The following is a 143056-nucleotide window of genomic DNA, read 5'->3' as shown; positions in this document are numbered from 1 at the left end:
CAGAAAGTTCCTTCCCATCCTCCAAATTCTTGTTTCCCTCAGAGAAACCCCGGGATCACAGGGACCCCCCCAGGGATCCCAGAAACCCCCGAGACCCCCCCCAGCCCCACAGGGACCCTCACAAGAACCTCTGGGACCCCCAGGACCCACCCACCCCCCCCCATTAACCCCTTTCCAACCCCCAGGGACCTCCCAACCCCCCCAGGACGCCCGAGGGGCGACTGCATTTGCGGGGGGTGGGGGGGGACAGGGGACTCTGACACCCCAAAAGTGATGGGGGGCGATGGGTGGGGGGCGGGATCCTGGGGGGGTGCTGGCAGGTCGAGAGGGACATTGGGGGGTCCAAGGGGGGCTGTTTTGGGGTAAAGAAGGGGGATATGGGGATCAGTGTGATTTTGGGGGAGTCGCGGGGGGCGGGCACCGATCGGGACGTGCGGGCGGGGATCCCCGGAGGGGCTGGGGGACCCGGGGGAAGCGGCGCTCGGGCGGCAGCAGCAGGACGAGCCGCCAAGGCCACGCCCCCGGCACCGCCATTGGCTGGACAGCCAGCGTGTCACCGCCCCTCAGGACCCGCGCCGAGCCGCGATTGGCCTGGAGGCGGCCTCGTGATGCCCATTGGCTGTTCCCCGTAGGGCGGGAATCCCCCCTGAGCGCGGCCGCCCTGTCCCCCCCTCAGCCCCAAGATGGCGGGATCCAGGAGGCTGGGACCCGCATGTTGGAGGGACCCAGGAGTCCTGGGGGGACCCAGGAGTCGGGGACCGACATATCAGGGGACCCAGGTGTCCGGGGCGGGGGTTGGGTCATGGCAGTAAAGTTGCTTTTGGAAAACAACTCTGGAAACACCTGATTTCACCCCAAAACTGGGGGGGTGACACGTGGGCCTCTGCACCCCCCAGCTGGGGCCTGTGACCCCCACATTGGTCCTGGCCCAACAGCAGGGGGGAATCCCTCCCCAGTCACCCAAAAATCGGGGCTTCGTTTTTCCAAAAGTCGCTTTTATTTCAATAAATCAACATTATGAAAGGGGATGGGGGGAGGGGCAGCCCCAGACGCTGGGGTCAGCGCTCAGCCTGCCTGGGGAGATCCCAGCAACACCGAGGGGAGAAGCTGTGGGGGGAAGGAGCGACCCCCGGCAGAGCAGGGTCCTGCTGCTGCTGGGTTCTCCGTGGGTCAGGGCTGCTCACAGCTCCAGCTCACTGCACACTGCTTCCCATAGGAGGTTTCAAGGAAAAGATCTATACAGGTATTACTATAAAGATAAGGAGCTTTCACGAGTCTGTACTTTGAGTTTCCTGCCGTGGTTGAGACGGACAAACGACATAGACCAAGTTCTTCCAGGATGAAAGTAGTAGATGCCGTTTATTGTCACATGTGCATTTTTATACAGTTTTACCAATTCATGTATCTCTTCACTATTTGTTGCAAGTTACAGCAGTAACATCTCATTGGCTAATTTTGCGATCATCAATGTTACTCTTCTACTCCCTTCTCTCTCACAGGTATACCTTGATATCTCCAGATACTCCTTTACTCCCATCTTTCTCACGGGTGGGCCTTAATATCTTCAAGGCTGATCTGTTCCCATGCCCTCCGTCAGGGAATCCACGGACCCACTGTAGTCCTCCACAGTTTCCTATTCTAGGACTGGGGGAGCAGGAGGGTGGAGGAAAGGATAAATGAAAAAGGAGCTCTCAAGTTTTAACAAGTGACTGAGACTCCTGAACTGCAAATCTGAGTGATCAGCACATCTGTCAGAAGCCTCGTAACATCCCTTCAGCCACTCCTCTGCCCATGCACAGCAGCAGAATCACATCTGCTGGACCCATCAGCCTTAGTCTGACCTGTCCTTATTTCCAGCCTGCAAACAGGAAGATGCGCCCAGGCAGTGCCCTGCAAACAGGCAGGTTTCTCTAGGGCCAGAGTGAGTGCACAGAGGGTGGGATGTGGTTTGTGAGCACTGACAGGTAAAAGACATGGGACAGGCAAACACCTCCCAGAAGGAAAATCTCCTGGAAGCAGTGATATGATCTGGGAAGGAGAGGAAAATAAAACCAGAAATGTCGTGAAAGGGAGAACGCAGAAAACTCTGTGTGATCCCCTGCAGTGCAGACCCCTCCTCTGAGCAGCCCCCTCACCTCCTCTCCCACCCAGCAAAGCCTCTGCCCTCAGGGCCGGGGGCTCCAAGGCATGAACCAGCTCCTGTGCAGCCAGAGCTCCAGTTCCCTCTGCAGAGCACAGGGGCTGAGAGCAGCTGCCCGGCAATGGTGGTGTGTGGGAGGTGGCTGCACAGCTGGGGAAGGGTGACGCTGTCTGAGTGCCCGGCTGCCTCTGCCCTGGCCTCTGTCACACCCATCCTCGCCGCATTTTCCTTCTTGCTCCACTGCTCTGGGTCACTGTTGTTGTGATCTTGTTCTTGCTGTCAGGCTCTCTGGGGATGGGAGTTTCAGCTGCCGAGTCACAGCCTGATCTTGTGGGTCCTTTCCTGCAGGTGTGTCCACGGGAACACATGTCCCAGCTTTCCTCTGCCCTGTGGGGCTGTGGGCAATGCAGTCTGTGGGGCTGGGGAATGAGCTGAGTCTCCCTGAATCAGATGCCACCATTAGGACCCTTGGCTGTCTCCTTGAGGTGTCCTTCCAAACTGTGACCATCCTTCCAGGATGCAAACCTGTCCTACAGCATCTTTGTGTTATCTGAAAGCCCCATGTGATCCGTGTGTGTCCCGGGCTAAATGTGGGGAGCTGAGACCTTAGGAAAGGGTGAGACATGTCATGGTCTGAGGTGGATCCCTCAGCTCTCAGCAGTGCCTGGTGGCTTTTCAGAGTAACATGGGAGTGTGATCAGCCCCCATCTCAGAAAGGTGCCAGCCCAGGGCAGATGGGAGCAAGACAGAGGGACAGACCAGCTCCCCTCACTCTGCACTGACCCACAGGCCTCCTCTTGCCTCACAGGACTTGCTCTGTTCTCCCTGAGTGCAACAGAAATGCTGAGGGTTTCGAACGCCCAAGAACACTCCCCAGGGTGGGAGGAGAGAAGGAGCTGTAGAGACCCCAAACCTCTGAAACTGCCTTCTGCCATCTCGGTTCCTTATCACTGGGAGAGCAGATGCTCACAGGCCCTTCTGCACCAGAAGCGGCTCCATCTGACACAGCTGAACCCTAGGACTGGCCTCTGGCCCCCGTTCCCATGACCCCCCTGCTGCAGAGCAGGGCTGACTCCTCAGCAGCCAGTGGGCACAGGCCCTGCTCCTCACGGCACCTCCAGCCAGCACCACCCAGGGCTCAGCCATGGAGCTGACGGAAGGTCCAGAAAAGGATAAGGGTGTGATGGAGCAGGGGGAGGTGTATGAGAAATGGCTTTGACTTTTTTCAGAGAAATCTCCTCTAACTTCCCACTGTCTTTTGCTCCTATGACAGATCCCCATGCCTAGAGGCAGCAAATGTCCAATAGCAGTTTCATCACCCAGTTCCTCCTCCTGGCATGGCAGCACTGCCAGGAAGCACCAGTGCTGGGTCTTCCAGAGCTCTTCTCTTTCCAATCCCACACTCTCTTCTGATCCCTTGTGTTGGTTCAAGGCCGGAGTGCGCTGGCAGCTGGGTCCTAGTCCTGTGGTGCGGCAGTCCTGTGACTGCAGACAGGGACAGGAAATGGGCTCTTCTGGCCTCCAGAACAGCCTTTCCACAAAGAAAGATGATCTCAGTGCCTGAAGTTTTAGGTCTGTCCCCATGTGTGGAAAGACAAGCCAGCGGAGAAGAAGTCCAGCCTGGCTTAACGGAGAGCTTCAGCTGGAACTTGGGAATAAAAGGAGAATTTCTAATCTTTGGAAGAAGGCTCAGGCACGTTAGGAAGACTACAAGGATGCTGTGAAGGTATTCATGAAGAAAACTGAAAGTGCCAAAGCCCAACTAGACCTGCGCCTGGCTACTGCCATAAAAGGAAACAAAAAATTGTCAACAAAAGGAGGGCTAAAGAGAAACTGCATCCTTTATTGGATGTGGGGGGAAACATAGTGACAGAGGATGAGATGTGAGAGGATGAGGGAAAGGCTGAGGTACTAAATGCCTTCTTTGCCTCGGTCTTTAATAGTCAGACCAGTTTGTCTTGGGGCACCGATCTCCCTGAGTTGGAAGACAGGGATGAGGAGCAGAATGAAGCTCCGATAATCCAAAGGGGAATGGCTAGTGACCTTCTACCCCCCTTAGAGACGCACAAGTCTATGGGACCAGATGGGATCCATCAAGGGTGCTGAGGGAGCTGGCAGAGCTGCTCACCAAGCCACTTCCCATCATCTGTCAGCAGTCCTGGCTAAATAAGAGGTCCCAGCTAACTGGAGGTTGTCAAACGTGACACCCATCTACAGGAAGGGCTAGAAGGTGCATCCAGGGAATTGCAAGGCTGTCAGCCTGACCTCAGTGCCAAGGAAGATTTTGGATCAGATCATCTTGAGTGCCATCAGACAGCACATACAGGACAATGACGTGATCGGGCCCAGTCGGCATGGGTTTAAGAAAGGCAGGTCCTGCTTGAACAACCTGATCTCCTTTATGGCATTGTACCCCGTCTTGTAGATGAGGGAACAGGAAAGGCTGTGGGTGTTGTCTACCTAGACTTTAGTGAAGCCTCTGACACTGTTTCCTACGGCATTCTCCTGGATAAATTGTCAGTCCACGACTTGGACGGGCATACTCTTTGCTGAGTAAAGAACTGGTCCAGAGCAACAGCTTGGCAGAGTGGCAGTTAAAATGCATTGGCCGTGTGCAGCCTGCGCGCTGCAGGACAGGGCCTGGGGGGCAGCAAGCGCCCACCCGCCAGTGCTGTAACGCGGCTGGGGCCAGGTTGTGCTGAGGGGCAGATGTCCTGCGGCAGCAGGAGAGGCCAGGAGCAATGCTGTCTGCTCAGCACGCTCGGGGTGCTGCACATCTGAAGGACACCAGGCCTTTGGGCTTCTTGATCCAGCTTTATTATAATAAAATCCAGCTGTTTTTCTGGGAAGAGCTGCACCTCTGCTGGGCTTAGTGGCACCAGCAGCACAGGGCTCGCAGGGTCCACCCTGACCTTGGTTGTTCCCTTGGGCTGGTCAGGATGAGGATGGTCTGAGCTGCCAGGGACTGGATGGAGGGTTCACTGTCCTCCTCCAAGGGCTGAAGGGCTGCAACAGAAAGAAGCAGAGCCCAGATGACCTCCCACGTCTGCAGAGACCGCCCAGGCCATGCTCCCAACCATGTTCCCTGCTCACCGCTGCAGATCTCAGACAGCTTCTCCTCCTCCCTTCGGTCCCTCAGGGGCCGCGCAGCCAGCCCTGGACACAGAGTTCTGTCAGACCCCTGTTTCCTCCCCCTCATCAGGGAAGACCAGGAGCCGAGATGGTGGGACTGAGCAAGGCAGCCACCAAGGCCACCTGTGTGGGCAGGGCTGAGAGGGGAGGCCAAGGCCCTGCACGGGGCAGCCAGGGCTCTGGCAGCCACAGGGCTGCTCCTTGTGCCAGGGCAGCAGTGGGGACTGGGGCCAGGCTGCTGAAAGCGGGACCCTAGGGGCTGTGACTCACCGATGAACCTCACGGCCGCCTCTCGCAAGCTGGCCTGAGCATCCCTCAGGTATGGCAGGCTTTGACTCAGGTATTCCTCTGCCCTGCTCCTGTCCTGCTCCAGCTGGAGAGAGCACAAGGGTGTGAGCATGTCACTGTCTCTCCTCCCAACAACCCACCCTTCCCTTTCCCCCCAGGCCATTCCTGTGTCCCAGCCAGAATCCATGTGGGGCTGAGGCTGAGAGAGAGACACAGGCTGAGGGGCCCCAGGGGTGCTGAGAGCCCTCCCTCCCACTGGGTGTGGGGCAGAGGGAAGAGCCCTTGGGGGCTCTCTTCTTGAGGACAGGGAACAAGGATGCAGCTCTGGGCTGCAGCAGGGCAGGCGAGGCACATCTGCAGAGCTGCCCAGATATGTGGGGCAGCAACCATCTGGCCTGGGCCTTGGGGGTTGTCCTCACCAAGCTCTCTCCAATCCTCCATGTCTGCTGTGTCTGCGCCAAGTGTTTGAGCTGTTTCCACTTGAGCAGCTCTGCTGCAGCAAGGAGGGCTTCCCCGGCAGCCTGTGGAACAGCAGAAGCTGGGAGATGGCACCATAGCCTGGGGATGGAGACCTGGTGTCCCCCTCCTCTGGGCTTTGCTCCTGGGATGATCCTGCCCTTTGGGAGCTGGGACATGCCCTGGCCCAAACATCTGGGGCTCTCATTGGCACAGCCCTTGGGGACAGGGACCGAGGCTCAGAGCTCCAGCCCCATCACCTGCAGGGACAGCTGAGGAGCCCATAGGGATGCACCTCTTCAGGTCTTGGTGGCCACGGGCTGCTGCTGAGCACTGTGGGACCAGGTAGGGCAGGTGGTGGAAATGGCCGTGGCAGCTTCTCTATTGCTGCTTGCTCTGGGTCTGCAGGGACCCTTCCTACGGGCTGCACTGGTGGAGGTTGCCAGCTGCCAGCAGCCCTGTCCCCTGGTGCCCAGGCCATCCGTGTGGTACCCGCACACCCTCTTCTGCCTCAGTGCTCAGCGTGGAAATCTGTACCTTGGCCACGCTGTCACTCTGGTCGCTCAGATGAAAGAAGAGGGGGAGCAGTGCACAGCACACATAGCTCTTCATGCTCTTCTTGTCGTGCCCCATCACTGACTGCACCAGCTTGCTGAAGAGGCAGATGGAGAGCTCTCGCAGCTGGCTGGACACCTGGGAGGAAGGACGAAAGTCGGACTTCAAACCCAGCAGCTCTCCACCCAGGGTGAGCAAGGGCAGTATTGGGGCTGACATGAGGGGAGATGCTCCAGGGTCAGATTATGCAGCAGGGAGCTGTGCTGGGCTGCAAAGCCCAGAAGCCATCCCACAAGAGCCCAGGGGAGCAGCCCCTGCTGCCAGTGCTGCCCATGGGGTGACAGCTGCCCACCCGCAGGGCTCAGTCCCCGACATCAGCCTTACATCGTCAAAGAGGGGCAGGAGCTTTTCCACCAGCGGCTTGGCGATGGGGCTGGTCTCCTCCCTCTTCAGGTGACCCATCATGTTTTGGAAGAACTCCAGGACCTTTCTTTTGATATCTGCGTTGACGTAGTCAAGCACCCCCATGACGTGTGGCAGGAAAACCTGCATTTTTCTTGCCTGTATGAAGAGCAGTTTCCTTTTTGTGAAACGCTCAAAGACCACTCTGGCAAACAAGTTGGTCCGTGAGCACCAGCCTCCTGTCCAGCTTCCTGGCAGGTGGTAGCACAGGAATCCCTGTGGCAGCCTCCTGGTAGGTGGCGGCCATGGATACACAGGTGGGGATGCAGGAGAGCAGGGTTAGGGCAGAGAGGGAAGAAAAGCAAAGACTCCCTGTGCCCTGCTCAGCCGTCCCCTTTTCCCGCAGGCCCCAAGGGGCAGGCGGCTTGGAGAGCCTCTGTGCCTGGAAAGATCCCCAGGAAGCCATCGGGCCCCAGCACGGCAGGGAGGGCATTTGGAGCTCTCACCCACTGCCTGACCCCCACCCAAGGCCAAGCCACCGCCTCACCCACTGCCCCAGCCCCAGCTGCCAACATGGCTACCCTTGACGCCACCCTGCTCACCACGTCACGTCTTTCCGACAGCCTCATGAGGACTCCGAGAACCAGGGAGGCTGTCACCAAGCTTGGATGCCTCTGACAGCTCTGGACGTGGGACTCTCCAGCAGAAACTTCCAACTGAAGCTCATAGGAGGGCATCAGCTGAAGCAAAGGCACCAGCGAGACCCTGGCAGAGCCTGCAGGGCTCCCTGAAGGTGACCGAGGCCTTTCCTGGTAACTCACAGCCAAGGTCAGGTTGCAGGCCTGGTCTGTGGCTGAGCTGATCAGGCTGTAGAATGCTCCACTGATTTGGAGTTCTCTGAGGAACTTCTTGAAGAACTTCAGTATCTGGGGCGAGGACAAGACGACCTCCCACAGTGCCATGCCAATCCTGCAAGCCAGAGCACTCTGTCAGCAGGGCAGCCTCGGCCACAGCAGCGTGGCCGGGCTCAGCGCTGCAGGACGGTTGGGATGCCCCGGGCAGCAGCAGAGGGCTGAGCTGGTGCTCCCATGGGGCTGGCAGGAGCAGGGCGGGGGGGAGCTCTGGGCTGACTTGCTCAGCTTTGGTTGCTGTGGGCCTGGCTGAGCCCCAGGGCTGGAAAGCGTGCTGGGATGGAGGGTCCTGTTCCTCGGGGGTGTCCTGCAGGATTCCTTGGCTCTGGCAGCCAGAGCATCTGTGGGCCCCTCTCCCCACAGGAGACAAACCCTCATGGTTTTTGGGGCCAGTACCTGTCTTCTGGTGGAGCGATCCTCAGCAGTGTCGTGACCACCTCCCCAGGGCTCCTGTCAGCCATCAGGAGAAGCAGGGACTCCAGGCTCTGCTGGGCTGGTGCCATGCTGATGCTATCCAGGTTTTCATGGATGCAGCTCGCGATCTTTGGCACCTGGAGGGGACAAAGGTGAGGATGGTGCTGCTGCTGGAGTGCGGTCATTTCCTCACCTGCCGTTTCCATCCCTCTCTGCTGCCTTCATGTGGCAGGTGCCTGAGACACCAGGGGTTGGGAAGGAGGGATGGAGAGAGGAACGAGGCCTGACAGGGCCAAAAGGCAGGGCACTCCAGCCACAGGCCACTTACATCTGCCAGCCAGAAGCCAGGATTTTGCATGACCACATCCAGCAAGCCTCTTGCGTGCTCCTTGTCAAAGATGCTGGAGTCTCTCATCGCCTCAATGAACACAATGACGATGTCTGTCCTCTCAGAAAGTCTGAGGTATGGTGCACAGGACTATAGGAGGAAGAAAGGAAGCAAAGCCATGTCACACCGAGTGCCCTGCTGCTGCTGCTTAGCCGAGCAGTGCCAACAGCCCTGCAGAGATGCCCAGCATTGCTGGCGGCAGCGCCCGCAAGCAAAGCTGGCAGCAGGGGCGGCGGTCACTGCACGGGGAGGATGAGAAGAGAGGCCCAGGGTGAGGGAGCAGGGCTGGGGTCATGGGCACAGGGTGCTGGCCCTGCCGCCAACCAGGGCTTGCTGGTGGCCGGGAGGACTGGGGCTGCTGCTGGGACACGAGCGCAGCCCTCGCATCGTTCCTGCTCATGGACAGCAGGAACCCTCTCAGCAGGGACAGGGAGGCCATGCCAGCCCCCTGATTGTGGAGGCCTTTGCTCAAACATGTCCCCCGCTGATGCCCCAACAAGAGTGCAAAAAAGAGCTCATTAGTATGTCTTAGCTGCTTACCCAAACTCCCAAGTCGGGGAGATCACCTTCCAAACGGGGCAGTTGTGCTTGATTATTCCTGCCTAAACAGCAGGGAAACACAGAAAAGTCACTAAGACACAGCAGCTTCGCCAGCAAGCTTCCCAAACTGCCCTGAGATCTGCTTGCAAGATGGCAGGACTTAAGTGGTCAAGGAGATTTCTGGAGGGCATCAGGAGTAGCTTCTTGCTATAAGTGCTGGCAGGACCAGCCAGGAGGATGCAGAGATGGATCTGCTCTTCACTGGGAGGGAACACATGGCTTTGGGACATGGCAATCAGCCGTAGCTTTGGCTCTGTGAACCACAAAACAGTGGGGTTCAAGATCCTGAAAGGAAGGAGGAATGAGAGCAGCAAAGAACAGATCCCAGACTTCCGGAGAGCACTCAGCTGTTGCAGCAGAATGACAGCTGGGATGCTTTGGGAAGCAGCTGTAAGGAGTGAAGGAGGTCAGGAAGATGAGCAGACACATGGGGAGATGTCTATGTGTAGAGGGATGAAGCCCACAACAACTTCTCTTACTGTTTTGTCGAGCCATGAAGGTCTGAAGGCTAGAAATGGCTTCCTCAGCTGGACTTGTTGTTTCCCCAGAAGTATGGAGAAGGAGATGTCCCAGCAGCTGTCCCAGGATTGGGAACTGGATGTCTCTATAACTGACACTGCCATGTATGTCTCTCTGAGAGTGGAGCCAGGCCTGGGTGAGAGAAACAGAACAGCAGGATGGTTGAGGGGAGGCAGCTGGCACCAAAACCCTGAACCCAAGCGTGTGTCCAGGGCTGGCTCCGTGGGCAGTCAGGGCTTTCCAGAGCCGTGCCAGTCACAGCTCCCAAAGCAGCTGGCTGGGCAGCAGCCCCATGTGGGGAGGGCTGCAGGCTGCTCTGGGGTGCAGGGATGGGGAGACAGCCTGGCCGGAGGGTGCCTGGCTCCTCACCCGCATTGTGGCACGTGTGGACAGCAGAGTGCTCAGGCACTCAATCCTCCTCATGGCCCTCTGCCGCACATGTGCCCTCTCAGAACTGATGAAAGTCAAGAGCATCTGGGAAGAGAGAAGCTGCTGGTGAGCCCTGGGAGCAGCCACCCACTCCAGCAGAAGCAGCACTGCTCAACTCCTGGGCTGGACTCGCCCACTCCATTAAGGCTTCCCCTGGTCTCGACCAAAGCCTGTAGTGGGGTTCCTGCCCAGGGGTCCCTGCCCTGGGGTCCCTGGCAGGCTTGGGACAAATGCCCCAGGCCAGCCCTGTGGCCAGGCAGGAAGGCAGATGCCACCCTCTGCGGCCACTGTGCTGCGGAAGAGCCTGGTGGGCAGCCCCCGGTTCCTCAAGGAGGTGGGCACCCTCCTGGCAGTGCGCTCTCTCTGCATGGCACGGGGTGGGACTGTCACCTCAGGAGTGGACACCCCATCCCCCCAGGGTGAGGAACAGCCCTTGTGAAGCCCAAACTTTGCACATGCCAGACCTGGAAGATATTCTGCAGCAACGTGCTGACTCTGCAGGCAGGAGAGTTGAGAAACAACTCCTCCAGCATGAAGTCCATGGCTTCCATGGTCTGCAAAGAAGACAACGAGTTGTGGCCATGTTTCCTGCCATCCCTCTCACCCGCAGGGGACTGATCGGAACTCCCAGCACCGAGGGATGACTCTCACGCTGCTTTGCTGTGCCTGGGAGAGACCCAGAGGCAAATAATCTGCTGCGGGAAGAACAGCCTGTGAAACTGGATGTGGCCAGGCCCACAGGCAGGGGATGAAGGGATGAGGGTGGGACAGCAGAGCTGAGACCCTGCCCCACCTTGGATCTATGGTCATATTGCAGCATGGGGTGGTAGGGGAGCAGCCCAGAGGGACCGGGGGCTCCTGTAGCTCACCCAGCACTTACAATGAGGTAGAGGCACCAGGTCGCGTACGGCATTTCCTCTTGTGGAGGAAGCAAGAAGAGACCAGAGAAGACCACTTGGATTAGGCTTATCTCTTTGCCCTCCAGCACTGTCTCCACTGAGCTGCAAAGAGACAGAGGAGCCAATTAGACACTGGTGCTGAGAGCAGCGCCTCAAGTCCTCGTGCAGGTGGACAAGGGACTCTGGGGCAGTGGGCCCCAGGAGCCATGGGCAGGTACCTCAATGCGGCAATGGCACGCATGGCTTGCCGCCACACCACCGTGCGCAGTTGGTCCCTTGGCTCCTCTTCCAGCAGCACCTGCAGAGCACAGGCGGGATGGGACCTGGCAGCTGCCAACACCCAGTGCCACCAGCCCTGGGCCCTGCCCAATGCTGTCCTCACAGGGTGCCGGTGCCAGGGGCCTTCATCCCTTCCCCAGAGCCGCTGGGTATCCCCTCACCTTGATATTTTCTGCCAGCTCGTATCTCCGGCAGAAGACATCTAGGCCCTGTGTCAGGCCACGGTGCTGGCTGGTGTCACAGAGGCTGTAGATGCTCAGAAGAAAATGAATCTTCTGGTCCTCTTCCTGGCAGCCGTAGAGCAGAGAGACAAGCAGGGAGTGTGACATGGGGACACAGGGCCAGCGGCACCGCAGCGTGGGGGTGCAGTGCCATGGGGACAACCTGGGAGAAGCAGCTCTGCCCAGCCAGCACCCCCTAGCAGCCCTGCAGCAGAGCCCATGTCAGCAGACGCTGGCACAGCTGCCTTTGAGACAGCCGCGGTTACCTTTTCTGGATTGCTGACAAAGGCCACAATGAAGTCCACACTTTGCTCTTCGAATTCGTAAACAGGTAACCAGTTGGCATCTAATGAAGGAAGAGAGCAGGGAGGGCTGCAGAGAGGGTCCGCAGGCAGGACAGAGCAGAGGAAGGTCTGCCCCCCGTCCTGCCCAGACAATCAGGGCCCCTCACTCACCGATCTGTGCTGGCTGGACCACATCCACCTCAGGCTGCGGTGGAGCTCTGACCACCCTGCGAGCCCTGACCTCCTGCCAGGCCAGCCTGGGGCGGCTGGGGAGTCTCCGCGCCATCCTGCTCAATGGAGGGAAGGGGTAGGAGTCGGGAACTGGGGAGCTTCAGTTAAGCGTCTCGGTGCTGCAGGTCTGCCAGGGGCAACGCTAAAAGACGTGGGCTGTGGTTGGAAGCTCCTCACTAGTGAAAGGCAGGAGCTGCACTCAGGGACTCCTTGCGTGAGTCTGCCAGGGCAGCTCGAGATAGGTCGTGTATGGTCGGACTCGATGATCTTTAGCGTCTCTTCCAACCAAAATGATCCTCTGATTCTGTGAATCTATGACAGACGTGGGCTATGCTCGGGGCTCTCGCCAGCTCCGTGCTCGCACCCTGTCCTGTCACCGTCCTGCCGGACAGTGCGGGCTGGGGCCCGCAGCTGTGCTGAGCACATGCAGGGCAGTGGGTGTCACCGAGTGAGGTCACAAAGGGCCCCACTGTGACCCTGCGCATGGGCAGGGAGGGGCAGAGTGTCCCCTTGGGAGGCACAGGCCAGCTCAGCCCTGGGCACCTGGGTGCTCTCAGGGTGGCCATGGCAAAATTTGAATCCCAGTTTCTAAAAGTTCCACCACCCATTGCTCTTAGCGTAGTCTTTAACAGTCCGTTGCACCGTTCAGTGTTCCCAGAGGCTGGTACACGATGTGGGATGTGACAGACCCACTCGCTGCCGTGCTCCTTGGCCCAAGCGTCTATGAGGATGTTCTGGAGAAAAGTCCTGTTGTCTGGCTCAGTTCTCTCTGGGCTGCTGTGTCATCACAGGCCTTGCTTTTCAAGGCCCAGGACAGTATTGCAGGCAGCAGCATGGGGCACGGCGTATGTTTCCAATTGTCCGGTGGTCACTTCCACCATTGTAAGCACAGAGCTCTTGCCATGGCGGGTTTCAGGCAGTGCGATAGAGCCAATTTGCCAGGCCTCTCCGTATTTACACTTCAGTCATCGCACCCCATACCACACAGACTTTAACCACTTGGCTTTCTTGATCGTAGTGCATGTTTCACAATGGTGAATAACCTGTGCAACAGCGTCCATGGTTGAGTCCACCCCTCAACCACAAGCCCATCCATATGTTACATCCCTTCCTTGATGACCTGAGGCATTGTGGGCCCAATGGGCCATAAATAATTCACCTTCATCTTGCCAGTGCAAATCTACCTCAGCCACTTTAATATCGGCAGCTCGATCCCCCAGCTGGTTTTTTGGATCGGGTTCTTCAGTGGATCAACTCTTGGGCACATGAGCTTCTACGTGGCACACTCTCACAGGCAGGTTCTCTAGCCGGGCAGCAATATCTCGCCAGGATTCAGCAGCCCGGATGGGTTGGGCTCTTGGTTCCAACCTGAGCTGGGTTTGCTGCCCATGACCCGACGGAACAGACACCTCTGCTGTCTGGAGTGGCCACGGAACAGACGGAGCCCAAAGCCACGGATTCCATGAGCTCAACGGAATGTTGTGACATTTTATGGACGTTTTACAGACGTGGCCCATGGACTGAGGGAAACTGTTTGTGTGTTACATCAACGGGTGGGAAGGGGAGCGGTGGTTGGTGAGGATATATTGGATGGTGTGGGACCTGAGCCTGACATCCATGGGGTGGAACAAGGGGTGGAGAAAGGACCGTCGTGGTTGAGCTCCAGCCGGTAACTGAGCCCCACTAGCCGCTCACTCCCTCTCTGCAGCGGGATGGGGGAGAGAACCAGAAGGCTAAAAGAGAGAAGGCCTGTGGGTTGAGATAAAAGCACTTTAATAGCCAAAATAAATTATTATAATAATAGTAACAATAATAATAAATTGTAATGTTGTCGTTAAACCTGCTAGTCCCTTACGCGGATTTCAAAACCACCAATTTGCACTCAAAGATGAGATATTGTTTTATTACAGAATTGTGAAAGTCTGGATGCCAGAGCAAACTAGCGTACCGAGTGCTCAGAGTGCAGGGAACACTGGGAGAAGTAGGACGAGTAGGAGTACTGAGAGTACCTAGAACAGGGAGTACTGGAAGCACTGGGAGTACTACAAGTCCTGGGAGTACCAGGACAGGGAGAACCGGCAGTACTGGGAGTACTACAACTGGCAGTACTGGAGTACTACCGTTGCTGGGAGTATTACAACTGAAAGTACTGGGGGTGCTTCGAGTACATGAAGTACTGGGACATCTACGACTGGGAGTAATACGAGTACTGGGAGTACTGTGTCTAGGAGTACAGGGAGTACTACAACTGGGAGTACTGGGTGTACTTGAAGTAATCGAAGTATTAGGAATACTTGCAGTACTGGGAATACTGGGTTGGATGGAGCTTTGAGCAACCTGGTCTAGTGGAAGGTGTCCCTGTCCATGGCAGGGGGAGTGGAATTATCTTTATGGTCCCTTCCAACCCATTCTATGATTTTATGATAAGAAACAAGCTTTTGTAGGCACACAACTATATCAAAAAGTTTTACTAGACATTATCTCTCCCAGAAACTTTTCCTGGAATGCATAAACCCTTTTGTAAATATGCCCTCTGTACCTAAATATCACTAGAAGTTCCACACTAAATGTGAAGCAGAGAGGTCTGCTAATGAAGTAACAAATTAGGTTCCTCCTTCAGCACCACGAAACAGAAAACTTCTGGTACAGGAAAGGGGCTGGCCAGTGTTACACCTCCAGCATCTTGCAATGCAAGTCCTGTGCCCCAAGATGCCATGACAGCTTTATTATTGCCTGTTCCTGAAGGAAGCATTCTGTCTCCTGATAGCAACTAAAGAATTTAGTGCACATGATCTCATTCAGCCGCCAAGGAACAAACAAGCGGCAGTGAAAATACAGCAGAAATGCAGCAACTACAGGAAGCCGAAAGATTCCAAGCCAGATATTGACCTTGTGAGACTTAGAGCTCTCATGAAAACACAGCTATAATTTTAGCACATTTTTCCCCCTTCCTTGATAGGAACAGATTCATCTCTCTCATACAGATGGAAAGCTCCATACCCAGATGAACTGAAACACAAGCCATTGCTTACTTCGTACATTGAGAATCAAGTGTCCGAGATACTTCATATTTTAAGATTGATCAATGCTCTTGTTGTCAAGGAAAGCCTTACTAATCTGGTATTTACAAACACTGCTCAAAGCGTACAAGTTTTTTTCCACACAGCTTCATCTAACCTTAATGCTAGTCTATAAAAATCTATGCCTCAATCCATTGAGTTAGAGAGGGACTTCCGTATGTCTGATTCAGGCTGCTTCCAGTCTTCTCCCATTAGGCCTTTCAGGTTCCATTCTTTGAATAATTCCAGGCGATAACTGCAAGGAGGAGAAATAAACAAAAATGTTACAGGTGTCAGGATATGTCTTAATAAAAGGCAGGATCCTCAAGGGGCTTAATTAATCTTTATTTTCGTGTTTTCTTGGGCAGGAATGTAACCATCATTCCATGTGTTCTTTTTCCAAACTCTGAGTTTATAATTAAAAACACTAGTGTCTTTCTGAAAATCTTGTACTAGAAAACAGAGGGCAAAATCCTCAGCTCTGAACAAGTATCACACGGCATGAAGTGAAAACTCACCTTTTAAACTCCCTCACCTTATGTTGCCTGGAACTGCAGCCAGAGCAGGGCCGCAGTACTGTCCTGCTTTATGACTTCTCTGCGTTCCAATTAAGTAAATATAATTTACAACTCTTGACCAATTTAAAAATTGTATCACGATGATATCCTCTCCTCACAGAAAAGAAGGCAGCAGGACAGGATAATGAAGCCAGTAAATATCTACTTTCTGGAGGACCAGGAGCCTCATTTCCTTTAAATACTATGAAATGAGTTCTTGCTAAGAATTCCTCCTTTAGGCTACCATACAGAAACAGAAGGAAGACACTGCAGCCAATTCCTAATTCTTGCATAAAATAACTGCCAAACAGTAGACAGAACACCTGACACTACAATACCCATTTTAAAAGGTAAATAGAATTCTCTTATTAGAAAGTAATTTGTAAGAGTGAAGACAAACTAAGAGCAATGAACATGGCAAGAAGCAACCTTTCACACAATTGCATCTGCTACCAGTATCTGAAAAAGTCAAGGGTGTTTTTGGAAGAAGTACTGCAGAAAGAATGTAAATAATCCCTTCCTGAAAAATATTACAGGCATTCTCCAGTTTACCACAGGAGGAAAAAAACAACAACCAACCAAACAAAAAACACCACAAAAGCCAAAACTCTATCTATTTCTTACAGAACACCGATAAAGAGAATATTCTTTTTGGTTTTTTAGTAAACAGTTCCAGAAGTTAAGGTTTACTTAGAGAAAGGCAAAAAAGGGTAACTTAACCTAAAATTTACCTTACCTGGCCATCATTTTATGTTGAGTAACAAGCTTGTATAAGAACTACAGAGGACATCTAGAGCTAGTTAATTTATACAAAGTATCCTGAGGTTTTATCAAATCATCTTATCCTCAATGTCAAAGAAAATAAACAGGCCCAGAGCATGATTGAAAAATCAAGATATTCTATTTTTTCTATTGATACTGGGTATCCTTTTAATATACTTTTCAGTTTAGTCTGCCTTTTCGAATTTTTCCATAATATGGAACCATCTATATAGATGAGGTTGTTTACACAAGTGTGATGGGAGCGGCTGAAGGACCTGGGGGTTCAGCCTGGAGAACAGGGGCTGAGGGGAGACCTTCTGATCTCTGAACTGCCTGAAAGGAGCTTGGAGCCAGGGGGGGTCGGGCTCTGCTCCCCAGGAACAAGCGCCAGGACCAGAGGAAACGGCCTCAAGTCACGCCAGGGAGGTTCAGACTGGATATTAGGGAAAACATTATTCTTGGAAAGGGCTGTCGGGCATTGGAACAGGCTGCCCAGGGCGGTGGTGGAGTCACCATCCCTGGAGGGGTTTAAAAGGCGTTTAGACGAGGTTCTCAGGGACATGGCTTAGTGCCAGAGTTGGGTTGTGGTTGGACTCGATGATCCTGAGGGTCTCTTCCAACCGAAATGATTCTGCGACTCTATACAAAGTACAGTGCCGGTGGATCTGGGGCTAAGCAGTACAGTTAAAATACTCATGACACTCAGTCTGGAAACCAGGTTAGCTTGCTTTAAGGATTCCAATAATAGTGCAGCTCTATTACAAAAGAGCTAATTTCATGCTTACAAATCTGATTTCTGTCCTTCCTGTGGTTCATGTTGAGGCACAGGACGAAGCGCTTCATACTTTCTCTCTTCTGAGCCATGAATTGCGAATGCACTGAATTTGTTAGTACATGGTGGAAAATAATGCCACAGAAGATGAGCTTTACCCTTCCATCTGGTTTTCATTCTGGTCACCTCAAACTCTAAAGGAAGTTCTTCCTGGTAGAGAAGGAAAACAGAATTAATGTCATCTTCCAATCGGGCAACAGGTACCTATAACCAAATAGCTTCCTAACTATTTAAAATGGTGTGCCACATTGTAACTCCAAGAGCTCATCATAAAGAGCTTTACAAAGCATTATACTAATTTTATTTGCTTTACCAACTCTAGATGTGGAAACACTCACCTTGAGCTCACATGATCCCAAGCAGGAGATGGGGGAGGAGGAATCCTCTGGCTTATGCAGCTGCTTGTGATGCCACTGGTAGGTCTGCAGCTGTGAAGGAAGGAGCAGCAGCTGGCCTGCGCAGGTATGTGTGACACCACATGGACACGAGCAGGTGAGAGGGCTGGAGCAGGAACCTTCTATGTGCAGGTGCATATGATGTCACAGGTGTCTGAGAAGGTGACAGGGTAGGAGCGAATTCCTGTCTGGTGCAGCTGCTTGCGATGTCACTGGTGGCCGAGGAGGTTTCGGAGCAGGAGCAGGCCCCTGACTTCCGCAGGGGCAGGTGATGTCTCTGGTACCTGCACGTGTGGCAGGCAAGGAGCACGACCCTGGCTTGTGCAGTGGCTTGCGATGTCACAGTGCACGAGCAGGTGACAGGGCAGAAGGAGGAAGCTGGCTTTTGCATGTGCTTCTGATGTCAAATGTGCCTTTCTAGGGGACGGCGCCAGAGCAGCCTCCGGTTTGTGCGGCTGCTTCTGATGTCACATGTACCTGCGTAGATGACAGGGCTGGAGCAGAAATGTTCCTTGTGCAGCTCGTTATGACCCAAAATGCAAAGCTGTGCTAATCAAATAGCAAAACAACGTGTGATATGTTATAAAATAATCCTAGGATAGGGTTAAAGCCTCCACCTGGACAGATAAAGAGAGTGAATTTTCTGGGACAATATTGGCAAATTGACTTTTCTGAAGTACCAAAGTGTAATAATTATAAATGTCTTTTGGTATTAGTAGATCCCTTTTCCGGATGGCCTGAAGCTTTCCCATGCCGGACCAACAAAGCTAGGGAAGTAGCAAAGAAATTATTGAGTGAAGTCACACCAAGGTTTGGGGTTCCAGACGGGATCTCGTCAGATCGAGGCCCAGGTTTTATAGCAGAAGTAATACAGACAGGAAAAGCTGATCAAATGCATATTTCGGGGAACCAAATGCTCACTGAATATATGTCGCCTTTAGGAAAAACTTTCTCATCATTACATAGGTATATCCAGGTGAAAGTACCTGTGGCACTGGATGTGCCTGTGCCTCCCTTCTGACCTGGAGATCAAGTCTCTCTTTGGACCTGGAGGGACAAACCTCTGAAAGAGCAGCGGAAAGGACTCTGTGCAGTATTGTTGATAACTAACACAGCTGTGAAACTTAAGGGACTCAATTCCTGAATCCACCACATTAGAATACAGAAAAGTACAGAAGCTGGATGGAAATAAGAAGATATCACTCTTTTAAAACTAAAAATGGAGAAAACTTAATGAACTGCACTTAGACTGAAATAGAATCCCATACAGAATCTTAGACAGAATCTGATTGTATTCAAGAATATTGACTGTAGCATTAGCCTGTTTTCTTTGTAGATATCTGTTTAAACATGTATTACAGTTCCATAATTCTTTGCCCGTTATATGGTACAGTAAATTCACAGACTGTTAAATCAGGAGAATCCATGGACCCAAAATGTACATTTTATGATGATCCAGAAGACCCTGCAGGTGGCTAACAAGACCAATTGCTGAGTGTGCACGTGTTTCCTTGAAAATTCAAATAAAGGGGTTTCCATATTAGGAATACCCCTTCCTATTGATACATCTAGGGACCACTTTGGGAAAATACTTCATTTGAATGCTGCTCAATCTAAAAGAATCACATCTGACTTAGAGGAGATTTGTGAACATATGACAGTCTTGCATGAGGTACAGAAAAAAAACACCTCTTCTAGATTTCAAGAAGTTTGGGCATGGTTGACATCCTGGATTCCTGATTTACAGAGTGGATTAAGAAGCTGATTGTAATTGTTGTATTAGCAATTGTTATATTTGTATGTTTGTATGTTATGTTGCAATATATAGTGAGGTGTCGTGCTGCAGTCACTAAAAGAGTTTAGAAAAGGTGGGACTTATTTGATATATATAGATGTGTACAAATAAGTCCCAAAGCGGGGAAGCTGTTAGGCCGAAAGACCTGATCATGAGGCCTACTAGAAAGTTAGTATTAGGTGAATAATAAATGAGATGTCTAGCAGCAATTAATTTTTAATTGTAGAACAAAACCTATCCCAGAAGTGAGAAGTCAGCCATGGACAGTTGAGTATCTAGTGCTTATTGCCAAATTTTGTGGACATGCTTAACTTAAAGTAAACGTTGCTCATTAGAATAGAATTTTAATCTCAAAACATACCTCCGCATCAAAGGCTACCGGCCTCCAGGAGAAGACCCCTACTCACTGAGCATGCGTAGTAAGAACAGTGAATCATAACTTGTATGCAAATATTGTAACCAATCAGCTGTACAGGACGGCCCTGAGGGCATGTGTATAGTGATCAGATTTTGTATAAATGATTGAGACCTTTGTACTGCTGGTACGCTAGCTGGATCCAGCATCCAGACTTGTACAATCCTGTAATAAAAAGCATCTCTTGTCTTCGTGTGTGCAGAATTTGGCTCATTTGCATGCACCTCGGGTAAAGAACTCTGTTTTACGGACAACAGAGGGGCCAGCTGGGGTGATGCCCAGCCTGATCTGCCTGTCAATGCAAGAGAAGAATTGGTTTCAGGACACGGTAACTGATGGCAGCTGTGGCTGTGAGGACCAGAGGACAGTGGGGCTCAAGATCTTGAAAGGATCAAGGAAGGAGGTGGCAGAGAGCAGATGCTGGACTTCAGCTAATCATCATTTTGAGGGAAAAAAAAACCATTTTTATGGCCCAAAGCCTCATTTTGGGAGGAAAACTAAGCCATAAACTAAGATTGAGTGCCCGTACTATTGACAGGATCAGGAAGAGTCAGCATCATCATTCTTGAGACCAGTCCAGCTCATTGAACTCCATTTCTTTATGGCCACTGAGTGACAAAACTTATTTCCTTCTTTTCACAGTCATTTGTATTGTTGCACTACCATAAAACAACCACTCGCCTCCCAGCCAGCAGTGTTAGTGCTGAAAATCAATTCACTACCTAGAAAAAAGAGTGTCACTGTTGATACAGGTTGGGGTAGTTTACAGCTAAGAGAGCATGATGCTTATAGTTACTTAAAGAGCTGTTGAAGGGTTTACAGTGATTACAACTGAATTCTTTCCCAAAGAGCTCAGGATACAAGAGAAAGGAATATTTCCACATTTCGGATCTGATCTTTAAAAGCAGTGCTGTGACTAAAGAAAGTGAATTGAATTAGATGTCATACACTCGCAACCACTAGATCACTTAGAAAACAAACAAACCCCCACAACATCATAGACTCTGACTTCAGCCCAATTGGCTGGCTCATGGCTCACAGGTAAACCATCCCCTGCATGTTTAATTCTAAATTCCGTCTTCCTGTATGTCATGGTTTGATTGCGGGGTGACAATAAAACCGTGGCAGATGTATTGTTAACCTCCTCTCCCCCCACTTTCCCATTCAGCCCCTCCCTCTCCCCCCTCCCCACTAAGGACAGGCGATTGGGAGGGAAAGAAGGACAGAGAGAAAACAGTTGGAAAAATTAAAAATGTTTTACTAATGCTACTAATAAAATAGAGAAAATAATACAAAACATACAAAATCAATCTTGAAAGTCCCGGCAACTGCTCCGGCAGGTGTAGGGCCGGCACCCGAAGTCCTGGACTGGACTCTCCAGCCAACCGGAGCTGGATTCAGTCTGTCACTAGGCCTCAGTTCGCAGGGACAACTCTCAAGGTCCTCTCCCAATGTCGGCCATAAGGAAAAAGGGACGAGATCCTCGTGATCCCCCACTTTTATATGAAGTATCATGTGAATGGGATGGAATACTTTAGTTGGTCAGTTTTTCAATTCACCTCCTGCCTGCACATCTCGCGGGATGCATCATTATCAATGACCTTGCGTTCCATTGCTATGTCTACCAAAACATGTACCTAACTCAGGAAAACGGCAGTTAGTAAGAAGACTTTAGCTGACAGGGAAATTCGCTACAAGAGAAACTTGTTTTTTAACAAAACCAGGACACTGTACTACATAAACAAGAAAAGAAGTTTCTGTCAAAGAAGATCGCAGACTCCATTTCAGCACCAACTGCACTATTTGCTTGGCCAGGGGAAGAGCACTTTTCCTACAGCCAGTCATGCCATCAGAAGAGCTGAAATAGTTTAGCTTTATAAAGCAATTAAATAAAGAGCTACATCAATACTCTTCATAGATTTCTAAACCTGCATGTTACAAATCACTCTGAAGTCTTACCAAGCTTAAGGCATTTCAACTACATACCTAAATAGCTCCACAAACCATCAGAAATACTTATCAAGAGAACAGATAAACAAAACACAGTCTCCACTAAATGGTCCTGGATTATTTGGTAATACAAGAAAAATAGATTGAGAAATACCTTCCAGGAGTCTGAGGTGCAAGATGATGAAAAAATTAGCTGAGGCTTTTCTTGATAGTCCTTGCAAACCAGACCAACTAAAGGCTTTTAAAACTGCAAGCACATCTTGTTAAACACACTGAATGTTTGCAGAGCAGCAAGAACAGGATACACTGCACCCCAACAGCTACTGTTACTTAGAAATAACTGTACAATCCTTAAAAATACCCTTAACTGATTTAAGAAGCAAAAGAATCAGTGAGGCCCAATTTCCAACAAGTCTATGGCTCTTTAATCCTCTCCTCCTCAGTAGGAGCTCCCTCCCATCACAAGAGAGATCCTTGATTTTTTCCCTTTGACACCTTCCAGCTATCCCCCAAGGGCCTGAGGATTGTGCACATACTGCCAAGTCCTGTGAGCAGACATGTGCTGGCTCAGCAGCTAAACTGTAACCAACTTTCCCTCAATGGAGAACACCAAATTTTGTCTCCACGGAGAAGACTGGCCACGGATGTAGCACAAGTCAGCATGCTAGAGATTTGAGAGAGCTGCCCTTTATGGGATGATACGATCCCCATCCTATGGGCTGTTGACGTGGTTTGATTGCGGGGTGACAATAAAACTGTGGCAGATGTATTGTTAACCTCCTCTCCCCCCACTTTCCCATTCAGCCCCTCCCTCTCCCCCCTCCCCACTAAGGACAGGCGATTGGGAGGGAAAGAAGGACAGAGAGAAGACAGCTGGAAAAAATTAAAAATGTTTTACTAATGCTACTAATAAAATAGAGAAAATAACACAAAATATACAAAACCAATCGTGAAAGTCCCGGCAACTGCTCCGGCAGGTGTAGGGCCGGCACCCGAAGTCCTGGACTGGACTCTCCAGCCAACCGGAGCTGGATTCAGTCTGTCACTAGGCCTCAGTTCGCAGGGACAACTCTCAAGGTCCTCTCCCAATGTCGGCCATAAGGAAAAAGGGACGAGATCCTCGTGACCTCCCACTTTTATATGAAGTATGACGTGAATGGGATGGAATACTTTAGTTGGTCAGTTTTCAATTCACCTCCTGCCTGCACATCTCGCGGGATGCATCATTATCAATGACCTTGCGTTCCATTGCTATGTCTACCAAAACATGTACCTAACTTTCAGGAAAACTGCAGTTAGTAAGAAGACTTTAGCTGACAGGGAAATTCACTAAAAGAGAAACTTGTTTTTAACAAAACCAGGACAGCTGTCAACTGAAAAATGCCCCAAATAAGAAAGAAAAAGCATACAAGGAAAAGAAAAAAAAATTAAAAAGGAAACAAACAAACAAACAAACAAACAAAACCCCAACAAACCAAAACCAGACTTGCCATTATCAGCAAGTACCACAAATCCTCCCGAGATGCCAAAACAGGAGAACTCCCTGAAGTAGATTCTAGGACCTCCCCCGCCTCAGACCCCAGCCCCACTCCAACAGATCCATATGCTGACCTGGAACCTGCTCTAGAACCAAAAGGAGAGCTCGAACACCACCACCAGCTCCAGAACTTACGCCTGCTCTAAAGACAACTCCGCCAACACCAGCCAAGCTCTACAAACAACCTACCCCAAACCCCAACCTCTGGAACCAACCCGGACTCCAGGGCCTCACATCTAATACCAACAGCAAGCACATTATTTTCCCTTTTTCAAGTACAGGGATCGGAAGAGGCAGATCACCCAGAATGCTGATGTTGTCTGCCAGAAAAGTAACCAGCACCCTCTCAACACTACAAGAAAGCTCAGATGGGTACTTTATTTCAACAGGCATAGAGGCTCAAGAAAAATGGACGAAACCACAAGGCAGGAGGTTCTACATTCCTCAGGGGATCAACTCCATCACCTATTCAGCTACACTGGTAAATAGCAGAACAACCATCATTTTGACTTAGAATTGTAAGTAACTTTTGAGGGTTTTTTCCCCACATTTTAGAGCAAGTTATTTCATCTTATCCTCAAGACAAGGACTGGTAGCTCCTCACCCTCTAGTTTCCCAGAGCATTTAGGAAACATTGTTTTAATTGGGCATTCTGCAATACTATCAGCCAGATCACAAGGCGGATTTAGAGGATTGTTCTAAAGTCTCCTTGTGAAGTTCAATGTTTCCATAAAACTGTAACTTATTCATAATACAATGTTCCTCCTGTCACGCTTTTGGGGCATTTAATAAGCATTACAAATTCCACACTATAAAAATATAAAAAGTAACATTATCGAAAGTTTTGACAACATTAATAATGTGTTCTTGATATTCAAACACCAGCAGATTATTTCACATCATTAATTAGGGGATTGCCAGGAAATGTCAAAAACATATCTTGAAAACAAATCTATGCTTTTACAAACTAATGTTTTGTTAAATAGAAGCATAGGATCATTTTGATTGGAAGAGACCCTCAAGATCTTTGAGTCCAACCATAACCTAACTCTGGCACTAACCCATGGCCCTGAGAACCTCACCTCCACGTCTGTTCAACCCCTCCAGGGATGGTGACTCCACCACTGCCCTGGGAAGCCTGTTCCAGGGCTTCACAAGCTTTTTGGGAAGAAAGTATCCCAAATTGCCAACCTAAACCTCCGTCTCCGGCCCCTTCCCCAGCTCAGTTGCCCTTCTCTGAACTCGCTCCAGCACCTCAGTGACTTTCTTGTTGTGAGGTGATCCTGCCACCCCTCTGGCTGCCATTTTGAGCCCTGAGTTGATCTTGGTTCCACCATTTTGAGCCCTGAGCTGAGGGGCCCAAAACTGATTTGGGGTTTGGCCTCCCCAGTGCCCAGCACAGGGACGGTCACTGCCCTGGGCCTGCTGGCCACACTGTTCCTGGTACAAGCCAGGATGTTGGTGGCCTCTTGGCCACCTGGGCACACGCTGGCTCATGTTCAGATGGCTGTCAACCAACACCCTCAAAATACATTAAATAACACAAAAATATATTCGACAACAAGTCCCCTTCACAATACAAACAGCTGCTGAAACATATTCAATGGGCTGTTGAGCCTTAAACTGATCTAGAAAATCTTAATCCACAGGAAATGTAGACAAGTATTGTGTTTTTAATTTTCTAAGCTGCAAACACTGAGCAGCAAGAGCATGAAGTAACCACAGACAGCGAGACCCTTCCTAGTGGCTCTTGAAATGAACAGGAAAATTCCTGTAACTGGAGCTCTCATGCTTTATGTGCTCTCACTGTGAAAGGAAACAAGACAGAATTGCACAAACAGGATCATTTACTCAGTGTAAAGTTTAAGAGTAGGTGGGTACAGCTAAGAAAGCTGTAGGGGGATCTTATCAGTGTTTATAAATATCTCAAGAGTGGATGTCAAGAGGATGGGCCAGACTCTGTTCAGTGGTATCCCATGATAGGATGAGGGGCAATGGGCACAGACTGAGGAACAGGAGGTTCCTTCTAAACACGAGGAGGAACTTCTTTACTTTGAGGGTGCCAGAGCCCTGGAACAGGCTGCCCAGAGAAGGTTGTGGAGTCTCCTTCTCTGGAGACATTCAGACCCGCCTGGACACATTCCTGTCCAATCTCCTCTAGGTGAACCTGCTTTAGCGGGTGGGTTAGACTAGATGATCCCTGGAGGTCCCTCCCAACACCAACCATTCTGTGATTCTATATCCCCCTGTGTCTCCCCGTGTCCCCAAACCCCCTCATCCTCCCATGTCCGTGTCCCCAAACCCGTGTCCCCTGTCCCAATGTCCCTCTCATGTCCCCAGACCCTCATGTCCCTTGTCCCCAAGCCCCCCCATGTTCCCCCATGTCCCCAAACCCCCATGACCCACTGTGTCTCCTGTCCCCCCATGTCCCCAAACCCCCTTGTCCCTGTGTCCTCTGTCCCTGTGTTCCTCTGTGTTCCCAACCTCCCTGTGTCCCCCAACCCCTGTGCCCCGCCATGTCCCCAAACCCATGTGTCCCCCCGCGTCCCAAAACGCTGTGTCCCCTGTTCCTGTGTCCCCGTGTCCCCCCATGTCCCTGCAGCAGTCGGTGGTGTCTACGCCATGCAGTGCGCTGACACCAGCTGTGCTGTCGTCCACTACTTTGGGGAAGGGGCGCCCAGGGAGGGCAACATTCACGTGGCTTCAACTGCGCCGCCACCCTGGAGCGTCCCATTGTCGTCTCCTGCTGCAACAACAGCAGCGCCACCTCCACCTCTCCACCTCCACTGCCCAGGGGCACCGTGGAGATGACATCGGTACCGTGAGGCATTGGGGGATGGGGCATATTTGGATTTTGCTTTTGTTAAATGTTATTTTTTTAAAAATTATTTGAATGTATTTTTTTAAAGTTTTTAATTTTTTTGTTGGATTTGGGAGCATTTGTATTTTTAATTTTTTTAATTTAAATTGAAATTTTAAAATTACCTTTGGTTGCTTTTTGGTGGATTTACATTTTTTTTGCTTTTTTATTTTTTTTGGTGGGGTTTCCGGGGGGTTGGCTTTTTTTCTGGGGGTTATTTGGATTTTTTTTAATGTTTTTTTTGGTTGGTTTGGGGGCCTGGGGGGGTGGCAGGTATTTGGATGTGTTCAGGGGGGTCCCAGGGAGGTCTCGGCGCTCAGCCGGGCTGTCCAAGCCGCTGTCGGTGACAGAGCAGCCGCTGAGGTCCAGGGCCACCACGGGGACGTCGGGGAAGCTCAGCACCTCGGGGGGCCCACGGGCGCCCCCCGCATCCCTTGCCGCTGCCCCTCAGCTCTGGGGGGGTGGGGGGAACCAGGGTGAGGCCCCCCGACTCAGGGGGGCAGGGGGACACCCCCAAAGGGGGGCAGGGGCTCACCTGACGCCCCCCCCGCAGGACAGGCTGAAGGCGGCGGCTGCCACGTCGCCCCCGAGTGTGTCCCTGAGGGAACCGCGGTACGTGGCGGGGGAGCGCGGGGGGGCCGAACCAGCCTCTCCTCCTGCACCCAAAGACAGGGGGGTCCCCCCCTGCCTGCGCCCCACATGTGTGAGGCCGCCCCTGCCCTTGCCCCCCACAACCGAGGGGGCCTGACCCAGCCCCTCCGCTCCGCCCCACACCGGGGGGGCGCAACCGACCCCCCGCCCTCCCTCCCGCGTCCCCGCGCCGCAGCCGGGGCCGCCTCCGCCTCCTAGAACCAGCGGCCCAGGCGCTGCAGCAGCGGCCCCGCCGCCGCACGGCCCTGCCCGGGGTGGGGGCGCGGGGCCGGTCCCCCCGGCAGCCCCGCGCCTGCGGAGGGGGCGGGAGGAGCCTCAGCTCCCGCCTCGGTGGCTCCCGTCCCTGCGCCTCCAAACCAGCCCCCGAACCGCCACTCGCCACGGGGGGGGCGCATCACGATTTCAGTAATTCGGGGGTAGGGGCAAAACGCTGTTCCCAAAAGGGGGTGCAATACAAGGAAGATTCTTTCCAAGTTTTAATTAATACTTTATCTCCCGGTTTAATTTTATGTGTTGCAATGTCTAGAGGCGGTCTTTGTACTATCAGTCCTTTTTGTATTAATTCCCGCCTTCTCTTCCTAAGTTCCACAATATATTCCTGCAATACTTTTTCCTCTACCTTCGGGTGTTCGCTGGGTGTTTCTAGGTCATACGGCATTCCATATAACATCTCAAAAGGGGAGATTCCGGTGTCTGTTCTGGGTTGTGTTCTCACATTTAATAGGGCCAAAGGTAGACATTTTACCCAACTCATTTTTGTTTCAATTATTAATTTGGTTAACTGTCTCTTAATTTCGCCGTTCATTCTTTCTACCCTCCCTGAGCTTTGAGGATGCCATGGTGTATGATATTCCCACTTAGTTCCTAAGGGACCTAGAATCTCCTTAATAACTTTTGAAGTGAAATGGGGCCCCCTGTCAGAGTCAATTACTGCTATGTTTCCGTACTGTGGTATAATATTTTCTAATAATGTTTTGGCCACAGTTTTTGCTGTGGCTCGAGCTACTGGGAAGGCTTCTACAAAATGAGTCAAGTGGTCCACCAGAACTAGAAAGTATTTATATCTCCCAGCTTTTGGAAGCTCAGTAAAATCAATCTGTATTTTCTCAAAGGGTCTTTTTGCTAACTCACACCCCCCATGTACTCTTTCTCTAAGTTGTTGCTTATTCACTTTCTGGCATGTGAGGCACTCTCCAACAATTTTCTTAGCTATATCATATATTCCTATACACATATATTGAGCCCCAAATTGGTCCACTAATGCCTGTACCCCCTAGTGGGTTTGCCTGTGACATTCTGTCATTATTCTCCATGCAGCCCCCTTCGGGAGAACTTCCCTTCCATCCGATAACAACCATTTTCCTTCCTTTTCAGTGACCCCTAATTGCTTGAGTTTTTCTTTTTCTTGGATGGTAAAGCTCATGGTATGATTCACTTTGATTTGCGTTTGTTCTGCCTCTTTTAGTACTAGTAAAGCGGCTTTCTTTGCCTCTTCGTCTGCTATGTTGTTTCCCCTTATTCGAGGCGACACCCCCTTTTGGTGACCCCTTATGTGTACTACCGCAATTTGTTCAGGTCGTCTCAGAGCCTCTAGGGTCTGCCTGATCAATGCTTCATGTGTGAGTCCTTTCCCTTGGGAGTTCACTAAACCTCATTCCTCCCAGATTTTTCCAAACGTATGAACAACTCCATAGGCATATTTGGAGTCGGTAAAGACAGTTCCTATTTTATCTTTTAGTATTTGTAAAGCCTGCAATACAGCATATAGTTCACAAGCCTGAGCACACCAGGTCACATTAAGAGGACCTGATTCCCTTACTTTTAGGGTCTTGCCATCTATTATAGCGTATCCTGATTTTCGCTTCCCATCTACTACTCGGGATGACCCATCTACAAATAGTTTTTCCCCATCTTGCAGTTCCTCTTCCTCTAAATCTCTAATTTTGGTTTTATATTCTTTAATTGTATACAATTATGGGTTAGGTTTTCACTCGGTTCCCCATACAGGAATTGGGCCGGGTTTTGCAAACTTGTAGTCTCGAGTTCTAACTTGGGGGAATGTATAAGAATGCCCTCATATTTCAGTAGTCTTGCATCCGTAATCCACTTGTCTGCTTTTTGTTGCAAGACCCCCCGTATATTATGGGGCGTATATACTTTCAATTCTCCTCCCAAAGTTATTTTTCTAGCTGCTTCGACTAAGAGAGCCGTGGCTACTATAGCTTGCAAGCAAGTGGGCCATCCCCTGCTAACTGGATCTAGTAGTTTTGACAGATAGCCTATAGGTTTCTTCCTTCCTGCCCAATCCTGAGTTAATATACCAAATGCTGTTTCCCCTTCAGTATTTACAAATAGATAGAAAGGTCTTTTGATATCAGGTAGACTTAATACTGGAGCGTTCACCAGATCAGTTTTTAAGTTTTCTAAGTTTTGCTCATCTCGCGTACGCGCTCTACAATTTCTCCTCATGTGCCCCTTCTTTTGACAGTAAAAGCACTCGACTTGTCTTAAATCTCTTCTGCCGCCCTGGTCCCTCTGGGGTCTTTCTTGTGTTCTTTCCCTTTGCCCCTGGGCACCACGTCCCCCCGTGCGGGGCAGTGCACCCCCCTGCCCCTCCCGGACAGCTGCCACCAAAATCCTGGCTTGTCTCTTCTGAGTTTCTTCTTCCCTCCTCACGTACTCCTTCTGAGCTTCCCTTAACAATTTATCTAACCCTCGATCTTGCCAGTCTTCTAACTTTTCCAATTTCTTTATCTATCCGTGATTCTGCTACAAACTGTGTTTTTAACAAGGCTTGCCCTACTTGAGAAGCAGGATCTAGCCCTGAGTAAAGCTGCAGGTTTTTTTCGTAACCTTTCTAACCACTCAGTAGGGGTTTCATCTTTCCTTTGGTGTTCTGTAAATGCTTTATTAATATTCTGTCCTCGGGGGACAGATTCCTTGATACCCTGGACAATCATAGTCCGCAAGTCGGCCATATGGGCTCTTTGTTCGACATTTTGGTTATCCCAATTGGTTCGCTGTAGCGGCCACTTAATGTCTGCACCTGGACCCTGCTGGTGCTGCTGATCCCAAACTCTCATCCCTGCTCTTCGAATCATCTCCCTTTCTTCCACTGTAAAGAGTATGCTTAAAATTGCCTGCCATTCTTCCCAGGTGTATACATTAGGACCTAAAAACTGATCCAACCTTTCAGATACTCCTAGAGGATCCTCTAACAGGTTCCCCGTCTCTTTCTGAAATTCTCTTACGTCCCCTGAGTTCAGGGGTACTGACACAAAGCCCGTGCCAGGCTGTGGACCTCCCATAGCTATTTCCCTTAAAGGATATAGCCCTCTTTCTGACTGTTCCTTTTTCCTAGTCTGACTCCTTGTGATTCTCTGTGTCTCCTCAGGGGAACTAGGAGGATCTAATTCTGGGTCCGGTGCTGTCGGGGAAGAGGAAGAGGACGGGATCGAGTCTGGCATGGGTACAGGAAGAACATAAGGGAGGGGAAACAGGAAGTTCTTCAGGGGTTTTATTCTTTTTCTTGAATTTTCTTTCACTTAAAACAAACACATGGATTTTGGTGTCTGCCCTTATCCATAAACTGGCATATTCCCTTTCTTCTAGTCTGAAGGGTTCCTTAGAATTCACATATATATTTAAAGCTTGACCTATCCAATCCTCAAATGACCCAAAAACAGGCCAAAATACGCGATCCTTTCTTATCTGTTTTACACCCCACACCTGCATACAATAGTATACCATCTTTTCCCTACTTTTACCTTGCCTAAGCGGCCACTCATCCCAATGGGCAATCATTAATCCCAAGGGGGAATCCTGCAGGATATCGGGCAACCCTCTCTTGGGGCCCCCTCCCATGGAGTCAGAAGGCTTGCTTTTCTTCTGCCCCATCTTCCAAAGTGCCTTCTCACACACACACGCGCGCCCCTCATTCGTGGCTCACGCCCTCGCGGGCAATGAGAACCGCACTACAAGAGGGTCCGCACTCACTTCGCCCCTCTCGGGAGCGTCTCATTCATGCACACTTCGGGAAACCCACCCTGACCGAACGGAACCGCTTTAAATACTTACTCCCCCGCCCTGGAGTCGTCGTTCGGCCCTTCATGCACAAAAATTACGGGGTACTGCAGTATTCTTTTGCCTGTTTACCAAATTTAGGGTTCGGAAGTAAAGGTCTCGGAAAGGATATCTTCGATTCCGGGGCCATCCAAGGATGGGGCGCCCCCCTGAGGTCTCGGAATCCAAGCCAAGGAGCCTTTATCCGAGTCATGGCACCAAAATTGTTATAAACGAGGATCGTGAATCATGTGCCGATTTTAATTATCCAATTAGAATTTATTAAGCAAGCAGTAAACAGGCAAAAGAGCGCTGGGCGGCCGGGGAGTCTCAGCTCCACCAACGGCACGCACCCCACCCCACCAGAGTCCCTCTTTTGTAACTTTCTGGTCTCCAGGTAGATTTCCAAGTGGATGCAGTTCAGCCCGACGTCTTCCGCGGCTGCGCGTCTGGTTGCCGGGGGGGTCTCCTCCGGCTCTCCGGCGGTTGCCGGACGAGGCAACATTTTCCCGCCACGCGGCAGGCGGGGACCCCACCCCCACTCCGGACACGCGCAGCTCCCCTCACCCACACAACTCCGATACATGTCCCCAGTCGTACGGTTTCATAAATGTTTGCACAAGATAACGTACCGGTTTGATTAACAAATTTACAACATGGGTTTATTACATTTGGATGAAGGCTCCTTCAGCTTCGTCACTGTGAACTTTTTACCTTGGGTTTGGTATGCTGAATTGGCTTGAACCTAAACTGCCAAGTCAGCTGAAACCAGATTGATGCCCTCCTTTCTGCTGTAAATCTTTGTTGTCTCGTCTCCTCCGGGTTACATCTGGGTTCTGTAAAACTTCTTATCTTTGCATTCAATGAGGCTCTGTTTCTTAACATAATACACAAAACTCTAGGCCCTTGCTACGTGGTTAACCCTTTAATTGTTAGTTCCCTGTAACACTCCCAGGCCTCCACTGGGCTCGCTTTGGCTCCCCACAGCTCTCCAGTATTCCCGAAGGCTCGTCTCGATTCCCCAAGGCTCCCTAGTACTCCCCAGGACTCTTCATGGTTCCCCAAAATCCCCAGTTCTCCCCAGAGCTCGCCTCAGTGTCCCAGGCCTCCCCAGTCTTCCCCAGGTCTTGCCTTGGATCTCAAGGGCTCCTCAGTCCTCCCGAGAGCTCGAATCCATTCCCCAGGGCTCCCCAGTCCTCCCCAGGGTTCTACATGGTTCTCCAAAATCCCTAGTTCTCTCCAGGGCTTGCCTTGGCTCCCCTGTCCTCTCCAGGACTCACTTTGTCTCCCCAGTTCTCCACAGGGCTTGCAGTGCTCCCCAGGGCTTCCTAGTGTTTCCCAGGCCTTGCCTCAGCTCTTCAGTCCTCCCCAGTGCTCCTCGGGTCTTATCACGGCTCCTCAGGGCTCCCCAAGTCCTTCCAAGTGTTTCCTTGGCTCCCTAGGGCTTCCCAGTCCTCCTCAGGCCTCGGCTTGGTCCCCCAAGGCTCTCCAGTCCTCCCCAGACCTTGCTGGTGTTCCCCAAGGCTCCCCCGTCTTTTCCAGGGTTTGCCTCAGTTCCCCAGGACTCCCATCATCTCCCCAGGGCTCACCGGTCCCTCCCCAGCCTCATCTCAGCTCCCCAGAGCTCCCCAGGATTCACCTCATCTCCCTTGGGCTTCCCAAATGCTGAAGTTTAAAACCTCTTTTTAAGCTGGCATGTCTAATGCCTTACAAATACTGAAACCTTCTCTATGGGTTTTGTCTAATAGCGTCTACTTTGATCCCAAGTGCAGAGCAGCTGCTAAGACTTGAGGTAATGATGAAATCTTGCTTAAGCCTGGAGAGTAGTTTTATAGCTACTTCGAGGACATCCCGAACATTTGTTGAAACTTTGCAAAGATCAGTCAGCAGAACGATGTCCTGAGATGACTCAGTACCAGATACAGACAACATGGCTGAGAGGATTGATTCCTGAAACGACCACCAGGGACCACCACAGACCACCAGACATTTCGCACCTGTGAAGAAATAACAAACTGACATAGTAAAAAATTACAGTGCATCCTTCATATCATAGAATCATAGAATCACAAAATCATTTTGTTTGGAAGAGACCCTCAAGATCATCAAGTCCAGTGATCATCCCAACACTGGTACCAACCCATGTCCCTAAGAACCTTATCTTGACTGCACCACTACTCTGGGCAGCCTGTTCCAATGCCTGGGAAGAAATTGTTGCCAAGATCCAACCTAAACCTCCCCTGGCGCAACTTGAGGCCGTTTCTTCTTGTCCCGTCTCTTGTTACATGGGAGAAGAGACCGACCCGCCCTTGCACCAAACTCCTTTCAGGTAGTTGTAGAGAGCGAGAAGGTCTCCCCTCAGCCTCCTGTTCTCCAGGCTGAACCCCCCAGGTCCCTCAGCTGCTCCCATCACACTTGTGCTCCAGCCCCTTCCCCAGCTCCGTTCCCTTCTCTCAACTCACTCCAGCACCTCAAGGCCTTTCTTGTCATGAGGGGCCCAAAACTGACCCCAGGATTCAAGGTGCAGCCTCACCAATGCCCAGGACAGGGGGATGGTCACTGCCCTGGTCCTGCTGCCCACACTATTCCTGATATAAGCCAGGATGCTGGTGACCATTTTTGGCCACCTGGGCACATGCTGGCTCATATTCAGTTGCTGTGGACCAACCCCCGCAGGTCCTTTTCTGCCAGGCAGTTTTCCAGCCACTCTTCCCCAAGCCTGTAGCATTGACTGCGATTGTTGTGACCCAAGTGCAGGTCCCAACACCTGGACTTGTTGAACCTCAGATGACTGGCCTTAGCCCATTGATCCAGGCAGTCCAGATCCCCCTGCAGAGCCTTCTTACCCTCCGGCAGATCGGCACTCCACCCAGCTTGGTATTGTCTGCAAATTTACTGAGGGTGCAGAAATATAATATAAATAGAATATAAAATAAAAGGTACTCGGTGCAATTTGTCATGCAGTCTGTCTGCACCAAGCAGCCAGTCCCAGGAAGCAGCACCCAGTCCCAAACAGCCAATCACAGGGAGACAAGAAAAGGCAGAAAGGCCCAGAGGCCTCTGCAAATGGCAGGACGGCGAGAGGCCAAACTAAAGAGAACTCCACCGAAACAGAGCAGAAATCGGAACTGCTCTCTGTCTTCATGTCTGTCCTCCCAGCCAGAAAATCCCGACTCTCCTTACATATGACGCATGATGCTAATGGCATGGAATATTCTCATTGATTAGTCTGGATGTCAGTCGAGGTCTGTCCCATCTGTGCCCCCTTCCCAGCTGCCTCACACCTGTGGGCAGAGAGCTCAGAGAGACCTTGGCTCCCAGACAAAAACAACTGAAAAGCAGTAACTCTGTCCCTGGCTGTTACCTTCTTGTTCTCAAGCTAATTCTGAACAACGACTGTACTAGCTATGAAAAAGAAAGGTTTCTAACTGCATGAAGAAAATTAACTCAGTTTCAGTCAAACCAGCACAACCTTCCTTTTCCTGCATGCTGGACTGTATTTTCATGGAGGAATCTGTGGTGCTGCATATTCTGAGGCATATTACTTGGAGATTTGAAAACAAACAAAAATGAAATGGGGCTACAAAGAAGATGCAGACTCCCTTTTTACAAGGAGTCACATGGAAAAGATGAGGGGCAATGGGTACAAGTTATTCCTGGGGAGATTGCAATTGCACACAAGAGGGAAATTTTTCATGATAAGGACAATCAGCCATTGGAATAATCTGCCCAGGGAAGTGGTGGTCGTTGGGCACTATTAAGATTCAGCTGGACAGGGTGCTGGACCATCTTGTGGACTGTGCTTTTCCCAGGAAAGACTGGACCAGGTGATCCTTGTGGTCCCTTAAACCTGGGATTCTATGAATCTGTGGTCTTAAAGGTCTTTTCCAAACAAAACATTTCTATGACTCTGTGGTTTTGCAAGATGAGCAGTAAAGCCTTTAGAAGGCTCTTCAGGTGGTGCAGCGGTACCTCTCTGAACTCCCTGGTGGCCCCTGAAGGGGCTTCCATGGAGTGAAGGACCTACAGGAAGGATGTAGGAGGAAGACGGCTGCGGTGTGCCATCCCGCTGACACAAGTGCCCACGCCCCTGAGTGCCTGGCAGTGCCGTCCCTGTCCCCTCACCTCATCCCTCCCCAGTCTGTGCCCAGCACGTGGGTCTGTGTGGGATCTCCCTGTCGCCTGCTGTACCAGGTGCTGCAGGGGCAGACTCTGGGAGGAGAGGCCTGGGCTACCCCTGTTGTCCCTAAAACAGGGTTCTGTCATCCAGTTTGCAAAAAAGCCAAGCTGTAGCACACAGAGACAAGATGGGTTTTATTACAGAGTTGTGCAAGCCTGGATTCTGGAATAAAGTCAGCATGCCAAAAAGAAAAGTGACAGCCGGTAGATACAAAATCTTATCACTACACTCACACCCTAAAGAGCCAACTGGTTACAGATTTGCATATTGCATTGCATAATCTTTTAGCATATAATGAGCAACATTCAGCTAAAGGACGCTTTATCCAATGGTCTCAAGATATCTGTCAAAGCAAGACTCAACTCATTGTGCAGGCTTCAAAATGTCTAAAGCTGAAAGGCAACTCTCTGATAAGGTGTTTTGCAAGTCACTCTTCTCTTTGTCAGACTGACCTAAAACTGAAAGGATTTACGTATCTTTAGGTTAGCAATTGCAGACAGGATTCATTCTTCTAAGTGCTAATGAGAACAAAAAGGCCCAGCAGCACCGTGGCTGGAGCAGAGGGCCTTGCTCCCTGAGATGGTGCTGTGGAGCTTTGGGGGATGGCAGGAGCTGAGGACAAAATGGTGGGAAACAGCTCCTGAGGTGCTGGGACCAGCCTCGATGTAAAACTTCCAGTTGGCACGTCCTTGCTGCCCCCATGCCTGCCGCACCTGCACGGGCATCTGCCTCCCCTGCCTGTGCACTGCAGGGCAGGGCCTGGTGGCCAGCGAGCGCCAACCCGCCAGCACCGTAACACACCTTGGGCCAGGCTGTGCTGAGGGGCAGCTGTCTTGCCAGCAGCGGAAGGGGCCAGGAACAACACTGTGCGCTCAGCTGCTCACGGCACTGCACATCTGAAGGACACGAGGGCTTTGGACTGCTTGTTCCAGCTTAATTAAAATCCAGACATTTTCCCAGGGGAAACCACGCGAATGCAGCACTGGGATGTACTTCCTTGAACTGAGATGCCCATGTCCATTCATTATGACGTGGGACATCTCAGATGAGTGCAAAGCAGGGTGACACACCACAGGGCTGAGGTGCGTCCCATCCTTTGGGAGTGGCAACAGGAGGCCAGAGAGACACTGTGGCTCCTGCCTCTGTGTGTAAAAGGGAAAGACTCTGTATCTGGACATCCCTGGATCCATAAAGAGTCCATGAGGTCAGCTCAGACATGGACACCTGACAGACCCTGACATTTCCGTGTGTGACTCCAGGAACAAACCCCACTGGCCCAGTGAGATTCATCTCAGCTGCCTTGGGCAGGCTCATTGCAAGTGCTCCTGTCTGCTCCGTCGCCTGTGCTTGTGATGTTGGGCTGTGCTTTCAAAAGTGCCAGAGCAAGCAAAGAGGTTCTGGGGTCCTCGGAAAAGGCAGACGTCAAACCCAGCTTCAAGAAGGGCTCTTTATTAAAATCCAGCCATTTTCCCAAGAATAGCTGCTCCTCTGCATGGCTTAACATCAGTGGCACCAGAGTGCTCTCAGAGTCCATCCTGGCCTTGGCTGTTCCCTTGGAGAGCTCAGGATGAGGACAGTCTGAGCTACCAGGGAGCAGATGGAGGGCTCGCTGTCTTCTGCCAAGGTTTGAAGGGCTGCAACAGAAAGAAGCAGAGCCAAGATGACCTCCCATGTCTGCAGGGAACCTCAGGCATCCATCCCTGACCATGCTCCGTACTCACCACTGCAGATCTCAGCCAGCTTCTCCTCACTTCGGTCCCTCAGGGGCCGCGCAGCAAGCCCTAGGCACAGAGCTCTGTCAGCCCTTGCTCCCTCCCCCTCATCAGGGCTGACCCCAGGGGAGACCAGTAGCCAAGGGGCCATGCTGCCAAAAGAGGGACCCCAGGGGCTGTGACTCACCGATGAACCTCACGGCCACCTCTCGCAAGCTGGCCTGAGCATCCTTCAGGTATGGCAGGCTCTGATTCAAGTATTCTTCAGCCCTGCTTGTGTCCTGGTCCAGCTGGAGAGAGCACAAGGGTGTGAGCATGTCACTGTCCCTCCCGACTTGGCTGGACCAGTCCCTCCTCCCAGCAGTCCATGTTCCCCTTCTGCCCCCGGCCATTCCCGCCTCCCAGCCAGGAGCCCTGTGGGGCTGAGGCTGAGAGAGAGACACGGGCAGAGGGGTCCCAAGGGTGCTGAGACCCTTCCATACGTCTGGGTGTGGGGAGAGGAGCTGGGCAAAGATAAGAGCCCTTGGAGGCTCTGTTCTTGAGGACAGGGAACAAGGATGCAGCTCCAGACTGCAGCAGGGCAGGTGAGGCACATCTGCAGAGCCCACAGTCCAGACATATGGGGCAGCTCTCGTCCAGCCTGGGCCCTGAGCCTTGGGGGTTGTCCTCACCAAGCTCTCTCCAATCCTCCATGTCTGCTCTGTCCGCACCAGCTGTTTGAGTGGTTCCCACTTGAGGAGCTCGGCTGCAGCAAGGAGAGATTCCCCGGCGGCCTGCGGAACAGCAGAAGCTGGGAGATGGCACCACGGTCTGGGGAAGGGGACCTGGCGTCCCCCTCTTCTGGGCTTTGTTCCTGGGGTGATTCTGCCTTTAGGGAGCTGGAACTTGCCCTGGCCCAAATGTCCGGGGGTTTCTTCCCTGCATCACTGCTGAGCTTTGAAATCTATACCTTGGCCACGCTCTGTGCTTGGTCACTCATCCGGAAGAAGAGAGGGAGCAGGCCCATTTGCACGATGTTCTTCATCTGTCTCTTGTGGTTCTTCACCACTATCTTCATAAGGTCTCTGAAGAGGCTGATGGAGCTCTCTCTCAGCTGGCTCAGCTCCTGGGTGGGAGAAGCACAGCAGGACTTGAGCACCAGTAGCTGTCTGCCCACGATAAGCAGAAGCTTCAGCATGGCTGATGTGAGGGGAGATGCTCTAGGGTGGCATTCTGCAGACCAGAGTTGTGGGCCAGATCTGCAGCTCTAGGTCCATGAAAGGCCACTCAAGAGCCTTCTTCAGGCAGTGCCTGTGCCTCACTCAAAGTGCTCTCCCAGTCACCCAGCATCCCCCGCCAGCTTCACCAGCCATGGCGCAGAAGAGCTCCCTCCCCACAGACGGGCTGAGGAGCAGAGCAGGCTGGGCTTGGCAAGGCCTCCATAGCATGGACCACTGGCTCAGCCTCAGCCCCTCACAACAGTGTCTGAGGAGAACACCTGGTCCTGTCCCCTTCCTGGGGGAGCCCTCAGGGCTCTGAGAGCAGCCGACAGGGAGAAGCTGGGCTGGGATACAGGACACAGAAGCCATCCCAAAAGAACTCAGTAGAGAAAGGAGGGGAAAAGGCTCTGCTCCGAGTGGCTGGGTTGAAGGGAGGCTGTCATTGCCCAGTGCCCGTCTGTGGGGCTCAGGTTTCCACAGCAGCCTTACGTTGTCAAAGAGGGGCAGGAGAAATTCCGCCATCTGCACAGCGATGGGGCTGGCCTCCTTCGTCTTCAGCTGAGCCATCACATTTCTTAAGACCACCAGAGCCTTCATCTTGATAGCCTTATCGCCATTCCGCAGCACCCTCATCAGGTCTGGCAGGAACACCTGCATTTTTCTTGCCTGTATGAAAAAGAGAATTTCACTTTTGGGACAAGGTCCATGCCTGGAAAGTTCCCCAGGTGTCCACCAAGCCCCACCATGGCAGGGAGGGCCTTTGGAGCAGTCACCCCACCACCTGACTCCCAGCCACGGCCAAGCACTCACCCACTGCCCCGGTCCCTGCTGCCAGCATGGCTCCCCTTGGCGACGCCCTACTCACCATCTCGTTCCTCTCGGACAGCGTCATGATGCCCCTGAGCACCAGGGAGAGCATGGCCGGCCTCAGTTGCCTCAAAAACCTCCTGGCTTGGTACATTGCAGCAAACTCCTCCTCTTCCAAATCACTGCTGGCTAGCAGCTGAAAGCAAGCCAGCAGTGAGGGACCGGCAGATCTGGTGGGGCTCCTCTCACTGTGCATCTCCTGGTTCCCAGCCCAATCCAGGCCAAGGGCAGTGGGGGCTTTTTCCAGTAACTCACAGCCAAATGAAGGATGGAGGTGTCCTCTCTGCGCGTGCAGAAGAGCCTATTCTGCCGGTCCTGGAGTTGGATGAACAGCTCCTTCAAAACCTTCTGTAAAGTCTGGTGCACGGAGAACATCACCTCCCACAGTGCCAGGGCAGTGCTGCAAGCCAGAGCACTCTGTCAGCATGGGAGTTTCAGCCACAGCAGCATGTCTGTGGTCAGCGCTGTAGGACAGTTGGGATGGCCTGGGCAGCAGGAGAGGGCTGAGCTGGTGCTCCCCGTGGGGCTGGCAGGAGTGTGCTGGTGGTGAGTCTGGGCTGGCTTGCTCAGCCTTGGTTGCTGTGGGCTGGGCTGACCCCTCAGAGTTGGAAAGCGTGGTGTGGTGGGCTGTCCTGCTCCTCAGGAGTGTCCTGCAGGATTCCTTGGCTCTGGCAGCCAGGGAGTCTCTGGGCCCCATTCCCCTCATGGCTTTTAGTGCCAATACCTGTCTCCTGGTGGAGTGATGGTCACCAGTGTCGTGACCACCTCCCCAGGGCATTTGTTAGCCATCAAGACAACTAAGGACTCCACGCTCTTCCGGGCTGGTGCCATCTTGATGTATTCCAGTGTCTTCTGGATGCAGCTCATGATCTTTGGCACCTGGAGGTGACACAGGTGAGGATGGTGCTGCCACTGGAGCGTGGCCATTTCCTCACCTGCCATTTCCATCCCTCTCTGACACCTTCAGGTGCCTGAGACACCAGGATTTGGGAGGAAGAGAGGGATGTAGGCAGGAACAAGGCCAGACAGGGCTGAAGGGCAGAGAAATCCAGCAACAGGCCACTTACATCCTCCAGCCAGAAATCAGGGTTTCCCATGGCCACATCCAGCATGTTTCTGGCCGCCTCTTTGTCAAAGGTGCTGGAGTCTGTCATTGCCTCGATGAACACCAAGACCATGTCTGTCCTCTCAGAAGACTGGAGGTATTCTTCAAAGAACTATAGGAAAAAGGGAGGCAGCGAAGCCATGTCACACTGAGTGCCCTGATGCTGCTGCATAGCTGGGCAGTGCTGGCAGCCCTGCAGAGATGCCTGGCAGTGCTGGCGGCAGTGCCCGCAGCAAAGCTGGCAGCAGGGGTGGCAGTGACTGCACGAGGTGGATGAGAAGAGAGGCCCCGGGGTGAGGGAGGCGGGTTGGGCTCATAGGCACAGGGTGCTGGCCCTGCCGCAAACAAGGGCTTGCTGGTGGCCAGGAGGATGTGTGGCTGTTGCTGGGACTCTGGAGTGCAGCCCTCGCATTGTCCCTGCTTGCGGACAGCAGGAACCCTCTCAGCAGGGACAGGGAGGCCACGCCAGCCCCCTGATTATGGAGGCCTTTGCTCACACAAGTCCCCCACTGATGCCACGGCCAAGAGTGCCGGCAGCGGGGGAGCTCGTTACCTTGGTAACGTGAGTGACACTGGGCGAAGAGCGCAAGGAGGTGGTCTTGGCTTCACAATCAACTTGGAACTGTGTATTCTCCTCTGGCAGTGTCATGCCTAAAGAGCAGGGGAAACACAGAAGAGTTGGTAAGACACAGCAGTTTCCCCAGGACCAGAAAGAGCTTTGAACTTAGAATGGCCAAGGAGGGAGGTATTGACCCAGCGTCAGAGAGGAGGCGGTGGAGAGTGGTGCCAAGGAAAGGCTGACCCTCCTCCAGTCTATGTGTGCAAACGCTGCTGGCCTGGGAAACTCCAAAGCCCTAGAGCTCTGCATGCAGCGCCACAGTTCAGTCCCCCATGTTTGGAATAATGGCGACGTGGGGGAACGGCTCGCAGGGCTGGAGTGCTGCGGGAGAGGGATACAGGCTATTCGGGAGAAATGGGAAGATGCAGCATGGGGCTGCCTCCAGCGCTCCTGAGGAGCAGCTCAGCTACATGGGACCATCAACAGTCTGGGACAGACCGTGGGGGTCCGAAGCAGAGGAGGGGCAGTGCTAGTGACATGGCGGTGCCTCCAGCAAGCAGGAGAACAGTCTGTCACAATGCCCAGGAAGAAGAGCAGATGTATTGGGGGACGTTGGATGCATCCCACCACAGCTTCTCTTACAGTGTTGCTGATGCTTGAATTGGAAGAGGAGACAAAGAGTATCCAAAGCCAAACGGCTGGTCTCTTCTTCCTTGGATGACAGGAGAAGCAAGAGATGTCCTAGCAGCATCCCGATGATTGGCATCTGCAACTCTCCATAAGAGGCATGTCTGTCCTCATTTAGAGCAGCCTGGGCAAGGGAGGAGGAAGAGCAGAAGGGTTGAAGGCACCTGGGGCCAAAGCTGTGAACGCAAGCGTGTGCTCAGGGCTGGACCCAGGTGGGTCAGAGCATTGCAGGGCCCTGCCAGCCCTGTCTCCCAAAACAGCCTTGTGTGGGGAGAGCTGCCAGACTTGGGCTCCCCGTGGGCTCCTTGGGTGTTCCCAGCCAACACAGGACTGGGAGCTAGGAGCCAACACAGGGGTTGGCTGCCGGCAGAGCGGCTGTGCCTGGTCTTTACCTTCAGTGAGGAGTAGTTGGCCAGCAAGAAGCTCAGCACCCTCATCCTGCCCACTGCCCTCTCCTGCACAGATGCCCTCTTAGAGGTGATGAAAGTCAAGAGCATCTGGGAAGAGAGAAGCTACTGGTGAGTCCGGAGAGCAGCCACCGCTCCAGCAGAAGCAGCACTGCTCAAGTTCTGGGCTGTAATCACCCAGTCCATTAAGGCTTCCCCTGGTCTTGAGCAAAGCCTGTAGTGGGATTTCTGTCCTGGGGTCCCTGGCAGGCTTGGGACAAGTGCCCTGGGCCAACCCTGTGGCCAGGCAGGAGGGCCGATGCCACCCTCTGCAACCATCGTGCTCCGGAAGAGCCTGGTGGGTGGCCTCTGGTTACCCAACGGAGGTGGGCACCCTCCTGGCAGTGCGCTCTCTCTGCATGGCACGGGGTGGGATGTCCACTCAAGAGTGGACACCCCATCCGCCCAGGGTGAGGAACAGCCCTTGTGAAGCCCACTCTTTGCACACGTCAGACCTGGAAGATATCCTGCAGCAACATGCTGACTCTGGAGGCAGGAGAGTTGAGCACCAACGCCACTAGCATGGTGTCCATGGCTTTCATGGTCTGCAAGGAAGACAGCGAGTTATGGCAGTGTTTCCTGCCATCCCTCTCACCCCAGGAGACTGATCTGAAACGCCTCCGCAGCAAGGGACGACTCCTGCGCTGCTTCACCATGCTGGTGAGAGACCCAGCGGCAAACAATTTACTGCAGGCAGAGCGGTCTGCAGCACCAGACGTGGCCAGGCCCATGGGAACGGAGCGAAGGGAAGAGCATTGGAAAATAAAGCCTGTCTTGTATCTCTGGTCATATGACACGACAGGGTGGCCAGGGAGCAGCCCAGAGGGACCGGGGGCTCCTGTAGCTCACTTCAGCACTTACCTCATTGTAGAGGTCACGTTCCAGGTCCTGCATTTCTTCTTCTTGAGAAAGGCAGAAGACACTGGAGAAACAGGCTTGAAGGAGGCTTAGCTCTTTGTGCTCAAGCACTGTCTCCACTGAGCTGCAAAGAGAAAGAGGAGGCAGTCTGACACTGGTGCTGGGAGCAGTGCCTGGAAGCCTTGTGCAGGTGGACATGGAGTTCTGAGGCAGAGGTCTCCAGGAGAGATGGACAGGTACCTCATTTCGACGATGGCAAGCATGGAGAACTGCCTCACTGCCGTGCGCAGCTGGTTGCTGGGCTCCTCTTCCAGCAACACCTGCAGAACACAGGCGGGATGGGACCTGGCAGCTGCCAACACCCAGTGCCACCAGGCCCTCACCTGCCCAAGCATTGTCCTCACAGGGTGCTGGGGCCTTGGCCCCTTCCCCAGAGCTGCCGGGTGTCCTCTCACCTTGATATTCTCCACCAGCTCATATCTGTGGCAGAAGGCATCTAGGCCCTGTGACAAGTTGTTGTGTGTCGCGGCTCTGAAGAGCATGGTGATGCTTTTAAGGAACTGCATCTTCTCTTCCTCATCCTGGCAGTCACGGGACAGAGAGACAAACAGGGAGCGTGAGACGGGGGACACCGGCCAGCGGCACTGTAGCACTGGGGGCGCAGTGCTGTGTGGGACAGCTGGGAGAAGCAGCTCTGCCCAGCCAGCACCCCCTAGCAGCCCCGCAGAAGAGCTGCTGTCAGCAGACACTGGCACAGCTGCCTTTGAAATGGCCACGGTTACCTTTTCAGGGCTGCAGCCAAAGGCCCGGATGAAGTCCACGTGTTCTGGTTCCAACTCATACACTGGTAACCAGCTAGCGTCTAATAAAGGAGAAGAGCAGGGAGGGCTGTAGAGAGGGTCCGGTGGCAGGAGAGAGCAGAGGAAGGAGCTCTACCCTGTGTCCAGCCCCGTGCCCGCTGCCCCGGCACAGTCTTCCCATGCGTGTCAGGGCTGGAGGGTGCCCAGCGGACCCCAGCAGGACGGGGAAAGCCTCCAGTGCAGCGGGTGAGGAACTCGCTTCGGATGAGCAGGAAAGGTCCCTGTCCCACAGCATGGCTGCCTCCTGCCCGCCCAGCTGCCTCTCACTGCCCGTGCCCTGGAGCAGGAGCTGGGTCCCCTCTGCCCACAGAGGCTGTGCTGGGACCACATCCACCTCTGAGCAGCCCTGGCATTCAGGCAGCATCATGCCCACCACCCGTGAGATCCCCCCTGCCAGCATGCAGGGAAACGTGATCTTGGCATCGAGCAGGGAGCACTTGCTGGCCCCTGCCCTGCCCAGACAATCAGGGCCCCTCACTCACTGGTCTGCATTGGCTGGGCCATGGAGACCTCAGAGAATTCCACTGGAGACTTGCTCTGCTGGGGAGCCGTGTCCTCCTCCAGGGCCACCCTGGGGGCACTGGGGGATCTCTCTGCCATCCTGCAAGACAGAGGAAAGAGGTAGGTGTGGGGAAGGGGGAAGCTTCATCACCTCCCACAATGCCAGGGCAGTGCTACAAGCCAGAGCACTCTGTCATCAGGGGAGTCTCGGCCACAGCATGGCTGTGGTCAGTGCTGCAGGACGGTTGGGATGGCCTGGGCAGCAGGAGAGGGCTGAACTGGTGCTCCCCGTGGGGCTGGCAGGAGCGTGGTGGTGGGGCTCTGGGCTGCCTTACTCAGCGTTGGCTGCTACAGGACGGACTGAACCCCAGAGCTGGAAAGCGTGGTGTGGTGGACTGTCCTGTTCCTCAGGAGTGTCCTGCAGGATTCCTTGGCTCTGGCAGCCAGACAGTCTCTGGGTCCCTCTCCTCACAGGGAACAAGCCCTCATGGTTTTTGGGCCAGTACCTGTCTCCTGGTGAAGTGATGTTCAGAAGTGTCATGACGACCTCCAAAGGCCACTTTTTAGTCATTAGGAGAAGTAGGGCCTCCACACTCTGCCAGGCTGGTGCTGTGTTGATGTATCCCAGCGTCTTCTGGATGTAGCTCATGATCTTTGGCACCTGGAGGTGACACAGGTGAGGATGGTGCTGCCACTGGAGCGCAGCCATTTCCTCACCTGCCATTTCCATCCTTCTCTGATGCCTTCAGGTGTCTTCAGGTGCCTGAGACACCAGGGTTTGGGAGGAAGAGAGGGATGTAGGCAGGAACAAGGCCTGACAGGGTATCCAGCAACAGGCCACTTACATCCTTCAGCCAGAAATCGGGGTTTCCCATAACGACGTCCAGCATGTTTCTGGCCGCCTCCTTGTCAGAGGTGCTGGAGTCTGTCATTGCTGCGATGAACACCAAGACCACGTCTGTCCTCTCAGAAGACTGGAGGTATTCTTCAAAGAACTATGGGAAAAAGGGAGGCAGCGAAGCCATGTCACACTGAGTGCCTTGATGGTGCTGCATAGCTGGGCAGTGCTGGCAGCCCTGCAGAGATGCCTGGCAGTGCTGGCGGCAGTGCCCGCAGCAAAGCTGGCAGCAGGGGTGGCAGTGACTGCACGAGGTGGATGAGAAGAGAGGCCCCGGGGTGAGGGAGGCGGGTTGGGCTCATAGGCACAGGGTGCTGGCCCTGCCACAAACCAGGGCTTGCTGGTGGTCAGGAGGATTGTGGCTGTTGCTGGAGTGCAGCCTTCACACTGAGGAGTGCAGCTGCACACTGGAGCGCAGCCCTCGCATCGTCCCTGCTCGCGGACAGCAGGAACCCTCTCAGCAGGGACAGGGAGGCCACGCCAGCCCCCTAATTGTGGAGGCTTTTGCTCACACAAGTCCCCCACTGATGCCACGGCCAAGAGTGCCGGCAGCGGGGGAGCTCGTTACCTTGGTAACGTGAGTGACACTGGGCGAAGAGCGCAAGGAGGTGGTCTTGGCTTCACAATCAACTTGGAACTGTGTATTCTCCTCTGGCAGTGTCATGCCTAAAGAGCGGGGGAAACACAGAAGAGCTTGTAAGACACAGCAGTTTCCCCAGGACCAGAAAGAGCTTTGAACTTAGAATGGCCAAGGAGGGAGGTATTGACCCAGCGTCAGAGAGGAGGCGGTGGAGAGTGGTGCCAAGGAAAGGCTGACCCTCCTCCAGTCTATGTGTGCAAACGCTGCTGGCCTGGGAAACTCCAAAGCCCTAGAGCTCTGCATGCAGCGCCACAGTTCAGTCCCCCATGTTTGGAATAATGGCGACGTGGGGGAACGGCTCGCAGGGCTGGAGTGCTGCGGGAGAGGGATACAGGCTATTCGGGAGAAATGGGAAGATGCAGCATGGGGCTGCCTCCAGCGCTCCTGAGGAGCAGCTCAGCTACATGGGACCATCAACAGTCTGGGACAGACCGTGGGGGTCCGAAGCAGAGGAGGGGCAGTGCTAGTGACATGGCGGTGCCTCCAGCAAGCAGGAGAACAGTCTGTCACAATGCCCAGGAAGAAGAGCAGATGTATTGGGGGACGTTGGATGCATCCCACCACAGCTTCTCTTACAGTGTTGCTGATGCTTGAATTGGAAGAGGAGACAAAGAGTATCCAAAGCCAAACGGCTGGTCTCTTCTTCCTTGGATGACAGGAGTAGCAAGAGATGTCCTAGCAGCATCCCGACGATTGGCATCTGCAACTCTCCATAAGAGGCATGTCTGTCCTCATTTAGAGCAGCCTGGGCAAGGGAGGAGGAAGAGCAGAAGGGTTGAAGGCACCTGGGACCAAAGCTGTGAACGCAAGCGTGTGCTCAGGGCTGGACCCAGGTGGGTCTGAGCACTGCAGCGCCCTGCCAGCCCTGTCTCCCAAAACAGCCTTGTGTGGGGAGAGCTGCCAGACTTGGGCTCCCCGTGGGCTCCTTGGGTATTCCCAGCCAACACAGGACTGGGAGCTAGGAGCCAACACAGGGGTTGGCTGCCGGCAGAGCGGCTGTGCCTGGTCTTTACCTTCAGTGAGGAGTAGTTGGCCAGCAAGAAGCTCAGCACTCTCATCCTGCCCACTGCCCTCTCCTGCACAGATGCCCTCTTAGAGGTGATGAAAGTCAAGAGCATCTGGGAAGAGAGAAGCTACTGGTGAGTCCGGAGAGCAGCCACCGCTCCAGCAGAAGCAGCACTGCTCAAGTTCTGGGCTGTAATCACCCAGTCCATTAAGGCTTCCCCTGGTCTTGAGCAAAGCCTGTAGTGGGATTTCTGTCCTGGGGTCCCTTGCAGGCTTGGGACAAATGCCCTGGGCCAACCCTGTGGCCAGGCAGGAGGGCCGATGCCACCCTCTGCAACCATCGTGCTCCGGAAGAGCCTGGTGGGTGGCCTCTGGTTACCCAACGGAGGTGGGCACCCTCCTGGCAGTGCGCTCTCTCTGCATGGCACGGGGTGCGATGTCCACTCAAGAGTGGACACCCCATCCCCCCAGGGTGAGGAACAGCCCTTGTGAAGCCCACTCTTTGCACACGTCAGACCTGGAAGATATCCTGCAGCAACATGCTGACTCTGGAGGCAGGAGAGTTGAGCACCAACGCCACTAGCATGGTGTCCATGGCTTTCATGGTCTGTAAGGAAGACAGCGAGTTATGGCAGTGTTTCCTGCCATCCCTCTCACCCCAGGAGACTGATCTGAAACGCCTCCGCAGCAAGGGACGACTCCTTTGCTGCTTTTCTGTGCATGGGGGAGATCCAGGCGCAAACAATCTGTTGCGGGCAGAACAGACTGCAATACTGGATGTGGCCAGGCCCACAGACAGTTGAGGAAGGCATGAGGCTCAGAAAGAAAACATGAGGCTTGGCCCTGCCCTGGATCTCTGGTCATGCCGCAGCACGGAGTGGCCAGGGAGCAGCCTAGATGGACCGGCGGCTGCTATAACTCACCCACCACTTACCATGAAGTAGAGGTAAGGTTTCAGGTCCAACATTGCCTCTTTTGGAGGAAGCAAGAAGACGCTGGAGAAGCAGGTTTGAAGGAGGTTTATCTCTTTGCCCTCCAGCACCACCTGCACTGAGCTGCAAAGAGAGAGAGGAGCCAATTTAGCCACTGGTGCTGGGAGAAGTGCCTGGAGCCCTCGTGCGGGTAGAAACTGGCCTCTTAGGCAGGGGCCCCCAGGAGGGACGGACAGGTACCTCATTTCGGCAATGGCAAGCATGGCAAAACGCCGCACCACCATGCGCAGTTGGTTGCTGGGCTCCTCTTCCAGCAACACCTGCAGAACACAGGTGGGATGGGACCTGGCAGCTGCCAACACCCAGTGCCACCAGGCCCTCACCTGCCCAAGCGTTGTCCTCACAGGGTGCTGGGGCCTTGGCCCCTTCCCCAGAGCTGCCGGGTGTCCTCTCACCTTGATATTCTCCACCAGCTCACATCTGTGGCAGAAGGCATCTAGGCCCTGTGACAAGTTGTTGTGTGTCGCGGCTCTGAAGAGCGTGGTGATGCTTTTAAGGAACTGCATCTTCTCTTCCTCATCCTGGCAGTCACGGGACAGAGAGACAAACAGGGAGCGTGAGATGGGGGACACACGGCCAGCGGCACTGTAGCACTGGGGGAGCAGTGCCGTGTGGGACAGCTGGGAGAAGCAGCTCTGCCCAGCCAGCACCCCCTAGCAGCCCCACAGAAGAGCTGCTGTCAGCAGACACTGGCACAGCTGCCTTTGAAATGGCCACGGTTACCTTTTCAGGGCTGCAGCCAAAGGCCCGGATGAAGTCCACGTGTTCTGGCTCCAACTCATACACTGGTAACCAGCTAGCGTCTAATAAAGGAGAAGAGCAGGGAGGGCTGTAGAGAGGGTCCGGTGGCAGGAGAGAGCAGAGGCAGGAGCTCTACCCTCTGTCCAGCCCCGTGCCCGCTGCCCCGGCACAGTCTTCCCATGCGTGTCAGGGCTGGAGGGTGCCCAGCGGACCCCAGCAGGACAGGGAAAGCCTCCAGTGCAGCGGGTGAGGAACTCGCTTCAGATGGGCAGGAAAGGTCCCTGTCCCACAGCATGGCTGCCTCCTGCCCGCCCAGCTGCCTCTCGCTGCCCGTGCCCTGGAGCAGGAGCTGGGTCCTCTCTGCCCACAGAGGCTGTGCTGGGACCACATCCACCTCTGAGCAGCCCTGGCATTCAGGCAGCATCATGCCCACCACCCGTGGGATCCCCCCTGCCAGCATGCAGGGAAACGTGACCTTGGCATCGAGCAGGGAGCACTTGCTGGCCCCTGCCCTGCCCAGACAATCAGGGCCCCTCACTCACTGATCTCCAGGGCCATGCTCAGCTCCTGGGGCTCTGCTGGAGAGCTACTCTCCTGGGGGGCCCTGTTCTCCTCCAGGGCCACCCTGGGGGTGCTGAAGTGTTTCTCCGCCATCTTGTGCGTCCAAGGAAAGAAGTAGTGGTGGGGAAGGGGGAAGCTTTGGTGAAACACCGCGAGCCTGCCAGAGGCAGCCAAGAAAGATGTGGGCTGCACTCGGGGCCTCTTCACCGCAAGTCTGCCAGGGGCAGCAAGAGTCTGCCAGAGGCAGCTAGAGTTAGGTTATGGTTGGACTTGACGATCTCAAGTGTCGCTTCCAAGCAAAATGATTCTATGATTGTATGAAAGACGTGGGCTGCGCTCGGGGGCTACTGGCCGTCTCCGTGCTCCTGCCCTGTCTCGTTACCGTCCTGCCGGACAGTGTGGGCTGGGGCCATCAGCTGTGCTGATCATACACAGTGTAGTGGGGTGTCACAAAGTGAGGTCACAAAGGGCCCCACTGTGACCCGCCACCCGGGCAGGGAAGGGCAGGGTGTACCGTTGGGAGGTACAGGGCTAGCTCAGCCCCAGGCATCTAGGTGCTCTCCAGGCCCCCCTTTGCCCTCATGTCCCCTTGGGACCTCCCTGTTGTCCTCTGGTGTGTTCCAGAGCCCTGTGTTCACCTGGTTGGCTGATCTGAACAGCAGCAAAACTGCTCCTTTTGTGGGTTTCTAGAGATTTCTAAGGATTTCAAAGGGCAGGCTGCAGAGACAATAGACTTTTTTAAGGTGCCTACTGTCTCACTGCTTACAGAAGCTCCAGTGGCTTTAGGATAAACTAACCATGTAACCAAGTGACAAGGTGTTGGAGCTGGCAGAGCACGAAAGGAGAAATCCAGCTGGTGTGGGATGAAACTACTAAGACAATGAGGAGGAAAACTACCAGACAAAGGCTATGAAAGCTTTTGGTTTTTAGTTTCAATTTTGTGAATAGGCAGCACCCGGCAGCCCTTGAGAGAGCAGCTGAAGTGGCGTGGGCGTTACCAGTGACGGCGGGAGATTTAAAAACGTTTGAAACCCAGAACTAATATTCAGTCCCCCAGGTCAGTTGATCGGAGCGAGCACAGCCAGAGCCGTCGGCAGATCCTGGAGCACAGGCGTTACCGCAGTGGTGGCGATCACAGCCCCACCCCTCGCCTTGAAAAAGCCTCAGGGACGGCAGCGATGCGTCGCTGCCCACCAGGCGCTGGGAGGTGCGACCAGCATTGAGAAGCAAGTGAATACCACCTACACTGTGCTGCAGCCGTGGGTGTCATAGCTTGTGCAGCAGGGTGCAGAGGTTGTCACTCCTTGCTTGTTGGACCATCTCACCTATTGCCAGTGTCCCAGACTGCAGCTGACCATGGTCTCCTCCAGACTGAGAGCTTGTCACAAAAAGACTGTGGCGACCCAGATGGAGGGCCTGCCGCGAACCGTGGCTATTCAGGTCTCTGGCTGCAGGGAGTGCCAGACCCTGCTGCTGCCAGGGGAGGGAGGCAGCATTCCACCTGCGTGAGGTGTGTGCAGGTGGAGGATCTGCTCAGCACGGTGGTGAAACTTATGGAGGAGGTCGAGAGACTGAGGACCATCAGGGAGTGTGAGAAGGAGACTGACTGGTGGAGTAACTCCCTGGAGTGCCAGTCAGAAGGGCCCCAGGGAGATACACCCCAAAAGGTGATGGGCCCCCCACCCTGTTGGGCAGAGCGGGGAGACCCAAGACAGCCCCTGCGCTGTCACTGTCAGGCAGAGGCAGGGGGCTAAACACATGAGGAGGGTTGGAAGTGAGTTCCAGTTTGGCGTCACGGCCAACCCCCCTCCCTACCTACTTTGCTTCCCCAGGTACCCTTCTGTAATAGGTTTGAGGCCCTGGATCTTGAAGAAGAGGTAGGTGAGGATAGTGGTGCAAGGCCCACCTACAAGGTCACATACGAAGAGGCAGTTGACTCCACGTCTCAAGACTGCCTCCGATAAGAAAGAAAGAAGGGTAATTGTAGTAGGCGATTCCCTTCTGGGAGGGACAGCCGGCCCAATATGCAGAGTTGACTCTCCTCATAGGGAAGTACGTAGTCTACCTGGAGCCCGAATCAGGGATACCATGAGGGCACTTCCCAACCTGGTGTACCCAACAGACTACTACCTGCTGCTGATCTTCCAGGCAGGTGGGGAGAAAGCTGCATCCCGTAGTCTGAGGGGAATGAAGAAAGATTTAAAGGCCTTGGGACGGTTGATGAAAGAATCTGGGGCACAAATTATTCTCTCTTCCCTCCTTCCATTTTTGGGTGATGACATGGGATGGAATAGAAGAATTCAGTCCATAAATGTTTGGCTACAAGACTGGTGTTACAGGCAGGGCTTTGGATTCTTTGATAACGGTTGGTTTTATAAGACACCAGTCCAGACAGTGACACGTGGGTATCAAAGTTTGATTGCAGGGCGACAATAAACCATGGCAGATGCTTTGCTAACCCCCTCTCCCCCTGCAACCCCTTTAGCCTTCCCTCCCCACTAAATACAGGCGATTGGAAGGCAAAGAAGGACAGAGAGAGTTGGGAAAAAAAAAAAAAAGTTTTACTAATGTTACTAATAAAATAGAGAAAATAATACAAAATATACAAAACCAATCTTGAAAATCCTGGCAACTGCTCCAGCAGCTGTAGGGCCGGCACCCGGACATCCTGGACTGGACTCTGCAGCAAACTGGAGCTGGATTCAGTCTGTCACTAGGTCTCAGTTCGCAGGGACGACTCACAAGGTCCTCTCCCAATGTCGGCCATGGTCCGAGAGGGCCAGGACCCTTGTGATTCCCACTTTTATATGATGTATCACGTGAATGGGATGGAATACTAAGTTGGTCAGTTTTAGTCACCTGTTCAGTTCGCTCCTCCTTGCCCCTCTCATGGGACGTGCATCCTTATCAGAGACCTTGCATTCCATTGCTATGTCTACCAAAACATGTATCTAGCTTTCAGAAAAGTGCAGTTAGTAACAAGACTTTAGCTGAAAGGAAAATTCACTAAAAGAGAAACTTGTTTTTAACAAAACCAGGACATTCCACCCCTTATTACATACCATTCACGGCATGCCTTATCAATGCAATCTAGTTAATTACAACTACTATATATATATATACACATACGTACATATATATGTAGGTGTAATTCATCATTCTCTTAGTCCATGGACCATCCTTTGAAAAATTCACTAAGTTCATTTATCACAACAGTCTCCCAGGGCAGGAAAAATAGTACATCTAGTGCATCTCATGACCACTGTTTGTGGGTTAAAGACATCAACTTTGAAGAAGTTGTCAGGCGCCACTTGAAGAAGTTAGCTCTGGTTTCATCACCACTGTCTTGATGTGAAAGACACTTATGAAACACTGTTAGTATGGCGTATAACATCATGTAGTTCAGTATTGAATATTTTCCCCCAAAAAACAAATCGCCTTGAGGTACACACCGAACTTCTCCAGGTGCTGCCAGGTTCTTGGGCAAAAACAATCCCACAAATGGGCTTGCCTTTGCCTGAGGCAGGAGTAACCCAGACTGCCTTTCCTAACATATTTTTCATGTATACTACAGGGACTTTATCTCCTTCTACAGTACGTAGAATTTCTGATTGGGCAAGCCTGGCTCAATTGGTTCATCCTCTAGTGCTGACCAACCAAGTGGCTTTTGCTAAATGTGAATCCCAGTTTTTAAAGGTTCCACCACCCATTGCCTTTAGTGTCGTTTTTAATAAACCATTGTACCTTTCGATTCTCCCAGAGGCTGGTGCATGATATGGAATGTGATATACCCACTCAGTACCATGTTCTTTGGCCCAATTGTCTATAAGACTGTTTTTGAAAAGAGTACTGATTCAATTCTTTCTGATGTGCTGTGTCACCAAAGGACTTGCTTTCCAAGGCCCAAGGTACTATTCTGGGCTGAGGCATGGGATACGGCATATGTTTCCAACCATCCGGTGGTTGCTTCCACCATTGTAAGTACAGAGCGCTTACCTTGATAGGTTCGTGGAAGTATGATATAATCAATCTGCAAGCTTCTCCATACTTATACTTTAACCATTGCTCCCCATACCGTACAGGCTTTAATCATTTGGCTTGTTTGATTTCGGTGCATGTTTCACATTCATGAATAACCTGTGAAATAGTGTCCATAGTTAAGTCCAGCCCTCAGTCATGAGCCCGTTTATATGTGGCATCTCTGCCTTGATGCCCTGAAGCATCGTGGGTGCACCGAGTTAGGAAATGTTCACCTTTATGTTGCCAGTCCAACTCATCTACTTTAATCTTAGCAGCCTGATCCACTTGCTGGTTGTTTTGATGTTCCTCAGTGTCTCGACTTCTAGGCACATGAGCATTTACATGATGAACTTTTACAGGCAGGCTCTCTAGCTGGGCACCAATGTCTTCCAACAGTGTGGCAGCCCAAATGGGTTTACCTCTATGTTGCCAGTTGCTTTTCTTTCATTGGTATCACCACCCGCACAAGGCATTTGCCACCATCCATGAGTCAGTATAGAGATAAAGTACTGGCCACTTCTCTCATCCAGTGATGTCCAAAGCTACCTGGATGGCTTTCACTTCTGCAAACTGACTTGATTCACCTTGCCCTTCAGTGGCTTCTGTAACTTGTCGTGTGGGACTCCACGCAGCAGCTTTCCACCTTCAATGTTTACCTACAAGTCGGCAGGATCCATCTGTGAACAGTGCATACTGCTTTTCAGTCTCTGAAAGTTTATTATACGGTGGTGCTTCTTCAGCACGTGTTACTTCCTCCTCATCTGGAGACATCCCAAAGTCTTTACTTTCTGTCCAGACTGTAATCACTTCTAAGATCCCTCAGTGATTGGGACTTCCAATTTGAGCTTGTTGTGTGATAATGCAATCCACTTACTCCACGTAGAATTGGTTGCATGATGCGTAGAGGGAACCTTCCCTTTGAACATCCAGCTCAGCACCGGCAGTCGAGGTGCCAGGAGGAGCTGTGCTTCAGTACCAACCACTTCTGAAGCAGCTCGGACCCCTTCATATGCAGCTAGTATCTCTTTTTCAGTTGGAGTATAGTTGGTCTCTGATCCTTTGTATCCTCAACTCCAAAACCCCGAGAGTTGACCTCGGGTTTCTCCTGATGCTTTCTGCCAGAGACTCCAGGTAGGACCATTTTCTCTGGCTGCAGTGTAGAGCACATTTTTAACATCTAGTCCATTCTGAACTGGTCCAAGGGCCACCACATGAGTTATCTCACGCTTAATTTGTTCAAAGGCCTGTCGTTGTTCAGGGCCCCACTCAAAATGGTTCTTCTTCCGAGTCACTCGACAGAGAGGGCTCACAATCTGGCTGTAGTCAGGAATATGCATTCTCCAAAAACCTACAATGCCCAAGAAATTCGGTGTCTCCTTCTTATTGGTAGGTGGAGACATAGCTACAATTTTGCTGATCACATCTATTGGGATCTAACGAAGCCCATCTTGCCATTTCATTCCTAAAAACTAGACCTCTCGTGCAGGTCCCTTGACCTTGCTTCATTTTATGTCATCAATATATTGCAAGTGTTCTGGAGCTTTACCTTGTTCCAGTGTGGTTTGGATCTGTCCATGGCAGACGGTAGGACTGTGTTTCCACTCCTGGGGCAAGCGATTCGATGTGTACTGGATACCCCTCCAGGTGAAAGCACACTGCGGCCTGCATTCTGCTGCTAAAGGAACAGAGAAAATGCATTAGCAATGTCAGTGGTGGCATACCACTTGGCTGCCTTTGACTCCAGTTCAAATTGCAGTTCTAGCATATCAGACACAGCAGCACTCAGTGGTGGCGCAACTTCATTCAGGCCATGATAGTCTACTGTTAGTCTCCACTCGTCACTAGACTTACGCTCTGGCCAAATTGGCCTGTTAAAAGGTGAGTGAGTCTTATTGATCACACCTGGGCTTTCCAGTTGACGAATCAACTTCTGGTTAGGAATCAGAGAGTCTCGTCTGGTGCGACATTGTCGGGGATGCACCTTCGTGGTAGCAATTGGCACCTGCTGATCATCAACCATCAGCAGTCCTACAACAGAAGGGTCGTCTGAGAGACCAGGCAAATCAGACAGCTGTTCAATATTCTCAGTGGCCACAGCTGCTATGCCAAATGCCCATCAATACCCTTTTGGGTCCTTAAAATACTCTCTCCTAAGGTAGTCTATGCCAAGGATGCACGGAGCATCTGGGCCAGCCACAGTGGGATGCTTTTGCCAGTTTTTCCCAGTTAGCCTCATTTCAGTCTCTACTACAGTCAGTTCCAGGGATCCCCCAGTCACTCCAAAAATATTGGATTGTGTTCCTTTAGAGTTTGAGGGGATTATCATGCACTGAGCACCACTGTCCACCAAAGCTTTGTACTCCTCGGGGTGTGTTGTACCAGGCCATCCAGTAAACTCTGTTGTCCCTTTCCTCTACCTGGCTGGAGGCAGGGCCCCTCTAATTTGTGCCTTGCACAGTCTCTCGGTACATATTAGAGGTTCCTTCAAGAGGATCAGAATCTCTTCTACCCCTTCTGGAAACAGGAGCAGCCATTTTCCTAGGAGTTCTTCCTTTTAACTCATGTACTCGTTCCTAAAGTTCTGAGGTAGGTCTTCCATCCCATCTCCTCATGTTTTCTCCCTGGTCATGTAGGAAGAACCACAGTGTGCCTCTTTTTGTGTACTTCTTCTGTCCTCTCTCTTGAGATTGGAAGCACCTCCTCCTGATAGCTGAAACATAGGTTTGTACAGGTCGTGAATGGAACCTGTCTTCTCTGAGTGCTTTGATTTCTTGCAATGGCTTTTCAAACCAGTCGTCAGAATTTTCACACAGTTTCTCCACAGTCGAGACACAAGCTCATAGAGAGCCAGCAAGGCTGTCCTCAAGGTCCTAAAGCTGCTTAATCACTTCAGCAATGCACCCCATAGGTCGTATACAAAGGATTCTATCTGGATCTGTCTTGGCTGTTTGGCTCAAAATAGATGATCTCCCTCACAGCTGATTCTCTCAGGAACTGGCTACTTCTTGAAACGGAGAAATAAACTTAACAGCAGAGTCAGTTATACTGTTAAGCAGCATTCTTTATTTTATCAGCGCTGGGGAACACAGGGGATCATGCTCCGTAAGTGCTCCAGCAACTGGATGCTCTTGCATTGCTTATAGTCACGTAGTTATTTCATATGCGTTACAATTTTTGAAAATTTTGACATACAATACATCTATACTAAGAAATAATTGATGATGTTAGTTATAACTGTTTAGTTTCTTACTTACAATACATCTATTAATTATTAGTTAAATATAAACTAAGCACTCTGCTTCTAAACAATGTATCACTTAATCTTCTGCCTCCCTCTTGTCGTGCAGAAGGATATAAAACTTGAAAAATATCCCCTCATTTTGCCGGTGGTCAGAAAGCATTTATCATGTCAATTGGTTAAAGATGGGTACGTCTTTTATAACTTAATCACAGCGTACATGAATTTGGCAGCTTCTCTTTAATTCCTCCCTTTTCAAAACACTTGCAAATTCTTTTACAATATAGATCTACAAAATATCATCATGTCGTGTTGCAGTGTGGCATAGTCCTCTGTTACCTGATAGCAGTACCAAATAGAACATTGTAGCATAATGCAAGTAAAAATTATTCTCATTAAAATTAGAGTCACAAGATGTATCATTTTTGTGACTTCATGTAATACTTCAGTTTATTCCAAAAGGATTTTCAATTGCTCGTATTTCAGTACTGTGTAAGAGTCTGTAGTTTGTAACAAAACCAAATTCACTATTGTCAAGACCATAATTATCACCAGTAATGCCAACAAGGGCTATTTTGCAGTTTCAGATTCAACCTGTGCAGACATTTCTTTTAGTTCATTTTGGGCTATAATAGTTTTCACTAAAGATTTGTGTAAAAGCTAACCAGGAGTAAAAGCATTTGTGACTGCAGTTATACTTTTAGAGTCACTAAGATCAATGCTGAGAAAACTGTGAAGCGATAGGTCTGGTTCTGACATCTGGTTCTTATCTGGTGCTTTCTTCACTCTTGAACAGTGAATCCAGGCAGGTTGCTCTTTAATCTTGATGGCAGTAAAGGCGCCAGCAACACCTGGAACGGTCCATTCCACTTCTAAAGGCGGGCCTGAAAAAGCTTTAGCATATACTTGATCTCTTGGCTTGTAAGAAAAGATTTAAGTTTTCCTTGGCTTGAGGCTTCCCTCTAATTCTGAACAGCACTAAAGGTAGTGCTTGATTCCACTTCAAATGAGCTTCTTGACAAAGTTTGTTTAACTGCTGCTTGATTAAATGATTCCTTTTCTTTTCTACCTGTCCACTTGCTTAAGGCTTGTAGGGAGTTTGCAACTGCCAATCAGCCTCTAATGCTTTACTGACTCGCTGCACTACCTGTGCAACAAAATGTGGCCTCTATCAGAGGACATCACAGCGGGTACCTCAAATCAGGGTATGATCTCATTTAACAAAGTTACTTTTCTGACTTTACTAGTTGGGCAGGGGGATGCTTCTGGCCAACCTGAGAAGGGATCTGTTAGTATCAGCAAATATTGATACCCTCCTTTTCTAGAGAGTTCAGAAAAATGTATTTGCCAATATTGTCCTAGTACATTTCCCTTTTCCAATTGTTCTTATTTTTACCCTATTTACAGTATTAAGATTGTTTTCCAGACATATTTCATATTGCTGGGTCACTTGTTTCTAGATAGTATATAAATTCACTCTTACCTTTTAATCAAATCTTGGTATAGAGCATCAGCTCCCCAATTAGTTTTGTTATTTTCTAATACAATTTCCCATAACATACTGCAAGGAATAGTTTACTGATGTTGGTTCGAGGAGACAGCCATCCGGGATAAGAGACATTACCTTCATATCTGTCTCTGTCTTTTTAGAAGCTTGTCTAGCAGTATAATCCGTAATCTGCCAATTTATTTCCAGTTTCCTGATCAGTGTTTCCCTTTTGATGCTCCTTGAAATGCATGATGGCAACTTTCTAGTAACAGCACAGCTTCCAACAATTGGATTATCATGTTTAATCTGCTTCCCTTGTGCTGTTAATAAACTTTGTTCTTTTCAAATGGCTCCATGGGCATGCACCACTCTAAAAACATCCTTTGAATCAGTCCAAATATTAATCTTCTTCTCTTTGGATAATTTTAAAGCTCATGTGAGTGTGGCTTTCTGGGCAGAAGTCCCAGGAGGCAAAGGTTTAGCTTTTATTACCTTGTGGGCAATTGTCACTGCAAACCCGGCTTTACGTACTCCTGGCTTTACAAAGCTGCTTCCGTTGGCGAACCAGGAGTCTTCAGCATCCTCCAGTGGCTGGTCCTTTAAATCCCGTCTGCTGGAGTAAAACACTCCCGTTGTTTCTAAGCAATCCTGGACCACAGGCTCTGAAACAGACCCACTGAGGAAAGCAGCTGGACTGACAATGTTAGTAGTGACAATATCCACCTGATCTTGTTCCAACAACACCGCCTGGTACTTCAGGAATCTCAAGGGGGAAAACCGATGGCTACCTTTTTGTTCCAGTATGGTTGTGACTGTATGGGACACTAACACAGTCATTTTCTGTCCCATAGTGAACTTGGAGCTTCCCGTATATTGAGTACAACCGCTGCCACAGCTTGAAGACACCCAGGCCAGCCTTTGCTCACTTCATCTGGTTGCTTAGGGAAGCAGCCACTGCTCGCTTATAGGCTCCTAATTGCTGTGCTAGGACGGCCAGAGCAAGGCCTTGCCTTTCATGTGAGAACAGCCAAAATGGTTTGGTGACATCTGGGGGTCCCAGAGCTGGAGCCTTCATCAGTTCCTTTTCAGTTGTGAGAAAGCCCTCATGGCTTCTCCCGTCCTATTCAACTTGGAGGTGTTTCAATTGCAAATCCAAAGTCTGCACCAACCTGTCATTCCAAGAAAAGTCCAGAGCCCTTTTACCATTGCAGGTCCTGGTGTCCGGCAAACAGCTTCTTTTTGCTCTGTCCCCAGCTCTCGCTGTCCTCCAGAGATCTCGAATCCCAGATAAGTCACTTGGCGCTGTATCAGCTGGGCCTTCTGTTGGGAAACCTGATACTCGCTTCATCTCAGAAAATTAATAAACTTACAGTCCACTGCACACAATCTTCTCTGGTTTTCATGGCTATAAGGAGATCACAAAGTCCCATTTCCTGGAAGAGCCTCCCAGGCTTCGAGTTCTTCTCCCTGGGGTAACACTGTCCAGGTTAATTGGGCTTTTCTCCCCGTATTGGGACTCTGCCTAATGCAAAACAGAAAAAGCGTCTTTCAAATCCAACACAGTAAACTATTTCTGATTGTCTCATAATTTGGTTAACGATGCGTAAGGGTTAGCTACTATTGGGTGTAATTTTATTTATTACTCTCAAATCCTGCACCAATTTTATAGCTTTCACCATCTTGTTTCTTTACTCGCATTCCATCAGCAGTCCAAACTGCAGGAAGTTACTGATTTTTTTTTTCCTATCCTATAATTTCAGAGGGTATTGTTTGATTTTGACTGGTCCAGCTCCAGGTTTCAAATTAATTTTCACTGTTTCTGCATTCTTTGATTTACCAGGAACTCCTGAAGCCCATACCCCTGGAAATACTTGATCCAATATTTCCTGAGGTATTTGGCTTTGCCTGTCAGCTTGAATCATTGCCAAATTTTAAATCTCATTTTTTTAATCTTAAATTTCACTTCATTTGAATATTATTATTGCTTTCAATTGTTTTAATAGGTCTCGTCTTGGTAACAGTTTCAGAGACTCAGGCATATAGAAGAACTTCTGAATTCCAATTTGTTTTCTCAATTTATATTTGATTGGCTGTAAAAAGAAAAAAAAAAACTTTCTCTTGTTGGCCAGTAGCTTCCACTACAGTTACAAAATCTTTTACTAAAAGTATCAATTCCTGATTCAAAACTGAATAAGATGCTCCAGAATCAATGAAAAATTCAATTTGTTTTCCCTGTTTTCCTCTTCTCTCTCCGAAGCTTCATCATCTGCCACCTCGGAAGGTGAAGGCACATAATCTTCAATTCTACCCCCACATGGGGGCACGTAATCTTCTATCCTATCCTCCCCTCTCATCAGGGGAGTTTTCTGTCTTATTCTACACGCTGAACAACATCGTTTCAGCTGACCCTGCACTTTGTTTGGCGCCTTTTTCAATGTTAAAACAAAAGGATCCTGTGGTGACAAATTAATACCGCATTCTTTCTGCCACTCCGAGTGATTTCGCAAAGGGAAAAAAATATCAACATACATAACTTGTCTCCATTTTCCTTCTCTCTTCAAGAATAGCATTAAAGTGCCATAACTCAAAGTTTCATTAAGAGGCCACTTTTCTTCCTCATCTAATTTACACAATGGCCACTGACCATAATATTTCATCAAGGTTTCTCTATTCCCATTATCACCAGGTGGTTCCTCCATTTCTTTCCTGTGAGCTAAAACATAGCCTAACAAGCTCTTTTTCAGAATATCACTACAGTGCTGTCCTCCCATTATGCTTAATACAGAACAACACAGCTCATCTTTTAACAAATACAAACTAGAAGTATTAATACATATATCAATGCTCCACAGATCATACTAAAAGCTACCGGTACGCCACGGCCCTTGGCCCGCCCTCAGCCCCTCAGCCCATCTGGAGTTGAACCCCTTGCTCGGACAGACAAACCGCCGGGAACGGGACCAACGGACCGAGCTGGGAGCGTTAGGGAATCCAATTGTACCTGGAACAGAACTTGTTCTGTGGCAGAGGGAGGGACAAGCGCTCCCAGGAGCTGCTTCATGCACTTTACTGCTGGGCCTTGCAGACGGGAACCAAACCCCCCCTGTCTTACCAACACCTCCTGCGAGTCATTCATTCCTTGCCCTCAAGCCCATTTCCACCAGACACATGTAAACAGTGTACTTTTCTGCCTGTTGCTAAAAACGGATACTTAAATGTGTTTTCTTTGAAACCTTTCCAGAAAGTACAACAATTTCCTTATTAAATATCTGAATCTTTTACAATTACATTCTGCATTTAGTAGAAAACTTGTTATCAGGGAACATACTCTACATTCTAGGTTTTGACCAGAAATCATTCATATTAATGATATTTTAAAAAATTATTACCACCAAAGAAGAGACCTTAGATGATTGGGTTGCCAGAAATATCTATTACAATATTAATAATTGCAAAGAAGTGAGGTTGATCTGAAAGATCTCTGAGTAGGTACTGCACAATGTTTGTGAAGATCTTAATTTTTCAATATATCTGCTCAGATGAAAAATAAAGCTAAAATGAGGAAAGAATACTAAAAGCTAGGAATGTTTTTTAGGGAATGTAGGATCTCAATTTTCGATATGTAGTTGCTGCACATTTGAAATGCACTATGCCTAACACTAATATAGTAACTATTTTAAATCGTTATTGGCAAGAGGGAATCATGTTTGGCCTTTCGCTAAAACACAAAGACCAAGAACATTGAAAACCAGGCTTTCTTGTGAACATCTTTATTCACAGTCGCGACACAAGACACGGCACTGAGCTGCGCTCGCACACGCACACGCAGCAACCAGGTCAGGTGCAAACGAGGCCGGCGGCTCAGACACATGAGCTGCAAGGCACAGCGCTCCGGAAGGACATCAACTGACATGCCGTGGGCACGTAGGATGTGCATGAGGATGTGGGGAAAAAATAAAGAGAACAGATAATAATGCCCAATATCTGCAATGGGAACACCAGCCTCTGGCCTGTGAACTAGCGAAGTCCTTACAATGCACATCTGCCCTGGTCGGGTTGCCATCATCATAATGAGCACCCTGAAAAGAAAGACAAGGACTGAAGAGATTTATTTGGAACAACTGCCAATGACTCCTTTAACCTGCAGATCCACTAGGATAGAGAACTTCTAGGCAGATAACTCTAAATGCATTTTCCATGAGAACAGGCTCACATCATGATGTTTTTAATGTCTTCTCTTAGGAAGTCATCTCCATTTAAAATATCGAAAGTAGCCTTAGCAAGCAAAAGCAAAGTTAAACTTTGGTTCATACCCCCGTGGAATACTTGTACTCCATGATAAAATAAAGCCATTCTATAATAGTACCGAGAGGACAATATCCACATTATTACTAATTGTGCTACATTCCTCAAATTCTGGAACAGTGCTTTACTCTTCCCAGTAAGAAGCAATATTAAACCAACCAACCAACCAAACCACTATTCAAGTAATTACTTAAACCCTCTCCTATCAAACAGGCCCCAGAAAACATTCTGCCGACACAACTCGAACATCCGGGAAGGAGAAGAACATCCACAGACGTTGAACGACGCTGCGCTGAACTACAAGGACGCTACGCTGAGCTACGGTGTGACAGGGGTGACGGAGCCGCGGAGCCAGGAGCAGGTTTCCCCAGGGCCAGCAGGAACTTCAGCTGCTCACACAAAGGTCACAGGCAGGGTTGGTGCAGATCATCGTTTCTAAGGCCGTCACCAGAACCTGACAACTCTGCCTGTGCTTTGGACACAGGAGAAGTGCTGATGGACCCTCAGCATTCAATGTGAAACTCCTGGTGCACAAACAGATCGTATTTATCTGAGGGAAATGGATTCAGGTTGTGTTGGTGTGTTAGCAAGAAGCAGCTTAAATTCAGGGTCATCTTTGTTCCGCCTTTGCTGCTGTAACACGAGAGGCCCTTTGGTGACAAAGGCCGCGGCTCAGGGACTCCGGCTGTGACTGGTGCAGGTTCCGGACTCTCCCCCCGTGTTCACTGGGATGTGAACCCCAAACGTGTCTTTGTGTGCAGCACGTTGAAACAACCCAACCGGGTCCCGGTTGTGAGGCCAGGAGCAAAACATGCCGTGATGGAGACAATGGGGAAGAGATGGGAACTCTCAAACCATTTCCTTGGCGTGAACTTGGGGCAGAATCCCGGAGAGAAACAGCAGCTGCCTCCCAGCAGCTTCAGGAATTAAACCCAAGTGCCCCAGCGGTGGGAGCTGAAGAGGTCGAGGACGGTGCAAATGGACCCGGGATGGAGAGAGTGACAGGAGAGAAGGGAAGGGGCTGAGGGGAATAAACCCACAGCTGCAGGAGGGGGGAAATCTAAGAGGAAGAGAGGTGAACGCCAGACACAAGGGAGTGGGAAATCTGACATACGTATTATAGAAACAGGAGATGTTACATCAAGATCCAATATCGAAATGTATTAACTCCAGACACAAATTAGTGGTAGAAGGTTTATCTCTTCATTATAGAAACATTAAATATGATACAAAGCTCAAACATTACACAAAGATAAAATATTAAAATATACTAACTCCAGGCAAGAATTGGTGGAAAGAAGTTTGCATATTTATTCTATAAATATTAAATAAAGATGAAATAAAATACAAAAAAATCAAACATTAAAATATATTAACGCCAGACAAAAATGGGTGAAAAAAGTTTACATATTTATTATAGAAACATTAAATATAATGTAAAGGGTAAATATCATATAAAGGTCAAATAGTATATAGTGATCAAACATTAAAATATATTAAACTCCAGGCAAAAATTAGTGGTAAAAAGTTAATCTATTTATTATAGAAACATTATATATAAAGAGTAAATATCATATAAAGGTCAAATATTATACAGAGATCAAACATTAAAAATATATTAAACCCCAGACAAAAATTAGTGGAAAAAAGTTTGCATATTTATTATATAAATACTAATTAAAGATGTAATAAAATACAAAAAAAATCAAACATTAAAATATATTAACGCCAGACAAAAACTAGTGGAAAAACTTTACATATTTATTATAGAAACATTAAATATAATGTAAAGAGTAAATATCATATAAAGATGAAATAGTATATAGAGATCAAACATTAAAATATATTAAACTCCAGGCAAAAATTAGTGGTAAAAAGTTAATCTATTTATTATAGAAACATTAAATATTGTATAAAGATGAAATATCATATAAAGATCAAATATAAAGATCTCTATACAAATTTGTATAGAGATCAAACATCAAAATATACTAACTCCAGACAAGAATTGGTGGAAAAAGTTTGCATATTTATTGTATAAATCTTAAATGTTAAAGATAAAATATAATACAAAATCAAACATTAAAATATATTAACTCCAGACAAAAACTAGTGGAAAAACTTTACATATTTATTATAGAAACATTAAATATTATATAAAGGGTAAATATCATATAAAGATGAAATAGTATATAGAGATCAAACACTGAAATATATTAAACTCCAGACAAAAATTAGTGGTAAAAAGTTAATCTATTTATTATAGAAACATGAACTATTGTATAAAGATTAAATATCACATTAAGATCAAATAGTATATAGAGATCAAACATTAAAATACATCAAACTCCAGATAAAAATTAGTGGTAAAAAGTTAATCTATGTATTATAGAAACGTTAAATATTGTATAAAGATTAAATATCATATAAAGCTGAAACATTAAAATATATTAACTCCAGAAAAAATTAGTGGAAAAAAGTTTATATATACTATAAAGCTCAAGCATTATATAGAGATCAAACAAAATATATTCACTCCAGACAGAAACTGGTGAAAAAGAAGTTTATATACTTACTATATAAATACCTATTAAATAGTATACAATGATATTATACATGAGCTAGAGATCAAATATTAAAATACATTAACTCCCGACTAATACAGGTGGAAAAAAGTTTATGTACTTATTATATAAATATGAAATATTATCCAAAGCTCAAATATTATATAAAGATCAACTATTAAAATATATTAACGCCAGACAAAAATTCATGGGGAAAGTCTAGGTACTTATTTAATAAATATTAAATATTATATAAAACTCAAATATTATATAAAGATTAAATACAAAGTTCAAACATTTAAATACATTAACTCCAGACTAAAATTTGTGTGAAAAAGTTTACATACGTATCTATAAATATTATACAAAGCTCAAACATTGTATAAAGAACAAATACTGAAATATATTAACTCGAGACAAAAAAGTTTACATACTATATTATACTATACTCTATTATATTATACTATACTCTGTTATACTAGACTATATTATACTAGACTATATTATATTATATTACTAAAATATTATATAAAGATCAACTATTAAAATATATTAACGCCAGACAAAAATTCATGGGGAAAGTCTAGGTACTTATTTAATAAATATTAAATATTATATAAAACTCCAATATTATATAAAGATTAAATACAAAGTTCAAACATTTAAATACATTAACTCCAGACTAAAATTTGTGTGGAAAAGTTTACATACGTCTATATAAATATTATACAAAGCTCAAACATTGTATAAAGAACAAATATTGAAATATATTAACTCGAGACAAAAAAGTTTACATACTATATTATACTATACTATACTCTATTATATTATACTATACTCTATTATACTAGACTATATTATACTAGACTACATTATATTATATTACTCAAATATTATATACAGATCTAGTATTAAAATATATTAACTCCTGACAAAAACTGGTGGGAAAAAATTTACATACTTAAAATACTTATAAATAGTAAATACTTAAAAATACTTATAATTAGTAAATAATATACAAGGTGAAATACGATACAAAGATGAAACATCAACATATATTAACGGCAGGCTCCTCCTTTGCTGCAGCTTTCCTCCTCAGGATGAAATGGAAGTTGGCCTGGGTGTTCATGGCGTAGAACACGTTCGCCTTGGGTGGGATCACCAGCTCTGCAAGAGAGGGAGCGGAGCAAGCGTTAATTTGCGCACCACTTAGCGTTAGGGGTTTATTCTCACCGGCAGCTGCGACAACGTGTCGATGGCGTTTCTGACGTCGCTTCACATTTCACTCTTTCCTTCCAGATGCCACAGAACTTTTCCAGCAGCAGCAGCAGAGCTCTGCTTCCCCACCTTTGGCCTCGGAGATGATCTGTACCAGCTCGTAATCAGCTGAGCCAGACTCCAGGTTGTGCTTCTCCATGGCTCTCTGGATGACAGCAGGAGCCTTCTCTTGGTTCGTTAGCTGCAAAGACAGAGTTGCAATGGGAGCTTCTGCTTTATTCTCTCTTTAATGACTGAACCATTAGCAAAGGCCTGTCTTTCTGCAGACTACTTGGGCTTGGAAAAGATTTCCAAGAACTGAAAAATTACAGCGGGTCAGTAACTGCGTAGCAGATTCAGCCAGATACTAAACCACGCTCTTTGCGACACGTGGTGGTTGATTTAGTTCAAGACGACAGACACTGTTCTAGAAATGCAGCAGTAAATCACAGCCTCTGCTCTCCTGAGCAACCACTTGGAGAGGTGAGACCTTGTTCTCAGCAGCCATCAACTCCACAGCAATTGCTGCCCCAGCTGTTGTTTGCAGACATCCATTGATCTCCTGCGCTAAACACTTTCTGAGGTTTGATCAGTGAACGGGTGTTTCCAAAACTAAAAGCACCATTTACGTCACCTGGGGTGACAACATCACCCACGGTAACAGCATTTTGCTGTTCCCGCCACTCACCAGGATGCTCTTGTAGATGTTGCCACTTCTGTCATCTTCCAGGCTGGTCCGGATGATGCAGCTGTCTCCCTTCTGCTGGTTGTAAACTGGCTGCACTGGAGGCACTTCTTTTGATGTGGTGGTTGTCATGGAGTCGGGGCACTTCTTGGAGCACTTGGCATGAGATGGTAGCAAGGGAGGGGACGAGATCAATTGAAATCACACTAACAACTGCTCCAGCTCAACAGTTTAAACCAGTGATGGATGCCAGAGTCCAGCACCTCATGCTTCGTTTGGTTTAAGAACGTTTAGTACAATTTCAAAGATCCATCAGCTAAATATGACACTCTTCAGCACAACAGCCTTAACAAGGGCTTCAGCAACCCCGTTAAGGCAGTTTAGGTCAAAAGAGCAGAGTCTGTAGGACCAAGCTCCCTGGGAACGGAACCCAGCCCAGGCAAGGCTTCCTCTGGGCAGCTCCTGGCAGGTCAAACCCACAGGGCTGCTGAGCTCTGACCTCACCTGCTTCTCACTTGCTCAGCTGCTCTGCCTGCCCCACAATTAGGCTGGGCTTATGCACATGAGCTTTCCCCCCAAAAAAGCCTTTCCCAGAGCTCAGGTCCCTCCATTCCACTGCGAGCAACGCAGCCTCGCACAGGCTGTGTGTGCTGAAAACAGGGCCCAGGCCCTACCTTGTGCTGAGGCTCCTCTGCAGTGGCGCTGGCAGTGACGATTGTGACGCTGCTGTCCCCAGAGCTCCCACCCGGAGCGGGTTTGGGCTGCGCTGTGACGGGTGTGCTGTGGGCGCTCAGCCCCAAGCCCAGGAACGGCCTAGGAGAGAAAAGAAAGCGCAACGGCCACTGAGGGAAAGCACAACAGAGCTGGGCTGAGCAAAGCTGTCACTTGCTTCAAAAACCTGACGGAGTGTTGTGTTTTCCTGTCTGCAGTGGCCTATTCTTTGCGTGTGTATATCAAATTAGACTCTATCCTTATTTACTCTCTTTTGCTACTGCAAATTTGAATCGCATTTATAATCCAGCACTAAAATTGTTCCTTTGTCTGACACCTTAAGGTTACTTCTAATGTCTTTACTCAATAATCCTCATGACTACTTGCACCACCAGAAAGGGACAACGTCAGACAGAAATACGTATTTCTAGCTGGTGGTGTCTCCTTACAGTACTGCAGTGCTCTGGGTCCCCAGCCAGGTTTGTCAGCTGGTGTTTGATTTATTGCGGTTCATAGTCAGCCACCAAACGCCCCTCTCCCCGTTGTGCTCACAGGCTGAATCTCTTCCCCACGCTCTTCTGAGTTGTGGCCGATGTGACGCGCTTCTCAGCAGCTGCTTCAATTTCACAGGAAAGGCGGAAACTGCAGAACAGGCAATACTATTAGTTATATAGTTATACTAGTTACATTGCCAAGTGGCAATATCTGAGAGACCTTGGGTTATTCCCACTTCACAGAGGGTTGCATCCCCACAAGGAGGGACGCAGCTCTGCCCGTGTGTATTTCCACTCTCCGGGAGCAGCAGCGTGCGGCAGCTCCTGGCAGCGCAGAGCTCAAGGCTGAGAGAACCTGCCTGCGGGGGAAGAAAAGCTGCTTCGCCAGCTGGGCTGAGACCCTACCTCTCCTCATCACTTAAATGCTGCTGCCTCCTAAACCACTGCAGGAATTTTTCATCTGGTGGCATGCAATAGCTGCTACATGCAGACTGCAAGAGCTTAATTTGGGTGATCACTTCAAATTCCTAAGAAAACAAATCATAAAATAGGAATTCTAATTAGAAAAATAAAGCCAGACTCATTCAGATACTAAACACACGCAGCAACAGATCCAGGACAAACTGAGTTTGACCCCAAGTTCAGTTTCAGTTGAAGAAGTGACTCTTTCAAGAACCAGTTTCTCAAACAATGCAATTCTGCAGCTCACCCTTCCCGCTCACCCTGCGTGGCCAGAGCAGCGCCGAGAGAGGAATCACGCCTGTACGGAGGTGGTTCTCAGGCACTGAGCAAGGGAAAGAACTAGAGGTGCCTGTGACGAAAGCAGAGCCTGATCCTCCCCGGCTCTGCACGTCGTGCACTCACACTTGCACCAGAGGAACACAAAACGCTGTCCCCAATGTGTGACTGGAACGTGCTGCTCTTCCCCAACTCCGCTTGCACACACGCTTGGCCAAAAGAATTCTTATAACCCCTCATGTTGGAGCAGGTTCTAGACTCGGAGCTGAGCACTCAGCACGGATCAGCTTTGCCGCTGCTTTGTGTGAAGCTGGACCCATGAGCACGGAGCAGCTCGTGTATCTCATGAGTACCCTGGCCCGTGCGGTTCTGCACACACGGCAAGTCTGAGCGGTGGTTTGTGGAGCCGGGAGCAGCTGAGGGAAGGAAACGGCTCCATCACAGCCAAACCACGGCTGCTTTCAGAGCCCAGAGCCGAGATCTGGCACGACTTCCCTCGCACAGAGGAAACCCCGGCGCCTTTGCTGCTACTGATCTCTGACCAACGAGGCTCAGGCTGGAAGGAAACGCTGAGCCTTGGTTTCTCAGGCCCAGGTACCTGGGTCACTCTCTGCACCTTTTACCCACCAGGATTTACTGCAGCACAAGGAAGATGGTTACAAACTGTATCTCGTGGCAAGTAAAGGTCTCACGCCAGCAGGTCTGATTCACTCCCAGCACACAGAACACACACGTGTAACGTGTTCCCGTGAACACCAAACGGGGGGAATGTGCGCGCCCCAGACGTAAATCCCGTGGCAGCGAGTGCCCTGCAGCTCCTCCTCCCCTGCTGCCCGCATCGAAAAGGAATTTCTCTTCCCGCGCCGCCCCTCGCAGCCCGGCAGAGGTTCACAGCGGGCCAGGGATTGTTCCTTCCTCACAAACTGCATTAACATTAGCGGCTGTCGGATACGCCTGAGCAAAGACAACAGGCTCGCCAAGAGAACGCTCTAGCAGAGAGCATCAGGAACTAAAGATCACGGAATAGTCAACGTTCCACTTACCCTTCGCCTCTTCTCAAAATTGATCAGCCCGCCCTGTTGGAAGGAAAGAGAAGGGATCAGAGGAGAAGAACACAGGCTCGGTTGGATTTCATCACAAACAGGATGAAGTAGCGACACCAAGGAAGGGAAAGGCCAGACCTGAGCAAAGGCTTCTACAAATACCTGTTTCCAGCTCTAGGAGAAACCCCAGCACTTGTGTACCTGAGTCTATTTTTTAAATAGATTCCTCCATGTTGAAGAACTGCACTAGAACCCAGTGGAAGACAGAGGAGCAGACACAGTGCCGGGAAGGGAGGGAGGATATTTAGGATTCCAAAAATTGCCCCAAATTACCTCGAGATAGTCCTGAAGGGCTGTGTCCAGCATCACCAGATCTGTGAGGAAGGTACCAAGGTAAGGTACCGTGCCCTGCGTGACTCCCTGCAAACCATCAGAGCAATGCTGGATTAACTGACCCGGAAATAATAATAATAATAATAATAATAATAATAATAATAATAATTATTATTATTATTATTATTATTATTATTATTATTATTATTAGCAGAAGAAGAAGAAGAAGAAGAAAAATTAGAATAATAATAAGAAGAAGAATTATTAGAATGCTAGAATACTCCTGTGTAAGCAAACAAAATACAACTCGTCTGCTTCAGCAAACAGTGCTCTTGTAAATGATGCTTTCTTTCATGACACCATCCTTAGTATCTTAGCCAGCGGTTCATGTCTGTACAGAGCGGTAGAAAGCCAACGTGCTCATTCGTAACTCATCTGCGTCAAACTGCGCTGTGCGGCACCTCTCGCCCCAGCAGAAAAGCCCGGGATTTACAGACCTGTCTTCCCCAAAGCACCGCACACGGGAGTTCCGTTGGTTAGGAAAAGGGCCGAGCTCGGCTTTGATTGCGATCACAAGCCTTGCAACTCAAACTCATCCCCACCTTCATCAGCAGCTCCCTGCTTGTCGAAAAGTTGTCGCACTCAGAGAAGATGTCGGACAGCTCTTCAAACATCAGCATTATGTCCCTGTACAGGAAAAGATTAAATCATTCCAGTTATCTGTAAGCACTCTAAATCAGATCGGGTTCCTATTTTTTTCTCATGAATCGTTAATAGTTGGGCACATCAAAGATAACGGCACCAAAACACATCCAGTGACACGCTGCACATCTACCAGGAACCTTCCTGGGATCTTCTGGTGCTCCCAGGCCCTGTTTGACACAAAGAAATGCCGCAGGGACGCTGACCCTGCTGAGGGTTCTCAATCACACCGCAGGTAGGAGATTCTTGTAAGAAGGCGGATAAACGGGTACAAAGAAAGAGCACGGAGCTTTTTGCCTTTGTCTGGGGCAGCCTTACTTTGGAACACAGGCCCAGGTCTTCTTCAGGCGATAGATGGAGGTGGACTGCAGTGCTGAAACGATGGCCTTGGAGGAGGAGAAGTTGTTGAGGATCCTGCATTCCTGTGAAAGGAGCGGTTAGAAACCCAGGAGCATTAAACGTCAGCATCACCAACAGGTCAGTGCTCTTCTGTCTGCCCCGTGTCCTGCTTGCTGCACATTCTCCCTGCTAAGCGGGCAGCTCTACAAATATTGAGCATCAAAAATATCACTGCCCCCTCCAGCCACCAAACACTTGATGGGCTTTGGCATTTACACCTTGTCTTCCTCACTTTCATCTCTTTGTGCTGATGCTGCCCAAACTACAACTGTGAGGAGAGGAAGAGCAACACTGCGTGTGCTGTGACAGGGACAGTCGGCCAAAACCAGAAAGAACGAGAGCTCAGCTGCTCCCTGGCCTGGGCCCAACGCGTACAACCCCCCTCTCCCCTCCCAGCCCCACGGCACCCGCACAAGGAACATTAAACAGTCGCCAATAAATGCTTTACACGTGCGATGCGAATCCACTTCTCCAAGATCTTGGCTCTTTGGCGTGTTTTCAGGTCTTTGCTCCTCAGAACGGTGCTGAGCACGCAGTTGGTGACGGCATTGAACTGCGAGATGGTGGCTCTGATGCTCCGGGCCAGGAGCTTGTTCTCTGTCTTCTCCCTTCGGGACCAGATGCAGCCCAGACAGTGCTGGGGCACAACTTTCTTGAAGAGTGTCTAGAGGGAAACAGAGGTGCCCAAGTCAGCCTGGATCTCTGTTGCCCACAGGAAGAAATGCACGCTTACAGTACAACTTGGACCTAAATCTAATATGGTATTAAAAGGGAAATACTTGTTTTCTCTTAGTTTAAAATACACACTTTGGCATAACCCTTTAGGCTTGATGCCCTAAAGAACTGTCAGCTAAACAGTCCTGGCAAAATAAGAGAGATCTTTGTCTCACTTGCATAACCAAGGGGAAAAATTTCTATATAATGATACTTTTGAAAGAGATTGATACAAACAAACCAAATCGGAGCACTACAGTTAAAAGTACTTATACACGTCTAGGCGAGGTAGCCTAAAATATAGTAAAAACAGGCTATTTCTGAGGGGTCAAATACTAAACTTTGCCAAAAAGGCTACGCAGTCTACATTCACACTTCAAAAAAAAAAGACAAACACCACCTTCAGAATAACCGAAGGAAAAGCCCAATGAACAAAGCAAGTCTGGATAACCCAGCAGAGCTGCATTCTGTGTCCCAGCAATAGAGCTGTTCTGGAACACTAGACTTACATTGACATAACTTAAAAAATAATTTAGAAGCCCGGTACTACTGCCCCGAGCATTTCAAGTAATAGGTATGATCTACATACCGCGTCCATGTATGTCAGCTGTTCTGCCACAAGGTCTTCTTGGAAGAAAGAGAATTCTTCTGGACTGCTGATCTCCAGTTCCTCTTCATTGTCCAGGTTATGGGGAGAAAGGCTGTGGAACCCGTCTGTCCGGCGTGGAAAACATGAGTTAGTAAATCTATACAGCAAACACTGAATCAAAGCAGATATTTCAAAAATCACTACATGCAATAGCACAACATGCAAAGGGTCCTGCCTGGTGTAACGGCCTCACCGTGCTGCCTATTTTAGTGAGAAAAGTAAGCACCAGAAGGTTAAATTGGCAAAGAGAAGGTGGAAGAAAAAGAAACAGAAAGAATTGAGCTGTTCAGGGTCTCTTCGCTGAGAAGTGCCCTAACCCATTCACTAACCATTCTTTGGAAGCAAAAAAACCCAACAACCCCCCAACAACAATTCCTTATTAACACTGCAGAATGTTGATAATCTACTTGTCAGTATTTATAAATTCTACAGCCTGAAATAAAGCTGAACTGCAAAGAGACAAGACTGCAATTATACCCTCAAAATATTGCCTCGAGAATGCTCTTATGTCCAGATTTTAAGAGAAGAGGAGGAGAAGGGAGAGAGACCAGTTGGAAAGTTAAAACATGCTTTGCTAGTAATACTCATGAGGAGAGAAAGTAATGCAAAATATACGAAACCAATCGTGGCTCCAGCAGCTGCAGGACAGGCACCCCGACGCCCTGGGCTGGACTCGGCAGTAAACCAGAGCTGGATTCAGGGCTGCAGGGCCTGTCTAAAGTGTAAGCCTGGGCCTTTCTGCACACCAGTCCTACCGTTATCCACTCCAGAGCCAACGGGGTCTGAAAAACACGCAGCAAACTTGAGAAAAATGCACGTACAAGAACTCAGCAGAAAGGAAGATTCGCTCAAAGACATTTGGTCTTGCTTAACCAAAACTAGAATGCTTGGAGAACACAGGCTTGAAACTGGGAGAACACACAGGCAGCAGAGAAAGGTACTTTACCATCATTCTGCAGTTCTTCTTTCTGGAACTGCTCCAAGAGATTCTGCGCCCTCTTCTCCGGGTCAGAGCCGGGTATGTTCCTCTTCAGATAATCCAGCACCTCCATCAGACACACGTAGTCCGGCGGCTCTTGGAAATCCTCGGCGCACTGATCGAGCCAGGCTTGTAAAATCGATGCGATCGCACTGTGAGCAAATTCAGAGAGAACACGTGGGTCCTATACAGCAGGTATTGATGCAATCGCCTGGATCTGTATCTAACAGAACAACACTGAGACATTCATCCCCCACGTGAAGGCAGTCTGGACACTTCTGTGAGCACAGAATTTAATTTGTTCTTTTTATGCAAGAAATATTATTAAGATATTACTTCATAGGAAACTAAAGGCTGCTTCTTCACTTACACCTTGGGAAACCAGCGCACTCATTAACAAAAACACTAAGATTTTCTCTGGGTCGCATTATTGGATGTGTTATGAGACAGTTGATACTCGGCCTTTACACAAGCTCCGTGAAGCAAACAGGGCTGTGAAGTGTCCAAGGAAACAACAGCTCTGCTGCCCACGTCCTCCTCCAACACCCAACCCTGCCTGGGGCTCGCTGGGCAGCGCAAAACCAAACTTACGTCCTGAGCGCTGTGGTGGATTCGGGGGAATTCTGGCTTTCAGCTTCTTCACAGCTTGAGACCTCCAGGTTTCCATATCTGAAAAATGAGAAGGGGGTTTAGAGGAACCTCTACTGAGTAAAAGCAAAATCCCAAATAGCGTAATTCATATACAATTAGCATAAACAACTACAAAGTGTTTCTAGCTCAAACTGCAAATGTGGAATCTAAGAGTCGGGCAAAGTTAAGGAGCTTGAAGAGGAAAAAAATCCTGAAGAAACAGCCAGTATCTTCCAAGCTAGTTTGTTCATTCCTAGGAAGCAGCCTGCACAGAGGAGGAATCAACCAAAACAGTCTCTCTGCTCACAGCTCCAAGACCCTTTCTGCCCATTTTCCCTCCAGCACACAAGGAGGCTGGAACACAACCACTTTCTGCAACGCAGCTTCTGTTTCTCCAGTATTTCCCATTCCTCCCCACTCCCAGGGTGATTTCACACCAAGTTTTCCCGGTGGCACGTGCCCACTTGTGCCCAAACTACTGGCACAGTTGTCACCAGTGGGCATGGCCATGGGGCTGTGAAAACACCACCGGGAAAGAGGAAACCAGGGGCTCAATTCCAACAGCAAAGCAGAATCTCTTGCCTACCCAGGCAAGGCCTGTGCCTTGCAGGCGAGATTATTCTGCCCTGCCACGGCTCACACCCTCAGCACCGCCCAAGGCTTTAAAACAGGAACTAGAGTTTCAACAATCTTATGACAGGGCTTCATGTTGGACAATTCCACCAGGGCTGGGGAAGCTGAGGCAGAGATGAAGGGTTTGCACATATCCCCGTGCACTGCAAAGCAAACCCAGACTAAATCAGGCAAACCCGTGGTCCCTCTGACAGCAGCGGCGCAGCCACAGCCACAGGGAGCTCAGCTGGGGACACTGAGCCTGGAGAGACCTGCGGGGAGAGCCCTGGCATCAGCTGGAACAGCTCCTTGCAAACCACACCTTGCACCTCCTTAAATACGGGGTAGGAGGACGTCAGGATACATCTGAGCGTGCACATTTTAATGGAAAAGCTGTATTGATTTTCTGGTGTCAGTCCCAGTTTGGTTCCTCAGCAGTCAGACCCCGCACACTTTCCCCACCTGGCGCCTGAGCTTTCATGAGAGTTGGGATGTGGGCAGCGTGCATTTACACATTTATGTGTGTTTATGCTGAAATCCTGAATTTTGCACGGTTCTTGACCTCTGTCCGTCAGGTTATTAAGTCCATGTCCACTAAAAGTAGTAGAAGAAATTCTTGCCAACATCCCCCCGTCATGTGTAATCAATGATGGCTCCGTTTCCATTCTGTCCCAGCTCTTACCTGTCCAGGAGCAGTTCCAGGACTGTGCTGGTGGAGGCAAAGGCCCTGTATGTGGAGAGGAAGATGCTGATGTATGTAAAATCATTCTCCTCAAAGGCCATCAGAAGGGTCTCCACAAGCATTTCCAAAGTGCCAGCTTTCAGGGTCCTGCTTTTGCACATCTCGGCCTGGCTGACAGTGTGTTCTACAGGTAACTGGTCCCCTTCAGCCTACAAAGTGGAAACAAAAACAAAGCACAAAGCTCAGACAGAAGCCAGATCCCTGACACAGCTTGCACAGTGAAACACAGATTCAGTTCCGTCTTTTCACAGGAATAGTCCATCTCTAGTTACTAAACAATTTTGTCAGTTTTGGCTCTCCAAATACCAAATGCTTTTCACCTGAAAAGCCTCCAAATCACTCTACAAATGCAGCATCACTTAGAGCTCTTCCCTTGAGAACATGACCAAGACCTGGCAAACTCCTTCTACGTACAAGGAACAACACCCCTGAAACAGGAAAAAATTCTACTTTTCTGAAGTATCTTTATGGGACACAGACATGCTCAAAATGCTCCCCACCTCTTACACAAAACCAGCAGCTGGGAAATGTACAGGAGGTCAAAAATACTTTCTCATGTTTCTCCTGGTAATAACAGGAGGCAGAGGTGGGAAATCTGCTACTCAAAGTCTCTATACTACCAACCTGGACACAACGGTGCAGGCAGCAGCACCTGCCAAACTGAGTGCCTGTGCATTTCAGCTCATTGCGCTTACCCCTAAAGCCTTCATGCTTGGAAATACCTTCGAAAAACAGTACAGAGCTGTAATTCTTGCAGAAAGGCAGACAATTAATTTCTCGGCTGGCTGAGAAAGCAATACGAAAATAAAACCCAAACCTATATTCACTTAAGATTTGAGGAATTTTCCAGTGACTTTTCAGAGACCTTCTTTAGTCAAAAGACCGAGACTATTTGTTTGGGAGACCTGAGACAGGTTCCTAACAGCAGAAATGAGCCACAGCCAGTCCAAAATAATTGACAAATGTTCAACTTCTCAGGCCATGAGCTAGACCCTCATTTCTGCACTAAGTACCATCTGACCCACCGCCACCACCGGTCAAATCTGTTTTACACATCAAGAAAACAAGAAGAGCCAACACAAGAAGACAGCCGTTTCAGATGATCCAGACACACAACTTCAGTGTTTTGTTGGTTTGGGTTTTTTTTTTAATAGTGGGAGCAGTCAGTGCTAAAAGTTAATATCATAATGATCCGTGTGGAATTCAGCTCCCTGGAGCAGGCTCCAAAGTCCATGAGCAGCCATCCAAAATGCCACCGCGCCAGCTTTACTTACTCCGAGCCATCTTGCTCCTTCATCCTCAGTCTGCTGGATCTGCACGCTTTTCAGGGTGTCACAGTCAACAGCTGCTGCTTCTACTTCTTCACCTCCATCCTCAGTTGTGCTCTGCCAGGAAAAGGGCAAAGAAAACAAGTAAGAGAGAAAGGAACATGGTCCCTGCACAAGCACCAGCTGCAGACACCAGCATGCCAAGACGAGGAGCTCAAACCACCTCAAAAACACTCACTTAAGTTGCCACTTTTTAGCTGCCTTTAGTTACCTGGGGTAACTTTTGGACTTCTAAATGAAAGCAGAGAGGAGCTGAGTGCACAAATTACTGTACAAGCCAAGGAAAGAGGTAAGAATTGAACCTGAGAGTCCAGATCTCCTGAACCCCAGCACTAACAGCCACTGCATTAACATGCTGATACATGTCGAGGAGCAAAGAACAAGAGAACTGAAAATAGATGTAACAATTAACTTTAGAAATACATATACTGGTCCCTCTGCAACCGCATAATGTTTTGTCATCATACGTACAATCGAACAATTAAAATTTCAGGGCTTTACTAACCACCACAGCCTTAAGCACAGCAACAACTACATTAGAAAGGATTTCTTCTGAGTGCAGTGCAACAAAATCCTGGTTTGGGGAGGCTGGGCTTTGGGTTGTTTTGAGTTGCTTTTCTGTTTGTTTTTACCTCCTTTACCTCTAAAATATCCCCTAGTCAGATAGAACTGTCTGTACACCAGTGACTTGCCTCTTGAACGCTCTGTGGAACCTCCACATCTTCCCCAGACTGGTTCCTCACACTGTCTTCCAGGCTCTGTGGAGTGTCTGCATCTTCCTCAGTTGGCTTGTCCTCAGTGTCCTCAATGTGCTCTGGAGTCTCTGCGTCTTCCTCTGTTATCTTGCTTGGACCAGCCTCAATGCGCTCTGGAGTCTCCTCAATGTGCTCTGGAGTCTCTGCGTCTTCCTCTCTTATCTCGCTTGGACTGTCCTCAGTGTGCTCTGGAGTTTCCACATCTCCCTCTCTTATCTTGCTTGGACTCTCCTCAATGCGCTCTGGAGTCTCCTCAATGCGCTCTGCTGTCTGCACACCTTCCTCCGTTGGCTTGGTCAGACTCTCCTCAAGGCTGTGCAGAGACTCCACGTCTTCCTCACGTGTCTTCCTCCGGGGTGTCCTCCTCCTTTGTCTCCTCCAACATCTCCAGAGAGACAGGTTCCGAAAGGAGAAATTCCGAGCCTGTTAGAAAACAACGGAAAGGCAGTTCTGAATTGCAGAGAGCAACACATTTACTTTTAATGTTCTTGCAAAAGTACCAGGACAAGATCATAGGAACCCTGACCTTTAGGCACTATTACAATGCAAAAAATAGATTGTACGACAGAATCATAGAATCACTTTGGCTGAAGAACACCTTGAATGTCACTGAGTGCAGCCCTTAACCCACCCCTGGCATGTCCCTGAGAACCTATAATCACTGTAACACTTGACTGGAAATCACCTCAAGGCACGGGATTCTATTACATCTCAGACAAAACTTGTTCCTTGTTCAAAAGTCCTTTCTCCTTTGAAATTTGTTGTTATTGCTTTTGGTTTTAAATATATAAGCAGTTGATCACTGAAAAGATTTTCATTGTCTGTTGCTTACAGGCCCAGAGAACACTTCACTGGAAAGAAGAGCTTTGTCACCAGAACAGGATACTTTTTGCCCATTTCCCCCCATCTCTAACTCATATTAACGACTATGTTAACTCTTAGGCTTAATCCGTTGATGCCGGCCTGAGGACCTGTGCTGAGAACCTGAGAACACGGCCCTGAGAACCCACAGCCCTGTCCCCCAGAACCTCCTCCGCGTCCGTTCAGCCCCTCCAGGGCTGGGGACTCCCCCGCTGCCCTGGGCAGCCTGTTCCCACGGTTAATAACCCCTGCTGGCAGCAAACGCTCCCAACGCCCAACCTGAAGCTCCCCCGGCACAGCTGGAGGCCGTTTCCTCCCGTCCCGTCACTCGGCACTCGGGACCAGCCACCAACACCCTTCTCTCGGCACTCGGTGCTGCCGCCCCCCGGCCCCGTGGCCCCCGCAGGCCCGGGGGAGGGCGGGCGGCGGGGCCCGGCCTTGCTCATACCCGTCCGCAGCAGGGCCCGCAGCTGATCCCGCACATGGCGCTGCGTCCCGGCCGTGGCCGCAGGCAGAGCTGCTGCCGGCTCCGCCAGCCCCGCACTCCCGCTCTCTCTCTCTCGCCCCGACCGCTCGCCCCGACGGCTCCGCCGGCAACGGCCGCGGCGTCACCACGGCCACCGGACGCGGCCTCGCGGGCCGCCCGCAGCCGGCCAATCGCAGCTCGCCGCCGCTCCCTCGCGCGCCCCTTGCCCCGCCCTCAGCCCGGCCGGAGTGGAAGCCCTTGCTCAGCCGGACAGAGCGCCGGGAGCGGGCCCGACGGGCGGGACTGCAGCTGTGCGGGGAGCAGAGCTTGTTCTGCGGCAGCGTGAGGGACGGGCGCTCCCGGGAGCTGCTTCGTGCACACGCACCACACGCTTTCGTGGGACTGCTGGGCCTTGCAGGCGGGAACCGAACCCCGCTGTCTTACCAACGCCTCCTGCAAGTCGTTCCGTCGGCGCCCTCACGCCGGTTTCTACCAGACACACGCGAGCAGTCCACAGGCTACAAGCACCACTGCAGCCGGGTTGTGGCTTCCCAGCTGAGGCAGCTCTGCTGGAACACAGGGCAGAGCCCACACTCCTCCTCCAGCAAGAAGGTGGTTCTGCAGGAAACATGGGGCATGAATAAGGTTTTCACACCAGCCGCTTCCTTAACAACACAGGGGTTTGGGCACACGTAGGTGTGTGTGCGTGTGTCTTTTATTCTCCGGGGCTCCTGCCTTCCGTGAAGAGGAACCTCACAAAGCTGTGTAATGTTCTGATTAGGAAGAAATATCAAAGAGGAGAACATAGATAATGCAAAACTACACAGTCCCAGCAGAAGTGGTGTGATAGATAAACTTACTCCACACAGACAGAGTCTATGCTCAAGAGAAGTTTATTGTAGTGGAGATAAGCAAAGCAGCGCTGGGTGCGTGGGAATCTGCGTTCCACCTACACGCACACCTGACAAAGTTTTTAGTGGTCATTATATACCCCCGCTTTGTTATTACAATTCTCTATTTTTGGGAATTATCCCACCCACTAATACATATTCATACTAATAGATACGCATGCTCTGTCTTGGTGTTAGGGTCTTCTCTCCCCATCTGGTGGTCGTCAGGATGAAGGCTCTCATCTTCCTCAGTTTGTCCTTTATCTGAACTCGGGGGTCCTTGTAGAAAAAAATCACTGTCCTTCTGGCTTTGGCTGACGTTTCTGTTATCTCCCCCATTTGGTCATCTTCTTGTCCTTCAGTCCACGATTTGTCTGTTCCTGTTCCTGTGTGTCGGTACATCTGGTTTCCTCAAAATAGACTCAGAACATCCTTATCAATAACATGAGCCATCTGCCATCTCATTTAACTAGCAACAGGAATCACTAGGTCGCTCTAACATTTACTACAAGTGGGAAAGGAAAAATGAAGTTCTTGTCATTTAGAGCAATGTTTTCACTTTGTGATTCAATAGATTCCTTATTCTACTAAAGGTTTTAAAGAATAGACAACTGAAATCAAGAACGTGTTGTTCCCCAGCAAAGGGGGGTTCCTTCCCCAGAAATGTGAGTTGTGGTTAAACACACTGGCTCATTTTGTGGAAGTCAGTGTTTCTGCTCTCTTTTGTTCCTTTGTCTCTGGTCAGAGCAATTATGTACCTGAGTGAAAAGATGAGGCTGCTTCCCCGTGGGACCTTGAACACCCTCCACTTCAGCAGAGGTGACCCCCCTTGTTCAAACCTTTTCTAACCTCAAACATTTTTCTCAGTGTCTTATGACTCTAAGAGAGGCAGAAACGTGCTGGAATCCACCAGATCCCTTGTAAGAACGATTGATCCAAACTGGCAGAAAACAGCAGCGATCTGAACAAAAGGCCTCGCGAGCTTTTGTAAAACAACAAAACCAAGCCAGCCTGGAATGACGTCTTTCCACAGTTCCTTGTGTAGAATTCTGTATTTATAGAGATTGATATAGAGAGCTGTACAAGCGTTCATACCTTTCTGGATAGCTGTAACTAGGCTGCTGTGTAGCCGTTACTCCTCGTAGGTTTGTAGGCTTTTTCTAACCCTGTTCACTGAGAGAAACTGCGGGCGAGTGTTTGGGTATTTGGGTTTGTTTTTTCAAAGGGAATCAAAATGGTTTCCAAAACCATTCAGCTCAGTGGAGCAGCGCTCCTCTGTAGGGTCATCTCCTTCATTGCACGGCAACAGAAAACTGTCGCTGGCTTCCCCTCCACAAATCTCCAAACTTGCCAGATCTAAACGGGCCTCCCAGTCCAGAGCTGCCGTCTTGGCGTGTCTGAAATCCTGGGACGTGGCAGCAAAAGTGGAGGTTGCAAAAGGGAGGAGTTAGTCCGGGTCATGTCCTGCTTCACTCCCTGTGCCTCCATTTCTTCCTTCAGGAAAACAAAGCCTGACAGCCTGTTTGCAGGCCTGTTTAATTAGGCCCTAAAACCAAGTGTCAGGACTTCTAGGAACTTTAAATTTAAAGGGTTTGGTTACAAACTGCTTGACATTATCCTTATCAAACCAAAGCCACCTACAGAGATGTTGGTGTTGTCAACTGTGCTGTTCTCGACAGCCCCAATAGAATTATTGCACGTGACAAGATGGAAAGGCAACTTGTCTGGATATTTTTATACGTGAGGAGCAAACTTGTCTCTTTTTTTGGATGAGTTCGGCTCTGCCGCTGTTACAGGGAATTAACAATTAAAGGGTTAACCACGTAGCAAGGGCCTCGAGTTTTGTGAATTATGTTCAGAAACAGAGCCTCATTAAATGCAAAGATAAGAAGTTTTACAGCATCCAGCTGTATCCTTGAGGAGACGAAATAACGAAGATTTTCAGCAAAGGGATGATACTTTAACTGACTCAGCAGTTGGGGTCCCAGCCAATTCAGCATTCTAAGCCGAAGATGAAAAGTTCATGATCACCAGGTAGCACTGCGCAGGTGCAACAGGGAGGGGCCAAGGTCCTGGAACTCATTTTAATAAGAGCCACCTTCTTGGGGAAAGGTTATGAATAGGTATAGGCGTTCCTGGGGTTATCATGAATATGTAACAACTTGCTGTATTTAAAAACATCTTCTATTGTTAGAAGGCGCACGCAAGATTAAAGGATTGATCCTTCATGCGCCCGACGTCTAACAAACATACCTGCTTTATAACCTTGCGAGTTGTAAAGTTTTATGACTTTATAGGTTGTAAAGTTGTTGCCGCATGTCATTTTGGCGACTGCGGCAGGACGAACTCTGCCCGGCTGCGCGGACCGCCTGAGAGAAACGGACCTCCTAGACGCGTCCCGAACCTTTTGTTTCGGAGGGGCTCCACTCCGGCTGGTCACCGCGAGGGCAGACAGCGACCATTTGCATTAAGCAGATCAGGCATGTTTTTTTACTGTAACATGGAGGCCCACTAACTCATAGGAGACGTCCACGCGTGGCCAGATTCCTCATATTGGTGTTTGGTTTGGTGTAAATGGGTACCTAAGGGGGTTGCTGACTTGACTCGACCAAAAGGGGGTCAGCCGCTAGCGATCTTGGGGGTAGATCGAGTAACCTTGAGACTTCTGTTGTGTCCCGGTTTCGGGAGCCAGGATGGACCCGCTAATGACTGTATGGAAGCGGGAGAAGGGTAAACAGAGTCTCCAGTCGTGGGTTCAAGTCTCACTACAGTCGTCAGGGCTTCGAGTCCCAGCGGCGATTGAAACAATCATCGGGGGTTCAAGTCCCGTGGCGATTGTAACTTTATAACATCTTAACCCATGGGAATTGAAGTTTATATTGATGTAACTGTAATTGGAATACTTATGGGGACGGTTACATGTTGTATGATTAAGAAGTTTTTGTGCCGGGTACCGTGCTTTGTGTGAATGAGTGCTCGAGACGCAGTCTGACTGCAAAGTGAGTGCGGAGTCCTGATCCGCGGTTCCGCGTCCTCCGCGAGGAGGCCGGCCGGAGATGGACGAAGCGAATGATAAGTGTTTGTTGAACTAATAGCTAGCTTGGTAATTATGTGTGTTATCTTTATAAGTGCCTGGGTATTCCATGTCTATTGTAATAATCTGTAGAGTACAACCATCTGTACGATGAGCAGTTTAGCTCTTAACTGTGTGCATGTAAGGTTTTTTGTGTGGTAGGCTGTGCCTCATCTCGGTGTACTAAATTTAGCTTTTTGTGTGCACACCAGGCAAGAAACCCTGTTTGGGGATAACAGTTGTAATACCCTAGATGAGACTCTAATAAAAGCCTTGCCCAGTCCAGCTTGCTGAAGGCAGCGGGGGGTCAGGTGCTGATTGGGCTCCAGCGCGCACTGACCTATTTTGTCAGGGAGACCCAGTGGTACCTCTGCCTGGCTGAGCGGTAAGCTGTCCAAAGGTGCAATGCTAAAATCGAGATATTGTTTTGATTAATTGTAATTGTGATCTGTTTGCATATTTGAACTTGGTATTTGGTTTGCATGTCTGAGCTCAGTATTTTAGTTTGCATATTTATATTTGGTACCAAAAGAATTTTGTTTGGGGAGATAATTATAAAATGAGAACCGGTTCCATTACTAAAGTACCACCTTGCTCCCTCTTAAGATGCATCTTTACACATGAGAGTAAATTAGTGGAGGGAAGTGATTTGAATGTGAAATTCTGATGATGAGATGAGGGACAAATGCTACAATATGTGGATGACATTTTGATCACTACCAGAAGAGAGGAGACGTGTCTAACCTGGACTGTAAGTTTATTGAACTTTTGGGGCTCCAAGGATACCGGGTATCACAGGAGAAAGCCCAAATGTGAGTAAACCATTTTTCTATTCTCTCACGAGAAGCAGGGAATAGCCTTGGGTATACTGGCACAGGACCTTGGCCCATATCGACAAGCTGTGGCCTACTTCTCCTAACAATTAGACACAACTGCAAAAGGGTGGCCTGGATGCCTGCGGGCAGTTGCTGCAGTGGTACTGAATATACAGGAGGCTCGGAGACGTACCATGGGTCAGAAAATGACTGTGCTAGTATCCCACACGGTGTCTGACAAGATGATGTAGAAATTATCGTCACTAACATTGTCAACCCAGCTTCTTTCCTCAGCTGTAACGTTGGAGAACCAGTTCATCATGACTGCCTGGAGACCATCGAAGCAACATAATCCAATCAACCAGATCTAAAAGACATTCCTATGGAAAACGCTGAAAACTGGTTTATGGACGGAAGCAGCTGTATCCTGAGCAGCGAAAGGCATGCTGGTTATGCCATAACTACTAGCCGTGAAGTGATCTGGACCTTTGCCTAAAAATACTTTCACACAAAAGGCAGAAATAATTGCCCTTACTCGTGCTCCGGAACTAGCTCAAGGTAAAACTGTTAACATCTATACCAACTCCAAGTATGCTTTTGGGGTTGTGCATGCACGTGGAGCAATTTGGAAGGAAAGGAGACTTTTGAACTCTCAAGGCAAACATTATCAAGCATGCGGAGGAGATATTGAAACTATTGGAAGCAGTTCAACTTCCTAAGAAGGTGGCAATCATGCATATTAAGGCACACCAGAAAGTGAGTTTGGAATTGGAGAAAGGAAACAAACTGGCAGACAGAGAGGCAAAACAAGTGGCCAAGCAAAAGGTAAAAATAGAAAGTGCCTTAGTCCCTGACGGGCAGGTCTCTTTAGAAGGTAAGCCAGAGTATACTAAAGAGGATCGGAAACTCATCGTAGATTTAGAGGGGTCATATAATAAGGAAGGGTGGGTTCACACCCCACCGGGAAAAGGAGCAGAAGCACTATGCAAACATTTGATCAGGGAAATAAGAGCTAGAAATTTGTATACCACTGTAAAACAGGTGATACAACAGTGTGATCTTTGCCTCCAGACTAATCCCAAAAATATGCCCAAGCTAGAAATGGGTTGAATTGGGAAAGGGAATGGGCCTGGACAACAATGGCAAATTGATTTTTCGGAACTCCCAAGAAAAGGGGGGTACCGATATTTGTTGGTATTAACTAATACTTTTTCAGGTTGTGTCCGCACGTCACCACGGACATGCCCCTGCACCCCCGCAACCCATCGGACCCCCCCAGCCAACCTGGACTGAGAGACTGGGAGCTTCCAGAAATTCATCATTGCACTCCCCAACCCCCCCCCCCCATTGCAAACCCCCGTACTGCCCCCACTGCACCCCCATGACACCCCCCGCTGCCCCGCACTCCCTGGACCCACCCCCAGCCACCCCTTGCACCCCCCGGGGTCCCAGCTGCCCCCAGGGGTGCTTTGCTCCCAAAAACTCTTTGATCATCATTGCAGCCCCCGATACCCCCACCTATCCCACCCTCTCCCCCTACTTCACCCCTATGACACCCCCAGCCACCCCCGGAACAGCCCCAGCCACCCCTTATGCCCCCCAAGTCCCAACTGCGCCCAGGGTGCTGAGCTCCCAAAAACTGTTGTTCATCATCGAACCCTCCCTGACCCCCCCAATTCACCCCCAAGACCCCCCCACCCACTGGTCCCTCCCCCAGAAGCCCCCCTCCCCACCCATCGTGCCCCTCCCAGCATTCCCTTGCGACCCCGAGGTCTCAGCTGCGCCCAGGGGTGCTGAGCTCCCCAAACCTTTTGTTCATCATTGCACCCCCCCTGACTCCCCCCACCCAGCCCCTGCACCCCCTGACCCCACATGCACCCAGCAACTGGGTGCTCCCAGAAACTCTGGTTCATCGTCGCACCCCCTGGACCCCCAAATTCACTGCCCCCCTCCCCCCATTGCAGCCCTCTGAGCCCCCCCACCCCCTGCCCCTCCCACCTGCGCCCAGGGGGTGCTGATTTCCCGGAAACTGTCGTTCATGAGCCGCAGCAGCTCCAGGAACTCGCTGTCGCGATAGTCTAAATGGTTCCCGGACACGATCGAGCAGATGATGTTGGACGTGGCGCAGCTCAGCAGGTACGCGGGGTCAAACGGCTTCTCTGGGGGAAAGGGGGATCTTTTGGGGGAGGCGGCCAGCACCCAAGGGTGACACCCCCGCCCGCCCAGACCTCCCCAAACCCCCTCACCCCCCCACTCCGTAACCTGGGTGCAGCTCAGCAGGTAAAGGGGAGTCAAAGGGGGGGCAGGAGGATTTTTTGGGGATGTCAGCACCCAGGGGTGCCCCTCCACCCTGGTCCCCTCTCCCGACCTCCCCCCAGTCCCCCTGACACCTCCCCCCCGTACCCCTGGTGCAGACCAGCAGGTATGTGAGAGTCAAAGCACTTCTCTGGGGCGGCGGGGGTATTTTTGGGGGGTGTCAGCACCCAGGGGTGCGTGTCCCCCACCCTGTCCCCCCCATACCCTGGGTGTCCCACAGCTCCTTCAGCAGCGCTTGCGCCTCCTGCTGGATGCGGCTCTCGATGCTTTTCCAGCCCACCCCGAAGTCGCGCAGCACCGAGTGAGAAGCGGCGCAGCTGCTGCCAGCGCTCCCCGTTGGCGAAAACCACCCCTGGGGGGCACGGGTGGTCAGCAGCCATGGGGGTGCAGCACCCATGGCGGGGGCAGGACCCCGGAGGGGGGACATGGTGGGGTGAGCAACCATAGGGGGTGGGAGGGGGTGGGTAGCATCCATGGGGGGTTCAGCACCCTGCGCAGGGTGGGCACATCACTGGGGTCCAACGGCTGTCAGTGTGCCACCACTGGGCTCCCACCACTTCTGGGGTCCCACTTCTGGTGTCCCCCCCGGTGTCCCCGCGCACCGTGGCCGTGGAAGGTGCTCTCCAGGGTGGGCATGCGCCCACGCCCAGCGAAGGCCTCGGCGTTGTCCACCAGCGCCTCGCGCACCGCAGCGTGTCCACAGAGCACCAGCACCCACCGCGTCCCCAGCCACACCGTGAACACCGGCCCGTACTTCTCACTGAGCTGGGGACACCAGGGAACACTCATGTCACCTGCCCACCCGCCGTGTCCCCACCCATGCCAGGAACGTCTGGCTGACCTGAGGGGACACCGGGTGACACCCAAAGCCCCCGCTTCCCCCACCTTGAGCAGTGCCTGCAGGAACCCCCTGTGTCCCCCCTGTGTCTCCACGTCCCCACCTATGTTCCCACCTTGAGCAGCCCCTGCAGGATCCATGTTAGGGACATCTGCAGCAGGTCCCCATATCCCCGCCATGTCCCCACCTTGAACAACTCCTGCAGGGTCCATGTTAGGGACAGCCGCAGCAGGTCCTCATGTCGCCCCCATGTCCCCCCATGTCCCCACCTTGAGCAGCCCCTCCAAGGTCCTGGTTGGGAATAGCTGCAGCAGGTTCCCCAGCAGTGGCAGCACGGGGGGACCAGCGGGTCCACCCCAACCTGTACTGGTGCCTGGAGTTATTCCTCCCCAGGTGCAGGACCCTGCACTTGCCCTTGTTGAACTACTCAGTCATTTGTCCCAGCCAGCACAGGTTCATGAGGGGAAAGACCTGCTTAACAAACTTAATTTCGTTCCAGGAGAAGGTTACCCACCTAGTTGACCAAGGGAAGCCTGTTGATGCGATCTGTTTGGATTTCAGTAAAGCCTTTGATAGCGTGTCTCACAGGATCCTCCTGGACAAGATGTCCAGCGCACAGCTGGGTAAACACACAGTGCAGTGGGTGAGCAATTGGCTGATGGGCTGGGCTCAAAGGGTTCCAGAAAATGGGGTCATGTCGGGCTGGCAACCAGTTAGTAGCGGGTTCCGCAGGGATCCATCTTAGGGCCAGCGCTCAGTGCCTTTCCCACTCATGCCAAGGATGTCCCAGCTCTGGGAACAGCCCAAGGCTTCCAGCCAAAGGCACTTGCAGCCCCAGCTGCAGCCCCAGTGGCTCCCAGTGCACACCCCCCGACCCCCCCAGTTCTGTGGGTCCTGCAGCCTTTTGTGCTCCCCCAAACCTTCTACCCGCCAGGTAGGGACCGAGCCCAATATCTGCAGCCCGGGACGCTCCTGGGGGCAAGAGCAGAGGTGACAGCCGGCCATGGCTCCTGTCCTTCTTGCAGGCTCAGCCCCCCTGTGCCCACCACCCGGGGAGGAGCAGCCCTTCCCCGCAGCCTGGGCATCCCTGGCAGGGGGGGCAGCCCCGGCCCCCCAAGCCCCACCAGCAGGGACGACACCCCTGTCTGCTCGGACACCCCGGCACCTTCGGCACCTTTGCCATCTCCTACCCGGGCACTCCCAGCACCCACCACCCCAGTCCCCCGGCAGATATGGCACGGGGGTTCAGCCAGCCTGGCCGAGCGGCCCTGCCCTGGCCTGACTGATGCATGCCTAGTAAATCCAGTTTCCAGAGAATTTCCCCAGTACCTGGGGCCATCTGTCACGTCTCCCCTCCCAGAAGCGAGTCTCCTCCCGCTTTGCGGCCCTGTTCCCCACACAGGAGCTCACCCCGCAGGGTTGCTCCAGCCACCAGCTCCCCACGTGCCTGTGCAGAGCTGGGAGTTGTTGGCAATGGGGCCTGGCTTGGGGGTGCCCATGGAGGGTCTCCCCCGCCCAGGACGGCTCCCACTCCCCCACACAGGGTTGCAGAGGGCTCCGTGTGGCTGCTGCTTTGACTCCTGCGAGTTCCATATCCAGTGGATGAGCCCCTATGTCCATCAGGGCACAGTGGTGGCCCCAGCCCCTCCAGTGCTGCCGATCCCCATCCCCAGCTACCGGCACGTCCAGGGGCAATGGGCACAGCCCTGCAGCTTTGGCATGGCCACCACTGCAGGGGTGCCTCGGAGCAGGAACATCCCCCCCAGGCCCCTCTGCTGCTCCCCACAAACAAGCCCCGGAGGATCCCACTGATGATGTTGAAGTGTCTGAGGAGGTGCTTCTCCAAGAGGCCCATCAGCTCTTTGGTGTCTCTCTGGACATGGTGCGGGTTGCCAAGGACGGTCCCAGAAGCAGCCCCACACCTGGGAACACTGGTGGCACCAATTTGGAGGGGAATGCGGTGGCCACAGCCCCTGTGGTGTTGCCAACAGCCATGCCTGGCCACCAGCAAAAGGGCCAGCTGTCCTCGCACCTCAACACCTCTGGCACGGCCCCCTCATGGGGACACCCCGGGCAGTGATGTCCCATCCAGCCCCTCTGCTGCCGACCAAGCCTCTGGAGATCCGGCAGCCGAACTGGCCATACCTGATGATGTGCTGTTCCAAGAGGCCCTGCAGCTCCTCATTTGCTCCCTGGATGCGGTCGAGTCCAGCCAGGATGGCCTGGAGTGAACTCTGGGGCGTTTCTCCAGAGCAGCGGGACTTACCAAGGTGTTCTCGACTAGACTCAGGGAAATGTGTTTTGTCACTCCTCACCACTATGTACCAAGTTTGAAAGATGTTGTTGCCCGTAGTTGTCGTTGCCCCGTCCCTCCTGCCAGTGCTGCCTCTGGCCAGGAAGAGCTCAGAGAGCCCTTCCAGAGCCACGGGCAGCTCTGCCGGCCGGCCCGCCTGCCCACAGGCCCTCGAGGAACAGCTGCAACCTGCGTCCCAAGGCTGGGATCACTTCTCAGAAACACTCACTGGGCACCAGCGGGCAGAAAAGCCAAAGCCACAATTAGAAACAAACACTTGTTGGCCTTGCGTGTGTCATTTACGGGGTGTTTGCTTCTCTGTGGGGTTTGGGGCAATTGGTGAAATCCCCATTCTGAGAAGTCTCTGTGAGGGGGTGTCGTGGTTTGATTGCAGGGTGACAGTAAAACCGTGGCAGATGTATTGTTAACCTCTTCTCCCCCCACTTTCCCCTTCAGCCCCTCCTCTCCCCACTTCCCACTAAGGACAGGCGATTGGGAGGGAAAAGAAGGACAGAGAGAAGAGAGTTGGAAAAATTAAAAATGTTTTACTAATGTTACTAATAGAAATAGAGAAAATAATACAAAATATACAAAACCAATCTTGAAAGTCCCGGCAACTGCTCCGGCAGGTGTAGGGCCGGCACCCGAAGTCCTGGACCGGACTCTCCAGCCAGCCGGAGCTGGATTCAGCCTGTCACTAGGCCTCAGTTTGCAGGGACAACTCGCAAGGTCTTCTCCCAATGTCAGCCAGAAGGAAAAGGGACGAGATCCTCGTGATCCCCCACTTTTATATGAAGTATGACGTGAATGGGATGGAATACTTTAGTTGGTCAATTTTTCAGTTCACCTCCTGCCTGCCCATCTCGCGGGATGCATCATTATCAATGACATTGCGTTCCATTGCTATGTCTACCAAAACATGTACCTAACTTTCAGGAAAACTGCAGTTAGTAAGAAAACTTTAGCTGACAGGGAAATTCACTACAAGAGAAACTTGTTTTGAAGAAAACCAGGACAGGGGGTTTTGAGAGCTGTGTGCTGCGTGGGCCCATCTTGCAGCCTCTTCTGGTTCAATGTGGAGGTTGAGTCACTGGGTCTGAACTGGGCTGGATGAGCCAACAGCGAGTGAGACCGAGTTGGGCCGACTGGCCGGGCCCAGAGGCTGCTGCTCCGCGCCACCAAGTCTGTCCTGGATGCTCCGAATCCTTCTGGGTGGAAAAGACCTTTGAGATCACCAGGTCCAACTGTGACCCAGCACTGCCAAGGTCACACTGAGCCATGTCCCTCAGCCCCACATCTGCCCATGGTTTAAACCCTCCAGGGACGGTGACTCCACCACTGCCCGGGGCGGCCTGTGCCAAGGCCTCACCAGGCCGGGCCGGGGACGCTGTGGCCATGGCTCAGAGAGCTGGAGGGAGCGCCCCAGCCCATGCTGGGAGCTGTAGTCCTGGGCACGGGGCTGCCAGGTGCCATTTGCTCTTGGAACACACAGTTTCTGCTCCAGCCTCAGCCCGGGTGAGGTGGGCACTGGGGCACCCGTGAGGCCACAGGCACCAGCACCCCGACTCCCAGAGCCCCCCACCATCTGAGCAGACCCACCACAGTTCCCCAGCCCTGCCTGTGTGCGGCCGGCCAGGACACGGCCAGCTGCTCAGGCCAGGCGAGACCACGATCCCGCCACCTCTTCCTGCCCTGAACTCCTCCACTCTTGAGGAGCTTGCCCACATTGAGCATGCCCTGCCATCTCCACGTTCCTCCATTGCAGGTTGCCCAGCTGCTGCACATGGTGGTGTCTTCACACGGTAGCTGTTGCTTCCCTGACTCCCACTGGCCGTGTCATCGTCTGTCCCCAGTGAGCACGTCGGCAGCTTTGGCCTCTGGCTGAGCAGCCGCTCAGCTGCAGTTTGGCGGCTTTTGCTCCATGTGACCACGAGTGTCCTGCTGCAGGGACAATGAGCAGTGACTCTCATTTGTATCTGGCCTGTGGCCATTCCTGTGAGCAGAACTGATGGGTCAGACGGAGGATTTCAGGCAACACTTTCTTTCCCATGTCACCAGGACTCCTTCCTCAGTGACCCGATCTCCCAGGACAGTCCTTGGGGATGGGGCACAGTCGACTTGGGAACACAATGGCCTTTACGAGTGTGCTAAACTCTGCCTGTGAGCAGGTGATCCCAGCAAGCGGGAGGGCTGGTGGTGCCCTGGGTCATGCTGGTGTCATCTCTTTCTATCCAGGTTTGAACTAGAGTTGGTGGAGAAACCACTGCCCAGGGACCCTCTGAAGGTCTTGACAAATGTCCCTGGTGAGGGCAAGTTGGAGAAAAAAGAAAAAAGAGGGTTTGCCACCTCTCAGGCAAGGCATGGAAGGGAAAGCAACTCCCAGCTCATTTCCATAGTGTGGGCAACCAGCTTATGCAGTCTGATGGAAAAATCCCTGGCCATGATGGTCAAAAGGCTCTGACTTGCACCAAAGCTTCATGCCAGCTTGGCACAGCCTGTTCTCCTAAGCTTGACTTCACAAGAACCAAGCCCTGGGCTGGGCTGGGCAAGCCCATCCCTGGCTACAGCAGAAGGGTGAGGATTCAAGGGCCTGTCCTCACTTTGGGAATTACCTCTCCAAGAGAGTCTGTCACATCCTGGCATCACCCAGCCCCTCTTTCCAGAACCTGGCGCCACTGACGCGTTCGCAGAGGAGCCCGGAGGTGCCGCTGTTGGGGAGGGTGCGAGGCCTCTGGAGACGGCGCTGTCAGGGGAGCAGAACGGCCCTCTCGCATGTTTTGGGAAGAGGCCTGAGCACCGCTGCGTGTCACCCGGGCTGGCAGAATCAGTGATGCTCTTCTGACAAGGCGTCTCCTCCTGTTTCCAGAGAGATTTGCTCAGCTGCCCTTGCCAGCCCATTCCAGCTTGGCTAAGAAGGAACACAAACAGCTCTGGGGTAAGAAGGCGATGGAGATGAGGAACAGCTCTGGGGTCAGGTGAATCTCGGGGCTCAGGACTGGTGTCTGCACGAGGTCATTTTCTGTCCCAGCAGGAGCCCATTCCCCAGCCCCAAACACTTGCCGTTCGTTGCTGCTGAACAGTGGTGAAGGCAGCGCCTGAAGGGCTGGGATGGGGCTGCCAGGAGCCCCCACTTCACAGGGCTGGTTCCTTTCCACTCCTTCAGGAGAGCGCCGAGTGTGGCCTCCTGAGCTGTGCATGGGGACAGCCGTGTGCCACCGAGGCGCCTGGCTCAGGGATTTCCTCTCCTGAGCTCAGCGCAGCCATCGGCTGAGCTGCTGGTGGCTGCGCAAACAGGCACGTGGCTCGTGGGGGCAGGATGGGGCCCCAAACCCATCGTGTCCTCAGGCCGTCCCCTCCTGTCCTGTCATTTCAGGCGTCTGCCAGCCATCCCAGGGGACTCCTCTGGAAAAAGTAGCCCATGAGTGGCCAAGCCAAGGGCAAATCTGAGCTCAAAGGCCAAGCACCAAAGCAGAGCCCAGCGCAGGCCGTGAACCCTCAGAGGTGCAGAGCAGGACAAGGCGAAAAGAAAGTTCCCATGGGAAGCAAATTACCACCAATGAGTTCTGAGGCCAGGCTGCCCGAGGAGCCCACCTACAAGGTCTGCATTCCACAGCCACCAAGACCGGAGGCAGCACAATTACTGACATCAAGGCCTGAGATGTTCTGGTCGGTGCTGACAGAACCGCAGAAGACCGTCTCAGCGGGATACAGCTTGGAGCCCTCCCCTTTGGTGCCACCCATGTCCCAGGGGTCCATGTCTATGCAATGCCACCCACTGAAGGCCAGATCAGTGGTGCCCAGGATGGAGTGGCCTTGGCTGGAGGTCCAGAGCAGAAGGAGCACCACCTGAGGTGGCCAAACAGATACGTGATTTGAATCTGTGTCGTTCTTGAGTGCTGTTTCTTTGTAGAAATGCAGTTAGAGGGACAGTGGGGACTCTTCAAGGAGCCCTTGGCTGGGATTGATGTTCCCATGTTGGGCTCAGCCATCACCAGGGGCAGGGGACTCATTTTCCAGTGGTGTCCCCTTTTCTGTAGCCTCAGGAAACACACAAGGCCATGTTCTTTGGCCATGTTTGGAAGGCCCAAGTGACCGCAAGGCTGCTCTGAGGCAGAGAGGGGACCGTTTCTTCCCATCTCGTTGCTCCTTTAGATCCCCAGGGGGAAGAGAAAGGCTTTTTGGGTGGCTCTGGCACAGCTTGGGAGCAAAGTGCTGCTGCTGGAGAGGTGGCCGAGAAGGGGTCAGTGGAGGGAGAGAACCAGCTGCCCTCCCCTCCATGTCCTGAAGCCATCGCAGGGCTCTGCATGTGGGCAGAGAGCTCCCAAACCCTGCAGGATTGTTTTAGAAGAGTCTCTCCTTTTTTGGCAGTGACAGCAGGGACACCAGGCAGTGACAGGAGGGACACCAGGCAGTGACAGGAGGGACACCAAGCAGTGACAGGCCCGGGGCTGACAGGCTCCCCCTCCCCTAGGGGGCGCTGGGCTGCCACACCCAGGTGACATAGAACCTGTGTCACAATGCCCGGTACCGTGGTGAGGATTCCGTGACACTGCAGGTGACAGGGACACTGCAGGAGGTAGTTGCAGCCCAGCGATTTTTCAGTTGCCTGAAGAAGGTGAATGCTGCAAATCGCTGGGTTTGCTGTTGGAATGATGCCATCAGGTGGGTGTTTTGGAGTAATACACTGAAAACCAGAGCAGAAATGGTGAAATATTCCCATGTTATGCTTGATCCCTGCACCAAACCACCATCACAGAGCCTAAGTAGATCTGCAGCATTTTTTTCTTTTCTTTTTAAATTTCTGTTTTTTTTTTTTTTAAATTCTTAAAACTGCCAGCAGGTACCAGGGAACAGCTGCTGATGGAGCTTTAAAAGATTTAGACATATCCAGATTGTGAAAGTACAGTATAAAAACCATCCTCATGGAGGGATCTTTGCATTTTAGGCTTAGTCTAAGTGTCTCAGGTAGCTGGGGTTTTTGTTTGGGCCTAATCTAAAAGGACTGAGGGCTTTCCTCCTTGTCTAAAGACGAATGTGGTGTAAAATATAAATAGAAAAACCACCCTCGTGGAGGGATCTCAGTGTTTTAGGCTCAGTCTAAGTTTCCCAAGTAGTTGGGGTATTTTTGCTCTTCTGTGAGAAATATTTTGCTCCTTGTGCATTCTCAAAATGTCCCGTTCACACATGGAGACGATAGAAGTGTGATGTTACGTATAAAATTTTGCTTTTGTATCTGTAAAGGGATTCTCATATTAATATACACTCATGAATTGACTAATTTATTTTTCTTTTCTGTATTTATGTTGTTTTCAGAAGACACAGATGACAATGCTCCAGTCCCTAAGATCTCATCAAAAATTGTTGGAAGAATCGCGGCTGGAGCACACATTTTGTAAGTATTCATAGAGCTTTGTATTCTTTGTGAGGCGTTTCAGTGTGTTTTAACCTTTTTTATGGATATTAGTTTACAGAGGCATTCAGATTGTATCTTGCTTATTAAAGCAGCTGTTAATTTTTCTTGTGATGCCGTAGTTTTGAATGGACCTGACCCTATGTTTTTATGCCTGCATTTTTAGGCTTACATTTTATAAGCCTACATTTTTAGGCCTACTTTTTCCAGCCTACATTTTTAGGAGGTGAGGTTCGAACTCCAACAGCAGTGACTCTTCAGATGATTTAACTGGGTTTGTTCTCGGGGTTGGTTGTTCTGAGACCCACGTTGTAGATCCCATTTCCTGGACACAGAGGGATTCCTTGGTTTATGTGTTTGCTTTTATAGTAAAGACGTTGTAGCATAAACTTTGAATTTATTCCCATCTGGGAAGAGTCTCATTCTCAGTGTTTGACTATTTCTTCCATTTGGGTGGGGAGGGGGGAGATAGCAGGTATTCATAGGCCCCAAATCCGATTTTTTTGCACACTAAAGATCCAATAAATATGAAAAAACGAAGTGACAGATCAATGAGTATATGGAATCTCAGCAAGTTTTCAAGCGTCATAAATATTTCCTAAAACATTGCATTGTGCAGTGCTTTCAAGATTACCTTAGAACACTTTCTGGCAATTAAGACCTTTTTTTTTTTCGGTGTCTGTTGCAGGGCTCCGAAATAACACAAAACCCTTGTAACTGCTTTCAAATGACATTTCTACTGCTATTTTTAGTCAACATAGCATATGTTTTATGACATATTTAGTATTTTGGTGCTTTTGTGGCTACACATGGCAGACACCTGATCACAGTGCTTGGGCTTCCACAAAGAAACACTCTTCTAAAGAGATTTTTGTTGTGTCTTTGTCAGATGACTGAGTAGAGTGATTTGTCACAAAGTAGGAATGTAATTTTGGTTTGTTTTTTTTTTTCAGTTGCACTGAATGCACCAAGAAAGAGGAGTTTATGTATAAGAATAAATTTCCACATTCCTTAGGCAATCAGAACATTAAGTTTTGATGTTTGGGTTTTAGAATCTGGTTGCACTGCTTTTTGTTGGGTCGGAATGCTTTATTTAAGTTCTGATCACCTTTATTTCTCCTTCTAGAAGTCAAAAGGAGCCAGTGAGCGGAACATCAAAAGCGGTACGTAAAAACATAATCTCACCCTTTTTCCTACACACCACGGTGAATTTTAACCAACGCAGCCTTGTATGAATTTTCCAAGCATTAACATAATGTATTTTCCAATCAATGTAGAAAAATATTGGACTCAGCAAGGTAAAAAGTGAGTCACGTTGTTGTTGCGAGGACAGTTCCGTGCAGCTCCGTGATTCCTTGTCGTGTCCTTAAATACTTGGGGATTTGTTCCTAAAACTGTGTAACTGAAGTGATTTAGTTGGGGCCCCTCTGCGTACAAAAATGTCTTTAATAGATTGCCATGAATTTAAATATCGTTGCTACACAACTATGAATTTACGTTTGGGAAAGGAGTGGTGTTCTTTTCAGGTTTGCAAACACTGTCATTCCGCTGCTAAAATATTCTATAAATGAGAAACACAAGGAAATACTTGACTGGTAAATGGTCTGGATCTGGATTTGCCACTTAGATTGAATACTATGTGTCTCGTATGTGTTTTTTATATTTTGTCTTTATTGTAATGTAAATTGCATTTATTGTATTCCAAATAATTCAGATGGGTTTTTATTTCTTGAAAACAGTTATTTTTCTCTTTTTTTACTAGCATGTGTATCAACACAAACTCTGTGTTCATAAAGACAGTTTATTTGGCTTTTTTCCCACGTTTCTGTATGTATTTCAAAGCAGAACTTAGTGTGGTAGGAATAAATCGCTGGAAAGTTCACACGTGATTGTGGAACAGTAAGGCGGCAACATTTGAATTCGTTACAGCTTTTTTTGTGCTGCTGTCCCACTGTTACTACGCTCTGTCTTGAAGGTACAATTGAATATGTGTTTAATTTTTTGTGAACAGATCGATGACTCTCCTGCACCTCTTTCTCTGGCACAGCTTATTAAGGTATTACAATATAATATAAGGTATATATTCTTGTCAAATACTTTTTTAAAAAGTGGTTTCTTCCTATTTTTAAATCTTATATGGCGACCTATAGCTGCACAAGTCTTGTAATGTGAACAATACCTTAATGTTTGATAATTTAAGGTCTTCATTTTACCTTTAAAATGTGTGTATATTTTGACACTATCCTGTGATCTCTCAGCCCCAACGTCACATTGCAGAATCGCTCATCTTCAACATGCAAAGAAGCAGCACTTCAGAAGCTGTTTTTACTGTTTTTCATATGTTTCGTTACTTTTGCGCCAGAAGCTAACACAATTTTCATGGAATAATTTAATGATGGACTAATTTCAGGGGTGTTTGCAACAGCCAAAACAGAAGCGTTTCTGTAACATGGACGATTGCACAGTGATGTCTGAATTTCTAGGCTGGAGTTCATTTCCAAGAAATCTCTTCCCAATGGGAACTTCTTCCCTCTCTCACTGCAGAAATTAAATTGTGTACATTCTGGGAAAAAATTAGATTGGAAGGTAGTCACCAAAGGAAATTGAAATCTAAATTCTAAATGTGTCCTTGATTCTGCAATCTCATGTGGAATTTTATGCTAAAATGTGAAAAACTGTCCAAGCATGTGTCAGACATCTCAGCTTTTGAAGAAACTTAAGTGTTTCAGAAAAATGCAGGAAAATAATGTAAAGTTGAGAGCAGACTGGCTCAGCATGGAGGCAATGTGTTGTAAAAAGTTTTCTGCTTTATTATTTTGATGAATTAAATGCCATATTTGAATTACAGTCTATTCCTAGTCATGTTTTGTGGGGTTTGGATGTGTTTTGTAACTGTTTGGGTTCAAATTAGTCAAGTATCTGTCAAATTTTCCGTAAATGTTACTGGAAATGATTTCATAGTTGTTGATCTGGATTACATCAGCGTTGAGAAAAATAATGTATATATGAAAGAACCATTTAATAAAAAGTTGAACGTAGATGGTTGATTTGTGGATGAAAGCGTATAAATGCATATAAAAACAAAACCAGGAGTGGTTGATCTGAACGATTGATGCTGGAAGGTCCAAATAATTTCTATCTTTCTCAATTAAATGGACAGTGGAGATCTTCTCCTTCAAATTATCTAGAGCTTACAAATCCTGGATAATACAGAATTTTCTACACGTAGCTGGGAAGAAAATGGGAGTAGTTACAAAGGGACAAACAGAGCTGAAAGTTTTGAGTTCCAAACACGTAACATGTGTGTCGCACCATTAATTCCCCGTTGAACAGACGGCCAACCTGGCTGAAGCCAAAGCTTCTGAAGAAGATAAAATAAAAGCCATGATGATTCAGTCCTGCTGGGAATACAATCCAGCCACGTGAGTGTTGGTCATGTCAGATCTCCTCTCTGAAGACGATGGAAAACTTGTCGAGGCATTTGCTTTCACAAGAATGACACACTTTTCTTTTTTTTCCCCAAAAAAACTTCTAGTTACGTGAAGAAACCTCCACCATCGTACACTTGTTTCCGTTGCGGAAAACCCGGCCACTATATAAAGAACTGCCCGACAAAAGGGGTAAGACTGGGGGGGACTTCCTGTGATGCTTTTAAAAAAATCTTTTCATTTTCAATTTTAATATTATCGTATGAAGAATTGTTTCTCTTGGGGTGAAATGCAGAGGTTGTCCAGCAATGTTGCAAAGCTGTTCGGAATACAAGGCAACCTGGAATTCTAAATGTAAAGTTTTCCTTTTTCTAGGTCATAGACAATAGATATTGCTGTAGATCATCCTCTGTGATCCTTCATGCCTGTTTATCTATTTCAGTATTATTGGAAAATTTTCTGTTTTGAACTCTTTTTAATGACGTTTTGCAGTTTTGAGGATTCCGTACAAAAGCGAGATGTTTCTGTTGACCCCACCTGTTGGATATTTGTGTGTTTTAGTTACACAAGTCTTTTGTTGAATCTTCCTGCAACCCTTATGCTGAGCAAAAGGAGAGGATGAAAAGCTTTTGCTAGTTAAAGTAGTCATTGAAATGTCATTTGAAGTGTGGGTCTTCAGATGAGATATGTCTGCATTTCTGTTCATAACAGGACAAAACTTTTGAGCCTGTTCCCAGGATTAAAAAGAGCACAGGAATTCCCAGGAGTTTCCTGATGGAGGTGGAAGATCCCAGTACGAGGGGTGCGATGCTGACAAGCACCGGAAAATACGCAATACCGATTATTAGTGCGTAAGTACAGAATTAATTGGACTAACCCGAAAGGCAACGAGAGAAACCACGTGTGAGTGTGTGAGCGGCAATGCCAGCAAGTTGCACAGCACCTGTACTTACGGGGGAAGAAGCGTTGTCACTGTCTGGTAACCTGCAAATTCCGTCTATTATCTCCCTTTGATGAAATCCAAAGCTTGGAAAAGCTTTCCTTTGCCCATCTTCAACTTTTTGATTTTCCATCCCCCCCTCCAGGGAAGCTTATGCGAGAGGGAAGAAGGAAAAACCTCCATTTTTACCAGCGGAACCGCCCTCCTCCTCCTCAAACAACGACCCTGTTCCGGAGGAGTTGTTATGTCTCATTTGTAAAAACATTACGACCGATGCCGTCATTATTCCCTGTTGTGGAAACAGTTATTGTGATGAATGTAAGGGTTTGTTAATGCCAAGCATCACACCTGCTCTTCTGAAAGTAGAAATATAAGAAAGAAATATCATTTAAAATATCAGAAAAGAAATATAAGAAATAAATACAATTTAATCCACGTTCTTCTCCCTGAGAGAGTTGGTTCAAAGCTCCAGAACTCAAACCTGCCTACTCATGCTTTTTGAGACGTGTTTTATGCATTAACCTTGAGGTTGGTGGCTTCTCGCTGGATGAGAAGGTGGAAAAAAGACCAGTCGAAACATCCAGACACAGCCTCATCTAATGAGACTAATTAGAACACCAGGACACAGCCCAGTCTACATCTTCAAATGTTCCAAGAGCAAAATATCAAAACTCCATAGTTATTTGCTGCATACGAGAATCTTTTTACACTATTGAACATTTATAGCTTCATGCCCTTAATTCCAGACCATATTTAACTATTAATCATCTAAGTGTTTTTATAATTGATTAGAACCCACAAAATGTCCTTAGTTTGGCTAAAAATAGTTTGATGTCTCTAATTCTTCACAGGTATCAGGACAGCGTTACTGGAATCTGAGGAACATAAATGCCCAACATGTCACCGGACGGATGTTTCTCCTGATGCTTTAGTTGCCAACAAGTTCCTACGCCAGGTAACGCGATCACTTTTACACGAGCTGTTTGTAAGAAAAGTCCGTTTGTAAAAAATATTGATTTACATCTCCTTAAGCGAGGTTAAATTACTTAAGGCTGAATTTCCTTTGCAAACACATTATCTGTTGTTCCAGAAGGTCACGATTCTAAATTTAGAGACAATCTGGCTAATTCAGGTCACAGTTTTGTTTAGCGTGATTGCCTCACATTCAAATTCGGTGTTAACACTGAAGGACTTTAAATACCAAAGTATGAAATAAAGGATTAAATACCAATCCTTAACATCCATGTTTAATGTGACATGTTTCTATCTCTGTATGTTGACTTATTTTAGCTTTGATGGCATTTGCAGGAATGCACAAGTAATTTTACTCCGCAGAGGCTTTTGTGTGTAGATCTGCTGAAGTTTCTGGAATATATTCTGTAATGTTATCTTTCTGTAAATGGTTCTTCTGCCTCTAGATTGTGAACAACTTCAGAAACGGAACTGGCTACACAAGAAGGGTCCATAAGCAGCTTGGGCAGCAGCCGCCACCACTCGTGACACCTCCTGCTGCTCTGGTGACAAACGCGGAACTTTCAAGATCTTCCTCTCTGTCCATCAGCACTTTGTCAGAAGAGAAGGCAAGTTTTACTTCAAGATATACCATGATTTTTGGATTTCAGGAGGGCTTCTTTTCCATGTGTTTGCGTTTATTCACCAGGAGTATCAGGTTCCTGCTCCAAGACAAGCAGCTTTCCCACATCTCCTGGGCCCCCAAGGACAATCAATCCCCACAACCGGTAACTATAACCTCAGAATTTCCTTGAAAAACTTCTCTTCAGATAAACTGAATGGGATTTTTTTTCTTTCTCCTCTCCCCACTCCAAAAGGTCAGCCAATGAGAGCCAGGGCAATTTGCTCAGCAGGTGACAAACCAGCCTGGAAACTGTGAGTATTGTACGGAAATTTTGAGCCTTGAGGCGATTCCGGTGCCCCTGGGGCCGCCGTTTTGAGCCCTGAGGTGATCTTGGTGCAGCCCTTTTGAGCCCTGGGGTGTGGGGCCCAAAACTGACACCAGGATTCAAGGTGTGGCCTCTTCTTATAGTGACCATGTTTTGGTTTTTTGGTGTCTCTTTGTAGTAAAGTTCAAACTGTAATTGTAATAAAGGTCAAACTTAAGGTTCCTAGTCAGAGCTCAAGATATGTGCAAGATTTTGCTGGGACATCTGGCTGGAAGTGTTGATTAAATAGTATGGAGGATTAAATAATACGTAGGATTAAATAGTATGTAGGATTGCAGTACAAGTGCTTTGCATCCTCTACAAATTGCCAAATAAGCAGTGAAGTTAAATAGACTAGACTGGCATTTTAAAATCGAGCGTGACTGTCTTCAGGCTAAATCATGTTTTCTTGCTATTTGATACTGCACTGTAGCCCTTAGAACTTGCTCTCTGCAAGAGAAAAAAACCCTACCAACCCAAATCTGAGAGGAAAAAAAACGTGGAGAGTGACTGCTTTGAAATAATGTAGTTATTTTTCTGTGTTGTGCTTTTTAAAGGTCCAAGTCTCCCTGTGGTGCTTTGTCTTACCCTAGAAGTTCGTATACCCACTGCAAGTCACGATCAGGCTCTTCCTGCACTTGCTCCGACTCTCGGTCACGGAGTCGTTCTCGTTCCTACTCGCCATTGCTGCCGTCTCCAAGAAGAGGCAAAGGGAAGAGTCATAACTATCACCCTAGGTCAAGGTCGCGTGGTCATTACCGCTCTAGGTCAAGGTCTCCAGTATTTAGAGGCCAGGCTCGCACTCAAAGGACGACACCTCAAGGGGAAAGAGAAAGGGAGTATTTTAACAGACACACAGCAGTTCCACTATATGGTATGAAAGCTGCCTATGGCAGATCTGTTGAATTTCAGGATCCATTTGAAAAGGAAAGATACAGAGAATGGGAAAGGAACTATGGAGAAGGGTCTGGAAAGTTTGACAGGGGCTGTGCTGCTGGTGCTCAGCCTGGACCTCCAGTGAACAGAGAGACCTTTTCTCCAGAGAGGTTCGATCCACCTGAGACCAGACGAGAGATTTCGCCATATACTTGGGGATGTAGGGAGGATTGTCCTGGTGGGCAGCGCCATGAAAATCCTCATATAGCTGGAGATGGCCCTGAAAAAGCTTCTGGAAGAGAGCACCATGGCATGAAAAATCCAACAAACTCAAAAGAGAAAGAGGTGAAAAACCCACTGGGAGATGACAGAGCAAGTAAACAGAGATTCCAAGGCAAGAGAAGAAAAGAGGATGAGAATGAAGGATTTCCCAATGCTCAGCTGTTTGAAGGTGCAAAAAAACCCAAGAGAGACAGTTAGAGCGGATGATGTTCAAATGAAAATGGGGAAGTCAGAAGTTTTGATTCTGTATTATTGTGATGGTTTGGTTGTAGTCCATCACTATTTGTTAATTCTGATTTGAGGATTTGCTCTAATTAGATAGTACTTTGACACTGGTGTTTAATTCAAGTTTGACTGAGTTTATAATGGCTTTAATGTTATCAATACAAGTTGCTTTTTCTTCTTTACAGTTAATGAAAATATTAAGATTTTTTTCAAACAATAAACTACCTATGACAGAAAGAAACCTGGTTTGGTATGTTTGTAATTAGATGTGTTGTGTATTAAAAGCCACGTCGGGTCATTGGAAATGAACAGTACAGCAGACAGTTCCCTTTGACAGTTGTTTTCTTTCTCATCTTGTATGCATCAAAAAGCACAAGAAAGTAAAGATAAAAACAATCTGGGAAGGTAAAAGTAAAGAGCGGCAATAGTTGTTAAAGCTATAAATGTGCAAAAATATGCAACAGCCAAGTAACAGGAACATCCCATATTGGTGTGTTTGACTAAGAAATAGCAGAAGGTGGCTGACAAACTCAGAGGGCAGCAAATCTATTCCCTCTCCATGTTTTAAGGACTCTCAGTCTTTGAAATGAGACCTGAGAGTCCCCTACGTATTTTCCCCCCTCCAGCTCCCAAGTAAACTGTTTATCACTTCGTCATCACGTAGCTGCCATCCAGCTTTGAAGAATGAAGGATTAAGAGTGAACAGTGAATGAGTATTTTTTGGGGAGGGGGTGGAGGGCGGATGATGGAGGGAAGAAATTTTTACTTTCTGTAGCACTCTTAGTGGATGTTGGCATGGGATATCGTGTCATCAACTTCTTTACAGGTGGTTATTCAAGCAAACATAAACCCAGCCTAAGAGTTGAGCACATGATGTGGAGATGTGGGCCTTTTGGCGTGCTGACACCACAGCCGCAAAAATGACTTTTTGAGAGAAACACAGCTAGAGCTCAGCAGTTTTCCTGAGCTGGATTCAGTTCTTGCTAATGCTGGTTTTAAGGCTGCAGTGTCAGAGGATGCGATCAAAGCAAAACCAGCCCAGGTGCTCTCAGGAACAGCAGGTGTGTGCACTGCAGAGCATCTCCATCCCACGCTGAACAAGGATGGGGTGAGACAGGCGCCCCCTCTGGGAAATGCACTCAAATCCTGGTGAAAATGCTGAATTCAAGGCCCCACTGAATTGGCTACTGGTCTCTCTGTCATGGGGGAGTAATTTAGGGTTCTGCTTACTGCAGAACAATGTTTAGAGTTCTTAGAGAGAAGTGCGACTTACAAGAGTTTCGTGGTGGGATCACTGTATTATTTACTGCATGGGGGAAATATGCCAAGCCAAATGTTGCTGACCTTCTCTCCAGGTGCCTGTATCCGTTCACAAAGCAAACTGTCAGCGTCTTCCCTCCCTGATAACCGTTTGCTCCAGGGGCTGTGTCTTGGAGCTCCGGAGGCAAACTCTCAGGCGAGGCCCGTACCCGTCGTGGTGCAAACTGTTCAGGATTCTTCTCTCTCTGATAACTGTTCATTTCGGAGTCTGTATTTAGAGCTCTGAAGGCAAACTTTCGGGGGACTTTTTTGTCGTGTTGCTCGTGTAAGTGCGCTGTAAAACCTTCTCCCCACTTTTCCCACTCGTGCTGCGAGCAGCCCTGTGCTTCCCCCCTCCCTCCCTCTTCTCATGGTTTTTTACTTACGAGATGGGGTCGGAAATGACTGATTTCAGTTGTGTTCCTAAGAAATCGGTATTGGGAGGTGTTTTAGAACATAGGAAAGCACTTGGAAAGATGAGGAAAGAGGATCTTGTGAAATATTGAAATCAGTGGTGGCTGCTATATAACTTAAATGATCGGGAAAACTGGCCGGAGAATAGAACGTTTAAGTATCTTTAAGTATAACACAGCAATCATAGATGTCTTCCTTGTTGGCCTGTTTTCTTTGTGGGTATCTGTTTAAGCATGTTGCAGTTTTAGTAGGTCTTTGTCTGTTGTGTGGCACGGTGAGTTCGCAGACTGGTAAATAATGAGAATCCATGGACTCAAAATGTGTGTTTTGTGATAATACAGAAGATCATGAGTAATTTAGTTTTTTACTGCGTGAATGTGATGATAAAATTTTGTGTGTAATAGCCGTTACTTTTCTTTCTAGCATGCTAGCTTTATTCCAGCATTCAGACTTGTGCAACTCTGTGATAGGCTGTGTCTCGTCTTGGTGTACTAAATTTGGCTCTTTTGTATGCACACCAAGTAAAGAATCCTGGTTTTGGAATAACAGTTGTAGCACGCCAGATGAGACACTAATAAAAGCCTTGCCCAGCCCAGCTTGCTAGGGCAGTGGGGGGCAGGTGCTGACTGGGCTCCAGCGCGCACTGACCTGTTTTGTCAGGGAGACCCAGCATCACCTCTACCTGGCTGAACAGTAAGTAGCCCAAAGGTGCAATGCAAAAATCAAGATATTGTCTTGAATAAGTGTAACTGTGATCCATCTGCAGATTTGAACTTGGTATTTGGTTTTCATATCTGAGCTCAGTATTTCAGTTTGCATATATATATATATATATATATTTGGTACCAAAAGAATTTTGTTAGGGGAGATAATTACAAAATGGGAACCGGTTCTGCTACTAAAATACCACCTTGCTCCCCCTTAGGATGCATCCTTACACATTAGAGTAACTTTTGGGAGAATATTCTGATAAAAGAAAACTTGAAACGATATTGTACTTGAATGTGGCTTAAATGTGGAATTCTGGGGTTTAGTGCTGTATTGAACTTGATGTGGTTCTGCAGAACTTTGGAAAAAATGGGATGAAGTACAGTACAGTAAGTTAATTTGCTCTTATTGTTATCTAATAGTTTTGAGACCAGAAAAGAATTTAAATTGTTAAACTCTGATCGGTATTGTAAAAACAACAACAACAACCAAACAAACAAACCAACCTAAATGCTATGATGTGAACTTGGTATTGTATGAGGTTGTATTTAAAAGTTTCTAGAATATGGACTGATTTGGATCTAGGAAAACAGAATAACGGATTGATGTTTAATATGCTGGGTTTTGACATCTGTAAATTGTAAAAGGTAAATGAAGCTAAGGATTGTAGCTATTGCTGAGCTAATTGGAATTGCATGTAAAGTGTATTATGTTTGGAATGAAATGGGAACACAAAAATCAAAATATCCCAGGCCTGTGCTGTACAGCTTGAACAAAAATTTCAGGCCTGTGCCAAGCTGCAAGAGAAACTCAGCTCATTGTAACCCAGCAGTCCGGCAACTCCTCCTTAGCACCAGCGATTGCACCACCTGCGTGGCCTTGGTTATATCTAAACTGCAGCAAGAAGAAAAAAAAAAAAAAATGGAAAAACCTCATTGCCCGCTGCTAAGTGGAGAAATGGGGGCTTTATTTCCCCCTCCCCTGTCTTTTTTTCCTAGAGTGTTGTCATCCATCCTTGTTGTGGCACTACGTTGCTTCTCGGCTCTGAATCAGGGGTTGTCAGTGCTGTTTCTTTTTGCTTCCATCTCGTCTCAGGTTCCGGCACATCTGGGGAAGGAGCTCATCATTTTGCCTCCTTGCTGAAGTCGGTCTTTTCACACCGGTCAGCTTTGGGGGGTCAGAGTGCTGAGTGCTTCTCTGGGTCAGACTGGTGCTGGTTTGGGTGTGGAGTGGAACCAAGCTGGTCTGATGTGGAGTTTGGACTGATTTGTTTTCACGCTGGGCTGGAGCTCTTACCATCTCAGATCGGGGCGAGAGGGAGGCTTTATTCCCCCCGTACCCCCCAGCAAAGTTACTGCTAGAGAACTGTAATACTGCATGAAGGAGTCTGAGGGTGAAATTTAAAGGCATCGCCAGTGGATCCATAGTTCTAATGAAGCTGGGAAATTAAACCAAAAAAAAATTTTTAATAGACTTATTCTGTGGTAACCAGTTGTACGAGACTTCTTAGTAAATTCACCGTGCTAGTTTATGAGATCATGGGAAAGGACGAAAGGAAGGCCATTTTTTTGAAACCAATGGAATGCCAAATTTGGAACAAAGTTTTACCAACTGAATTCTCGTATTTGCCAGAAAGCCCTACACCTCTCTTAGGTCAAGATTTGTTAAGTAAATTGTAAGCTCAAATAATGTTTTCTGAGAATTCTGTTTAGTTGCATGTCCTACAAGAAGCTGCTTGGAAGGTGCAGATCTGCTTGCTACAAGTGAGAAATCTCGAAGGAAATTTTGAATGCTGTATATTCATCAGTATTGGCAGCCAAAGTATCGGTAAAGCCAACACTACATTGATAGAACTGAAACGGGACTTCGATCCGGTAAGGGAAAACAATATCCAATAAATATGACAGCCAAAATGGAGTTAGAGACTTTGATGAATAACTTTATGACAGCCTTACAGGCTGACTGCATTCGACTGACCTTGCAGATTTGTCTGTTCATAGCTACAACATAGACACAACCTGTGGCTATTGTGGGACAGTATAATGAGAATGCTAACAGACTGATATACAGATTGTTACTCTGATCAAGAAATGCAGGGAATGAATTTAAGTCTTAATAGGCCATGATCCTTTTGTCATATATGTACCATCTGTGAAATCTAATTTTGATTTTTTTTATTTGCAGTCTATGTCCTTGTAAATTGCAGCAGTGGATTTTCTTGACAGTATAGCTCTTGGCATGCCTGAATGTAAATTGCTGCAGAACCTGCAAGTCTTTCACATCAGGTCACAGGCTATACTTGTATTTGGTCTGAGCCCACATGCTTACACAGTTTTTGTTGATGGTTCAGGGAAGTCTCATAAAGCTGTAGTGGTCTGGTATGAAGATAACAACTGGCATCATTCTGCAAAAAGTTATTGAAGGTTCAACCCAATGAGTAGAACTTGGCGCAGCTTTACGTTACTTAAAGCTTTTTAAGGAGGAACCTCTGAATTTGATTTGTGATTCTGAGTATGTAGGCAAGGTCCAACGCATGCATCCGATTCTGAAAATTTTTTTTTAGAACAAACTGGGGAGAAGCAGGGGAAACACCACAAAATTGATTGTCAAAAGCATTGTATGTGATGAATCACTTATATCTAAGTGGTGCAGCCCAAATTCCCCCTATGATGAAACACTTTGCAAGTATGACCCAAAACCATGATAAATCAGAAAGAACCTACATTAGTTATGATCAAATCACTACTTAATGGTCAATGGGAAGGGCCACATCCATTGATAACCTGGGGGAGAGGCTATGCTTGTGTCTTTACAGATCAAGGGCCACAATGGTTGCCGGTGCAAAATGTGAAACCTGTGTTATCTTCCTGACGATGATTGCTGCAGCTGCTGGGTTTTGGATGCCTGCACAGAGAGACTAACGTGTGGATTACTTTAGCCAACACGACTGGCCAGGACTCCATATGCCTAGCTATGGCATCTCCGAAAAACCCGTTCCACACATGCTTGGTTGGCATCTCCCTTGATGACTACAGCAGCATCACACAACTGTTTCAAAATAGTGGTCGGTGCAGAGGCATTGCAACGAACTGTAATAATACCGACATGGCACTTTGGATTAATTGCCTCCTGGAAGCAGATATTGAACCACAGGAACTGGAATTGCTGGGATCTATGCCCAGGGACGCTTGTATCCAATATACAAGAGCATGAATGGACAAAACTGCAAAATGTTAATGCTGCCCTTGGTGACTATAGAAATGAAACTCGATGGTGTAATGCTTCGCAGAAGAATCCAAGGGGTGCTGTTGGTAATGTGGGACAGCGACCTCGAAAACTGCTGTATGGTGTATTCTTGATCTGCGGAGATAGAGCCTCGCCAGGAATTCCTTCTCATGCTGTTGGAGGACCGTGTAGTTTGGGACAATTAACTCTCTTAATGCCCAATGCATCCATGATAGTGGATCACAGAAGAGCAACACGGGAAAAACGTTTTTTGCATAGATATAAGTCAAAGTGTGATGATAATGTAGATCTTTGGGCATCGGGACTAAGGGGTTTAGGATCTCTGGTACCTGGTGTTGGCCCAGCTCAAGCTTTAGATACTTTAGAAAAATTAGGATGCTGGCTAGCTAAGCAAACTAACAGAACTTCCAAGGCTTTAAGTGGACTTTTGTTAGATGTAGATTCTGTAAGACATGCTGCACTGCAGAATAGAGCCGCAATAGACTTTTTGTTGTTAGCTCAAGGACATGAGTGTGAAGATTTTGATGGTATATACAAGAAATTGCTTAGTGGTTGAGGGCTTTCAGGGTGGTTGTTATCAGTAGTGAAAACAGGACTGGTTGTTTCAATGATTGCTGTGGTTGTGTTACTAATGTTGCCATGCATGATTTCTCTGCTGCAAAGGGCCCTGCAGCGGACAATGAAGGCAATTTTTTTAGCATAAAAACAAAAAAGGGGAATTGTGGAGGACTACGGTGGGTCCGTGGATTCCCTGACAGAGAGCATGGGAACAGAGATCAGCCTGGAAGATATTAAGGCCTACCCATGAGAAAGATGGGAGTAAAGGAGTATCCAGAGATACCAAGGTGTACCCCTGAGACAGAAGGGAGTAGAAGAGTAACATTGATGATCGCAACATTTGCCAATGAGATGTTACTGCTGTTAACTTGTAACCAATAGTGGAGACACATGAATTGGTAAAACTGTATAAAAATGCACTTGTGGCAATAAACGGCATCTACTACTTTCATCCTGGAAGAACTCGGTCTATGTCGTTTGTCCATCTCAACCACGACAGCTGAATGGCAGCACAGCCTCTGCTGTATCAACCACTCCTCCCCTAGCGCGGGCCAAATGCAGAATTTAGTATGAGCAGGAGCAGATTGGGCTCAGCTACCTAATGGCTTCTCTGCCTCTGTCTTCACCAGCAAGGTCTCCCGGGCCTTTGTTCCTGATGGCAGGAGTTTGGAGAACAACCAGGTGTGGATGGATCAAGTCGGGGGTTACTTGAGCAAACTGAGACACCATTTCAGAAATCGAGCTGGGTCATTTGACCAGCTCCCTCAACACAAGAACCGGTCTGCTGTGGCACCTGAGATTCCGAGGAACACGCACCTTTTAGTCCCCAGGATTTTGATTCCTCTTGCGGTGTCCCGGTCTATCTTCTGACCCATGTTGTGCTGTAGGCTGTAAATTGAATCAAAAGAATGCCACCGCCTGGGGTAATCTCACTTTCAGTGCTGAAATTTGGGGCAAATGGAGGGAGCTCAGAGCTTCCAGGCTCCCTGCTGCACAATTAGGACTTCAGAGACTGGAAAAGTAGATAAAGGTCTTGTATCATAAAAAATGTTGTGCATCAAAATTTGTCCTCCTTTTGCTTTTCACCACTCTGGGACCCGTCCCTTGGCATTTTTTGGCAAAAAAATCACTATTCACACACACACATTGGTAATAAAGATAAAATATAGAGAATGGAAATTATTTAGCGGAAATACTCTCTGAGAGGTGTTAAATGGTAACAGTTACCAATTAAAGAAAAAGCACTATTCTAAAACCTTCATGCCAGAGATGACACACCATGAACTCACAGGTATCTTGTCAAGTAAGACAATGACAGGAACCAAACTAAAGAAATTAAGCTTATCAACATCAAGAAGAAGTAAGTGGTTTAGAGCGTGTTGCTGTTTTTACTGACAGTAGAAATAAGTCCATAATGTGGTGGGTTGACCCAGCTGGTCGCTGGGCCCCCACCCAACCGCTCACTCACTCCCCTCTCCTGGGGAATGGGGAAGAGAACTGGAAGGGCAGAGTGATAAAAACTCACATGCAAGATAAAAGTCAATTTGATAACGAAGCAAAGTAATATCATGATTTAATTCACTTCAGGATTCCGGTTTACTGTGGAGTCCAGCCCAGGACTCCCGGCTACCTGCCTTGCAGCCGCTGGAGCCGCCAGCTGCACCCACCGCTCCCAAGGCTGTGCTACCCCGGGAAATGCAATTTCTACTGTCACACCACAATTCTTGTGGGACGTGCAACTACACAGAATTCTCGGAAAACGTTATTTGAGCTTCCCATTTACTTAACAAATCTTGACCTAAGAGAGGTACAGGGCTTTCTGGCATATACCAGAATTAATGTGCTAAAACTTTGTTCCAAATTTGAAATTCCGTTGGTTTAAAAAATGGCCTTTCTTTCTTTCTTTCCCATGATCCCAAGAACACGGTGAATTTACCAAGAAGTCTCTTACAACTAGTTACTACAGAATAAGTCTATTAAAAAAATTTGTGCTTTAACTTCCCAGCTTCATTGGGATTAGGGATCTGCTGGGGATGCCTTCAAATTCCCTCAGTCTCCTTCATGCAGTGTTAGAGCTCTAACAGCACTATCGCTGTGGCGAGGGGACAAAGCGCCCCCCCTTTCGCCACTTTAGCAGCAGGCAGGCAGCTTTTTCTAGTTTTCTCTTTTCTCGCTGCGGTTTAGACACAGGCAAGGCCACGCGGGCGGCGTAATCGCTGGTACCAAGTGGGAGCTGCCAGGCCCTGGCAGACCCCTCGGTTACAATGAGCTGAGTATTTATTTATTTACAATGGGCTCTGTCGGGCTCTACTGGGCCGTGTCGGTCTCTGTCGGGCTCTGTCGGGCTCTGTCGGGCTCTGTCGGGCTCTGTCGGGCTCTGTCGGGCTCTACTGGGCCCTGTCGGGCCCTGTCGGGCCCTGTCGGGCTGTGTCGGGCTGTGTCGGGCTCTGTCGGGCTCTACTGGGCCCTGTCGGGCCCTGTCGGGCCCTGTCGGGCCCTGTCGGGCTCTGTCGGGCTCTGTCGGGCTCTGTAAATAAAATCAAAATTAGATTTCACAGATGGTACCTATATGACAAAAGGATCATGGCCTATTAAGACTTAAATTCATTCCCTGCATTTCTTGATCAGAGTACCAACCAGTATATCAGTCTGTTAGCATTCTCGTCATACTGTCCCACAATAGCCACATGTGGTTTCTATGTTGTAGCTATGAACAGACAAATCTGCAAGGTCAGTCGAATGCAGTCAGCCTGTAAGGTTGTCATAAAGTTATTCATCAAGGTCTCTAACTCCATTTTGGCTGTCATATTTATCAGATATTGTTTTCCATTACCGGATCGAAGTCCCGTTTCAGTTCTATCAATGTAGTGTTGGCTTTACCGATACTTTGGCTCCCAATACTGATGAATATACAGCATTCAAAATTTCCTTTAGGAAATTTAGCATTTAGGTTGGTTGGTTTGGTTGGTTGTCATTGTTGTTTTTACAATACCGATCAGAGTTTAACAATTTAAATTCTTTTCTGGTCTCAAACTATTAGATAACAATAAGAGCAAATTAACTTACTGTACTGTACTTCATCCCATTTTTTCCAAAGTTCTGCAGAACCACATCAAGTTCAATACAGCACTAAAACCCAGAATTCCACATTTAAGCCACATTCAAGTACAATATCGTTTCAAGTTTTCTTTTATCAGAATATTTTCCCAAAAGTTACTCTAATGTGTAAAGATGCATCCTAAGGGGGAGCAAGGTGGTATTTTAGTAGGGGAACCAGTTCCCATTTTGTAATTATCTCCCCTAACAAAATTCTTTTGTTAGCAAATAGATATATATATATATGCAAACTGAAATACTGAGCTCAGATATGAAAACCAAATACCAAGTTCAAATGTGCAGATGGATCACAGTTACACTTATTCAAGACAATATCTTGATTTTTGCATTGCACCTTTGGGCTGCTTACTGTTCAGCCAGGTAGAGGTGATGCTGGGTCTCCCTGACAAAACAGGTCAGTGCGCGCTGGAGCCCAATCGGCACCTGCCCCCCGCTGCCCTAGCAAGCTGGACTGGGCAAGGCTTTTATTAGTGTCTCATCTGGCGTGCTACAACTGTTATCCCAAAACCAGGATTCTTTACTTGGTGTGCATACAAAAGAGCCAAATTTAGTACACCAAGACGAGACACAACCTATCACAGAGTTGCACAAGTCTGAATGCAATGAATGTGACACTAATAAAATGCAGTGAATGAGACACTAATAAAAGCCTTGCCCAGTCCAGCTTGCTAGGGCAGTGGGGGGCAGGTGCCGATTGGGCTCCAGCGCGCACTGACCTGTTTTGTCAGGGAGACCCAGCATCACCTCTACCTGGCTGAACAGTAAGCAGCCCAAAGGTGCAATGCAAAAATCAAGATATTGTCTTGAATAAGTGTAACTTTGATCCATCTGCAGATTTGAACTTGGTATTTGGTTTTCATATCTGAGCTCAGTATTTCAGTTTGCATATATATATATATATATTTGGTACCAAAAGAATTTTGTTAGGGGAGATAATTCCAAAATGGCAATGTTTTAGAAACCCCAACTCAACTGGAGAGCATCTTGGGAGGGGTCGAGCTGCACTTACCCAGAGAAGACATCGCCAATAGCAGCAGCTGGAGGAAAGCCAGGAGAGATCGGTGTCGAGACGACAAGAGCAAGGAGGCTGCAAAAGGGAGAGAAAAGAAATCACTGATGTGGCCACCGCCCGATGGAGTCCTGTCCCTTGTGGCTGCCTTTACAGAGGGCAGCCCCTCCACAACGTCACAGATTCACACAGGTCGTGGCTCCTTTTTGTACTGCTGTGGCACAGAAAGCCGAGATGGATCACAGAGAAAAATTTAAAACAATTTCACAAGCTAGTGAGGCCACACAGGGGAAAAAAATCTGCAAAAAGTGTCCCTGAATTTATCATTCAGCTACATGTGACACGTGTTTGACAAGATTATTTCTTCTGTCAGAAGCGATTTGCTGATCACCAAGTGATAGATATCGGCAGTGGGAAATGATCTCTTGAAACTTAAAGAAAGGGGGCTGCAGGAGAAAGGAAACTTTGGGGTTTCTGGCCAGCTTGAGGTGGCTTGTTGCTGGGATTGGAGATGAGAGGGCCTGGGATGCTGTGGTGGGGCAGCCTTGGCTGGCAGACCAGCCCCACATACCCCTCAGTAGGATGGGAATAAAGAATATGATGAGCAAAAGTAAGATAATTCATGGGCTGAGATTAAAAATAGTAAGATAAGTAACGGAAAGAGGAAGAGAGAAAAAACCGGAACACGTGATGCAAAGACTCATAGGTTGCCACAAGCACAGTGAGATCCAGCAGACCCTGAGTGATGGCTGCCTCTCCAACTTCCCTCCCCTCCCTTTTTATTGATGAGCATGATGTTATGGGGCATGGAATATCTCTTGGGACAGTCAGGGTCCAGTATCAGTACCAGTGCAGGTTGGGGGTTGAGCTGCTGGAAAGCAGCTCTGCGGAGAAGGACTTAGGAGTTCTGGTTGACAACAGGTTGGCCACGAGTCACCAATGTGCCCTTGTGGCCAAGAGGCCAATGGCACCTTGGGGGGCATTAAGAAGAGTGTGACCAGCAGGTCGCGGGAGGTGATTTGTCCCCCTCTGCTCTGCCCTGGTGAGGCTGCATCTGCAGAACTGGGTCCAGTTCTGGGCTCCCAGTTTGAGAAGGACAAGGAATTACTGGAGAGAGTCCAGTAGAGGGACACAAAGATGCTGAGGGGTCTGGAGCATCTTTCTGATGAGGAGAGACTGAGAGAGCTGGGGCTGTTCAGCTGGAGAAGCTGAGAGGGATCTGATCAATGTTTATAAATATCTCAGAGTGGGTGTCAAGAGGATGCACCAGGCTCCTTTCAGTGGTGCCCAACAACATCCTGAGGGGCAACAGGCACAGACTGAAGTACAGGAGTTTCCATCTAAACACAAGGAAAAATTTCTTTACTCTGAGGGTGCCAGAGCTTGGACCAGGCTGCCCAGAGCGGGTGTGCAGTCTCCTTCTCTGGAGACATTCAAACCAGCGTGGACCGACCTGTGCGATCCGCTCTGGTGACCCTGCTCTAGATGTACCTGCGTTAGCAGGTGGGTTGGAGTAGATGATCTCCACAGGTCCCTTCCAACCCCAACCATTCTGTGATTCTGTGAGAAGAGGAGACTCTGGGGAGACCTTATTGCAGCCTAAAAGGGGCCTGTAAACAAGATGAGGACAGACTTTAGAGCACGGCCTGTTGTGATAGGACAAGTGTGATGGTTAGAACTAAAAGAGAGGAGATTAAGACAAGATATAAAGAAGAAACTGTTGCCCCTGAGAGTGGTGAGAGCCTGGCCCAGGTTGGCCAGAGAGGTGGCGGATGAACCATCCCTGGAGACATCCCAGGCCAGGCTAGACGGGGCTCTGAGCAACCTGAGCTGGTGCAGATGTCCCTGCTCATGGCAGGGGTTAGACTGGATGAGGTGTGAAGGTCCCATCCAACCTGAACTGTGACTCTACGTAGAAACCCAGGATGAGGTCTCAGCTGGACCCGAGAGGCGACAGATGCTGTTGGGTGACGTGGGTTGTGCTGTTCCAAGTGTGAGGCAGCAGATCCCATCAGTGGTTTTGTGCCAGCAAGTGCCCCTCCCACATTGAGAATTTGAACGTCGGATCCTTGGGAACGGGGTGGGATGAACACGGGACGAGGACATGTGCAGATGCATGTCCCTTCTGTGCAGCCCCCACTGATAAAGCTGAAAAATCAGAGGCGAGATGGAGGCGGACCTGAATGTTTAAAGTCCTGGAGTGCAGTTTTGACCTGATATGGATCTTCCTTAGATCATAAACTTGTTTCACCCCCTGTCTGTGATGAACTGGCCCTAGTCTGGCTCTCAAGGCAGGAACCAGTGTGAAAAAGGAAACAGAATGACCAATCAGAGCTGATCTACACTAGAAAGAAAATGGTGGAAGTGATATTTAACAGCCAGAGCCATTTGTCACACTCAAGGTCACGTGTTGGGAACGTCTCCAGGACCACCACGGCAACGAGTTTTCAGCCAAATGTTCTTCATATCCTGAGAATATTGATTTGCAGCTGACGGGACAGAACTAATTGCATCAGCTCAGCCAAGAAATATGTGAATTATATGAATATACAGAATTCTAGGTGAATATATAGAACATACGAATATGAATTGTATTACGAATATATATTAATTATATATGGAGGAGAAGAGAGAAGAGAGGAGAGGAGAGGAACAGGTTTCTAGAGAGGACGATGAAGAGAGGAGGGAGATGGGATCAAAAAGCAGGAAGGAGGGAGGAAGAAAGAAGAGATGACGGCAGCAAAAGAGAGGACTTGAGAGGGGTATAAGGCAGAAGAAGGGGAAGAGCTGAAAGAAAGGAAAAAAAGAAAGGAAGAAGTGAGAAAAGAGGGGAAAAACCCCCCAGATATATGTATGGGAAGCAAAGGGAGAAGCAAAGCAAGGGGAGAAGAAAGGAGCTGAAGTTGGGGATGAGATACCGAGGAGCATCATGAGGCTGTGACCATCACAGCACCGTGATCCAGGGGCTTCTCAGGGCTCCGTGCCAACCTGTCCAGGAGAGCAGCGAGCTGCCTGCTGGCCCTGTCCGGCCCGGAGGCTCCGTCCTGTTCGGCCCGGTGTCTCTGTCCCACCTTCTCCATCCGTCTGACGAGAGCTGGGTGATCAGTGGGGCAGGAAGTGCTGATAACAGAGGAGAAGCCACTGACCACAGCTGGGAGGAAGCTCAGGGGAAGCTGCACGCTGGATGTGGCATCTTGGGGCTGTCATCATGTTTTCAGGGATCTTTTCCTTCCCACATGCCCTAGATCACCTCTTTGCCCTGGGAGCCATTGTCCACCTCGCGCTGGGGGACGTCGGCTGTTCTCTCTCTTCCCTCAGGCACCTTCCTCACGACGAGTGACGAAGAGGAGCAGCAGTAGCACGGTCCTTGATTCTTGTACACATTTCCCACGGGATCCAACCTTCCCTTTCCGTTTTCCCTCAGCTCCCATCACGCCCGTGACCAACCCCAGAGGTGTCGACAGTCTGGTGACCTGCAGCGCAACGGCCGGGAAGGGACATCGGCCAACGAGTCGCACGAAGATGGTTTCCACAGCTTCCTCTTGCACCAGAACTGGGACGGTATCAGTGTTTGGAGTTACTTTTGCTTTCTCGGAGAGAATGCAAAAAATGAGATGTCGACATTAACACCTCGTGAATACACTGAGCTTTCTGTTTTGCTATCGCTGTATTCAGCTTGACTGTAGATAAGGGCGGCAGCAGTCACTGAAGCTTAAAGAACATTTTAAAAGTAAGTACCAAGGCCTCATATCTGTTCTGAAACTCATTTCTTTTCAGGGAATACGTTTAAGGGTCACTTTACAATGATTTAGAAGCTGCAGAGGACTCAAGGGCCCATGTTGAGATCGACCAACATCCAGTTAAAATGCTGGTTTGGGTGTTCAAGGTAAAGGAATAATAAAAAAAAAAGTTTCCTTCTCCCTTCTTCCCTCAGACAGAGCAGAGGCCACAAGTGAGGCCTCTGTTGAGCAAAGACATGATCCAGGTGAACCTGAGACTAATTACCACTGTAACTAATCAGGGCCATAGGTGAAGCACTTGTGTCATCTTTGTTGTGGAGGTTCTTGGTAGAGCACCCGTCTTGAAACCAGAATCACCTCAGTGCACAAAACAGTGGCCCCAGGGGCACCAAAATCACCTCAAAACACAAAACAGCGGCTCCAGGGGCTCCAAAATCAGCTCAAAACACAAAATGGCGGCTCCAGGGGCAGCCCCATTTCTTTACGTTTCAAGAGATCATTTCCCACTGCCGATATCAATCGATCACTTGGCGATCAGCAAATCGCATCTGACAGAAGAAATAATCTCACCCAACATGTGTCGCGTGCAGCTGAAAGGGAAGTTCCAGGACACGGTTTGTACATTTTTTCCCGTGTGGCCTTGCTGCCTTGTAAAATTGTTTTTCTTTTTCTTGGTGGTCGGTCTCAGCTTTCCACGCTGTGACGGCACAAAAAGGATCCACAACCTGGAGAAGGCTCCAGGGAGACCTTATTCCAGCCTTTCTGTACTTAAAATGGCTCATAAAAAAGATGGGGACAGACTTTGGAGCAGGGCCTGTTGCAACAGGACAAGGGGTGATGGTTTTAAACTAAAGGGAGGGGAGATTCAGGCCAGACATGAGGAAGAAATTTAAAATAACTTTTATATTTTATTGCTTCTGTTTGTTTAGGCTCTGCTGAACGGAGCCTCTGAGAATGAGGTGGGGCTGAGGGAGAAGGGGATGTTTCCCTTTTCCCCTCAGAAAGTTCCTTCCCATCCTCCAAATTCTTGTTTCCCTCAGAGAAACCCCGGGATCACAGGGACCCCCCCAGGGATCCCAGAAACCCCCGAGACCCCCCCAGCCCCACAGGGACCCTCACAAGAACCTCTGGGACCCCCAGGACTCACCCACCCCCCCCCATTAACCCCTTTCCAACCCCCAGGGACCTCCCAACCCCCCAGGACGCCCGAGGGGCGACTGCATTTGCGGGGGGTGGGGGGGACAGGGGACTCTGACACCCCAAAAGTGATGGGGGGCGATGGGTGGGGGGCGGGATCCTGGGGGGGTGCTGGCAGGTCGAGAGGGACATTGGGGGGTCCAAGGGGGGCTGTTTTGGGGTAAAGAAGGGGGATATGGGGATCAGTGTGATTTTGGGGGAGTCGCGGGGGGCGGGCACCGATCGGGACGTGCGGGCGGGGATCCCCGGAGGGGCTGGGGGACCCGGGGGAAGCGGCGCTCGGGCGGCAGCAGCAGGACGAGCCGCCAAGGCCACGCCCCCAGCACCGCCATTGGCTGGACAGCCAGCGTGTCACCGCCCCTCAGGACCCGCGCCGAGCCGCGATTGGCCTGGAGGCGGCCTCGTGATGCCCATTGGCTGTTCCCCGTAGGGCGGGAATCCCCCCTGAGCGCGGCCGCCCTGTCCCCCCCTCAGCCCCAAGATGGCGGGATCCAGGAGGCTGGGACCCGCATGTTGGAGGGACCCAGGAGTCCTGGGGGGACCCAGGAGTCGGGGACCGACATATCAGGGGACCCAGGTGTCCGGGGCGGGGGTTGGGTCGTGGCAGTAAAGTTGCTTTTGGAAAACAACTCTGGAAACACCTGATTTCACCCCAAAACTGGGGGGGTGACACGTGGGCCTCTGCACCCCCCAGCTGGGGCCTGTGACCCCCACATTGGTCCTGGCCCAACAGCAGGGGGGAGTCCCTCCCCAGTCACCCAAAAATCGGGGCTTCGTTTTTCCAAAAGTCGCTTTTATTTCAATAAATCAACATTATGAAAGGGGATGGGGGGAGGGGCAGCCCCAGACGCTGGGGTCAGCGCTCAGCCTGCCTGGGGAGATCCCAGCAACACCGAGGGGAGAAGCTGTGGGGGGAAGGAGCGACCCCCGGCAGAGCAGGGTCCTGCTGCTGCTGGGTTCTCCGTGGGTCAGGGCTGCTCACAGCTCCAGCTCACTGCACACTGCTTCCCATAGGAGGTTTCAAGGAAAAGATCTGTACAGGTATTACTATAAAGATAAGGAGCTTTCACGAGTCTGTACTTTGAGTTTCCTGCCGTGGTTGAGACGGACAAACGACATAGACCAAGTTCTTCCAGGATGAAAGTAGTAGATGCCGTTTATTGTCACATGTGCATTTTTATACAGTTTTACCAATTCATGTATCTCTTCACTATTGGTTGCAAGTTACAGCAGTAACATCTCATTGGCTAATTTTGCGATCATCAATGTTACTCTTCTACTCCCTTCTCTCTCACAGGTATACCTTGATATCTCCAGATACTCCTTTACTCCCATCTTTCTCACGGGTGGGCCTTAATATCTTCAAGGCTGATCTGTTCCCATGCCCTCCGTCAGGGAATCCACGGACCCACCGTAGTCCTCCACAGTTTCCTATTCTAGGACTGGGGGAGCAGGAGGGTGGAGGAAAGGATAAATGAAAAAGGAGCTCTCAAGTTTTAACAAGTGACTGAGACTCCTGAACTGCAAATCTGAGTGATCAGCACATCTGTCAGAAGCCTCGTAACATCCCTTCAGCCACTCCTCTGCCCATGCACAGCAGCAGAATCACATCTGCTGGACCCATCAGCCTTAGTCTGACCTGTCCTTATTTCCAGCCTGCAAACAGGAAGATGCGCCCAGGCAGTGCCCTGCAAACAGGCAGGTTTCTCTAGGGCCAGAGTGAGTGAGGGTGGGATGTGGTTTGTGAGCACTGACAGGGAAAAGACATGGGACAGGCAAACACCTCCCAGAAAGAAAATCTCCTGGAAGCAGTGATATGATCTGGGAAGGAGAGGAAAATAAAACCAGAAATGTCGTGAAAGGGAGAACGCAGAAAACTCTGTGTGATCCCCTGCAGTGCAGACCCCTCCTCTGAGCAGCCCCCTCACCTCCTCTCCCACCCAGCAAAGCCTCTGCCCTCAGGGCCAGGGGCTCCAAGGCATGAACCAGCTCCTGTGCAGCCAGAGCTCCAGTTCCCTCTGCAGAGCACAGGGGCTGAGAACAGCTGCCCGGCAATGGTGGTGTGTGGGAGGTGGCTGCACAGCTGGGGAAGGGTGACGCTGTCTGAGTGCCCGGCTGCCTCTGCCCTGGCCTCTGTCACACCCATCCTCGCCGCATTTTCCTTCTTGCTCCACTGCTCCGGGTCACTGTTGTTGTGATCTTGTTCTTGCTGTCAGGCTCTCTGGGGATGGGAGTTTCAGCTGCCGAGTCACAGCCTGATCTTGTGGGTCCTTTCCTGCAGGTGTGTCCACGGGAACACGTGTCCCAGCTTTCCTCTGCCCTGTGGGGCTGTGGGCAATGCAGTCTGTGGGGCTGGGGAATGAGCTGAGTCTCCCTGAATCAGATGCCACCATTAGGACCCTTGGCTGTCTCCTTGAGGTGTCCTTCCAAACTGTGACCATCCCTCCAGGATGCAAACCTGTCCTACAGCATCTTTGTGTTATCTGAAAGCCCCGTGTGATCCGTGTGTGTCCCGGGCTAAATGTGGGGAGCTGAGACCTTAGGAAAGGGTGAGACATGTCATGGTCTGAGGTGGATCCCTCAGCTCTCAGCAGTGCCTGGTGGCTTTTCAGAGTAACATGGGAGTGTGGTCAGCCCCCATCTCAGAAAGCTGCCAGCCCAGGGCAGATGGGAGCAAGACAGAGGGACAGACCAGCTCCCCTCACTCTGCACTGACCCACAGGCCTCCTCTTGCCTCACAGGACTTGCTGTGTTCTCCCTGAGTGCAACAGAAATGCTGAGGGTTTCGAACGCCCAAGAACACTCCCCAGGGTGGGAGGAGAGAAGGAGCTGTAGAGACCCCAAACCTCTGAAACTGCCTTCTGCCATCTCGGTTCCTTATCACTGGGAGGGCAGATGCTCACAGGCCCTTCTGCACCAGAAGCGGTTCCAGTTGACACAGCTGAACCCTAGGACTGGCCTCTGGCCCCCGTTCCCATGACCCCCCTGCTGCAGAGCAGGGCTGACTCCTCAGCAGCCAGGGGGTACAGACCCTGGTCCTCACGGCACCTCCAGCCAGCACCACCCAGGGCTCAGCCACGGAGCTGACGGAAGGTCCAGAAAAGGATAAGGGTGTGATGGAGCAGGGGGAGGTGTATGAGAAATGGCTTTGACTTTTTTCAGAGAAATCTCCTCTAACTTCCCACTGTCTTTTGCTCCTATGACAGGTCCCCATGCCTAGAGGCAGCAAATGTCCAATAGCAGTTTCATCACCCAGTTCCTCCTCCTGGCATGGCAGCACTGCCAGGAAGCACCAGTGCTGGGTCTTCCAGAGCTCTTCTCTTTCCAATCCCACACTCTCTTCTGATCCCTTGTGTTGGTTCAAGGCCGGAGTGCGCTGGCAGCTGGGTCCCAGTCCTGTGGTGCGGCAGTCCTGTGACTGCGGACAGGGACAGGAAATGGGCTCTTCTGGCCTCCAGAACAGCCTTTCCACAAAGAAAGATGATCTTCTCAGTGCCTGAAGTTTTAGGTCTGTCCCCATGTGTGGAAAGACAAGCCAGCGGGGAAGAAGTCCAGCCTGGCTTAACGGAGAGCTTCAGCTGGAACTTGGGAATAAAAGGAGAATTTCTAATCTTTGGAAGAAGGCTCAGGCACGTTAGGAAGACTACAAGGATGCTGTGAAGTTATTCATGAAGAAAACTGAAAGTGCCCAAGCCCAACTAGACCTGCGCCTGGCTACTGCCATAAAAGGAAACAAAAAATTGTCAACAAAAGGAGGGCTAAAGAGAAACTGCATACTTTATTGGATGTGGGGGGAAACATAGTGACAGAGGATGAGATGTGAGAGGATGAGGGAAAGGCTGAGGTACTAAATGCCTTCTTTGCCTCGGTCTTTAATAGTCAGACCAGTTTGTCTTGGGGCACCGATCTCCCTGAGTTGGAAGACAGGGATGAGGAGCAGAATGAAGCTCCGATAATCCAAAGGGGAATGGTTAGTGACCTTCTACCCCCCTTAGAGACTCACAAGTCTATGGGACCAGATGGGATCCATCAAGGGTGCTGAGGGAGCTGGCAGAGCTGCTCACCAAGCCACTTTCCATCATCTGTCAGCAGTCCTGGCTAAATAAGAGGTCCCAGTTGACTGGAGGTTGTCAAACGTGACACCCATCTACAGGAAGGACTAGAAGGTGGATCCAGGGAATTGCAAGGCTGTCAGCCTGACCTCAGTGCCAAGGAAGATTTTGGATCAGATCATCCTGAGTGCCATCACACAGCACATACAGGACAATGACGTGAACGGGCCCAGTCGGCATGGGTTTAAGAAAGGCAGGTCCTGCTTGAACAACCTGATCTCCTTTATGGCATTGTACCCCGTCTTGTAGATGAGGGAACAGGAAAGGCTGTGGGTGTTGTCTACCTAGACTTTAGTGAAGCCTCTGACACTGTTTCCTACGGCATTCTCCTGGATAAATTGTCAGTCCACGACTTGGACGGGCATACTCTTTGCTGAGTAAAGAACTGGTCCAGAGCAACAGCTTGGCAGAGTGGCAGTTAAAATGCATTGGCCGTGTGCAGCCTGCGTGCTGCAGGACAGGGCCTGGGGGGCAGCAAGCGCCCACCCGCCAGTGCTGTAACGCGGCTGGGGCCAGGTTGTGCTGAGGGGCAGATGTCCTGCGGCAGCAGAAGAGGCCAGGAGCAATGCTGTCTGCTCAGCACACTCGGGGTGCTGCACATCTGAAGGACACCAGGCCTTTGGGCTTCTTGATCCAGCTTTATTATAATAAAATCCAGCCGTTTTTCTGAGAAGAGCTGCACCTCTGCTGGGCTTAGTGGCACCAGCAGCACAGGGCTCGCAGGGTCCACCCTGATCTTGGTTGTTCCCTTGGGCTGGTCAGGATGAGGATGGTCTGAGCTGCCAGGGACTGGATGGAGGGTTCACTGTCCTCCTCCAAGGGCTGAAGGGCTGCAACAGAAAGAAGCAGAGCCCAGATGACCTCCCACGTCTGCAGAGACCACCCAGGCCATGCTCCCAACCATGTTCCCTGCTCACCGCTGCAGATCTCAGACAGCTTCTCCTCCTCCCTTCGGTCCCTCAGGGGCCGCGCAGCCAGCCCTGGACACAGAGTTCTGTCAGACCCCTGTTTCCTCCCCCTCATCAGGGAAGACCAGGAGCCGAGATGGTGGGACTGAGCAAGGCAGCCACCAAGGCCACCTGTGTGGGCAGGGCTGAGAGGGGAGGCCAAGGCCCTGCACGGGGCAGCCAGGGCTCTGGCAGCCACAGGGCTGCTCCTTGTGCCAGGGCAGCAGTGGGGACTGGGGCCAGGCTGCTGAAAGCGGGACCCCAGGGGCTGTGACTCACCGATGAACCTCACGGCCGCCTCTCGCAAGCTGGCCTGAGCATCCCTCAGGTATGGCAGGCTTTGACTCAGGTATTCCTCTGCCCTGCTCCTGTCCTGCTCCAGCTGGAGAGAGCACAAGGGTGTGAGCATGTCACTGTCTCTCCTCCCAACAACCCACCTTTCCCTTTCCCCCCAGGCCATTCCTGTGTCCCAGCCAGAATCCATGTGGGGCTGAGGCTGAGAGAGAGACACAGGCTGAGGGGCCCCAGGGGTGCTGAGAGCCCTCCCTCCCACTGGGTGTGGGGCAGAGGGAAGAGCCCTTGGGGGCTCTCTTCTTGAGGACAGGGAACAAGGGTGCAGCTCCGGGCTGCAGCAGGGCAGGCGAGGCACATCTGCAGAGCTGCCCAGATATGTGGGGCAGCAACCATCTGGCCTGGGCCTTGGGGGTTGTCCTCACCAAGCTCTCTCCAATCCTCCATGTCTGCTGTGTCTGCGCCAAGTGTTTGAGCTGTTTCCACTTGAGCAGCTCTGCTGCAGCAAGGAGGGCTTCCCCGGCAGCCTGCGGAACAGCAGAAGCTGGGAGATGGCACCATAGCCTGGGGATGGAGACCTGGTGTCCCCCTCCTCTGGGCTTTGTTCCTGGGATGATCCTGCCCTTTGGGAGAGGGGACATGCCCTGGCCCAAACATCTGGGGCTCTCATTGGCACAGCCCTTGGGGACAGGGACCGAGGCTCAGAGCTGCAGCCCCAGCACCTGCAGGGACAGCTGAGGAGCCCATAGGGACACGCCTCTTCAGGTCTTGGTGGCCACGGGCTGCTGCTGAGCACTGTGGGACCAGGTAGGGCAGGTGGTGGAAATGGCCATGGCAGCTTCTCTATTGCTGCTCGCTCTGTGTCTGCAGGGACCCTTCCTACGGGCTGCACTGGTGGAAGTTGCCAGCTGCCAGCAGCCCTGTCCCCTGGTGCCCAGGCCATCCGTGTGGTACACGCACACCCTCTTCTGCCTCAGTGCTCAGCGTGGAAATCTGTACCTTGGCCACGCTGTCACTCTGGTCGCTCAGACGAAAGAAGAGGGGGAGCAGTGCACAGCACACATAGCTCTTCATGCTCTTCTTGTCGCGCCCCATCACTGACTGCACCAGCTTGCTGAAGAGGCAGATGGAGAGCTCTCGCAGCTGGCTGGACACCTGGAGGAAGGACGAAAGTCGGACTTCAAACCCAGCAGCTCTCCACCCAGGGTGAGCAAGGGCAGTATTGCGGCTGACATGAGGGGAGATGCTCCAGGGTCAGATTGTGCAGCAGGGAGCCGTGCTGGGCTGCAAAGCCCAGAAGCCATCCCACGAGAGCCCAGGGGAGCAGCCCCTGCTGCCAGTGCTGCCCATGGGGTGACAGCTGCCCACCCGCAGGGCTCAGTCCCCGACATCAGCCTTACATCGTCAAAGAGGGGCAGGAGCTTTTCCACCAGCGGCTTGGCGATGGGGCTGGTCTCCTCCCTCTTCAGGTGACCCATCATGTTTTGGAAGAACTCCAGGACCTTTCTCTTGATATCTGCGTTGACGTAGTCAAGCACCCCCATGACGTGTGGCAGGAAAACCTGCATTTTTCTTGCCTGTATGAAGAGCAGTTTCCTTTTTGTGAAACGCTCAAAGACCACTCTGGCAAACAAGTTGGTCCGTGAGCACCAGCCTCCTGTCCAGCTTCCTGGCAGGTGGTAGCACAGGAATCCCTGTGGCAGCCTCCTGGTAGGTGGCGGCCATGGATACACAGCTGGGGATGCAGGAGAGCAGGGTTAGGGCAGAGAGGGAAGAAAAGCAAAGACTCCCTGTGCCCTGCTCAGCCGTCCCCTTTTCCCACAGGCCCCAAGGGGCAGGCGGCTTGGAGAGCCTCTGTGCCTGGAAAGATCCCCAGGAAGCCATCGGGCCCCAGCACGGCAGGGAGGGCATTTGAAGCTCTCACCCACTGCCTGACCCCCACCCAAGGCCAAGCCACCGCCTCACCCACTGCCCCAGCCCCAGCTGCCAACATGGCTCCCCTTGACGCCACCCTGCTCACCACGTCACGTCTTTCCGACAGCCTCATGAGGACTCCGAGAACCAGGGAGACTGTCACCAAGCTTGGATGCCTCTGACAGCTCTGGACGTGGGACTCTCCAGCAGAAACTTCCAACTGAAGCTCATAGGAGGGCATCAGCTGAAGCAAAGGCACCAGCGAGACCCTGGCAGAGCCTGCAGGGCTCCCTGAAGGTGACCGAGGCCTTTCCTGGTAACTCACAGCCAAGGTCAGGTTGCAGGCCTGGTCTGTGGCTGAGCTGATCAGGCTGTAGAATGCTCCACTGATTTGGAGTTCTCTGAGGAACTTCTTGAAGAACTTCAGTATCTGGGGTGCGGACAAGACGACCTCCCACAGTGCCATGCCAATCCTGCAAGCCAGAGCACTCTGTCAGCAGGGCAGCCTCGGCCACAGCAGCGTGGCCGGGCTCAGTGCTGCAGGACGGTTGGGATGCCCCGGGCAGCAGCAGAGGGCTGAGCTGGTGCTCCCATGGGGCTGGCAGGAGCAGGGCGGGGGGGAGCTCTGGGCTGACTTGCTCAGCTTTGGTTGCTGTGGGCCTGGCTGAGCCCCAGGGCTGGAAAGCGTGCTGGGATGGAGGGTCCTGTTCCTCGGGGGTGTCCTGCAGGATTCCTTGGCTCTGGCAGCCAGAGCATCTGTGGGCCCCTCTCCCCACAGGAGACAAACCCTCATGGTTTTTGGGGCCAGTACCTGTCTTCTGGTGGAGCGATCCTCAGCAGTGTCATGACCACCTCCCCAGGGCTCCTGTCAGCCATCAGGAGAAGCAGGGACTCCAGGCTCTGCCGGGCTGGTGCCATGCTGATGCTATCCAGGTTTTCATGGATGCAGCTCACGATCTTTGGCACCTGGAGGGGACAAAGGTGAGGATGGTGCTGCTGCTGGAGTGCGGTCATTTCCTCACCTGCCGTTTCCATCCCTCTCTGCTGCCTTCATGTGGCAGGTGCCTGATACACCAGGGGTTGGGAAGGAGGGATGGAGAGAGGAACGAGGCCTGACAGGGCCAAAAGGCAGGGCACTCCAGCCACAGGCCACTTACATCTGCCAGCCAGAAGCCAGGATTTTGCATGACCACATCCAGCAAGCCTCTTGCATGCTCCTTGTCAAAGATGCTGGAGTCTCTCATCGCCTCAATGAACACAATGACGATGTCTGTCCTCTCAGAAAGTCTGAGGTATGGTGCACAGGACTATAGGAGGAAGAAAGGAAGCAAAGCCATGTCACACCGAGTGCCCTGCTGCTGCTGCTTAGCCGAGCAGTGCCAACAGCCCTGCAGAGATGCCCAGCATTGCTGGCGGCAGCGCCCGCAAGCAAAGCTGGCAGCAGGGGCGGCGGTCACTGCATGGGGAGGATGAGAAGAGAGGCCCAGGGTGAGGGAGCAGGGCTGGGGTCATGGGCACAGGGTGCTGGCCCTGCCGCCAACCAGGGCTTGCTGGTGGCCGGGAGGACTGGGGCTGCTGCTGGGACACGAGCGCAGCCCTCGCATCGTTCCTGCTCATGGACAGCAGGAACCCTCTCAGCAGGGACAGGGAGGCCATGCCAGCCCCCTGATTGTGGAGGCCTTTGCTCAAACATGCCCCCCGCTGATGCCCCAACAAGAGTGCAAACAAGAGCTCATTAGTATGTCTTAGCTGCTTACCCAAACTCCCAAGTCGGGGAGATCACCTTCCAAACGGGGCAGTTGTGCTTGATTATTCCTGCCTAAACAGCAGGGAAACACAGAAAAGTCACTAAGACACAGCAGCTTTGCCAGCAAGCTTCCCAAACTGCCCTGAGATCTGCTTGCAAGATGGCAGGACTTAAGTGGTCAAGGAGATTTCTGGAGGGCATCAGGAGTAGCTTCTTGCTATAGGTGCTGGCAGGACCAGCCAGGAGGATGCAGAGATGGATCTGCTCTTCACTGGGAGGGAACACATGGCTTTGGGACATGGCAATCAGCCGTAGCTTTGGCTCTGTGAACCACAAAACAGTGGGGTTCAAGATCCTGAAAGGAAGGAGGAATGAGAGCAGCAAAGAACAGATCCCAGACTTCCGGAGAGCACTCAGCTGTTGCAGCAGAATGACAGCTGGGATGCTTTGGGAAGCAGCTGTAAGGAGTGAAGGAGGTCAGGAAGAGGAGCAGACACATGGGGAGATGTCTGTGTGTAGAGGGATGAAGCCCACAACAACTTCTCTTACTGTTTTGTCGAGCCATGAAGGTCTGAAGGCTAGAAATGGCTTCCTCAGCTGGACTTGTTGTTTCCCCAGAAGTATGGAGAAGGAGATGTCCCAGCAGCTGTCCCAGGATTGGGAACTGGATGTCTCTATAACTGACACTGCCATGTATGTCTCTCTGAGAGTGGAGCCAGGCCTGGGTGAGAGAAACAGAACAGCAGGATGGTTGAGGGGAGGCAGCTGGCACCAAAACCCTGAACCCAAGCGTGTGTCCAGGGCTGGCTCCGTGGGCAGTCAGGGCTTTCCAGAGCCGTGCCAGTCACAGCTCCCAAAGCAGCTGGCTGGGTAGCAGCCCCATGTGGGGAGGGCTGCAGGCTGCTCTGGGGTGCAGGGATGGGGAGACAGCCTGGCCGGAGGGTGCCTGGCTCCTCACCCGCATTGTGGCACGTGTGGACAGCAGAGTGCTCAGGCACTCAATCCTCCTCATGGCCCTCTGCCGCACATGTGCCCTCTCAGAACGGATGAAAGTCAAGAGCATCTGGGAAGAGAGAAGCTGCTGGTGAGCCCTGGGAGCAGCCACCCACTCCAGCAGAAGCAGCACTGCTCAACTCCTGGGCTGGACTCGCCCACTCCATTAAGGCTTCCCCTGGTCTCGACCAAAGCCTGTAGTGGGGTTCCTGCCCAGGGGTCCCTGCCCTGGGGTCCCTGGCAGGCTTGGGACAAATGCCCCAGGCCAGCCCTGTGGCCAGGCAGGAAGGCAGATGCCACCCTCTGCGGCTACTGTGCTGCGGAAGAGCCTGGTGGGCAGCCCCCGGTTCCTCAAGGAGGTGGGCACCCTCCCGGCAGTGCGCTCTCTCTGCATGGCACGGGGTGGGACTTGTCACCTCAGGAGTGGACACCCCATCCCCCCAGAGTGAGGAACAGCCCTTGTGAAGCCCAAACTTTGCACATGCCAGACCTGGAAGATATTCTGCAGCAACGTGCTGACTCTGCAGGCAGGAGAGTTGAGAAACAACTCCTCCAGCATGAAGTCCATGGCTTCCATGGTCTGCAAAGAAGACAACGAGTTGTGGCCATGTTTCCTGCCATCCCTCTCACCCGCAGGGGACTGATCGGAACTCCCAGCACCGAGGGATGACTCTCACGCTGCTTTGCTGTGCCTGGGAGAGACCCAGAGGCAAATAATCTGCTGCGGGAAGAACAGCCTGTGAAACTGGATGTGGCCAGGCCCACAGGCAGGGGATGAAGGGATGAGGGTGGGGCAGCAGAGCTGAGACCCTGCCCCACCTTGGATCTATGGTCATATTGCAGCATGGGGTGGTAGGGGAGCAGCCCAGAGGGACCGGGGGCTCCTGTAGCTCACCCAGCACTTACAATGAGGTAGAGGCACCAGGTCGCGTACGGCATTTCCTCTTGTGGAGGAAGCAAGAAGAGACCAGAGAAGACCACTTGGATTAGGCTTATCTCTTTGCCCTCCAGCACTGTCTCCACTGAGCTGCAAAGAGACAGAGGAGCCAATTAGACACTGGTGCTGAGAGCAGCGCCTCAAGTCCTCATGCAGGTGGACAAGGGACTCTGGGGCAGTGGGCCCCAGGAGCCATGGGCAGGTACCTCAATGCGGCAATGGCAAGCATGGCTTGCCGCCACACCGCCGTGCGCAGTTGGTCCCTTGGCTCCTCTTCCAGCAGCACCTGCAGAGCACAGGCGGGATGGGACCTGGCAGCTGCCAACACCCAGTGCCACCAGCCCTGGGCCCTGCCCAATGCTGTCCTCACAGGGTGCCGGTGCCAGGGGCCTTCATCCCTTCCCCAGAGCCGCTGGGTATCCCCTCACCTTGATATTTTCTGCCAGCTCGTATCTCCGGCAGAAGACATCTAGGCCCTGTGTCAGGCCGCGGTGCTGGCTGGTGTCACAGAGGCTGTAGATGCTCAGAAGAAAACGAATCTTCTGGTCCTCTTCCTGGCAGCCGTAGAGCAGAGAGACAAGCAGGGAGTGTGACATGGGGACACAGGGCCAGCGGCACCGCAGCGTGGGGGTGCAGTGCCATGGGGACAACCTGGGAGAAGCAGCTCTGCCCAGCCAGCACCCCCTAGCAGCCCTGCAGCAGAGCCCATGTCAGCAGATGCTGGCACAGCTGCCTTTGAGACAGCCGCGGTTACCTTTTCTGGATTGCTGACAAAGGCCACAATGAAGTCCACACTTTGCTCTTCGAATTCATAAACAGGTAACCAGTTGGCATCTAATGAAGGAGGAGAGCAGGGAGGGCTGCAGAGAGGGTCCACAGCCAGGACAGAGCAGAGGAAGGTCTGCCCCCCGTCCTGCCCAGACAATCAGGGCCCCTCACTCACCGATCTGTGCTGGCTGGACCACATCCACCTCAGGCTGCGGTGGAGCTCTGACCACCCTGCGAGCCCTGACCTCCTGCCAGGCCAGCCTGGGGCGGCTGGGGAGTCTCCGCGCCATCCTGCTCAATGGAGGGAAGGGGTAGGAGTCGGGAACTGGGGAGCTTCAGTTAAGCGTCTCGGTGCTGCAGGTCTGCCAGGGGCAACGCTAAAAGACGTGGGCTGTGGTTGGAAGCTCCTCACTAGTGAAAGGCAGGAGCTGCACTCAGGGACTCCTTGCGTGAGTCTGCCAGGGCAGCTCGAGATAGGTCGTGTATGGTCGGACTCGATGATCTTTAGCGTCTCTTCCAACCAAAATGATCCTCTGATTCTGTGAATCTATGACAGACGTGGGCTATGCTCGGGGCTCTCGCCAGCTCCGTGCTCGCACCCTGTCCTGTCACCGTCCTGCCGGACAGTGCGGGCTGGGGCCCGCAGCTGTGCTGAGCACATGCAGGGCAGTGGGTGTCACCGAGTGAGGTCACAAAGGGCCCCACTGTGACCCTGTGCATGGGCAGGGAGGGGCAGAGTGTCCCCTTGGGAGGCACAGGCCAGCTCAGCCCTGGGCACCTGGGTGCTCTCAGGGTGGCCATGGCAAAATTTGAATCCCAGTTTCTAAAAGTTCCACCACCCATTGCTCTTAGCGTAGTCTTTAACAGTCCGTTGCACCGTTCAGTGTTCCCAGAGGCTGGTACACGATGTGGGATGTGACAGGCCCACTCGCTGCCGTGCTCCTTGGCCCAAGCGTCTATGAGGATGTTCTGGAGAAAAGTCCTGTTGTCTGGCTCAGTTCTCTCTGGGCTGCTGTGTCATCACAGGCCTTGCTTTTCAAGGCCCAGGACAGTATTGCAGGCAGCAGCATGGGGCACGGCGTATGTTTCCAATTGTCCGGTGGTCACTTCCACCATTGTAAGCACAGAGCTCTTGCCATGGCGGGTTTCAGGCAGTGCGATAGAGCCAATTTGCCAGGCCTCTCCGTATTTACACTTCAGTCATCGCACCCCATACCACACAGACTTTAACCACTTGGCTTTCTTGATTGTAGTGCATGTTTCACAATGGTGAATAACCTGTGCAACAGCGTCCATGGTTGAGTCCACCCCTCAACCACAAGCCCATCCATATGTTACATCCCTTCCTTGATGACCTGAGGCATTGTGGGCCCAATGGGCCATAAATAATTCACCTTCATCTTGCCAGTGCAAATCTACCTCAGCCACTTTAATATCGGCAGCTCGATCCCCCAGCTGGTTTTTCGGATCGGGTTCTTCAGTGGATCAACTCTTGGGCACATGAGCTTCTACGTGGCACACTCTCACAGGCAGGTTCTCTAGCCGGGCAGCAATATCTCGCCAGGATTCAGCAGCCCAGATGGGTTGGACTCTTGGTTCCAACCTGAGCTGGGTTTGCTGCCCATGACCCCACGGAACAGACACCTCTGCTGTCTGGAGTGGCCACGGAACAAGTTCAACAAGGGCAAGTGCAGGGTCCTGCACCTGGGGAGGAATAACTCCAGGCACCAGTACAGGTTGGGGTGGAACCGCTGGAAAGCAGCATTGCGGAGAAGGACCTGGGAGTTCAGGTGGACAACAGGTTGATCACAAATCAACAGTGTGCCCTTGCGGCCAAGAGGCCAATGGTACCTGGGGTGCATTAAGAAGAGTGTGACCAGCAGGTCAAGGGAGGTGAATCCTCCCCCTCTGCTCTGCCCTGGTGAGGCCGCATCTGCAGTTCTGGGTCCAGTTCTGGGCTCCCCAGTTTAAGAAGGACAAGGGTTAGGTCAACGAAGATGATGAGAGGCCGAGAGCAGCTTTCTGATAAGGAGAGACTGAGAGAGCTGGGGCTGTTCAGCTGGAGAAGAGAAGCTGAGAGGGATCTGATCAACGGGATCAGTATCTCAGGGTGGGTGTCAGAGGACGGACCGGACTCCGATTAGTGTTGCCCAACGATAGGATGAGGAGCAACGGGCACAGACTGAAGCACAGGAGGTTCCATCTGAACACGAGGAGAAACTTCTTTGCTGGGAGGTGCCAGAGGCTGGACCAGGCTGCCCAGAGCGGGTGTCTCTCCTCTGGAGACATTCAAACCCGCCTGGACCGACCTGTGTGATCTGCTCTGGTGACCCTGCGTGAGCAGGGCTTGGGCTGGGGGACCTACGGAGGTCCCTGCAACCCAACCAGGCTGGGATTCTGGGATTCTGCGACACTGGCTCTGTGAGGTGGTGGGTCCCACAGAGCCGGGGGGTCCAGAACTTGGGGGAAGAGGGGGGTAGAGCTGGGAGAGGGGTAAAGAGAGGAAGCAGGACCAGGGGCTGGGGCTGCTCAGCCCTGGGGCAGCCCCAGGGGCACCATGCCAGAGCTGCTCCCATCGGCCTCCACCCGCACAGGGTGGGAGGGCGGCCAGTCTCCTCCCTGAGGTGACGCTCTCTCTGATTGGCCCCCTGGGCTGTCACTCTGCCCTGGTTTGGGCCCACCTTTCCCCGAGGGCGGCCTCTGATTGGCCCCCAGGTGCTCAGGCGGCTGCGCTGCAGTGCCCGCCCCCCACCTGAAGTTTGGCCTCTGATTGGCTGCCTAGGCTGTCACTCTCCCCGGCTGCATTGCCGCTCGGCGTCATGGCCTCAGCAGAGGAGGATGCGATGGCAGGAGGCGCCGAATTCATCTTCAGTGTTTGAGGATTTTCTCCTGATCTTGTGCTGACCACTGACACTGGGACATGCATGATCAGCTTGTGTTATGGTACTTTCGGCAGCTGCTTCTTCATAGAAACGGCTTCAGGAGTTGATGGAGTAAACAGATTCTCAACCTCACAGCTAAAGTTGGGGCTCCCCCCAGGCAAACAGCTTCCAGCACTGCAGTTCCCATAAGAATGTCGCTGAGGTGCAGGGGCACTGAACAAGATAAAACCACATTTCTCACTTGAAACAGTCCACCTAGAATGTGATAAATACAAGGAATTTGTTCATTAAAGTCCCTTTGTTGAAATGTTTTGTTATTTGTTGTACTTGATGAGCAGTTTGGAAAGTTGTTTTAAAAACTAAGGGTGGTGGGTTGTTCGGCTGGAGAGGCGTGTCAAGGTTATTGCAAAGTCACGACGACGACCACCTAGCAACAGAAGACACATGCGCAGGAGGGACGGCCGGAGGATATAAAAACTGAAAGAACCCGCCACGTGTTGCGCACCACTGCCACTATTAAGGGGGGCCGCCCAGCGCTGTCTTTGCTTATTGCAGCCTGCTTCTATTTGGCAACAAAACCTTAATTGTTTAAGTTAATTGGAGTCGAAATTTATTACAATTTGGTGCCGTGACTCGGATAAAGGAATTTCTAGTGGCAACTCCTATGAGGGGGGCGCCCCGCTTTTCCTTCTAAGCGGCCCTTGCAGGAGCCTTCCACGGAATCCTTTACTGACGAACACTTCAAATTTGCAATAAGCAAAGTAAAGACCGGTAATTTCATTAATGAGCGGTAGTCTCATTAGTGAAGGACGTCCCGTAAACTTTGTGCACGAAGACCCGAGTGAAGACGCAGGAAGCGTGAGTATAGGCCGGTTATCCACTCGGTTGGGGCTGGGATTCCTGAGATACAGAGACTGAGACGTCCAATTGCGGACGAAGCGGGTGCGGACCCTCCAGTAGTGCAGTTCTCGTAGGCCGCGAGGGAGCGAGTCACGAACGAGGGGAGCGTTTGTGTGTGTGTGTGAGGGTATCTCAGAAGATGGGACAGAAGAAGAGCAGGCCTTCTGTTTCCATGGTGGGGGAGCCACAGGGAAAGCTGCCCTCAATTCCCCCAGATAGTCCGTTAGGATTCGTTATTAAGCATTGAGAAGATTACCCTTCTGGGCAGGGTAAGAACAAAACAAAAGTGATATATTATTGTATGGAAGTTTGGGGTGGTAAGGAAATTCGCAGAGATCATCTTTATTGGCCAGTTTTTGGGTCATTTGAAGACTGGGTTTGTCAGGCCCTAAACATTTATGTTAATTCAAAAGAACCATTCAGTCAGGAAGAAAGCGAATATGCACTACTATGGATAAGATCAGAAACTAGGACTAACTTATATCCGTTAAAAGAAAAGGGGGGTGAAGTGTGTGACCACCAAAAAGAGAAAAAGAAAGAAAGGCGGCAAGTGGAGATTCCAATAACACCTCCACCTTATGTGCCACCATCACCACCCCCCGTACCAGTTCCCGACATACCCCCTTCAGCACCGAGCCCAGAAAGTTCAGGAGATAATCAACCCACAGGACCAATCACCCGTAGTAAAGTAAAACAATCACAAAGCCAGCTTTACCCGCTGCGAGAAATCGCGATGGGAGGACCACAGGCTGGAATGGGATACCTGGCAGTTCCCCTTAATTCCGGAGATGTCAGGCACTTTAAAAAAGAAATGGGAAGCTTGTTAGAGGACCCATTAGCGGTAGCAGAACGAGTTGACCAATTCTTGGGGCCCAATATCTATACGTGGGATGAACTGCAGTCAATAATAGGAATATTATTTACTGTAGAAGAGAGAGGGATGATTCAAAGGGCCGGTATGCAAATTTGGGACGCACAGCACCAGCAAGGTCCTGCAGCCGATATAAAATGGTCGCTGCAAAGACCTGAGTGGAACAATCAAGATCCAATACATAGGGGTCATATGGAGGATTTGCGAACTATAGTGATCCAAGGTATTAGAGAGTCCGTTCCAAGAGGTCAAAATATTGGTAAAGTGTTTAGCGAATACCAAAAGAAAGAAGAAACACCCACGGAGTGGTTAGAGAGGCTCAGGAAAAGCTTACAATTGTATTCAGGAGTAGATCCTAGTACCCCCGTGGGGGAAGCGTTATTAAAAACACAATTTGTAGCTAAGTCTTGGACAGATATTAGAAAAAAGCTAGAAAAATTGGAAGATTGGCAAAATCGGGGTTTAGATGAGCTACTGAGAGAAGCTCAGAAAGCGTACGTTAGAAGGGAGGATGAGAGAGAGCGAAGAACCGCACGAATGATGGTTGCGGCAGTTAGAGAGGGTACAGCTCAGCAGGGGTGGAAACCCGCAAGATGGGGAGCACCCCCGAGGAAAGAGTTTAATCCAAAACCAGGAGATCCTAGTGATGGGGTTATAGTAAAACGAGGTGAACCAGTGGAATGTTTCTATTGTGGGAAGAAGGGACATATAAAGCGAAATTGCAGGAAAAAGAAAGTGGATGAGCGAATGTTCGAAGCAGAATAGAGGTGTCCGGGACTCTTCTTGCTGGGGACCCAAAAAGGAACAGAGCCCTTAATAAAATTAAAAGTGGGACCCCAGCAACAAGAAATTGAATTGTAATTGGGGAAAAAGGGGAGCCATTTTGGGTCCCTGTTATAAAAGACGTAATCATTGAAATAGACGTTAAGATGGGAGTGGGAGATTTGCTTTTAGTTCCTGAGGCCGAAAATAATCTTTTGGGGAGAGATTTAATAATTGAATTAGGCATTAATCTAGAAGTAATAGGAGGAGAAATTCGAATAAAACTATGCCCTCTCAGAGTAGAGGATGAGGATAAAATCAGTCCTGAAGTGTGGCACCCTTTAAGGTAAAAATCTCTAGTCCAGATGTACCTATTCGTGTAAAGCAATATCCAGTGTCTGAGGAAGGTCGAAGGGGACTAAAACCAGAAATAGAAAGATTATTAGAAAAAAAAAAGGGTTACTTGAATCATGCATGTCTCCCTTTAATATCCCCATTTTACCTCTAAGGAAAAGATGGGAAATGGAGGTTAGTACACGATCTAAGAGAGACAAATAAGAGGAGAGTTAGCCGATTCCCTGTGGTGGCAAACCCACATATTCTTCTAAATCGATTAAGTCCAAATGATCAGTGGTATAGTGGTTAGCATAGCTGCCTTAGAAGAACTAAAACCAAAAGATGTCCTAGACACGGATATGCAAGCCTGCACGTATGCAGTAACACAGAAAAGGAAAAATTAATAAAATTGGGAGCAAAGCAACGGGTTGAGCAATGGAAACTAAAAGATGGAAGAGAAATAATGCCAAAAGTAACTGCAGCCAATATAATGAACAAGCTGCACAGTATTACACATAGGGGAACACAGGCACTAGCTGATCAATTTGCATACTAAATATGCTTGTATAGGGACATATAAAATAGCTAAAACTATTGTTGAAGGGTGTCTAATATGTCAGAAAGTGAATAAACAGCAGTTAAGAACACGGATTCCTGGCGGTAGAGAGCTAGCACACCGTCCCTTTTCAAAAATAAAAATTGATTTTACAAAGCTACCAAAAATCAGATGATATCGTCATTTGTTAGTATTAATAGAGACAGATTTTGGGCCATTTGATTTAGAAATGCCTCACGATCACCCAAAAATAAGTGATCCTAAGATGCAAAATTATTTAGTACAGTTATTAAAACGGAGAAAATATCTCTGCGAGAAAGGACTAGTAACACAACACCCGCCCTTAGATATGAAAATATATAATCTAGAGCCAGGAGATAAAGTGCTTATAAAAACATGGAAGGAAACATCACTAACCCCTCGATGGGAGGGACCTTATGTTTTCTTACTTACTACAGAACCGCCGAAAGGGGATGGACACACGCCAGCCGAGTTAAAGGCCTGGTCAAGACTGGTGCATGGACCGCGGAACCTACAGAAGATCCCTTAAAAATTAAATTATGAAGGCAGTAGATGGACTTATCAAATTGTATCGTGCAAGTATAAAATAACAATAATCAGCCTGTTATCTGTGCATATCCCCCTTTTGCGAAGACTTTAGGGTCAAATGCATAAATGCAAATTGTAATTGTTATCCTTTGTATGTTTTAAATGTATATTGTGCCATAAAGATTGACGGTTGCATTGTGCAGGGGGTATTTCCCCTAGAGGAAAATGTAATTGACGTTATGATAAGGAACAAAAGATCACAGACCAAATACTAAAACTTGAGGTACGCATGCTGCAGAGCCACTATAAGGGGAGTACCGTATCACTCTCCAATGATCAAAAACCATAACTGGGAAGCACATAAACAGAGGTGTAAAAAGTAAAAACACTCAGGGTCTCTTGAAGACTATTCTTGCTGTTGAGAAGATGGTTTACCCCGTGGCTCGAAGCAACCGAGTCGACGGGCGAGGCAGAAGAATAAAAAGCAGTGGAGACAAAAACCTGAGTGGGATTACACCAAAGTGCTGTCTGAGCTACCACAATGTTAAGCAGCAAGCCCAAAAATTGACAGAAATAAAAAAAGGAATAAGGGAAAGCCGAAAACAATGCAACCCAATCTGGTACACTTCTTTAACGTTATTATTGTTGTTAGGTTATGGAGAAACTGCACGTAGACCATATAGATGGAGCTTAATAAGGTTTGGAGATCAGCAAATTATAGCCCAAGAAACTGTAGTGGGGAACCCCAGCTTTAAGGCAACACTGTGCCAACTGGTACCCATAAACCCATGTTTAGACTACATAGATTTTTACTTTTGCCCTAGTTCAAACCCAGGAAAAGGGTACTGTAACCATCCTAGCTTGTATTACTGTGCTTATTGGGGATGCGAAACGATAGCGTCAGGGTGGTCCCCAGGGGGAGGAAAAGATAAGTTTCTATCTGTAGAAAGGGGACCCTATAAATGTGTTCCTCCTAAAAAGGATTGGAGCGGCGGGATTATATCACTTGGAAATTGCCAATAGGTATATATTAATGTATCTAATCCTACAGATCCTGCCTGGTTATTAGGAAAAATGTGGGGAATAAGATACTGGGAACCTGGGAAAGATAGGGGAGGTCTTATCTTTATAAAGAAAGAAATAGCAGAACAAACTCCTCAAGCAATAGGCCCCAATGTAGTGATTACAGGGGATTTGAAAGCAAGAGAAACATCCGAGACCCTCAATACAACCGAAAGTCAAATAATTGCCAATAATATAGATGCATTTACTCAGGTAGATGGAGTCAATTCCAACTCTTTATGGACTTTATTAGATACGAGTTACCGGGTAATTAATAAAACATCCCCGAATCTAACAACAGAATGTTGGTTATGCTTTAATACCAAACCACCATATTTTGAAGCTATCGGAATTGTTAACAGACCACAATTTGCCAATGGGTTAAACCCTGAAGCCTGTAAATGGGAAAACAACACTCAAGGGATATCGCTGCAACAAGTACGAGGGCAGGGAAGATGTATAGGTCGAATACCCCCTGAAAAACGGCATTTGTGCGTAAATAATGAGACTCTTAGATCTAAGAAACTTAGAGGATGGGTGATACCAGTCGACAATGCTAAATGGATATGTTCAAAAACAGGACTTACCTCCTGTGTGTCTGTGAATTATCTAGAGACTGTAAAAGAATTTTGTATACAAGTAGTAATAATTCCTAAAATCACGTACCATCCAAAGGAATATGGATATCAATTAGAGACTATCCTTTCACATTGACTAATAAAAAGAGAACCCATAACTGCCTTGACTTTAGGAGCCATAATAGCTCTCAGGACAGCAGGTGCAGGAGTCGGAATTGCTTCTTTGGTAAGACAAAATCAGGAATTTACTGCATTAAGACTAGCTGTTGATGAGGACCTTTTAAAGATAGAACAATCCATTACCGCCTTAGAGAAATCGGTCAGATCATTGTCAGAAGTGGTATTGCAAAATCGACGGGGATTAGACTTATTGTTCCTTAAAGAAGGGGGCCTTTGTGCAGCTTTAAAAGAAGAGTGTTGTGTATATGCAGATCATACGGGCTTAGTAAGAGACACCATGAGTAAATTGCGGGAAAATATAGAAAAACGAAAGAAAGAATATGAGTCTCATCAAAGTTGGTATGAAGCCTGGTTCAAACAATCACCTTGGCTCACAACTCTTCTTTCTACCATAGCAGGACCATTAATTCTTTTAAAATTAGTTTTAATGTTTGGGCCGTGTATTTATTTTTAATAGAGTTATAGCTATTGTTAAGAGTAGGTTAGAGGCGGCACATTTATTACTGATTAAAGCCAAATGTGAACAATCGACGGGTCGAGATGATACTGAGTTACTAGTTCTGAGTAGCCAAGAATTACAACGCTTTAATGAACAAATTAAGTAGAAAAAGAAAAAGGGGGAGTTGTGATAAAATACAAGGAATTTGTTCATTAAAGTCCCTTTGTTGAAATGGTTTGTTATTTGTTGTACTTGATGAGCAGTTTGGAAAGTTGTTTTAAAAACTAAGGGTGGTGGGTTGTTCGGCTGGAGAGGTGTGTCAAGGTTATTGCAAAGTCACGACGATGACCACCTAGCAACAGAAGACACATGCGCAGGAGGGACGACCGGAGGATATAAAAACTGGAAGAACCCGCCACGTGTTGCGTGCCACTGCCACTATTAAGGGGGGCCGCCCAGCGCTGTCTTTGCTTATTGCAGCCTGCTTCTATTTGGCAACAAAACCTTAATTGTTTAAGTTAATTTGAGTCAAAATTTATTACAGAGGTGAGGTTCTCAGGGCCATGGGTTAGTGCCAGAGTTAGGTTATGGTTGGACTCAATGATCTTGAGGGTCTCTTCCAATCAAAATGATCCTATGTTTCTGTTTAACAAAACATTAGTTTGTAAAAGCATAGATTTGTTTTCAAGATATGTTTTTGACATTTCCTGGCAATCCCCTAATTAATGATTTGAAATAATCTGCTGGTATTTGAATATCAAGAACACATTATTAATGTTGTCAAAGCTTTCTATAATGTTACTTTTTATATTTTTATAGTGTGGAATTTGTAATGCTTATTAAATGCCCCAAAAGCGTGACAGGAGGAACATTGTATTATGAATAAGTTAGAGTTTTGTGGAAACATTGAACTTCACAAGGAGACTTTAGAACAATCCTCTAAATCCGCCTTGTGATCTGGCTGATAGTATTGCAGAATGCCCAATTAAAACAATGTTTCCTAAATGCTCTGGGAAACTAGAGGGTGAGGAGCTACCAGTCCTTGTCTTGAGGATAAGATGAAATAACTTGCTCTAAAATGTGGGGAAAAAACCCTCAAAAGTTACTTACAATTCTAAGTCAAAATGATGGTGGTTCTGCTATTTACCAGTGTAGCTGAATAGGTGATGGAGTTGATCCCCTGAGGAATGTAGAACCTTCTGCCTTGTGGTTTCGTCCATTTTTCTTGAGCCTCTATGCCTGTTGAAATAAAGTACCCATCTGAGCTTTCTTGTAGTGTTGAGAGGGTGCTGGTTACTTTTCTGGCAGACAACATCAGCATTCTGGGTGATCTGCCTCTTCCGATCCCTGTACTTGAAAAGGGGAAAATAATGTGCTTGCTGTTGGTATTAGATGTGAGGCCCTGGAGTCCAGGTTGGTTCCAGAGGTTGGGGTTTGGGGTAGGTTGTTTGTAGAGCTTGGCTGGTGTTGGCGGAGTTGTCTTTAGAGCAGGCGTAAGTTCTGGAGCTGGTGGTGGTGTTCGAGCTCTCCTTTTGGTTCTAGAGCAGGTTCCAGGTCAGCATATGGATCTGTTGGAGTGGGGCTGGGGTCTGAGGCGGGGGAGGTCCTAGAATCTACTTCAGGGAGTTCTCCTGTTTTGGCATCTCAGGAGGATTTGTGGTACTTGCTGATAATGGCAAGTCTGGTTTTGGTTTGTTGGGGTTTTGTTTGTTTGTTTCCTTTTTTATTTTTTTTTTCTTTTCCTTGTATGCTTTTTCTTTCTTATTTGGGGCATTTTTCAGTTGACAGCTGTCCTGGTTTTGTTAAAAACTAGTTTCTCTTGTAGTGAATTTCTCTGTCAGCTAAAGTCTTCTTACTAACTGCAGTTTTCCTGGAAGTTAGGTACATGTTTTGGTAGACATAGCAATGGAATGCAAGGTCATTGATAATGATGCATCCCGCGAGATGTGCAGGCAGGAGGTGAATTGAAAACTGACCAACTAAAGTATTCCATCCCATTCACATCATACTTCATATAAAAGTGGGAGGTCACGAGGATCTCGTCCCTTTTTCCTTATGGCCGACATTGGGAGAGGACCTTGCAAGTTGTCCCTGCGAACTGAGGCCAAGTGACAGACTGAATCCAGCTCCGGTTGGCTGGAGAGTCCAGTCCAGGACTTCGGGTGCCGGCCCTACACCTGCCGGAGCAGTTGCCGGGACTTTCACGATTGGTTTTGTATATTTTGTGTTATTTTCTCTATTTTATTAGTAGCATTAGTAAAACATTTTTAATTTTTTCCAACTGTCTTCTCTCTGTCCTTCTTTCCCTCCCAATCGCCTGTCCTTAGTGGGGAGGGGGGAGAGGGAGGGGCTGAATGGGAAAGTGGGGGGAGAGGAGGTTAACAATACATCTGCCACGGTTTTATTGTCACCCCGCAATCAAACCATGACATACAGGAAGACGGAATTTAGAATTAAACATGCAGGGGATGGTTTACCTGTGAGCCATGAGCCAGCCAATTGGGCTGAAGTCAGAGTCTATGATGTTGTGGGGGTTGGTTTGTTTTCTAAGTGATCTAGTGGTTGCGAGTGTGTGACATCTAATTCAATTCACTTTCTTTAGTCACAGCACTGCTTTCAAAGATCAGATCCGAAATGTGGAAATATTCCTTTCTCTTGTATCCTGAGCTCTTTGGGAAAGAATTCAGTTGTAATCACTGTAAACCCTTCAACAGCTCTTTAAGTAACTATAAGCCTCATGCTCTCTTCAGCTGTAAACTACCCCAACCTGTATCAACAGTGATACTCTTTTTTCACAGAATCACAGAATGTTAGGGATTGGAAGGGACCTCGAAAGATCATCTAGTCCAATCCCCCTGCCAGGGCAGGAACACCTAGGTGAGGTTACACAGGAAGGCGTCCAGGCGGGTTTTGAATGTCTCCAGACAAGGAGAATCCACAACCTCCCTGGGCAGCCTGTTCCAGTGTTCCGTCACCCTCACTGAGAAGAAGTTTCTTCTCAAATTTAAGTGGAACCTCTTGTGTTCCAGCTTGAACCCATTACCCCTTGTCTTACTGTTGGTTGTCACCGAGAAGAGCCTGGCTCCATCCTCGTGACACCCACCCTTTATATATTTATAAACATTGATGAGGTCACCCCTCAGTCTCCTCTTCTCCAAGCTAAAGAGACCCAGCTCCCTCAGCCTTTCCTCATAAGGGAGATGCTCCACTCCCTTCATCATCTTTGTGGCCCTGCGCTGGACTCTCTCCAGCAGTTCCCTGTCCTTCTGGAACTGAGGAGCCCAGAACTGGACACAATATTCCAGATGAGGTCTCACCAGGGCAGAGTAGAGGGGAAGGAGAACCTCTCTGGACCTACTAACCACCCCCCTTCTAATACACCCCAGGATGCCATTGGCCTTCTTGGCCACAAGGGCACAGTGCTGGCTCATGGTCACCCTGCTGTCCACCAGGACCCCCAGGTCCCTTTCCCCTACACTGCTCTCTAATAGGTCATTCCCCAACCTGTACTGGAACCTGGGGTTGTTCCTGCCCAGATGCAAGACTCTACATTTTCCCTTGTTATATTTCATTAAATTTTTCCCCGCCCAACTTTCCAGCCTGTCCAGATCTCGCTGGATGGCAGCACAGCCCTCTGGCGTGTCAGCCACTCCTCCCAGCTCAGTGTCATCAGCAAACTTGCTGATAGTACACTCAATTCCCTCATCCAAGTCATTGATGAATATATTGAATAGTATTGGTCCCAGAACTGACCCTTGAGGCACTCCACTAGATACAGGCCTCCAACCAGACTCCACCCCATTGACCACGACTCTCTGGCTTCTCTCCTTCAGCCAGTTTGCAGTCCACCTCACTACCCGATCATCCAGTCCACACTTCCTCAGTTTTGCCGTGAGGATGCTGTGGGAGACGGTGTCAAATGCTTTGCTGAAGTCAAGGTAGACCACATCCACTGCTCTGCCATCGTCAATCCACCTTGTTATGTCTTCATAAAAGGCTATGAGGTTGGTCAAACACGACTTCCCCTTGGTGAAGGCATGTTGACTGTCCCTGATGACCCTCTTATCCTTGATATGTCTTAAGATGGCACCAAGGATAAGGTGTTCCATCACTTTCCCAGGGATGGAGGTGAGGCTGACCCGTCTATAGTTGCCCGGGTACTCCTTCTTGCCCTTTTTGAAGACCGGAGTGACATTTGCTTTCCTCCAGTCCTCAGGCACCTCTCCCGTTTCCCAAGACTTGGCAAAGATGATGGAGAGCGGTCCAGCAATGACTTCAGCCAGCTCCCTCAGCACCCGCGGCTGCATCCCATCTGGACCCATGGATTTATGGATGTCCAGATTGCTTAACTGGTCCCTAACCCAGTCCTCATCAACTGAGGCAAACTCCTCCATTGCCCTGCCTTCCTCTGGGGCCTCAGGGGTACGGGGCTCCTCAGGACAGCCTCCGGCAGAGTAGACAGAGACAAAGAAGGCACTCAGTAATTCTGCCTTCTCTGTATCTTCTGTCACCAGGGCACCCACCCCATTCATCAGTGGGCCTACATTGCCTCTGGTGTTAGTTTTATCTGCCATGTATTTGAAGAAGCTCTTCCTGTTGTCCTTGACCCCTCTCGCCAGGTTTAACTCTAAGGAGGCCTTAGCTTTCCTAGTTGCCTCCCTACATCCTCTGACAACAGCCTTATATTCTTCCCAAATTTCCTTATTAAATATCTGAATCTTTTACAATTACATTCTGCATTTAGTAGAAAACTTGTTATCAAGGAACATACTCTACATTCTAGGTTTTGACCAGAAATCATTCATATTAATGATATTTTAAAAAATTATTACCACCAAAGAAGAGACCTTAGATGACTGGGTTGCCAGAAATATCTATTACAATATTAATAATTGAAAAGAAGTGAGGTTGATCTGAAAGATCTCTGAGTAGGTACTGCACAATGTTTGTGAAGACCTTAATTTTTCAATATATCTGCTCAGATGAAAAATAAAGCTAAAATGAGGAAAGAATACTAAAAGCTAGGAATGTTTTTTAGGGAATGTAGGATCTCAATTTTCTATATGTAGT

General features: G+C 49.7%; 2 protein-coding genes across 2 annotated transcripts; one reads left to right on the top strand and one right to left on the bottom strand.

Moving 5' to 3' along the window:
- Positions 1-65498: 65498 nt before the first annotated feature.
- On the bottom strand, positions 65499-86039 carry LOC136002930 (ral guanine nucleotide dissociation stimulator-like 1). The gene is made up of 21 exons (XM_065658166.1): positions 85847-86039; positions 85325-85485; positions 78993-79066; positions 78452-78917; positions 77159-77644; positions 76413-76589; positions 75079-75287; positions 73746-73823; positions 73122-73306; positions 72116-72240; positions 71261-71476; positions 70732-70835; positions 70266-70398; positions 69712-69828; positions 69379-69411; positions 68003-68124; positions 67656-67745; positions 67067-67205; positions 66396-66587; positions 65798-65909; positions 65499-65617 (listed from the first exon to the last, which is right to left on the bottom strand). The coding sequence occupies exons 1-21, from the start codon at positions 86037-86039 to the stop codon at positions 65499-65501; spliced, it is 3531 nt and encodes a 1176-aa protein (XP_065514238.1).
- A 690-nt stretch (positions 86040-86729) lies between these two features.
- Positions 86730-101847, top strand: LOC136002929 (E3 ubiquitin-protein ligase RBBP6-like). Its single transcript, XM_065658165.1, is given in 13 exon segments — positions 86730-86774; positions 86980-87103; positions 88024-88171; positions 95310-95346; positions 96195-96239; positions 97517-97605; positions 97719-97803; positions 98323-98462; positions 98697-98869; positions 99403-99506; positions 99970-100131; positions 100212-100290; positions 101021-101847. Coding segments are annotated over 13 exon segments (2058 nt in total).
- The last annotated feature ends 41209 nt before the right edge of the window (positions 101848-143056 follow it).

The sequence above is a fragment of the Caloenas nicobarica genome, unplaced genomic scaffold (genome assembly GCF_036013445.1).
Source record: "Caloenas nicobarica isolate bCalNic1 unplaced genomic scaffold, bCalNic1.hap1 Scaffold_83, whole genome shotgun sequence".
Classification (NCBI taxonomy): Eukaryota; Metazoa; Chordata; class Aves; order Columbiformes; family Columbidae; genus Caloenas; species Caloenas nicobarica.
Note: the sequence above shows the minus strand (reverse complement) of the source record. Positions and strands in the feature narration are given on the sequence as shown.

Coding starts and splice junctions, on each gene's coding strand:
- LOC136002930 (XM_065658166.1), bottom strand. CDS start 86,039: ATGGGTGCTGCACCCCCATGGCTGCTGACCACCCGTGCCCCCCAGGGG. Junction 73,824..75,078: donor CTGGAACTGCTCCTGGACAG/GTAAGAGCTGGG, acceptor CTCATTTTTCAG/ATATGGAAACCTGGAGGTCT. Junction 73,307..73,745: donor TCCACCACAGCGCTCAGGAC/GTAAGTTTGGTT, acceptor ATTTGCTCACAG/TGCGATCGCATCGATTTTAC.